This window comes from Coregonus lavaretus (assembly GCF_964263955.1).
Source record: "Coregonus lavaretus genome assembly, chromosome: 38".
NCBI classification, from domain to species: domain Eukaryota; kingdom Metazoa; phylum Chordata; class Actinopteri; order Salmoniformes; family Salmonidae; genus Coregonus; species Coregonus lavaretus.
Window position 1 is genome coordinate 17,918,910 of NC_140025.1, and position 144,179 is coordinate 18,063,088.

Sequence of the window (144,179 nt, forward strand, 5' to 3'; positions counted from 1 at the left end):
CGAAGCGCACCACTGACTTGGTGCGGGGAGCAGGAACGGGCCGAGCTGGGCTGACGAAACGCACCACTGACTTGGTGCGGGGAGCAGGAGCGGGCCGGACCGGGCTGACGAAGCGCACCACTGACTTGGTTCGGGGAGCAGGAGCGGGCCGGACCGGGCTGACGAAGCGCACCACTGACTTGGTGCGGGGAGCAGGAACGAGCCGAGCTGGGCTGACGAAACGCACCACTGACTTGGTGCAGGGAGCAGGAACGGGCCGAGCCGGGCTGACGAAGCGCACCACTGACTTGGTGCGAGTGGCAGGAACAGGCCGGACCGTACTGGGAACACACACCACTGGCCCTACGTGGGGATCAGGAACAGGCCGGACCGGACTGCCAACACACCCCAGTACCTCTCGCCGTGCCTCTACATCCTCCATCCCCTCTTCGACCAGTGGCCCCCGTAACCTGGCGGCCTCCTCTGGCAACCCGCTGGGCCGCTCTATCGCTCCTCCTGCTGCCCCGACGTCGTGAGCCCCCCCCTAAAAAATTTCTGGGAGTCTCTCTTCCCCGTGGGCCAGGCCTCTATAATTCTCGCCCAACTCTCGCTCTTCTGCTTCCAATCTCCGCCATTCAGCTCCTCATTCGGCTTGACCCAGTTGAAACTCTTCCTCCATTGTTCCCAAGTCCACCCACTCTGCTCCTCACTAGGCTGCTTGGTCCAGTTCTGGTGGGATCTTCTGTCACGGTCGTCTACCATAGATGAGGACCAAGGCGCAGCGTTGCAGGCAAACATACTCTTTATTAAGAGACACGAAAAAACAACAAACGATACGTGACAGTTCACGGTCTCACAATAACAGACTTGAAACAAGATCCCACAAAACCAATGGGAAACAGACAGTTTAAATATGGCTCCCAATCAGAGACAACCAACGACAGCTGACACTCATTGCCTCTGAATGGGAGCCACTCAGGCCAACATAGAAATACACATACTAGATAACCAAATGAAATGCACACCCTGGCTCAACATACAAGTGTCCCCAGAGCCAGGGCGTGACACAGAAGTTTACATACACTCAATTAGTATTTGGTAGCATTGCCTTTAAATGTTTTATCTTTGGTCAAACGTTTCGGGTAGACTTCCACAAGCTTCCCACAATAAGTTGGGTGAATTTTGTCCCATTCATCCTGACAGAGCTGGTGTAACTGAGTCAGGTTTGTAGGCCTCCTTGCTCGCAAACGCTTTTTCAGTTCTAACCACACATTTTCTATAGGATTGAGGTCAGGGCTTTGTGATGGCCACTCCAATACCTTGACTTTGTTGTCCTTAAGCCATTTTGCCACATCTTTGGAAGTATGCTTGTGGTCATTGTCCATTTGGAAGACTCATTTGCGACCAAGCTTTAACTTCCTGACTGATGTCTTGAGATGTTGCTTCAATATATCTACATAATTTTCCTTCCTCATGATGCCATCTATTTTGTGAAGTGCACCAGCCCTCCTGCAGCAAAGAACCTCCACAGCATGATGCTGACACCCCCGTGCTTCACGGTTGGGATGGTATTCTTCGGCTCGCAAGCATCCCCCTTTTTCCTCCAAACATAACAATGGTCATTATGGCCAAACAGTTCTATTTTTGTTTCATCAGACCAGAGGACATTTCTCCAAAAAGTACGATCTTTGTCCCCATGTGCAGTTGCAAACCGTAGTCTGGCTTTTTTATGGAGGTATTGCAGCTGTGGCTTCTTCCTTGCTGAGCTATGTCGATATAGGACTTGTTTTACTGTGGATATAGATACTTTTGTAGCTGTTTCCTCCAGCATCTTCACAAGGTCCTTTGCTGTTGTTCTGGGATTGATTTGCACTTTCCACACCAAAGTACGTTCATCTCTAGGAGACAGAACGCGTCTCCTTCCTGAGCGGTATGACGTGGTCCCATGGTTTTTATACTTGCGTAATATTGTTTGTACAGATGAATGTGGTACCTTCAGGCATTTGGAAATTGCTCCCAGGGATGAACCACACTTGTGGAGGTCTACAAATGTTTTTATGAGGTCTTGGCTGATTTCTTTTAATTTACCCATTATGTCAAGCAAAGAGGCACTGAGTTTGAAGATAGGCCTTGAAATACATCCACAGGTACACCTCCAATTGACTCAAATGATGTCAGTTAGCCTATCAGAAGCTTCTAAAGCCATGACATCATTTTCTGGATTTGTCCAAGCTGTTTAAAGGCACAGTCAACTTAGTGTATGTAAACTTCTGACCCACTGGAATTGTGAAACAGTGAATTATAAATGAAATAATCTGTCTGTAAACAATTGTTGGAAAAATTACTTGTGTCATGCAGAAAGTAGATGTCCTAACCGACTTGCCAAAACTATCATTTGTTACCAAGAAATGTGTGGAGTGGTTGAAAAACGAGTTTTAATGACTCCCACCTAAGTGTATGTAAACTTCCGACTTCAGCTGTACATTTGAGATGAGTAAATCAGTATGTAAACATTATTAACCTTTAAGGATCAAGACCCTTTTTTTCAATGATTTCGCCTAAAATGACATACCCAAATCAAACTGCCTGTAGCTAATTGACCTGAAGCAAGGATATGCATATTCTTGCCACCATTTGAAAGGAAACACTTTGAAGGTTGTGAAATGTGAAATTAATGTATGAGAATATACAGTGAGGGAAAAAAGTATTTGATCCCCTGCTGATTTTGTACGTTTGCCCACTGACAAAGACATGATCAGTCTATAATTTTAATGGTATGTTTATTTGAACAGTGAGAAACAGAATAACAAACAAAAAATCCAGAAAAATGCATGTCAAACATTTTATGAATTGATTTGCATTTTAATGACCACTCTGCAAAACATGATTTAGTACTTGGTGGCAAAACCCTTGTTGGCAATCACAGAGATCAGACGTTTCTTGTAGTTGGACACCAGGTTTGCACACATCTCAGGAGGGGTTTTGTCCCACTCCTCTTTGCAGATCTTCTCCAAGTCATTAAGGTTTCGAGGCTGACGTTTGGCAACTCAAACCTTCAGCTCCCTCCACAGATTTTCTATGGGATTAAGGTCTGGAGACTGGCTAGGCCATTCCAGGACCTTAATGTGCTTCCTCTTGAGCCACTCCTTTGTTGCCTTGGCCGTGTGTTTTGGGTCATTGTCATGCTGGAATACCCATCCACGACCCATTTTCAATGCCCTGGCTGAGGGAAGGAGGTTCTCACCCAATATTTGACGGTACATGGCCCAGTCCATCGTCCCTTTGATGCAGTGAAGTTGTCCTGTCCCCTTAGCAGAAAAACACCCCCAAAACATAATGTTTCCACCTCCATGTTTGACGGTGGGGATGGTGTTCTTGGGGTCATAGGCAGCATTCCTACTCCTCCAAACACGGCGAGTTGAGTTGATGCCAAAGAGCTCGATTTTGGTCTCATCTGACCACAACACTTTCACCCAGTTCTCCTCCTAATCATTCAGATGTTCATTGGCAAACTTCAGACGGCCCTGTATATGTGCTTTTTTGAGCAGGGGGACCTTGCGGGCGCTGCAGGATTTCAGTTCTTCACAGCGTAGTGTGTTACCAATTGTTTTCTTGGTGACTATGGTCCCAGCTGCCTTGAGATCATTGACAAGATCCTCCCGTGTAGTTCTGGGCTGATTCCTCACCGTTCTCATGATCAATGCAACTCCACGAGTTGAGATTTTGCATGGAGCCCCAGGCCGAGGGAGATTGACAGGTCTTTTGTATTTCTTCCATTTGCGAATAATCTCACCAACTGTTGTCACCTTCTCACCAAGCTGCTTGGCGATGGTCTTGTAGCCCTTTCCAGCCTTGTGTAGGTCTACAATCTTGTCCCTGACATCCTTGGAGAGCTATTTGGTCTTGGCCATGGTGGAGAGTTTGGAATCTGATTGATTGATTGCTTCTGTGGACAGGTGTCTGTTATACAGGTAACAAGCTGAGATTAAGAGAACTCCCTTTAAGAGTGTGCTCCTAATCTCAGGTCGTTACCTGTATAAAAGACACCTGGGAGCCAGAAATCTTTCTGATTGAGAGGGGGTCAAATTCTTACTTCCCTCATTAAAATGCAAATCAATGTATAACTTTTTTGACATGCGTTTTTCTGGATTTTTTTGTTGTTATTCTGTCTCACTGTTCAAAGAAACCTACCATTAAAATTATAGACTAATCATTTCTTTGTCAATGGGCAAACGTACAAAATCAGCAGGGGATCAAATATTTTTTCCCCTCACTGTAACACATTAGATCTGGAAAAAGATAATACAAACAAAGAAACATGTTTACAATTATATATTTTTTTCATCATCTTTGAAATGCAAGAGAAAGGCCACAATATAATATTGTAGTTTAGGCGCAATTGAGATGTTGGCCACTAAATGGAAGCTGTGCGTGTGCAAAGTTTCAGATTGATCCAGTGAAGCGTTGCAATACTGGACTATTTTGTATCAAGTCTGCCCAAATGTGCCGAATTGGTCAATTGATACATTTTCAAGTACATAACTATAGAGAACATACAAAAATGATATGGTAAAACAAAATGTAAGTTTACACACTCCCAGGAATGTCATACATGATGGATCATTAGCTTATACACAAACTTTCACACATCTAGATGGCCTGGTGGTGTGGGTGTGGAGCCAGAGACAGCAGGGGTTCAAACTGTAGAACCCAGTTCCTATATTTGAAAAAATAAATGATTTTATCAAACAAAACTATGCTACATTTTATCTCTGGGACCCTTAGGATGACAAATCAGAGCAAGATTACTGAATGTTAGTACATTATTTACCGTCAGAGGTGAATGTCTCAAACCAGTTGCCATTAAGTTTTTTGTTGTTGTGCACTCTCCTCAAACAATAGCATGGTACTTGTTCACTGTAATAGCTACTGTAAATTGGACAGTGCAGTTAGATTAACAAGAATGTAAGCTTTCTGACCATATAAGACAAGTTTATGTCCTGGAAAGTTGATGTTCCTTACAACAGTCATGCTACTCACATTAGCTCATATTAGCTCAATCGTCCTGTATACGGGACACCGATCCCATAGAGGTTAAAGTGACTAGTGTTCCATTTTTAAAGTGGCCAGTGATTCCATGTCTATTTATATAGGGCAGCAGCCTCTAAGGTGCAGTGTTGAGTAACCGGGTGGTAGCCGGCTAGTGAAGGCTATTTAACAGTCTGATGGCCTTGAGATAGAAGCTATTTTTCAGTCTTTCGGTCCCAGCTTTGATTCACCTGTACTGATCTAGCCTTCTGGATGATAGGGGGTTGAACAGGCTGTCGCTTGGGTGATCTTTTTGGCCTTCCTGTGACATCGGGTGCTGTAGGTATCCTGGAGGGCAGGCAGTGTGCCCCCGATGACGCTTTGGGCAGACCGCACCACCCTCTGGAGAGCCCTGCGGTTGCGTGCGGTGCAGTTGCCGTACCAGGCGGTGATACAGCCCGACAGGATGCTCTCAATTATGCATCTGTAAATGTTTGTCTTAGGGGCCAAGACACATTTCTTCAGCCTCCAGAGGTTGAAGAGGTGCTGTTGCACCTTCTTCACCACACTGTCTGTGTGGACCATTTGAGATTGTCAGTGATGTGTACGCCGAGGAACATGAAGCTTTCCACCTTCTCCACTGCGGTCCAGTCAATGTGGATAGGGGCGTGCTCCCTTTGCTGTTTACTGAAGTCCACGATCAGCTCCTACATTTTGTTGACGTTGAGGTAGAGGTTATTTTCCTGGCATCACTCCACCAGGGCCCTCACTTCCTCCCTGTAGGCTGTCTCGTCATTGTTGGTAATCAGGCCTAATACTGGTGTGTCGTCTGCAAACTTGATGATTGAGTTGGAGGCGTGTGTGGCCACGCAGTCATGGGTGAACAAGCAGTACAGGAGGGGGCTGAGCACACCCTATGTTGAGGATCAGCGAAGTGGAGGTGTTGTTTCCTACCTTCACCACCTGTTGGCGGCCCATTAGGAAGTCCAGGACCCAGTTAGGAAGTTAGGAAGTCCAGGACCCAGCTCTACCTTACCTGACACCCTAGACCCAGGGCCCCGAGCTTAATGTTGAGCTTGGAGGGTACTATGGTGTAGAAGGCTGAGCTATAGTCAATGAACAGCATTCTTACGTAAGTATTCATCTTGTCCAGATGTCATAGGGCAGTGTGGAGTGCGATGGCGATTGCATCGTCTGTGGATCTATTGGGGCGGTAAGCAAATTGAAGTGGGTCTAGGGTGTCAGGTAAGGTAGAGGTGATATGATCCTTAACTAGCCTCTCAAAGAACTTCACGATGACAGAAGTGAGTGTTACGGAGCGATAGTCATTTTGTTAAGTTACCTTTGCTTTCTTTGGTACAGGAACAATGGTGGGCATCTTGAAGCAAGTGGGGACAGCAGACTGGGATATGGAGGGATTTAATGTGTCTGTAAATAATCAAACCAGCTGGTCTGTGCATGCTCTGAGGACGCGGCTAGGGATGCCATCTGGGCTGGCAGCCTTGCGAGGGTTAACACGGTTAAATGTCTTACTCATATCTGTCATGGAGAACGAGTCCTTGGGAACCGACCACATTGGTGGCACTGAGTTATCCTTAAAGCAGGCGAAGAAGGTGTTTAGCATGTCCTGGAGCAAGACGTCAGTGTCCTGCCCCATATGTCTCATGTCTGAGCCGTTGAATTGCGACTCCACTTTGCCTCTGTACTGACATTTTGCCTGTTTGATTGCCTTACGGAGGGAATAACTACACTGTTTGTATTCAACCATATTCCTAGTCACCTTGCCATGGTTAAATGTGGTGGTTCGCGCTTTCAGTTGGATAGATTCTGCCTTCTATCCATGGTTTCTGGTTTGGGTATGTTTTAATAGTCACAGTGGGAACAACATCCCCTATACACTTCCTGATGAAGTCAGTCACCGTGTCCGTGTATATGTCAATGTTATTCTCAGAGGTTAACCGAAACATATCCCAGTCTGCGTGTTCAAAACAATGTTGAAGCATGGTTTCCGATTGGTCATACCAGCATTGAATAGACCTTAGCAAGGGTACTTCCTGTTTGAGTTTCTGCCTATAGCAAGGGAGGAGCAAAATGGAGTCGTGATATGATTAGCCGACGGGCAGGCGGGGGAGGGCCTTGAAGGCATCTCGAAAGGGGAGTAGCAGTGGTCGAGTGTTTTCCCAGAGCGAGTACTACAGTCAATGTGTTGATACAACTATGGTAGAGTTTTCCTCAAATTTGCTTTGTTAAAATCTCCAGCTACAATAAATGCGTTCTCAGTATATGTGGTTTCCAATTTTCATATAAAGTCCAGTGTAGTTCCTTGAGGGCCATTGTGGTATTGGCTTGAGGGGGAATATACACGGCTGTGACTATAACCGAAGAGAATTCTCTTGCGAGGTAATATGGTCGGCATTTGATTGTGAGATATTCTAGGTCGGGTGAACAAAAGGAGTTTCTGAATGTAACTTAACGTTAGCTAGCTGGCTAACAAACTGGAAACTATAACGTTCTGTATTTATGTTCTTAGTCAACCTTGTGTTCTTGAACATAGCCCTGTTTCTTTGTGTTCTTGAACGTAGCCCTGTCTTTCATTTTTCTTCATTGATTTCACCTGTGTTAGTTACTCACCTGGTCTCATCAGCTCCTTATTTAGTTCAGGTCATTCTGTTTGTGCCTTGTGAGGTATTGTTCGATTTGACACACCTCTGTAGCTCAATTGGTAGAGCATGGCGCTTGTAACGCCAGGGTAGTGGGTTCGAACCCCGGGACCACCCATATGTAAAAATGTATGCACACATGACTGTAAGTCGCTTTGGATAAAAGTGACTTCTAAATGGCATATTATTATTATTATAAGCCTTTTCCTAGCTCGTTTGTGAGAACCAGTTACTCTCTTCAGTCCTAGTTTTGATTCACCTGCCTGTTTGCCTACCTGTGTATGACCATTGCCTGCCTGTGACCACGATTCCTGCCTTCTGCGAATGCGAAATAAACACCTGCCGCACTCTGTGCGTGAATCTACACCTTTTTCTACCTGAGTATTCATTACAGAATACCTCACCAAAAAACGGAATGGATTCAGCGGAGCTACAGCGGCAGCTAACCCAGCAAGAGGAGTGTATGGAGGAAATCTGCCATCTTCTCCACCAGCCTATCCCTACTCTTCCGATGCCAGGTATCGTATCCCCTAGCCCTCGTTCATTCATATCCATGCCTGGAAAATATGATGGTTCACCTGGGAAATGTCAGGGATTTCTGAAGCAATGCAGCAAATACATTGAGCACAACCCCACTAACTTCGCCACCAACAAGAGCAGGGTGGATTTGTTGTGTCTCTACTCACAGGCAAAGCTCTGGATTGGGCCACCACCATATGGACTGCCTACAGCACAGAACTCGGATCCGTGACCCATTTCCACACCCTCTTCAAAGAGGTATTTGATCACTCTCCTTTCGGTCGTCCTATAGGAGACTTCCTCATAGAACTTCAAGAAGGTTCAGCTGCTGAGTATGCCCTCAAGTTCTGCACCATGGCTGCAGGGAGTGGATGGAGTGAGGCTGCTTTACTTACCGTCTACCAAAGAGGGCTCAACAGGGAACTTCAGGCGGAGCTGGCCCGTAGAGGTGACCTTCAGGATTTAAATCAATACATTCATATGTCCATCTCCATTGACCACCTCATCGCCGACCGCCGAAGAACTATGCCACCCAGAAACCCGAAACCTTCTCTTTCCATGATTCCGTCATCCCGAACATCAAAGGCGGATCCAAGAATGGCTCTGCCTATACTGTGGAGGGAAAGATCATCTACTCAGCCATTTCCCTGTTCGCCCCCCACAGAGAGACGAGAAGGGTCCCTTCGCTGCCATGCAGGTAGGCATGTCCTTAGTGCTAAATATCTCCCAGAAGCAATTCTCCATCCCAGTATTGATAACCGTGAAAGGGGTTACTAAGTACGTAGAGGGCTTGATAGATTCGGGAACAGCAGGTAATTTTATCGATCACCAGCTAGCACAAGAGCTTGACATTGATATAACTCCTGTCACCCCTCCCTTAAGGATTAACACCTTGGACGGGCAGCCATTGGGCTCAGGCTTCATTACGCACCTGACACAGAGCGTCACCCTCCAGATTGGAGTCTTCCACACTGAACCCATTCAACTCATGGAACTCTTATCCCCCAAACAGCCACTCATCCTCAGACACCCCTGGCTTTGTCGTCACGACCCTGCCATCTCGTGGCGACAAGGTGAACTCCTGTCCTGGTCTTCTACCTGCTTCAGCAGTTGTCTCAGCCTACCCTGAAGAGCCACCACCATTGAGCAAAAGGTTCTTCAACGGCTCCTTGACCATAACTTTTATGTGAAGACTGAAAAGAGCACCTTCCATGTAACCTTGGTAAACTTCCTCTGTTTCGTACTGACACCTGGAGGGGTCAGCATGGATGAGAACAAAGTCACCGCCGTCAGTAACTGGCCCAAACCCACCACCGTTAAGGAACTCCAACGTTTCATTGGGTTGGGTTCTCCAACTTCTATCGCCGGAATATTGGGAACTTCAGTTCTACTGCCACTCCCCTCACTGCCTTTACCAGCCAAAAGACCCAGACCCTTCAATGGACTGATACCGCCCTGACTGCTTTCAACAACTTGAAACGTCTCTACACCTCAGATCCTGTCCTTCGCCAACCTGATCCGACCCTTCCTTTCACTCTGGAGGTGGATGCCTCCGAAGTAGGTGTAGGAGCCATACTCTCTCAGCAGGTGGGAACACCTCCAAATCACATCCTTGTGCTTTCTTCTCCAGGAAGTTATCCTCTGCTGAGAGGAATTATGATGTGGGGAACAGAGAACTCCTCGCAATCAAGCTGGCCCTCGAGGAGTGGTGCCACTGGTTGGAGGGCGCACAACATTCCTTTCATGTCCTAACAGATCATCGTAATCTGGAATATATCAGAGGGGCCAAGAGGATAAACTCCAGACAAGCCCGCTGGGCTCTCTTCTTCACATGCTTCCATTTTCATGTTACTTACATCCCTGGAAAGAAAAACATAAAAGCTGATGCTCTCTCCTGCCAGTTTGACCTTCTGACCAGTAACTCAGACCCTACACCCATTCTTCCTTCCTCTTGCATTATGGGGCCGGTACTGTGGGAGGTTCACTCTGCCATACAAGAAGCCCTAACCTCAGACCCGGCTCCTCCTAAGACACCAGCTGGGGAGAGTTACGTACCAGCAGCTGTTGGACCCCAACTGATGCAATGGTGTCACACGTCCTTGGGGTCAGGACATGAACCGTTTGCGAACACGTTTTTGCCATTGTGCCTGGGCATCAGACTCCAGAGCCCTTTATTGCAGAATTGTGTCAATGAGGTGGTCGGTGTTAAAATTGCTAACACTTATCACATGGTTTATGCAGGCTGAAATGTAGAGGCTGAAATATGGTGCGTTCGGATATATGGTTGGGATGCTATCGGAAACGTAACATTTGCAACAAGCATGGTAACAAGCATTCATTCTTACACCTCTGTAAATACAGACTGTAATTACCACCAGTTACAGGTTTTTATTACAGTGTAACTATGTATTATTACAATGAATTGTAATACTTGTTACAGTGTAATAACATATGTAATTACATTGTGATAAGGACCCAGTAAAATTAACTGTTAACGAAAGGAGTTTTTAGTATTTTGAAAATAGAAAATACCATTCTCTGAAATACCATTATCTTGTTACAAATTAGAGGGTGATTTTGTTCAGGCCTTTCAAATACAAATTACAAAAAACTCAAAAGTAATTGAAATACGTATTTCAAATACATGCAACAGAAATATTGCCCATCATTGCGCATGCGCACACACACATACAGTGAGGGAAAAAATGTTTTGATCCCTGCTGATTTTGTAAGTTTGCCCACTGACAAAGACATGATCGGTCTATAATTTGAATGGTAGGTTTATTTAAACAGTGAGAGACAGAATAACAACAAAACAATCCATAAAAATCCATGTCAAAAATGTTAGATTTCTGGCTCCCAGGTGTCTTTTATACAGGTAACGAGCTGAGATTAGGAGCACACTCTTAAAGGGAGTGCTCCTAATCTCAGTTTGTTACCTGTATAAAAGACACCTGTCCACAGAAGCAATCAATCAATCTGATTCCAAACTCTCCACCATGGCCAAGACCAAAGAGCTCTCCAAGGATGTCAGGGACAAGATTGTAGACCTACACAAGGCTGGAATGGGCTACAAGACCATCGCCAAGCAGCTTGGTGAGAAGGTGACAGCAGTTGGTGCGATTATTCGCAAATGGAAGAAACACAAAAGAACTGTCAATCTCCTTCGGCCTGGGGCTTCATGCAAGATCTCAACTCGAGGAGTTGCAATGATCATGAGAACGGTGAGGAATCAGCCCAGAACTACACGGGAGGATCTTGTCAATGATCTCAAGGCAGCTGGGACCATAGTCACCAAGAAAACAATTGGTAACACACTACGCCGTGAAGGACTGAAATCCTGCAGCGCCCGCAAGGTCCCCTTGCTCAAGAAAGCACATATACAGGCCCGTCTGAAGTTTGCCAATGATCATCTGAATGATTCAGAGGAGAACTGGGTGAAAGTGTTGTGGTCAGATGAGACCAAAATGGAGCTCTTTGGCATCAACAACTCACCGTGTTTGGAAGAGGAGGAATGCTGCCTATGACCCCAAGAACAACATCCCCCCCGTCAAACATGGAGGTGGAAACATTACGCTTTGGGGGTGTTTTTCTGCTAAGGGGACAGGACAACTTCACCGCATCAAAGGGACGATGGAAGGGGCCATGTACTGTCAAATCTTGGGTGAGAACCTCCTTCCTTCAGCCAGGGCATTGAAAATGGGTCGTGGATGGGTATTCCAGCATGACAATGACCCAAAACACACGGTCAAGACAACAAAGGAGTGGCTCAAGAAGAAGCACATTAAGGTCCTGGAGTGGCCTAGCCAGTCTCCAGACCTTAATCCCATAGAAAATCTGTGGAGGGAGCTGAAGGTTTGAGTTGCCAAACGTCAGCCTCGAAACCTTAATGACTTGGAGAAGATCTGCAAAGAGGAGTGGGACAAAACCCATCCTGAGATGTGTGCAAACCTGGTGGCCAACTACAAGAAACGTCTGACCTCTGTGATTTCCAACAAGGGTTTTGCCACCAAGAACTAAGTCATGTTTTGCAGAGGGGTCAAATACTTATTTCCCTCATTAAAATGCTAATCAATTCATAACATTTTTGACATGCGTTTTTCTGGATTTATTTTTTTGTTATTCTGTCTCTCACTGTTCAAATAAACCTACCATTAAAATTATAGACTGATCATGTCTTTGTCAGTGGGCAAACGTACAAAATCAGCAGGGGATCAAAAACTGTTTTCCCTCACTGTATACTGAAATGTTAGCGTTAGCATATAACAGAAGTTTTTGCGCAATCAGTTTTGAAAGATTACTCAACACTGTAAACTCAGCACATGGGCTGGATATGAGAAAATATACCCTGGTTTCCTCAAACAAGGAAACGTGCACTAGACGAACCCCATACACTGCTCTTCTTCTGTCTTCTGGTGTTCAGACATAGCCTCTTTATCTCCACTGGAACATATATCTACTCTACGCGTACACACACAAAGAACACACACGCTCTAGCTTGCTCTATAGCCTCTGTGGTGGGCAGATCTAGCAGACTGCAGATGAGAGCTTAGTTATTGTGTGTCTATGATGATGCTTTCATCTGTTGGCCATCTATAACACGTGGAGTATATCAGATTAAGCAACTTTCAGTTTTGAGTGCTAGTGTTTGGAAATGGTTTGGCTCCGTGGATCTAGAGTGCTGTCCCTGCTTTCGACAGTGTCTCTCTGTCTCTGTGTGTCACCTTCTCTGGGCACAGGTGAGTACTAATGGTGATACTAGTGTGTAATAAAAGTGGGACAGGGTGAAACCCTAGGTATGGTAGTTGCGTTTAGATTAGATGGTGTTGAATGCTTTTAATACCCAGATATACTCAGAAATAACCCCTAATAAACTAGTTTGTTAACAAAAAGAAATAAGTTATATGTAGAGCTGTTTTGGACCTGAGTTATATACTTTTTTTCCACAACTCCCACTCTTTAGCTACTCTAGATGCTGTTGAGTTGAAGTACCCCAGGACTCCTATGGTTGGGACTGAGGGCATGCCCTTGAGGCTCACCTGTAAGGCAGAGTATGAAACTAAACAATGTGGTCGCATTGATGCCTTTTGGTGTCATCACTCTTTGGAAGAGTGTCCCAAGCTCATTGACCCCAGCAAGTACCTCACCATTGTCAACGAGATGTTTATGGAGGACCGGAGTGTCAGACATAGACACGTTATAACAGACTTCATACAGCTGACCCCTGCTGACCAAGGAGTCTATCAGTGCCATGCAGTATGTGAAATGGGAGGCCATACTGCCATGGGACACTACATAAATATCACGGTCAAAGGTATTTGTCCATTACATTTTTTGGTTTTACAATTTTAGCAGTTACTCTAACCCACAGCGACTTATAATAACAACATTCAACTAAGGTGAAACAACCGTGTAGCATGATCATCAGTCAATCAATTAAACAATCAACAAACCAACCAATTAATCACTAATGTTGATATCTAACCATATAACAGCAGCTCCCGGAGTTGATCAAAGAAAGGCCAACAATGGTGGACAGAACTGGACATACAACACTGTAATGATACTGTGGTCCCTTCTCCTAATACTGGAGTTACGTGAGGCAAGATGAATAACAAAATAATACATTAAAAATGCACTTTTACATTCATACTTCGCAGCCTATCATAACATAATGTTTTACCAATTATGGGGTGTAAATATGTAAAAAGGGACCTTTTGGGGTGAAGTCTCTTGTTTATTGATGATTATGTGTGTTTAACAGGTTAATCATTGAGCTGGTCTGTTAGCTGATGGCAGATGACGTCAAGGCTGAACATGACCTACAAATTATAATGAAGATACGATCTACAATACAGATTTATATCAAACCCAAACATTTAACTGAATCGTTTTACATATGTATAAATAAGGTGCTACAGGCTCAAAAGACTACATAATTTGTATTCTATTGTTAGTAGTTTTCTTAACATTACGTAAAATAAAAACATTGTGTTATAAACCAGCTTCAAGCATGAATGTACAGTATGTTGGAAGACAGGAGGGTTTGTACTACCTAAATAAAAATACAATTTCATGAAATGTCAATAGAATGCTCATTTGTTTGCTTGATTACTATTTTGTTCTTGTTGTCATGCGTGCCTATTTCTTTTTTTTTTGTTCTCTCCCCTGTTCTTGTCATGGTGGGCTATCTCTCTACACCTCTGAGGTCTGTGTCTGTTAGAGGAAATGCCCATACAGGACAGGAAACCACACATAGCATTTGCACAAATGGAGGCCTGAAGCTATGTGAATAGCGCTAGTAGCAGTCTATGTGGTTGGAAGTGTGAGGGAGAGTAAAGGGGTCTGCTTGTCTTGTGATGTTCATCATCATCTCAGTTTGATTTGAAGGCTCAGGAGTGACTAATACTTCTTTGTTCTTGTTGTTATGCGTGCCTATTTCTTTTTTTTTTTGTTCTCTCCCCTGTTCTTGTCATGGTGGGCTATCTCTCTACACCTTTCAGGTCTATGTCTGTTAGAGGAAATGCCCATATGGGACAGGAAACCACACATAGCATTTGCACAAACAAACAGAGGCTTGACGCTATGTGAACAGCACTAGTAGCAGTCTATGTGATTGGAAGGGTGAGGGGGAGTAAAGGGATCTGCTTGTCTTCTGATGTTCAACATCATCTCAGTTTGATTTGAAGGCTCAGGAGTGCAATGTAATACTATATAATGTAGGTTAACAATTTTTGAAGGAAGTTGTTATGAATTGTCAAACTGAGCGATATTCCGTGTGAATTATTGGCTAGACCACTAGGTCAGAACTTCTCCAAATACATTTTGGTTGTATACAGGTGTTCCCCAGAGTTATATGTACCCCAAAAAAACATCAGATAAGAAAAGCATGGTGTGTCATACAGTATATGGAAATTAGCCATTTGACCATTATAAACTGACAAACTACATAAACATTTGTGCACTATATCTGCAATCTTATAAAATAATCAAACATTATTTTGATGATTACAACAGCAATTATCAAAGCGTTTTATATGTTTACATGCATTAACGTCTCAGTAAAACCACATCTACACGTTTAAATTAGTAGAAATGACCACTTCCACCTTAGGGTAAACTTTAAAGGTAGACTTAAAGAGGAGACGATCATGCACCAGTTTGTGATGGGTGAATAACATGATTCATTCCTGAATACAGAGTTACTCAGTAATGTGTCAAAACAGTCCAGTGCGCAAAACAGAATCACTGGAACCAACAAGGCACACGGGGAAAACCATATAGCTACAGTGGGGAAAAAAAGTATTTAGTCAGCCACCAATTGTGTAAGTTCTCCCACTTAAAAGATGAGAGAGGCCTGCAATTTTCATCATAGGTACACGTCAACTATGACAGACAAAATGAGAAGAAAATAAATCCAGAAAATCACATTGTAGGATTTTTTATGAATTTATTTGCAAATTATGGTGGAAAATAAGTATTTGGTCAATAACAAAAGTGTCTCAATACTTTGTTATATACCCTTTGTTGGCAATGACACAGGTCAAACGTTTTCTGTAAGTCTTCACAAGGTTTTCACACACTGTTGCTGGTATTTTGGCCCATTCCTCCATGCAGATCTCCTCTAGAGCAGTGATGTTTTGGGGCTGTCGCTGGGCAACACAGACTTTACACTCCCTCCAAAGATTTTCTATGGGGTTGAGATCTGGAGACTGGCTAGGCCACTCCAGGACCTTGAAATGCTTCTTACGAAGCCACTCCTTCGTTGCCCGGGCGGTGTGTTTGGGATCATTGTCATGCTGAAAGACCCAGCCACGTTTCATCTTCAATGCCCTTGCTGATGGAAGGAGGTTTTCACTCAAAATCTCACGATACATGGCCCCATTCATTCTTTCCTTTACACGGATCAGTCGTCCTGGTCCCTTTGCAGAAAAACAGCCCCAAAGCATGATGTTTCCACCCCCATGCTTCACAGTAGGTATGGTGTTCTTTGGATGCAACTCAGCATTCTTTGTCCTCCAAACACGACAAGTTGAGTTTTTACCAAAAAGTTCTATTTTGGTTTCATCTGACCATATGACATTCTCCCAATCCTCTTCTGGATCATCCAAATGCACTCTAGCAAACTTCAGATGGGCCTGGACATGTACTGGTTTAAGCAGGGGGACACGTCTGGCACTGCAGGATTTGAGTCCCTGGCAGCGTAGTGTGTTACTGATGGTAGGCATTGTTATTTTGGTCCCAGCTCTCTGCAGGTCATTCACTAGGTCCTCCCGTGTGGTTCTGGGATTTTTGCTCACCGTTCTTGTGATCATTTTGACCCCACGGGGTGAGATCTTGCGTGGAGCCCCAGATCGAGGGAGATTATCAGTGGTCTTGTATGTCTTCCATTTCCGAATAATTGCTCCCACAGTTGATTTCTTCAATCCAAGCTGCTTACCTATTGCAGATTCAGTCTTCCCAGCCTGGTGCAGGTCTACAATTTTGTTTCTGGTGTCCTTTGACAGCTATTTGGTCTTGGCCATAGTGGAGTTTGGAGTGTGACTGTTTGAGGTTGTGGACAGGTGTCTTTTATACTGATAACAAGTTCAAACAGGTGCCATTAATACAGGTAACGAGTGGAGGTCAGAGTAGCCTCTTAAAGAAGAAGTTACAGGTCTGTGAGAGCCAGAAATCTTGCTTGTTTGTAGGTGACCAAATACTTATTTTCCACCATAATTTGCAAATAAATTCATAAAAAATCCTACAATGTGATTTTCTGGATTTTTTTCTCTCAATTTGTCTTTCATAGTTGACGTGTACCTATGATGAAAATTACGGGCCTCTCTCATCTTTTTAAGTGGGAGAACTTGCACAATTGGTGGCTGACTAAATACTTTTTTCCCCCACTGTATCTGGGCCTCTCCTCTGTGTCGTACAGCCGTGACAGTGCGTCTGCCTTCACGTTCTTCATACCCGGGATGTATGATAGTGTAAAATCAAACCAGGTGAAGAATAGGGCCCACCTGGCCTGGAGAGGGTTCAGCCTCCTCGCTGCCCGGATGTACTCCAGGTTACGGTGGTCCGTCCAGACGAGGAAAGGTTGTTTCTCCCCCTCGAGCCAGTGCCTCCACACGGTCAGGGCTCGGACAACAGCCAACAGCACCCGATCACCAACGTCGTAGTTCTGTCCGCCAGGCTGAGCTTCTTGGAGAAGAAGGCACAGGGGAAGAGCTTAGGTGGCGTGCCCGAGCGTTGAGATAGGACCACGCCTATCCCTACCTCAGATGCATCCACCTCCACTACGAATGGTGGTGATGGATTCGGGTGGGCCAGTACCGGGGCTGAGGTGAACAGACCCCTCAGGTTACTGAAGGCCCTGTCAGCCTCAGCAGACCAGCGGAGCCGGGACGGCCCACCCTTCAACAGAGAGGGGATGGGGGCTGCGACCTTCCCAAAGCCCCGGATAAAGCCAATGAAGCACTGCAGCTCCTTAACCGTGGTTGGAGTCGGCCAATTACGCACGGCTGAAATGCGGTCTCCCTCCATCTCCGCACCTGAGGTGGTGATGTGGTATCCGAGGAAGGAGAAGGACTGTTAGAAGAACAGACATGTTTCTGCCTTGGCATACAGTTCATGCTCCAACAGTCGCCGAAGCACTCTGCGAACCAGGGACACATGCTCGGCATGCGTAGCGGAATAAACCAGAATGTCATCGATATAGACCACTACACCGCGACCAAGCATGTCCCGAAACACCTCGTTCACAAAGGACTGGAAGACGGATGGAGCATTCATCAAACCGTATGGCATCACCAGGTATTCATAATGCCTGTGGTTGTGCTTAATGCTGTCTTCCACTCGTCCCCCTCTCGGACACGCACCAGCTTGTACGCACTCCGTAGATCTAATTTTGTGAAGAAGTGCGCCCCATGCATTGACTCGATCACATATGGAATGAGTGATAGAGGATAACTAAATAGTATCTTCCCCTTGTTCAGTGATCGGTAATCAATGCAAGGGCGTAGACCTCCGTCTTTCTTCTTCACAAAAAAGAAACTTGAGGAGGCGGGCGAAGTGGAGGGACGTATAAACCCCTGGCGCAGGGACTCGGAGACGTATGTCTCCATAGCATCCGTTTCAGCCTGTGACAGGGGATAAACATGACTCCTGGGAGGCACAGCATCTACCCGGAGGTTTATCGCGCAATCTCCCGCCCGATGAAGTGGTAATTTGGCCACCTGCATTTTGGAAAATGCGTGTGCAAAATCGAGGTATTCGGGGGGAATGCACACGGTGGAGGTACTGTCTGGACTTTCCACCACGGTTTCACCAACGGAAACACCTAGACACCTACCCACTCTCGCAACCACCCCGTGAGAAGCCTCATGTGGCCATGAAAAGGTGAGTGCTAACCAGGGAAGACCGAACACAACAGGGAAATCAGGAGACTCAATAAGTCTCGTGTGTAACCATAGTGACTGGTGCTGTAACCTCCCTAACGAATCCGGACCCTAATGGTCGACTGTCAAGTGCACTGATGGGGAGTGGAATGGATAGGGGAACCAATGTAATGCCTAGACTATGTGAAAATTACCTGTCAATAAAGTTCCCAGCTGCGCCTGAATCGACCAGAGCCTTACACTGGGGAACTACAATGTAATCAGGAAAGTGGATGGGTAGGGTACAGTGCACAGCAGAGGGCTCTGAATGAGTATGGTTTTTCGATACCTGGGGTGATGCGAGAGTGCCCTGCCTGACGCCTCCAGATCCATAAGAACGCTGACGACATCGTGCATTGAAATGTCCTCTCGTGCCATCTGCTGCTAGAGTCCGGAACTCCAGGGCGAAGTCCTGCACGGTCCTCGTCCCCTGCCTCAGGTGGACAAGCCGCTTGCCCGCCTCTCTACCCTCGGGCGGGTGATCGAAGACAGCCCGAAAGAGGCGAGCGAACTCCCCGTAGTTGTCCAATGCGGCTCCTCCTTCATTCCAGACCACATTGGCCAACTCCAGGGTTTCCCTGAGAGGCAGGAGACGAGGGCAGACACCTTCTCCCACTCCGATGGGGCCGGGCTGATGCTTGAATAGTATAGCTCCAATTAGAGGAGGAATCCCTGGCAGAGAGCAGCTGTCCCGTCAAAATCCCGTGGTCGGGATATATGGATCCCTCTGGGTGCTGGGGTGTGGGTGGCTGGATCCGGTCACCAAACTGGTCCCGACAGATCGGGTCATCGCTTCTCCCAAGCTGGCTAGCATTGTCGATTGTTCCCGGACCCGTTCCACGACTCCAGGCATGTGCTCCTCTCCGGCTGACTCCAAATTATGGTGTGTTATTCTGTGATGGGTGATTTGAAGGAGTCAGGCGCAAGAGGGTAAATCACAGAATAACAGGATTTATTCCGGAATACAGAGTTACTCAGTAATGCGTCAAAACAGTCCAGTGCGCAAAACAGGCGCACTGGAACCAACAAGACACACAGGGAAAATAACCCGGCAATACAAAATACAAGGAGCTCAACCGAGCTTCACTCTCCTCACAATAAACAATCACACAAAGACAAGTGGGCATAGGGAACACTTATACAGGTACTGATGAGGGGATATGAACCAGGTGTGTGTAATAAACAAGACAAAACAAATGGAATGATGAGATGAGGAGCTGCAGTGGCTAGAAGGCCGGTGACGACGAACGCCGAAGCCTGCCCTAACCAGAAGAGGAGGCAGCTTCGGAGGAAGTTGTGACACAGTTGTTGCCACAGAACAAGTGAAGAACGTTTTTATTAGCCTCGCTTGCCAGGCTAAAGACACATGTCTTGGAACAAGTTCTTATCACACGATAGCGAGTGACCAGGGGCTTTGATAATTGTTTATGTTTTATGCTAATATTGGTTAACTCTTGGTTGGTGTCATCATGCTGATATTAGACAAACTACTTTTATTTTTCTATCATGGAATGTGTATTTGGTGCTCATGTGTTCATTGTGTATTGATCTTACATTAATTTCTGATGAAAGCAACAGCATAATGGCTTTTCTCTAACAGTTCCTTCTTGTGAGGGAACGCAAACATTGTTACACATCTTGTTTCACATCTATTACAGATCTATGCTTTTTTATTGTTGTTTTACTAATTTAAAATAGTATTTATAAAAATGGAAATCATCAGTCAGCATTGTGTTTCTTCCAGGTGCTTTGGAGGTGAGGTGCCCGAGGGTCCCTATCATTGGGAGAGAGGGCACGCCACTGAATCTCACTTGTAACATAGAGTATGATCCGAGAAAATGTGGTCATATTGAAGCTTCCTGGTGCCATCGCTCTTCAGTTGAAAAATCCTAAGTTTACTGCTCTCGCTAAGTGCACCACTGTTGTCAAAGAGGCAGTTATGGAGCACCCCAACATCAAACGTAGAGAGGTCGTCACAGAGATCACACAGCTGAATGAAAATGACCAACGACTCTATCAGTGTCAAGCACATTGTGAGAGCGGCGATTCTGCTATGGGACACTATAGTAGTATCACAATCAAATGTCATTTGTGGGTCTGCTATGGGTACAGCACCGCATGATCAATCTAGATGATGAGTTGATTGATCTTCAAACTCTGAACTCTCTACGTAGCAGGAGAAAAGGAACCAGTGGTAGAGCATGGTGAAGAGGATGAGAGTATGCCTTCGGACATTATTACACTTCCACTCACTTTTTATTAAATTACCTACCTGTATTACCAACCTTCCTGTATTACAAATCACCTATTCATAAAAGGACAATGTACTTTTTCAATCTCACTCACACTCCCTAATATCCACAATATTCATGTTTTACATTTCCTTTTATTTTTTGTTGTGATATCATTGTTTTGGAGACTTTGGCCCAATCCCATATGGATTCCTAGATTGTGGAGATCTTAGATGATTTGATTGCTATAGGATGAAACTTCCACCTAACCTATTCGAGTGCAAGGTGGAGCTGTTACCATATTGATTGCAAAATCCTCTCAGATCTCCACAAGTCTATAGGGTGTAGGGGCTAGGCCTAGGCGTCCATTTGGACACCTTATGTTACTGAATGTCACCCCTGTGACCTGCAGGAAAATGCTGTCCTGTGTGCACCCCACCACCAGAGGGCCGTACAGTGCAGTGTTCCAATGTTGAATTATCGGTTTCCGGGTCACGGAGGAGAGAGGACGGAGGAAAGAGGGTGGAGGACGGACTTTTGCCCAAATGAGAAAAAGGCCTGTGTGTGATGCTGAAAGAGAAAAAATCACTTCCACCAGCATGTATTGTTTAACTGTAGAGGACCTTGGTTAGAAATTATTGTAAACTACTAAAACATATTTAGAGTCAACATAAAATCTTGTTTCCTACTCTTGCTATTTGATCTCTTGCAATCTATTGTCTTTGATTATTTGCATATGGAGTTTTATAGCTCCACTTACAAAGGATATTAATTATCTTTACAGACAAAGGATATCAATGATCTGGAAAGATTCTGTATGGAGGACTGGTCTAAGATACCTCCCAATGTGTTCTCCAATCTCATAAAACATTTTAGAAAAGCCTCAGTGTTGTTATCCTTGCAAGTGTACTGAAAACACGGGTGGAAATAACTTTGACCGCTATCTTTTTATTTTTTTATTTTATTACTTAATATTTGTATCTGATCAAGTGTATTAGTATAAATAATTGTTACCATGCAATATAGCTCAGTATTTGTATGATTTATTTTATACAGTATTTTTTGCTAATCTTTATCAAGGGTGCCAATAATTATGTACCTGACAGTATATGGTAGCTACAGTTTCGTTACATTTTGTAGAATGTTTATCATACAGTCTGTACTCTATGTACAAGGACACAACCCATGTGTTGCTCTGTGAAAACCAAGTAGTAATCAGGAGGCTATTGGACAGTTTTATAGATTGTATCTCACTCTTTTTCAGATGCCATACTGTAGGTGAGACCTCTATTGTTGGGATGAAGGGCTTTCCATTAAAGCTCACCTGTTCCATATAGAGTATTACCCCAAAATATGTGATCCCATTGATCGTTCAGATGAAGAATGTCTCAAACTTACTGATCCCGAAAGGTAACTACCTCACTGTTGTCAATGAGACAATCATGGAGGACAGTAACATCAGACGCAAAGATGTTGTCACAGAGATCAAACAGATGACACGAAATGACCAAGGACTCTATGGCTGCGTTTACACAGGTTGCCCAATTCTGATGTCTCGCCCAATTGCAAAAGAGCTGAACTGATAGGTCAAAAATATCAGAATTGGGCTGCCTGTGTAAACGTAGGATATCAGTGGCAAACAGCATGTGAGAAGAGCAAGGAGGAAGCCATGGGACACATTGTTAATATCACAGTCAAAGGTATTTGTCCATTACATTTCTCTGTTTAAGATTTGAGCAGTTCCTTTTACCCACAGTGACATACAACAACTACTTTCATGCCTGCTCCCGCTCCCCCTCCCCCTCTCTGTCGCTCGAGGGCATCAGACTGCCCATCATTACGCACACCTGTCACCATCGTTACGCGCTTCAGCGCTTCATTGGACTCACCTGAACTTCATCACTGCTTGGTTACCTCGCCTATATCTGTTTGTTCCCAGTGTCTGCACTAATGTCGTTATGTTTCCCCTGTCCAGACGCTGTCCGTGTTTTGTTTCATGTCTGTTTATATTACATTTTCACTCCCTGTACCTGCTTCTCATCTCCTAGCATCTGTCCAACAACTACATTACATTAAGGTGAAACAACCATGTAGCATGAATATCAGTCAATCAATGAATCAATCAACAAACCAACCAATGAATCAATAATTTGATCTCTAACCCTAACAGGAGTTCCCATAGTTGATCAAAGAAAAGCCAACAATGGTGGACCTTAACTGGACATAAAACACTGGAATGATATGGTGGTCCCTTCTCCAAATACTGGAGTTACTTAAGGTAAGATTAATAACAAAATATTTACATTTACTGTATACTTTGCAGCCAATCATAACATATTGTGTTACCAATTATGGGGTGATTGCTGCATGTTATGATTCCTTAGAGTGATGTACCTATGTCATAAGGGACATTTTGGGATGAAATCTCATGTTTATTGAATATACATTCTGTGTGTTACAGGTTCATCAAGGCAGAACATGACCTGTCAATCATCATGGAGAGACCATCTACAATACAGATTTATATCAAACCCAAACATATTGCGGCATTATTTAGCATACAATAAGGTGTTATGTGGCTCAAAAGAGTACAGAGTTTGTATTCTATGGATAATAGTTTACTCCAAATGTAAGAACAAAATATGTTATTATTGACATTGTGTTATTTCCAATTTCAATCATCAATATGTATGTAGGAAAGATGGTTGGGTTTGAGTATCAGTGAAAAAAAAATGTTTTAAATGGTAATAACAATCTTGATCACTTGTCGTGCTTACTTTTTTATTTGCTCTTGTTCTCATGCGTGCCTGTTTCTTTTTTCCCCCTTCTCTTCTTTTCCGTTCTTTTCTTGTCATGGTGGGCTCTCTAAACCTCTCAAGTCTATTTCTGTGAGACGAAATACACATACAGTACAAAGGACAGGAAACCACACATTGCATTTGCATAAACAAATGGAGACTGGAAGCGCAGTGAAGAGTGCTAGTATAAGTCTGTGTAGTTGGAAGGATGAGGGGGAGTGAAGGGGTCTGCTAGTCTTGTGATGTTCATCATAATCTCGGGTCAGTTTGGTTGGGGCCATTCAATTCCATGCAACTTTATTTATCCCTCCCAGGGTACTTTTATTGTACATTTCATTTTAACGAAGGAAAGGAAGATCTAAATTAGCCAGCAACCCACACTAAATACACAAAGTGCTCATTTGCGTACCTGTACCAAAACCTCTCCCTGCGTACCAATTGACAAAAATATCTTCTAAGGGTACTACATTTTACCAATAAACTTGGGGTTTCATTTATACCATACAGATCAGCACACTGTGAGAAAAACAGATCTGATAAAATAAAAAATATATAGAAAATACAAAATAACTTCCACAAAAAAACTAAATGTGTAACTCCACCATTACAGTCTCTCTAAGTACACCGTGGAGCTTGCTGGGGTCCTCCAGTAGCAAATCATGAGAACAGGGACATTTAAAATATTTGATGCCAAATAGGACACTAAAATGAAGAAATTACAAATAAATACATATCATTAAAGTCATTGTTAAGTGTTGCCTAATCAAAACATGGAAACAATAGTGATTACAGGAGCAATTACCAATGAGTTTAAATGTCCACACACATTAATGTCTCAGTTAAAACCACAAGAAGTCTATATTATATAGCTGATGGTAATGTAAAACTGAGTCCAATGCTTTCTGTCATTGCCTTTGGATTGTTTTATATGAGCTGGGGAGCCAGTGACACAGTGCATGTTCTAGCATAAAGACGACTGTCATCAGACTAATTTCATTTCATTTCATTCTCATATTTGTCTCCAGCACAAGATTATGACTGTTACCCAGAGATGAGACTGAAACGGAACAGTGTGTGGAAGGCTTCACCAGGGGATCACCTGAAGAGATTTTGTGTTGCTGCACCTGTTAAGAAACTGACTGTTAGAACTGTTAAGGCTCCATGGATTGATGAGGAATTGGAAAACTGTATGATTGAAGGAGATGGGGCAAAAGAGTCACTAATAAGTCTGACTGGCTGACTTGCTACAAATTGAGAAATTATGTGACTTAACAACAAAAAGAAAAATAAACTATTATTAAGCCAAGATCAATGATATAAAGGATGATGGAAAAAATACTTTGGAGTTCTTTAAATAAAACTATGGGCAGAAAGATGGCTTATTAATCACAAAACCATTTAATCTTGTCAATTATTTTAATGATGACTTGATTGGCAAATTGGGTGAATTTAGGCAGGAAATGCCAACAACGAGAAGTGAGCCATCGTATTCATGCATAACAAAACTAATAATGAATGAAAGGCTTTGTGAGTTTGAATTTTGTAAAGTTACTGTGGGAAAGGTTGAGCTGCCCACTGACGAGTGCCTACCAGACGAGCTAAATGCCTTCTATGCTCGCTTTGAGGCAAGCAACACTGAAGCATGCATGACAGCACCAGCTGTTCCGGACCACTGTGTGATCATGCTCTCCATAGCCGATGTGAGTAAGACTTTTAAACAGGTCAACATTCACAAGGCCGTGGGGGCCAGACGGATTACCAGGACTGTACTCAGCGCATGCACGGACCAACTGGCAAGTGTCTTTACTGACATTTTCAAAACTCTCCCTGACCGAGTCTGTAGTACCTACATGTTTCAACCAGACCACCATAGTCCCTGAGCCCAAGAACGCCAACGTAACCTGCCTAAATTACTACCGCCCCGTAGCACTTACGTCTGTAGCTATGAAGTGTTTTGAAAGGCTGGTCATGGCTTACATCAACACCATCATCCCGTAAACCCTAGACCCACTCCAATTCGCATACCGCCTCAAGAGATCCACAGATGACGCAATCTCACTCCACACTGCCCTTTCTCACCTGAACAAAAATAACACCTATGTAAGAATGCTGCTCATTGACTACAGCTTAGCGTTCAACAACATAATGCCCACAAAGCTCAGAACTAAGCTAAGGACCTTGGGATTAAACCCCGCCCTGTGCAACTGGGTCCTGGACTTCCTGACGGGCCGCCCCCAGGTGGTGAAGGTAGGAAACAACACCTCCACTTCGCTGATCCTCAACACAGGGGCCCCACAAGGGTGCGTGCTTAGCCCCTTCCTGTACTCCCTGTTCACCCATGACTGTGTGGCCACGCACGCCTCCAACTCAATCATCAAGTTTGCAGACGACACAACAGTAGTAGGCCTGATTACCAACAATGACAAGACAGCCTACATGGATGAGGTGAGTACTCTGGGAGTGTGGTGCCAGGAAAATAACCTCTTACTCAACGTCAACAAAACAAAGGAGCTGATCGTGGACTTCAGGAAACAGCAAAGGGAGCACCCCCCTACCCACATCGACGGGACCACAGTGGAGAAAAACTTCAAATTCCTCGGCGTACACATCACTGACAAATTGAAATGGTCCACCCACACAGACAGAGTAGTGAAGAAGGCACAACAGCACCTCTTCAACCTCAGGAGGCTGAAGAAATTTGGCTTGGCACTTAAAACCCTCACAAACTTTAACAGATGCACAATTGAGAGCATCCTGTCGGTCTGTATCACCGCCTGGCACGGCAACTGCACCGCCCGCAACCACAGGGCTCTCCAGAGGGTGGTGCGGTCTGCCCAACGCATCACCGGTGGCAAACTACATGTCTTCCACGACACCTACAGCACCCGATGTCACAGGAAGGCCAAAAAGATCATTAAGGACAACAACCACCCGAGCCACTGCCTGCTCACCACGCTATCATCCAGAAGGTGAGGTCAGTACAGGTGCATCAAAGCTGGGACCGAGAGACTGAAAAACTGTTTCTATCTCAAGGCCATCAGATTGTTAAATAGCAATCACTAGCACCTTAGAGGCTGCTGCCCTATAAACATAGACTTGAAATCACTGGCCACGTTAATAATGGAACACTAGTTACTTTAATAATGTTTACATATTTTGAATTACTTAACTCATATGTATATACTGTATTCTATTCTATTATACTGTATCTTAGTCTATGCCGCTCCGACATTGCTCGTCCAAAAATGTATATTCTTAATTCCATTCCTTTACTTTAGATTTGTGTGTATTGTGTGTATTGTTGTGAAACTGTTACTTGTTTTGGACCTTAATTGTTGTGAAACTGAAACTGTTACTATTACTTGTTAGATATTACTGCACTGTTGGAGCTAGAAACAGAAGCATTTCGCTACACCCTCAATAACATCTGCTAAAACATGTGTATGTGACCAAGAAAATTTGATTTGATATAATAAATATTATATCCACATACTGTCCATAATGTCTATGCATCACATCACACATACATACACACACATAAACTACCAGTCAAAAGTTTGGACACACCTAATCATTCCAGCTTTTTTATTTTTATATATGTTCTACATTGTAGAATAACGGTGTAGACATCAAAATGAAATAACACATATGGAATCATGTAGTAACCAAAAAAGTGTTAAACAAATCAAAATATATTTTATATTTGAGATTCTTCAAAGTAGCCACCCTTTGCCTTGATGACAGCTTTTCACACTCTTGGCATTCTCTCAACCAGCTTCATGAGGTAGGAATGCATTTCATGAGGTAGGAATGCATTTCAATTAACAGGTGTGCCTTGTTAAAAGTTAATTTGTGGAATTTCTTTCCATCGTAATGCATTTGAGTCAATCAGTTGTGTTGTGACAAGGTAGGGGTGGTATACAGAAGATAGCCCTATTTGGTAAAGTACCAAGTCCATATTATGGCAAGAACAGCTCAAATAAGCAAAGAGAAACGACAGTCCATCACTACTTTAAGACATGAAGGTCAGTAGGTGAACGGATTATCTCTGCATGTGTGGTTCCCATCGTGAAGCATGGAGAAGAAGGTGTGATGGTGTGGGGGTGCTTTGCTGGTGACACTGTCAGTGAATTATTTACAATTCAAGGCACACTTAACCAGCATGGCTACCACATAATTCTGCAGCAATACGCCATCCCATCTGGTTTGCGCTTAGTGGGACTATCATTTGCTTTTCAACAGGACAATGACCTAAAACACACCTCCAAGCTGTGTAAGAGCTATTTGACCAAGAAGGATAGTGATGGAGTGTTGTATCAGATGACCTGACCTCCACAATCACCCGACCTCAACCCAATTGAGATGGTTTGGGATGAGTTGGACCGCAGAGTGAAGGAAAAGCAGCCAACAAGTGCTCAGCATATGTGGGAACTCCTTCAAGACTGTTGGAAAAGCATTCCTCATGAAGCTGGTTGAGAGAATGCTGTCATCAAGGCAAAGGGTGGCTAGTTTGAAGAATCTAAAATATAACATATGTTTAGATTTTTTTTAACACTTTTTTTGTTACTACATGATTACATATGTGTTATTTCATAGTGTTGATGTCTTCACTATTATTCTACAATGTAGAAAATAGTAAAAATAAAGAAAAACCCTTGAATGAGTAAGTGTGTCCAAACATTTTGACTGGTAGTGTATATATATATATATATATATATATATATATATATATATATATATATATACTCCGGACTCCGACATTGCTCGTCCGAATATTTATATATTTCTTAATTCCATTATTTTATTTTTAGATTTGTATGTATTGTTGTGAATTGTTAGATATTACTGCATTGTTGGAGCTAGGAACACAAGCATTTCACTACACCCGCAGTAACATCTGCTAAATATGTGCATGTGACCAATAAAATATCATTTGATTTGATCTGAAACCCTAGTGTCCTCCTGGTGTGCTGTTTTTGTACTCATAGATTTTTTTCTTAAGGACGCAAGTTGGGTCTTTTTTGTTTTCCCATAGGGTGCTATTTTGCAGTCAGCCCACTGCACTGCAATGCTGACACCCCTGGCAGCAAAGAGTTTGGAGCATTCAAGCTCAAGGCGTGTTGCGCAGCCAAATCCTCGAATTTCGCCATTAGCTGGAAGACAGTGTCCCTTTTTGGTCAGTGTCAGTTGAGGAAATGTAGAGCGGAGGGAGGTTGAGAGGTGGACACTCAGTCTGCTACTCTCCGCCGCTGAGACTGACCATCAGATGCAGACACCATCAGCCCAGTAAAATAAAAATAAAAAGCAATTTATTTAAATGTATGCTCACTCAGCTGTTTCTCACAAGTAATGCAACAACGGATCTATTACCGGTGTGATCATATAGCCTACCTATAATTTTAAACAATTACTCGAACAACAATGCATTAGCAGGGCAATATAAGCAAAGCCAATATGCGGTGGTAATGTATTGGGCCTATAGCTTACTGCAGAAACCTCATTGATACAGTACTATTTATAATTGGTTAATGTTGCATAGGCTTATGTTTTTTAAGTCATGTAAAAGAAAAAATCTGAGTGGTAGATCTGCTTGCATTTAGACTCAGAAAGTGATTTTGACTCAGAAAAGGTCGGTGACCACTTTTCTAGAGCTTTCCCTGTTAACACTATCAACGTTTCCCTTTACTGTGGTAATTGGGATCGAATCAACGCAATATTAGTCACTTTTAATTCAACATACCAAAAAAAACGAACTATGCAAGAGATTTTGTTGTAGGCAGAACGCATCGGAGTGGGATATTATTGCATTGACAAGCACAACTGAGCCCATACTCTACACAGACCAGTGCGGCATAAAAAATCTGAGCTGCAGTAGGCCTATATGCAAATAGACCATTGCCATATATGGATCTGTGCCATTTACTTTGAACTGGATTGTGTTTACAGCATGAGTGGTCGTGACTAGATGTGCTTGTTTTGAGATCAAAGCGAGAGCTGCATGTAGCCACATATGCACATTTTATTAATATCCTTTGCTATCTGGTGAGTTATTAGCCCAGTTATAGATTATTTGTAGTCAGCAATTGCTTCCTACAAGAGCACAACATTTGCACATTTCTAGAAATCTTTGAAAAGCGAGTCAGGTAAAGAGCTTTTTTTTGTCTTAAAGGGGCAGTGTTGTATTTTGAGACAGGCTTGAATAAGCTAAGTAGCCAATAGGCAGATGGTAGCAAATTTGTCTGATTCTCTGTAATAATGGTATGGGAATAATAATGCATTTTATTTTGTAAGCTATCTTTGTTGCAGGTGCATGGTAACAATTGAATAACATGAGAGAAAAAAGAAGAAACCTGCACACTGCTCTTGCTAGTATCACTGCTCTTTATTAACATTTTTATTTTAGCTTTATTAAGCTTTATGTATTGGCCTCAAGGCCTTCGTCAGAGCTTTTGTGAGTGTTTTGAATTTCCACCTTTATGTAGACATTGCTCCACCCACATCCGTTCAATGCATCGAACGGGGTTGGAGTCGAGGGAAAATAAACGTGTTACCAAATATAACAATGTGCATTTCATAGGTATTCTAAAAAAGTGTGTACATGAAATGTATTAAACACATCTGAAAAACAACAATGAGGACATCGACCTATCAAGTACGTTTTCATAAATCATTGGCTACAGTGCAAGAAAAAATTTCAGAGTAGGCTGAAATGGTGGCACTAGTTCATGTTCACATTTACAATATAACATGCATGGGTATTTCATCATTAAGACCTTTTGGGAATAATGTCTGGAGGGTGAAAATCCAAAAACATTTTGCTCAGAGTATTATTTATGTCACCTCCCCTGTCTGATATCTTGACTTTCTCTATGCCACAAAATCTAAAGGTAGAAATGTCATGTTTTTGGTCATTAAAATGTACTGCGAATGGATAACCCCTGTCATTTCTCCTGATTGAACTTTAATGTTCACATGGAAAACACAGCCAATAGTATATTATTCGTGTCTTGGTTCATCCACGACTCAGTGAAACAAAATATATTACAGTTTTTAATGTCCCGTTGGTAGGATAGTTTCGAACGGAGCTCATCCAGTTTATTCTCTAGTGATTGCACGTTGGCCAATAGAACGGATGGTAGAGGCGGGTTACCCACTCGCCGACGAATTCTCACAAGGCACCCTGATCTGCACCCCTGTATCTCTGTCTTTTCTTCATGTGAGTGACAGGGATTTGGGCCTTGTCCTGGAGCAACATTATTATCAATCTTTGTCCAGTTCGAGGTGAGTAATCGTTGTTCTGATATCCAGAAGCTCTTTTTGGTTATAAAACAGTAGCAGCAACATTATGTACAAAATAAGTTACAACAATGCGAAAAAACACAGAAAATAGCACAATTGGTTAGGAGCCTGCAATCCCCTCTGGCGACATTATAATCCCTATAATTGAATACCACACATTAGCTGCTACTGTAGGCTGAATGATAGAACCGCCATTTCCATGTTAAAATGTTATGGGATGCATTTTCTCCATTGTTTTTGATGGTAGGCCACTGTGGTAGGCCTATATTATGATCAAATAGCCACAGTAGCCTACTTGGCCATTGTTAAAACTGTAACTTAAAGCAGGTACAGCCTCAGTGTTTACAGTAAACGCGCACTGTAAGTTGCACAGAATTTTTACAATGTTCAAGTTTGAGATCAGCAGACCTTTGAGTAAGGCTCAATACCAACTACTGAGAAGTGCGTAGGAAAGGCGTATATAGGAGAGGTGAGCATTTCCTAAGTTGGATTTGGCCCCCAAGACACTTAATAGCCATATTTTGTTGCTGTTCGCTTTCTCAGTCAAATGTAACATTAAACTGTTCTTGTGCCTCTGTAATAACACTGTAATTACTTATGGAGCAACATTTTATTAGCATGTTGTTACATAGTACTTTGGTAATTGCTTTTTAGTTGCATTGAGTTTTTGTAACTATTGTACTATTGAATGTTCCTTATCCCACTTCTGTTATAACTCCATTATTATGCTATAATAAATATGTTTCTATACTCCAACGTAACAACACTGTTGCTATTGTATTAATCAAAAAGTGACTACATATGTTTAAGAACTTGATGTCAAGTGTTACAGTATTACCTTACGTCTCACTCATTGTGAAAATGTATTTCTAAGTCATTTTGAAGTGTTCTACTCTAATGTTGAGATGAGTCCATGTCCCTAACGAACTGTTGCCTAGATCTAGCTAAACGCCTGAAAGTGACAGTTTACTCAAATGATTTAACGCATAATGTAAAGAATTTAGAAAAATCAATGTACAACAGTAAAACAAAATCTAAGGGCTCTATTCAATCCGTATCGCAAAAGTTCAGCGTTACAGAGTGATTGAAATTTAAATGCAATGTTCCCCGTTAGCAGATACTGCATTCAATGTAAATTCAGCATATGTTGTACACTGTGTATTAATACTAATTAAACTAACTGTAGTAGTTTTTAGTTTGTCATCAAATATTTGGCCAAACTGGTGTGCCACTTTGGCCACGCACATAATGAAGTTACTGTAAGGTGTTCCCTAAAACATGGAAACATTAGCAATTAAAGCAGCAATTAACAATGAGTTTACATATCCACACACATGAATGTCTCAGTTAAAACCACATCTACCAGAAGTCTATATTAGCTCAAATGATCTCTTCCGCCTTACGGCATGGGGAGGAGGTAGGTATGCTATGCATTCAGATAACATTTGTGATCACGCTACCCAACAAACCATGGGCCACACCAAGACAAAGACCATGTTGAATGCCTTGGTTGGTATCATCTTCCTATTAGGAAACCAAATTCAAGATAAACATTTTAGTCTTTCATTGTATCCCAATTGTATATATTGTTCAAATTTTACATATGTATTTTTTATGTATTATAAGTAACGAATACACGAACGGCACCATTTTTATATAATTGTTAGGAAATAATATTGTTGTTTATGTAGGCCTTCATGTTTACTGTTAAGAATATTTGATTTGTTTCTTTCTATCTTATAAACTACATACTACATACTTAAACACTACATATGCACACATTAAACACACACACATTCCGACTCAACACAAACACACATACACACACACGTACACACACTTTTACAGTCATAATTTGCTGCTCTGTTCTTTTTTTTACTCTTATTATTATCTATACTGATGCCTAGTCACTTTAACCTGACTTCATGTACATACCTACCTCAAATACCTCGTACCCCTGCACATTGATCTGGTACTGGTACTCCCTGTATATATACAGCGCATTCAGAAAGTATTCAAACCTCTTGACTTTTTCCACATTTTAAATTGTTTAAATTGAGATTTGTCAGTGATCTACACACAATAACCCCATAACTTCGTCAACCATTTTGAAAAGAAGGTTGACGACATCCGATCCTCGTTTGTTAAGTCAAATGACACTGCTGGTCCTGCTCACACTGCCCTACCCTATGCTTTGACTTCTTTCTCCCCTCTCTCTCCAGATAAAATCTTGCGACTTGTGACGGCCGGCCGCCCAACAACCTGCCCGCTTGACCCTATCCCCTCCTCTCTTCTCCAGACGATCTCCGGTGACCTTCTCCCTTACCTCACCTCGCTGATCAACTCATCCTTGACCGCTGGCTATGTCCCTTCCGTCTTCAAGAGAGCGAGAGTTGCACCCCTTCTCAAAAAACCAACACTGATGTCAACAAATACAGACCAGTATCCCTTCTTTCTTTTCTCTCCAAAACTATTGAGTGTGCCGTCTTTAGCCAACACTCTTGCTATCTCTCTCAGAATGACCTTCTTGATCCAAACCAGTCAGGTTTCAAGACTGGTCATTCAACTGAGACTGCTCTTCTCTGTGTCACGGAGGCTCTCCGCACTGCTAAAGCTAACTCTCTCTCCTCTGCTCTTGTCCTTCTAGACCTGTCTGCTGCCTTTGATACTGTGAACCATCAGATCCTCCTCTCCACCCTCTCCGAGCTGGGCATCTCCGGCGCGGCTCACTCTTGGATTGCGTCCTACCTGACCGGTCGCTCCTAGCAAGTGGCGTGGCGAGAAGCTGTCTCTGCACCACGTGTTCTCACCACTGGTGTCCCCCAGGGCTCAGTTCTAGGCCCTCTCCTATTCTCGCTATACACCAAGTCACTTGGCTCTGTCATATCCTCACATGGCCTCTCCTATCATTGCTACGCAGACAACACACATCTAATCTTCTCTTTTCCCCCTTCTGATAACCAGGTGGCGAATCGCATCTCTGCATGTCTGGCAGACATATCAGTATGGATGACCGATCACCACCTCAAGCTGAACCTTGGCAAGACGGAGCTGCTCCGTTGTGTCCTCCTCCCAGAGTGCGAAGAGCCTTGGCGTGACCCTGGACAACACCCTGTCTTTCTCCGCTAACATCAAGGCGGTGACCCGATCCTGTAGGTTCATGCTCTACAACATTCGGAGAGTACGACTCTGCCTTACACAGGAAGCGGCACAGGTCCTAATCCAGGCACTTGTCATCTCCCGTCTGGATTACTGCAACTCGCTGTTGGTTGGGCTCCCTGCCTGTGCTATTAAACCCCTACAACTCATCCAGAATGCCGCAGCCCGTCTGGTGTTCAACCTTCCCAAGTTCTCTCACGTCACCCCGCTCCTCCGCACACTACACTGGCTTCCAGTTGAAGCTCGCATCTGCTGCAAGACCATGGTGCTTGCCTACGGAGCTGTGAGGGGAACGGCACCTCCGTACCTTCAGGCTCTGATCAGTCCCTACACCCAAACGAGGGCATTGTGTTCATCCACCTCTGGCCTGCTGGCTCCCCTACCTCTGCTAAAGCACAGTTCCCGCTCAGCCCAGTCAAAACTGTTCGCTGCTCTGGCACCCCAATGGTGGAACAAGCTCCCTCACGACGCCAGGACAGCGGAGTTACTCACCACCTTCCGGAGACATTTGAAACCCCACCTCTTTAAGGAACACCTGGGATAGGATAAAGTAATCCTTCTACCACCCCCCTTACCCCACCCCACCACCCAAAAAATTAAATAATAAGTGGTTATCCCACTGGCTATAAGGTGAATGCACCAATTTGTAAGTCGCTCTGGATAAGAGCGTCTGCTAAATGACGTAAATGTAAATGTAATAATGTGAAAGTGGAATTTTGTTTGTAGAAATGTTTTATAGTTCATACAAAATGCAAAGCTAAAATGTCTTGAGTCAATAAGTATTCAACCCCTTTGTTATGGCAAGCCCAAATAAGTTTTTGTAAAAATGTGCTTTATTTAACACATCACATAATATGTTGCATGGACTCATTCTGTGTTTAATAACAGTGGTTAACATGATTTTTGAATGACTACCCAATCTCTGTACCCCACACATACAATCTGCATTGTTGGGAAGAGCTCGTAAGCAAGCATTTCACGGAAAAGTCTACACCTGTTGTTTTCGGCGCACGTGACAAATACAATTTGATTTGATTTTCCCTTATCAAAATGTAGCTGATGGTAATGTAAAACGGAGTCTAATGCTTTCGGTAATTTCCTTTGGATTGTTTTATATAAGCAAGAACTAAATCAAATCAAACTTTATTGAAAGTGCTTGTAGAAAAAAGAAGGAAGGGAAGCGCTGCTAAGGTACACAGTTGTAGGTTTTTGTAGACAGAAGGTGCTCTTTAGTAAAAGGGGTAAATTGATCATCAAAACAAAAGGAGGACCACGGCACTCTTCATATAATTAATTAAAATGCCTTTATTTGTATGGCATGTTTAATGGACACAAATATTAACAACTTTGAAGCATTTTGCCTGCATGGCCTTCATCAGGGAGTACAAAGACATAAAAAAACAATGCCCTCTTTCCAACAGCATTTCCCAATCAACCATGATTTGAAGAGGGGGTAGTTACAGAATTCATTGGACAACACCTAGTAAGCAATACTATACACATTAAAAAGTGAAATAGATATGCTATCAACATGTAAAGTAAGGCTTGAAGCATCAGAACCCCTAGAAAAGTAGTTCTAACCTTGAATATGACTGGGCAAAGAGATAAGAACAGGAGAGCCATCTATTTTATAGTAGTACTTTGTTCCCATTGAACCATACAAATAAATATATTTTAATTAATTATATGAAGAGTGCATTGGTCCTCCTTTGTTTTTTATTTATCTTTCTTTAAAGTCTCACTGCCTCCTTCTCACAAATGATCCCAAAAATATAAAAATTAAATAAAGTTGGTTCAACACAGTGGCGGGTCATTTTGACCCTAGGACAATGGGAGGGTTAAATTGATTTAGTCATATTTTTTACTTAGACTTTTGATTGAGATGGAGATCCAACATACTATTTATCAACTTGAAGGTCAAATGTGAAATCAACCAAAGCTTGAAACCCTAGGCCTATATTTATTGTTTGTTTTTAGTTTAACCCTGGGTTAATAATAATAATAATAATATGCCATTTAGCAGACGCTTTTATCCAAAGCGACTTACAGTCATGTGTGCATACATTTTTACGTATGGGTGGTCCCGGGGATCGAACCCACTACCCTGGCGTTACAAGTGCCATGCTCTACCAATTGAGCTACAGAGGACCACCGGTTGACTTGAAACAATAGCTGTTGATTACCTTTCAAATACTATATAGGCCTAAATAGTATCATTGATGATATATGACTTATAAAGTATGGTTACATTTAATTTGCTCTGTTAAATCTACGCTTTGGATTTACTTTGATAGCAACAGTGAATCTATTTAGTAATTAAGAGATCTCTCAACAATCATTCTCACGATAGCACATTGGTAGTAGTCAGTGACAAATATCAAAGCTGGGCTTGGTTTAAAACCCTGGATGGGAGACCAAATGGATAGGAGGTGCTGCCCAGCCCATTGTTATCTTTTTTAGATAGTGGATATAATGTCTGAAATTTTTTCAAAGGTACAAATTCAACTGATTGTATACATGGTTTGCCTATGTTGGAAATTGGTTACAATGATGATATAATCCTGTGGTTGAAATTTCACCCTCAAAAAAACATTTTACTTTGATTACTTTTTTCAAATCCAATGTATTTTCAGTTTTTGCCCAGTGGGTGATGAATATGTACTGTTTAGCAGACGAGAGAAAACTTGTGGTAGAGCGTGGTGAAGACAATGAGATTAAGCCAAGGGAAGGTACAGTATGACCTTCTCACTCACTATACTTTCTGTATGACCAAATCAATTTTACCTATTGTTATTCATTAAAAGATAATGTACTTTTTCAATCTCACTCACTCACTAAAACTGCTGGGGAGATGTTATAACCTATTATCATCACATTTACTTTGCTCTTTATATTGTTATTATTTTAGAAATGCATAACAATATGGACATCCAACAAATTTCTTAAAACGTTTTTTTTTATTTGTTTCCTTTTCTAAAGACAAGCTCAGTGTCATCGGGAACATGATGCGCACCGTCTTATTCGTGTCTCTTACTTTGGTTGTCATGGGGTTGTGTGGGCGTTGGGTTATGAAAGCTAAAGGTATGATACCACTCTTCCTACTCCAGCTAAAATAATCTAAACAAACAGAGGACAATATCCATGTTTTACATTTCCTTTTATGTATTGTTATGAAATCATTGTTGGGAGACTTTGGTCTAATCCCAAATGGATTCCTAAACCTTTTGGGATAATTTTATCGCTATAAGCAAAATGATTAAACTTCCACCTAGCCTATCCGAGGGCAAAGTGGAGTTGTTACCATATTGATTACACCTGTCAAATCCTCTCAGATCTCCACAAGTGTATAGTGTGTAGGGTCTAGTGGTCCATTTGGGCCCCTCATGTTACTGAATGTCATCCCTGTGACCTGCAGGAAAAAGCTATCCTGTGTGCATCCCACCACCAGAGGGCAGTACAGTCCAGTGTTCCAATGTAGAATCCCCACAGGCTGGCCCGTCTAACATGGAGATGACCACTATGGCTGTAGCTGCAGGGTCTGACTCCCCAGAAGACTCCTGTGAAGAAGATTATGATGACTGTGTGTGATGCTGATCTGAGAAATACTATACAATAATACAATAAGGCTAATATTGTGTAGCTTCCACCAGTATACTTTAACTGTAGATTAAGCATTAAAAGGGACATTTCACTTTTAGATTAAAGTTTAATGTTTCCAGACCTCAAAAGGAGACTAGTAGACTAGTGTTGAGATATGTCAACAAACCCATCAGTTGTGTAGATCCTGCTATAAACCTCAATCACCAATGAATGGGAAAGATAAGCACTATCTAATTTCCTGGGTTTATTTGGCGCTTATCGTTTCCATTTGTTTGGTGTTGAGGAATATAGCTGGATCTACACAACCAACGGTCTGGGAATAGGATATACTGTATCTGAACTCTAATTACCCTCTTGCAATCTATTGACTTTGATAAACATATTCATTCTACATGGAGCTGTATTTCTATATTGATACAGTCAACAGGAAATAATTTCCCTCATTCAGGTCTAAGGTCAAGTGTATGAAAATGACCAGTGGGTTCCTGCTAATATGTGCCTGCTTTACTCATGTGCTTTTATCCATATTAAAGAAGTTTAATTAGATACATTGCCAGTTCAAATCAAATCGTTAAAATGATGCAGCAGAGTTTTGTATAATTTTAGCCAGTAGTTTTGAAAGTAGTGCTCACGAGCCAAAACGGGTTCCCGGAAATTGTGCACGATTGTGTACAACGTCAACCATTTCGTATGATATGTTACATCCCGCAAAAAACACTATTTTTTTTTGTAAGTGCTTAAGATCCCATTCAATCTCTTTAATTAATAATAAGGCAACAGTAAAGATGTCATCCCCTACGAATGATGCAGTGCCTCCCCTTTGGCCAATTAGTGACAACAATTCAAGCTCAAATGGGACAGGAAATATGCTTGTTCAAAGTTTTGAATTACTAACGTACAAACAGACGGAGACAAAGCAGAGCCATAGTCCTCCCTCCGAATTCTTCATGGGGGAGAATAAAGTGCCAATTACAGACCAGCAAAGAGCAAGAACGATGTACAAGTTAAATCTAGTCCCTTTTCACTTTTAGTATTTGTCAAAATTCAAACCAACTAGGGAAGAAAGAACCTACTAGAGAATAAACTTACTAGAGAAGAAAGAGAAAAAGCACATGGCCTTATACACCAACTCTGAGCCTCTATCTATTGAAGGGGAAATCTGGGATTAGTACATCCATTTGGGGATTTGACTAGGGTGATTGCTTTGTGTTGTTTGAATCTCAGATTCCCCCTTTAATTCTGTGCTCATATATCAACTATTAATAGGTAGCTATTTCTTCATAAAATTATGATTATTCAATTACATCAGTGGGATTCATTACCTTTTGCTCAGACATCAGGCTGTTTCCAGCAGAGAATACGTACTCAGATAGAAAGGATCAAAGAAGAGGACATATCCCTTTTTCCAAATGATAGATGGATGAAATACCTAATGATGAAGGTACATTCTCAGCAGACGGGTGCACTCTCCTGTGCTCAGGCATCACACACACACACACACACGCACATACAGATGCATGTCTGTGCACACACGGCTGTGATTTAACATGCTTCTCCGTCAGACTCCCACTCAGATTGGTCCTAAAAATGGTCCAATTAAATGCCTTTACCCTTTCATCACTGTCCCTCCCCATCATTACCCAGGATGCTTAGAGCCCTCTCTGAGTGGTCATTGACTCAACACAAAGTAGTACACAATAGGACAGGCATCAGAGTCTGTACATTCCAAATGGCACCATATTCCTTAGTCTAGTGCACTACTTTTGATCAGAGCGCTATAGGCCCTGGTCACAAGTAGTGCACTAAATATCCATCAATCAATCAAATGTATTTATAAAGCCCTTTTTACATCAGCAGATGTCACAAAGTGCTTATACAGAAACACAGCCTAAAACCCCAAACAGCAAGCAATGCAGATGTAGAACCATAGTGGCTAGGAAAACCTCCCTAGAAATGCAGGAACCTAGGAAGAAACCTAGAGAGGAACCAGGCTCTGAGGGGTGGCCAGTCCTCTTCTGGCTGTGCTGGGTGGAGATTATAAGAGTAAATGGCCATTAAGGTCAGATCGTTCTTCAAGATGTTCAAACGTTCATAGATGACCAGCAGGGTCAAACAATAATCACAGTAGTTGTAGAGGGTGCAACAGGTCAGCACCTCAGGAGTAAATGTCAGTTGGCTTTTCATAGCCAAGCATTCAGAGGTCGAGACAGCAGGTGCGGTAGAGAGAGAGAGAGAGAGAGAGAGAGAGAGAGAGAGAGAGAGAGAGTCGAAAACAGCAGGACCGGGGCAAGGTAGCATGTCCGGTGAACAGGTCAGGGTTCCATAGCCGCAGGCAGAACAGTTAAAAGTGGAGCAGCAGCACGACCAGGTGGACTGGGAACAGGGACAGCCAGGAGTCATCAGGCCATGTACTCCTGAGGCATGGTCCTAGGGCTCAGGTCCTCCGGGAGGGGGGGGAGAGAGAGTGTGAGTGAGTGAGAGAGTGAGAGTGAGAGTGAGAGTGAGAGTGAGAGTGAGAGTGAGAGAGAGAGAGAGAGAGAGAGAGAGAGAGAGAGAGAGAGAGAGAGAGAGAGAGAGAGAGAGAGAGAGAGAGAGAGAGAGAGAGAGAGAGAGAGAGAGAGAGAGAGTCACTGTGGCCCTGTCCAACAATACCCCCGGACAGGACCAACCAGACAGGATATAACCCCACCCACTTTGCCAAAGCACAACCCCCACACCACTAGAGGGATTTCTACAGACCACCAACAAGGCTGAGTACAGCCCACGAAGATCTCCTCCACCACACTAGCCTGAGGGGGCGCAAAACCGTACAGGAAGATCACGTCAGTGACTCAACCTACTCAAGTCGAGTATAGCAAAAAAAGCCTGGCACGATGTGACGCACACCTCCTAGGGACGGCATGGGAGAGCACTAGTAAGCCAGTGACTCAGCACCCGTAATAGGGTCAGAGGAAGAGAATCCCAGTGGAGAGAGGGGAGCCGTCTAGGCAGAAACAGCAAGGGTGGTTCGTCACTCCAGTGCCTTGCCGTTCACCTTCACACCCCTGGGCCAGACTACAGTCAATCATAGGACCTACTGAAGAGATGAGTTTTCAGAAAATACTTAAAAGTCAAGACCGAGTCTGCATCTCTCAGATGGATAGACAGACCATTCCATAAAAATATAGATTTATAGCAGAAAGCCCTGCCTCCAGCTGTTTGCTTAGAAATTCTAGGGACAATAAGGAGGCCTGCATATTGTGACCATAGCATATGTGTAGGTACAGAATGTACAGCAGGACCAAATCAGAGAGCTAGGTTGGAGCAAGTCCATGTAGGTTAGCAATAAAACATTGAAATCAGCCCTAGCCTTAACTGGAAGCCAGAGGCTAGCATTGGAGTAATATGATAGATTTTTGGGGGTTCTAGTCAAGATTCCAGCAGCCGTATTTAGCACTAACTGAAGTGTATTTAGTGCTTTATTCAGGTAGCCGGAGAGTAGAGCATTGCAGAAGACTCATCTAGAAGTGAAAAAAGCATGGATTAGATTTTCTGCATCATTTTTGGACAAAATGTTTCTGATTTTTGCATTGTTACGAAGATGGAAAAAAGCTGCCCTAGAAATAGTCTTGATACTGTATGTTCGTCTAAAGAGAGATCAGGGTCCAGTGTAACGCCAAGGTCCTTCTATGTGTTATTTATGACGACTGTACAACTTTCAAGATTAATTGTCAGATCAAACAGCAGATCTCTTTCTTCCTTGCGACCTAGAACTATCATCTCAATTTTGTCCGAGTTTAAAAGTAAAAGATGAGCCACCATCCACATCCATATGTCTGAAACATAGGCTTCCAGGGTAGGCAATTTTGGGGCATCACCATGTTTCATCAGTTTACATTGTGTTTCCGAATGACATCACCAAGAGTTCAAATATAGAGTGAAAACAATAGTGGTCCTAAAACGGAACCTTGAGGAACACCAAAACGTACCATTGATTTGTCAGAGGACAAACCATCCACATATGGTGTCAAAAGCAGCATTGATGGTGTCAAAAGTGGCACTAAGGTCTAAGAGCACGAGGACAGATGCAGAGCCTTGGTCTGACGCCATTAAAACGTAATTTACCACCTTCACGAGTGCGGTCTCAGTACTAGGATGGGGTCTAAATCCAGACTGGAGCGTTTCGTTAAAAATGTTTGTCTTCAGGAAGGCAGTGAGTTGCTGCACAACAACTTTTTCTAAAAATGTTGAGAGGAATGGGAGATTCAATATAGGCCGATAGTTTTTTTAATTTCTGGGTCAAGGTTTTGCTTTTTCAGGAGAAGCTTTATTACTGCCACTTTTAGTGAGTTTGGTACACATCCGGAAGATATGGAGACATTTATTATGTTCAACATTGTACGGCCAAGCACAGGAAATAGCTCTTTCAGTAGTTTAGTTGGAATAGGGTCCAGTAGGCAGCTGGAAGGTTTAGAGGCCATTACTATTTCTGTGAATGTGTTAATAGATACAAGGTAGAAAAACTTGAGTGTCCATAATTTTCTTTCTAATGATCATTATCTTTTTTGTCAAAGAAGTTCATGAATTCATCACTGCTGAAGTGAAAGCCATCCTCAGTTGGAGAATGCTGATTTGTTGTTAGCTTTGCGACAGTATGCTGATCGAGCAGCAGTGACGGCCCTTCGAAATTGTACGCTACTTTCCAAACTAGTCGGAAGGCTTCCAATTTGGTTGAGCGCCATTTCCGTTCCAATTTTCTGGACACTTGCTTCAGGGCTCAGGTATTTTCTGTATACCAGGGACCTAATTTCTTGTGACAAATGTTTTTCTTTTGTTTTAGAGGTGCGACTGCATCTAGGGTATTATGCAAGGTTAAGTTTAGATCCTCGGAAAGGTGGTTAACGGATTGTTGTACTCCGACTTCCTTAAATAGGTGGAGGGAGTCTGGAAGGGCATCTAGAAATCTTTGGGTTGTCTGAGAATTTATAGTGCGGCTTTTGATAATCCTTGGTTGAGGTCTGAGCAGATTATTGGTTGCGATTGCAGACGTTATAAGATGGTGGTCCGAAAAACATGTAGATCCATAATATTTATTCCATGGGACAAAACTAGATCCAGGGTATGACTGGCAATAAGTAGGTCTGGAGACATGTTGGACAAAACCCACTGACTCGATAATGGCTCCAAAAGCCTTTTGGAGTGGGTCTTTGGACTTTTCCATGTGAATACTGAAGTCACCAAAAAGTAGGATATTATCTGCCATGACTACGAGGTCGAATAGGAATTCAGGGAACTCAGTAAGGAATGCTGTACACGGCCCAGGAGGCCTGTAAACAGTAGCTATAAAAAAGTGATTGAGCAGGCTGCATAGATTTCATGACTAGACGCTCAAAAGACGAAAACCTAGCCTTTTTTTTCTTAAATTGAAATTTGCTGTCGGACATGTTGTATGGTCACTAGTAAACCGGGAGGAGAGGCCTCATTTAACGCAGTCAATTCATCAGACTTGAGCCATGCTTCAGTCTTTAAAGTTATGATCAGTGATTAGTTCATTGACTATGACTGCCTTAGAAGTGAGGGATCTAACATTAAGTAGTCCTCTTTTGAGTTGTGATATATTATCACAATCTCTTTCAATAATGACAGGAATGGAGGAGGTCTTTATTCCAGTGAGATTGCTAAAGCGAATACTGACTTGTTCAGTTTTGCCTGACCTACAGCACCAGTCAATAGTTAGGACACACCTACTCATTCAAGGGTTTTTATTTTTACTATTTTCTACACTGTACAATAATAGTGAAGACATCAAAACTATGAAATAAGACAAATGGAATCATGTAGTAACCAAAAAAGTGTTTAAAAAATCACAATATATTTTAGATTCTTCAAAGTAGCCACCCTTTACCTTGATGACAGCTTTGCACACTCTTGAAATTCTCTCAACCAACTTCACCTGGAATGCTTTTCCAACAGTCATGAAGGAGTTCCCACATATGCTGAGCACTCGTTGGCTGCTTTTCCTTCACTCTGCGGTTCAACTCATCCCAAACTATCTCAATTCGGTTGAGGTCAGGTGAATGTGGAGGCCAGGTCATCTGATGCAGTATGCTTAGGGTCATTGTCCTGCTGGAAGGTGAACCGCTGTCACAGTTTCAAATCTCTGGAAGACTGAAACAGGTTTCCCTCAAGAATGTCCCTGTATTTAGCTCCATCCATCATTCCTTCAATTCTGACCAGTTTCCCAGTCCCTGCCAATTAAAAATATCCCCACAGCATGATGCTGCCACCACCATGCTTCACTGTGGGGATGGTGTTCTCGGGGTGATGAGAGGTGTTGGGTTTGCGCCAGACATAACGTTTTCCTTGATGGCCAAAAAGCTCAATTTTAGTCTCATCTGACAAGAGTACCTTCTTCCATATGTTTGGGGAGTCTCCGACATGCCTTTTGGCGAACACCAAACGTGTTTGCTTATTTTTTTCTTGAAGCAAAGGCTTTTTTCTGGCCACTCTTCAGTAAAGCCCAGCTCTGTGGAGTGTACGGCTTAAAGTGGTTCTAAGGACAGATACTCCAATCGCCGCTGTGGAGCTTTGCAGCTCCTTCAGGGTTATCTTTGGTGTCTTTGTTGCCTCTCTGATTAATGTCCTCCTTGCCTGGTCCGTGAGTTTTGGTGGATGGCCCTCTCTTGGCAGGTTTGTTGTGGTGCCATATTCTTTCCAGTTTTTAATAATGGATTTAATGGTGCTCCGTGGGATGTTCAAAGTTTCAGATATTTTTTTATAACCCAAGCCTGATCTGTACTTCTCCACAACTTTGTCCCTGACCTGTTTGGAGAGCTCCTTGGTCTTCATGGTGCTGCTTGCTTGGTGGTGCCCCTTGCTTGGTGGTGTTGCAGACTCTGGGGCCTTTCAGAACAGGTGTACATATACTGAGATCATGTGAGACAGATCATGTGACACTTAGATTGCACACAGGTGGACTTTATTTAACTAATAATGTGACTTCTGAAGGTAATTGGTTGCACCAGATCTTATTTAGGGGCTTCATAGCAAAGGGGGTGAATACATATGCACGCACCACTTTTCCGTTATTTATTTTTTCGAATTTTTTAAACAAGTTATTTTTTTCATTCCACTTCACCAATTTGGACTATTTTGTATGTCCATTACATGAAATCCAAATAAAAATCAATTTAAATTACAGGTAAATTACAGGAACAAAATAGGAACAACGCCAAGGGGGATGAATACTTTAGCAAGGCACTGTATATGCTGCTGTGCTGCAGTTAAGTAACTGCATGGCTCCTCATCCCAAACACCCCTCCCCAACGCCTGCGTATATAGTGACACACATGCACTGCGAGAGCGAGAGAGAGAGAGAGCCCTCAGTAAAAAAGCCCACACCCACACTCCTTACGTGCCAGAAAATCTCTCCCGTCTCCACGCAACAGAGATGCCAGTGAGCTCTCGGTGACTCTACACACGGATCTGCATCTTTCTGCGGACTGTCAGTGGATTGACGTATATGACAGCTCGCCTACAGAACATTTGTATGTCAAAACGACAGGAGTGTAATTTGGGAAATAATTTTTTCACAGAGATACAACTGATACGTATGAAAATAGTTTGAAGAACAGAGAAAAAACATGGCTTTACAAACTTCGAATGACACTTCTTTGTCAACATTTCTGGACTGTCTGCCACGCCTGCAGAGCAACTCATCCATGAATGCATCTGGAAATATGAGCAAGGAAGTTACCAATATCACCTGTAGCAATGCGTCTGTCATCACAAAAACCCCATCCACGCGGCAAAAAGGTAATACTGAAAGATTCCTAAAGATTATCTATAACTATCTCTGTTCTTTTGAGGTTATTGAATCATATGCTGTCATTAAATTAATTACATGAGATTATTTCCTCCATTAAATGATGTGATGCATTGCGAACAAAAGAGTGCTTGAATTGGCATCGTTTGTCACAGCAGTATAGGATTTAATTAAGTGAGAAATGCACAATAGGGTAACTTGGGGGAAAACGCCCACCTTAAGGGAAATGTCTATTTTCTGACAGGTATGATTTAGATATGTGCATACTGGCTATCCTTAGGCAAACACATTTTGTAGGGAGATAAGTGGGTAGAATGTTGTTGCAATATGCCCCCTGAAGAGCAGTGTGTTAAAATCCATTTTATACGTTTTATTTAGGTATTTTTGAGTAATTGACTCTTAAAAGCTAAAGTCTAGGTATCTTATTTTAATTAAATTAATCAAATTTCGGAACAAAATCTTTGGGGGGCGTTTAACCACAAGCCACTAAGGCAATGGTTATTTATCAAGGCACTAAAAACATAAAATTCCCCTAATGGGAGAGCATAATATACAAGGAAATTCTCAAAGCTGCTATTGAGAACCTTGACGACCTTGTACCTACCAGTGGGGATTCCGGTGCTGGCAACACTAGCTGCAGTAACCAATCCATTCAGAGAGGGGGCATATTATTGTGGCCCTGGTGGCACAATATAATCAAAAGTCTGACTGCACAGAGATGCTTGGGAAAATGGTCACAACGGAGACCAGCATGTGTGTGTTTCAGGGGAAGGGGGTGGATCTGATCTACATCACCTACGACTTGACAATGGTTAATCAAATCCCCCCATTACTGCCTGTTTTTGCTCAATTTTGCAATACTTCTCAAACAGCTGCAACTGTATATGCATTCGTAACTCAAGTCCTTTCTTGATTTGGGCTCTGGGATGAAACAACTGTTGAGCATCTGAGTTTATGGTTGTTTGTGGGGGAAAGGGGTTGAGTGTGAATGAGTGTTTGTGTGTGTGTGTGTACACTACCGGTCCAAAGTTTTAGAACACCTACTCATTCAAGGATTTTTCTTTATTTTGACAATTTTCTACATTGTAGAATAATAGTGAAGACATCAAAACTATGAAATAACACATATGGAATCATGTAGTAACCAAAAAAGTGTTAAACAAATCAAAATATATTTTAAGTGTACCTTGAATTCTAAATACATCACAGACAGTGTCACCAGCAAAGCACCCCCACACCATAACACCACCTCCTCCATGCTTTACGGTGGGAAATACACATGCATAGCTCATCCGTTCATCCACACCGCGTCTCACAAAGACACGGCGGTTGTAACCAAAAATCTCAAATTTGGACTCCAGACCAAAGGACAGATTTCCACCGGTTTAATGTCCATTGCTCGTGTTTCATGGCCCAAGCAAGTCTCTTCTTATTATTGGTGTCCTTTAGTAGTGGTCTCTTTGTAGCAATTCAACCATGAAGGCCTGATTCACAATCTCCTCTGGACAGTTGATGTTGAGATGTCTGTTACTTGAACTCTGTGAAGCATTTATTTGGGCTGCAATTTCTGGCTGGTAACTCTAATGAACGTATCCCTTGCAGCAGAGGTAACTCTGGGTCTTCCATTCCTGTGGCGGTCCTCATGATAGCCAGTTTCATCATAGTGCTTGATGTTTTTTGCGAATGCACTTGAAGAAACTTTCAAAGTTCTTGACATTTTTCGTATTGACTGATCTTCATGTCTGAAAGTAATGATGGACTGTCGTTTCTCTTTGCTTATTTGAGCTGTTCTTGCCATAATATGGACTTGGTCTTTTACCAAATAGGGCTATCTTCTGAATACCACCCCCTACCTTGTAACAACACAAGTGATTGGCTCAAACGCATTAAGAAGGAAAGAAATTCCACAAATGAATTTTTATGAAGGCACACCTGTTAATTGAAATGCATTCCAGGTGACTACAGTGGCTTGCGAAAGTATTCACCCCCCTTTGCATTTTTCCTATTTTGTTGCCTTACAACCTGGAATTCAAATTGATTTTTGGGGGTTTTGTATCATTTGATTTACACAACATGCCTACCACTTTGAAGATGCAAAATATTTTTTATTCTGAAACAAACAAGAAATAAGACAAAAAAAACAGAATTTGAGCGTGCATAACTATTCACCTACCCAAAGTCAATACTTTGTAGAGCCACCTTTTTGCAGCAATTACAGCTGCAAGTCTCTTGGGGTATGTCTCTATAAGCTTGGCACATCTAGCCACTGGGATTTTTGCCCATTCTTCAAGGCAAAACTGCTCCAGCTCCTTCAAGTTGGGATGGGTTCCGCTGGTGTACAGCAATCTTTAAGTCACTTGAGTGTTGCTTTAGCAGTATGCTTAGGGTCATTGTCCTGCTGGAAGGTGAACCTTCGGCCCAGTCTCAAATCTCTGGAAGACAGAAACAGGTTTCCCTCAAGTATTTCCCTGTATCCATCATTCCTTCAATTCTGACCAGTTTCCCAGTCCCTGCCGATGAAAAACATCCCCACAGCATGATGCTGCCACCACCATGCTTCACTGTGGGGATGGTGTTCTCGGGGTGATGAGAGGTGTTGGGTTTGCGCCAGACATAGCGTTTTCCTTGATGGCCAAAAAGCTCAGTTTTAGTCTCATCTGACCAGAGTACCTTCTTCCATATGTTTGGGGAGTCTCCCACAACACCAAACGTGTTTGCTTATTTTTTTCATTAAGCAATGGCTTTTTTCTGGCCACTCTTCCGTAAAGCCCAGCTCTGTGGCCTTTACTTTGTCCCTGACCTGTTTGGAGAGCTCCTTGGTCTTCATGGTGCTGCTTGCTTGGTGGTGCCCCTTGCTTAGTGGTGTTGCAGACTCTGGGGCCTTTCAGAACAGGTATATAAATACTGAGATCATGACAGATCATGTGACACTTAGATTGCACACAGGTGGACTTTATTTAACAAATTATGTGACTTCTGAAGGTAATTGGTTGCACCAGATCTTATTTAGGGGCTTCATAGCAAAGGGGGTGAATACATATGCACGCACCACTTTTCCGTTATTTTTTATTTTTATTTTTTTGAAACAAGTAATTTTTTTCATTTCACTTCACCAATTTACATGAAATCCAAATAAAAATCAATTTAAATTACAGGTTGTAATGCAACAAAATATGAAAAATGCCAAGGGGGATGAATACTTTTGCAAGGCACTGTAGCAGTATTATGGCTTGGGGGTAGAAGCTCTTCAAGGTCCTGTTGGTTCCAAACTTGGTGCATCGGTACCGCTTGCCGTGCGGCAGAAGAGAGAACAGTCTATGACATGAGTGGCTGGGCCTTCCTCTGACACCGCCTGGTATAGAGGTCAGTGCGCAATACCCTCTGTGGCGCTTTGTTGTCAGATGCCAAGCAGTTGCCATACCAAGCAGTGATTCAGCCAGTCAAGATGCTCTCAATGGTGCAGCTGTATAACTTTTTGAGGATCTGAGGGCCCATGAATAATCTTTTCAGCCTCCTTATGGGGAAGAGGCATTGTCGTGCCTTCTTCACGACTCTGTTGGTGTGTGTGAACCATGATAATTCCTTAGTGATGTGGACACAGAGTAACTTGAAGCTCTCAACCCGCTCCATTAGAGCCCTGTCGATGTGGATGGGGTCGTGCTCGGTGCTCCATTTCCTGTAGTCCACAATCAGCTCCTTTGTCTTGCTGACGTAGATAGAGAGGTTGTTGTCCTGGCACCACGCTGCCAGGTCACTGACCTGCTCCCTATAGGCTGTCTCATCATCATCGGTAATCAGGTCAACCCCTGCAGTGTAGTCAGCAAACTTAATGATGGTGTTGCAGTCATGCACGGCCACACATTCGTGAGTGAAAAGGAAGTACAGGAGGGGCCTAAGCACGCATTCCCGAGGGGCCACTGTGTTGAGGGTCAGTGTGGCAGATGTGTTGTTGCCTACCCTCACCACCTGGTGGCAGCCCGTCAGGAAGTCCAGGATCCAGTTGCAGAGGGAGGTGTTCAGTCCCAGGGTCCTGAGCTTAGTGATGAGCTTGAAGGGCGCTATGGTGTTGAACACATAGCTATGAATTAACAGCATTCTCACGTAGGTGTTCCTCTTGTCCAGGTGGGAGAGGGCAGTGTGGAGTGCAGTAGAGATTGCATCATCTGTGGATCTGTTGGGGCGGTATGCGAATTGGAGTGGGTCCAGGGTGTCTGTGATGATGGTGTTGATGTGAGCAATGACCAGCCTTTCAAAGCTTTTCATGGCTACTTTTATTATTTATTTATTTATAGGGGACAATGCACATTAATCAACATCAATATTACAATAATGCATCATTCATGTAAATGTGCCGGGGTTAGCCAAAAGCTCATTTGCACCCATAGTCCCAGGGCAGGTAAGGGCAATTGCACAGCCACAATACAAATACTCACTAAAACAATACAAAATACAAATACATTACATCTAATGATATATAATTCTAACAACAACAACTAATTTGTAATAAAAACACTGTCATCAACTGTCGTCTAACATATGAGGAACCACAGATAACTCATGTGTACAGGTTTGGATAGATTTGAGCTATGTTTTCAATTTACATTTAAAAGTACAATAATCAGTGCAGCTTCTCAAGTCCATGGACATTGCATTCCAGTATATTGTAGCTCTAACAGAGAAGGCAGATTGACTGAATTTACTGTGTTGAAAAGGGACAACATAATCCCTTACTGCCCTTGTTATCCTGGTGGTGCTTTCCTTGAGCATGATATGCCAGCATAAGGGTGGAGGGGCAAGACCATGCAGGTTCTTAAAGACAAGGCTTGCATCTACATACTGTTTAAAGCTATCCAGACTGAATAAATTATGTTTGTGAATGATGTGACAATGGTGCTAACTGTTTAGTTTGTTATCAAAAATCTTAAGTGTTCTTTTGTATAGTGATTCAATTGGTTTCAGAATAGTAGCTCCTGCTCCTGCTCCTGCTCCAGATGTGAGTGCTGTCATTTAGACAGGTTACCTTGGTGTTCTTGGGCACATGGACTACGGTGGTCTGCTTGAAACATGTAGGTATAACAGACTGGGTCAGGGAGAGGCTAAAAATGTCAGTGAAGACACGTGCCAGCTGGTCAACACATGCTCTAAGTACACGTCCTGGTAATCCACCTGGCCCCATGGCCTTGAGAATGTTAACCTGTTTAAAGGTCTTACTCACATCGGCTATGGAGAACGAGATCACACAGTCGTCCGGAACAGCTGGTGCTCTCATGTATGGTTCAGTGTTGCTTGCCTTGAAGCGAGTATAGATGGAATTTAGCTCATCTGGTAGGCTTGCGTCACTGGGCAGCTCACGGCTAGGTCCTTTGTAATCCATGATAGTTTGAAAGCCCTACCACATCCGACGAGCATCAGAGTCAACACAGTAGGATTCGATCTTAGTCCTGTATTGCTGTTTTGACTGTTTGATGGTGCTTCCTAGGTTGTAGCGGCATAACTGGTACTTCCTGTTTGAGTTTATGCTTGTAAGCATGAACTCCAACCGACTACACTAAATAGAGGCATGATAACGTTCAATATTCCCTCAAGCCATAGACCTACCCATTCATCCATATGATTGATATATTCATCCATATTATTGAAATGTGAAAAGACACATCTTTTGGATCTGATTTTAAAAGTGCATAGATAAATGTAAATTCAGTCCTATCTGAAGATAGCAAGCTATTGTTAATCACTCCCTGTTCCCAGGCACTTTATCCACTGTACTAAAAAGTGCTATGGTGAAACCCCTGCTAAAGAAAAGTATTCTAGATTCTTCAGCTCTAAGCAATTTCCGGCCATTCTTAAGCTAAATCATGGAGAAATTGGTGTTCAAACAGCTAAATTATTGTTTAAGTGCCAACTGTATTTTTGAAAAATTCTAATATGGTTTTCGTGCCCACGACAGCACAGAGACAGCCTTAGTTAAAGTGGTAAATTATCTTAGAGCCAACACAGATGCCAAACAGCTCTCTGTCCTTGTACTCTTAGATTTAAGTGCTGCATTCGACACTGTTGACCATGATGTACTTTTGGACAGACTGGAGAGGTGGGTTGGCCTCTCTGGTCCAGTTCTAAATTGGTTTAGGACCTATTTAACCGGTCAAGAGTTTTTTGTCACCCTTGGTGAACATAACTCAGAAAAAATGCACTTCACATGTGGCATTCCACAAGGTTCGATTTTGGGTCTGGTACCGTTCAGTTTATACAGTATATGTTACCCCTTGGCAGCATTATCAGAAAGCACAGCATTGATTTTCATTGCTACGCAGACGATACACAACTTTCCATTTCTGTGTCACCAGAGGATTTTAACTCCACAGATAAATTATTAGACTGTATCAGTGATTTAAATAATTGGATGGCTCACAACTTCCAGCTAAATCAAGACAAGACAGAGAGAGAATCTAGCCACACATTTTAATTCACAGGCAATAAAGATAAAACACCAGGTAAAAAACCTAGGTGTTATTTTAGATTCTGAACTAAATTTTGAATCACACATTAGGAATGTGACCAAAATAGCTTTTTACCACCTGAGGAATATTGCCAAAGTGCAGAAATTTCTCTCTCAGGCTAATACAGAGAGACTCATAAAAGCTTGTATTACAAGCAGACTTGACTACTGTAATGCTCTTCTGTCTGGTCTACCCAAGAAAGCCATTGGTCAGCTGCAAAACATACAGAATGCTTCAGCACGGGTACTGACCAAGACCAGACGGAGAGCACACATTACACCGGTTTTAAGGTCTCTGGCTGCCTGTGAGTTTTAGAATTACTTTTAAGATTCTTCTATTGGTTTTTAAATCAATCCACGATTGTGCACCCCAATACATGTTAGACATGCGTTTAAGTTATGTACCCAGTAGGTCCCTCAGGTCCTCTGGCACTGGCCTTTTAACTATCCCAAAGCCTAGGACCAAGAGGCATGGAGAGGCATCCTTTAGTTATTATGCCCCCAGCCTCTGGAATAGCCTGCCAGAGAACATGAGGGGGACCGAAACTGTAGACAAATTTAAAAGAGATCGTAAACCACATATTTTTAGCTTATCTTTTCCTTAGGGTGCTTTTTAGTTGTTCAGTTTGTGTCATTGTTTTGTTTTTCATCTTATGTTTGTTGTGTAGTAAACATTTCCGCTTCTATTTCATAATTTTTTTATTAGTTTTTTCCTGTAAAAGCACATTGTGTTGCATTCCATATCTGAAATTTGATGTTTAAATACAGCTTGCTTTGATTTGATTTGATTAAATCAGAGTCTTACTTCTTCTGAAAGATATAGGCGGATTTCAAATGAGGATACATGATGCTACTCGTCTTCATTAGGGCACACCATAGCAAAGCGGTAAGCAACAGAAAACGAAAACAAGTGTTTCGTATTGGATAATTATAGGTAGTACATCCCTGTTTCACTCCATTTATTTTGCATTTTCTTTGTTTGGTACCTTCTGAACACTACCCATGTGACAAATATACACAGGTGTGTGCATCAACATGACAGGAGCACAGCGGTATATCTTTAGCCACACTGCTTTGCCTCCATAACCATCAGGTTATCCTGAAAAAGAAAACCTGCAATTGGATGACTGTAATCAGTAATTGACAGTAATTACTAGGTTGTCAGTGATCACAGGTGTGGAAGCTCATTTACGACTGGGAAGAGTAAATATATATACAGTTGAAGTCAGAAGTTTACATACACTTAGGTTGGAGTCATTAAAACTCATTTTTCAACCACTCCACAAATGTCTTGTTAACAAACTATAGTTTGGGCAAGTCGGTTAGGACATCTACTTTGTGCATGACAAAAGTAATATTTCCAACAATTGTTTACAGACAGATTATTTCACTTATAATTCACTGTATCACAATTCCAGTGGGTCAGAAATTTACATACACTAAGTTGACTGTGCCTTTAAACAGCCTGGAAAATTCCAGAAAATTATGTCATTGCTTTAGAAGCTTCTGCTAGGCTAATTTACATAATTTGAGTCAATTGTAGGTGTACCTCTGGATGTATTTCAAGGATTACCTTCAAACTCAGTGCCTCTTTGCTTGAAATAATGGGAAAATAAAAAGAAATCAGCCAAGACCTCAGAAAGAAAATTGTAGACCTCCACAAGTCTGGTTAATCCTTGGGAGTAATTTCCAAACGCCTGAAGGTACCACGCTCATCTGTACAAACAATAGTATGCATGTATAAACACCATGGGACCACGCAGCCATCAGACCTGCTGTCAGGGTTGAGTGTAGAGGTAACGTGGAATCACACGCAGGACACACAGATGTTCGAAACAGATGTCTTTAGTGAAGTCCAAGGAAACAAGCCAACCACGGCAACAGGCCACAGGCGAACAATTACGCACACTGGTAAGTACCAAAAATAAAAGCGCACAACGTGTGGGACTCTCTCTAACAAAACGAATACAGAGAGAACAGAACAGCGAACTAATACAACACGTGACATCGAACAATTACACACAACACCTGACCAAACACAAGAGAACTAAATAGGACGCATAATGAACACTAACAAGGAACAGGTGTAACAAACAGACAAAACCAATCAAACATAGAAACATAGAACGGTGGCAGCTAGTACTCCGGAGACGACGACCGCCGAAGCCTGCCCGAACAAGGAGAAGGAGCAGCCTCGGCCGAAACCGTGACAGTACCCCCCCCCCCTTGATGCGCGGCTCCAGCCGTGCGCCGACCCCGGCCTCGGGGACGACCAGGAAGACGCGGAGCAGGGCGCGTAGGATGACCACGATGGAACTCGGTCAGAAGAGACGGGTCTAGGATGTCCCTCCTCGGCACCCAGCACCGCTCCTCCGGGCCGTACCCCTCCCACTCCACGAGATATTGGAGACCCCCCATCCGGCGTCTCAAATCTAGGATGGACCGAACAGTGTACGCCGGAGCCCCCTCGATGTCCAATGGGGGCGGAGGAGTCTCCTCTATCTCATAGTCCTGGAGTGGACCAGCTACCACCGGCCTGAGGAGAGACACATGGAACGAGGGGTTAATATTCCTGTAATCAATGGGCAGTTGTAACCTGTAACACACCTCGTTCAATCTCCTCAGGACTTTAAAAGGCCCCACAAACCGCCGACCCAGCTTCCGGCAGGGCAGGCGGAGGGGCAGGTTTCTGGTTGAGAGCCAGACTCGATCTCCAGGTGCGTACACTGGCCCCTCACTGCGGTGGAGATCGGCGCTCGTCTTATGTCGACGGATGGCTCGCTGCAGATGGATGTGTGCAGCGTTCCACGTCTCCTCCGAGCGCCGCACCCACTCATCCACCGCAGGGGCCTCGATCTGGCTCTCATGCCAAGGTGCCAGAACCGGCTGGTACCCCAACACACACTGGAAAGGGGTTAGTTTAGTGGAGGAGTGGCGGAGAGAGTTCTGTGCCATCTCGGCCCAGGGAACATATCTCGCCCACTCCTCCGGCCGGCCCTGGCAATACGACCTCAGAAACCTACCCACATCCTGGTTGACACGTTCGACCTGCCCATTACTCTCTGGGTGGTAACCCGAGGTAAGGCTCACCGAAACCCCCAATCGTTCCATAAACGCTCTCCAGACTCTGGAGGTAAACTGGGGGCCTCGATCAGACACTATATCCTCGGGTACCCCATAATGCCGGAAGACGTGGGTAAATAAAGCCTCAGCGGTCTGTAGGGCAGTAGGCAGACCCGGCATGGGAAGGAGACGACAGGCCTTCGAGAACCGATCCATAACGACCAGGATGGTGGTATTCCCCTGTGAGGGGGGAAGGTCTGTAACAAAATCCACCGAGAGGTGAGACCAGGGTCGTTGTGGAACGGACAGGGGTTGTAACTTACCCCTGGGCAAGTGTCTGGGCGCCTTACACTGGGCACACACCGAGCAGGAGGAGACATAAATCCTCACATCCCTGGCTAACGTTGGCCACCAGTACTTTGTGCTAAGGCAGTGCACTGTCCGGCCAATACCTGGATGCCCAGAGGAGGGTGACGTGTGAGCCCAATAAATGAGTCGATCCCGGACCTCGAGCGGGACGTACGTCCGACCCACCGGACACTGTGGAGGGCTAGGGTCGGTGCGTAACGCCCGCTCGATCTCCGTATCGACCTCCTATACCACCGGTGCAACCAGACAAGACTTAGGTAGTATGGGAGTGGGCTCAACGGACCTCTCCTCCGTGTCATACCGCCGAGACAGGGCATCTGCCTTCCCGTTCTGGGACCCAGGGATGTAAGTGATCTTAAACACAAACCGGGCTAGAAACATAGTCCACCGAGCCTGGCGAGGATTCAGTCTCCTAGCTGCCCGAATGTATTCCAGGTTACGGTGGTCAGTCAAAATGAGAAAAGGGTGTTGAGCCCCCTCAAGCCAATGACTCCACACCTTTAGGGCTTGTACCACGGCTAACAGCTCCCTGTCCCCTACGTCATAATTACGCTCCGCCGGACTGAGCTTTTTCGAATAAAAAGCACAGGGGCGGAGTTTAGGTGGTGTGCCGGACCGTTGTGAGAGAACGGCCCCGATACCGGCTTCAGACCCGTCCACCTCTACTTGGAATGGTAAAGCGGGATCCGGATGCGCCAGCACTGGAGCCGAGGTAAACAGGTCCTTCAGTCTCCCAAAAGCCCTGTCCGCCTCAGCTGACCACCGCAAGCGCACCGGACCCCCCTTCAGAAGGGACGTTATGGGAGCTGCCACCTGTCCAAAACCCCGGATAAACCTCCGGTAGTAATTCGCAAAACCCAAGAACTGCTGCACCTCTTTAACCGTGGTTGGGGTTTGCCAATTACGCACGGCTGACACACGGTCAACCTCCATCCTCACCCCTGACGCAGACAACTGATAACCCAAAAAGGAGACCGACTCCTGGAAGAACAGACATTTCTCTGCTTTGACATACAGGTCATGCTCCAACAGCCTCCTCAAAACTCGGCGCACCAGGGCTACATGTTCGGCTCGGGTAGAACTGTACACCAGAATATCGTCTATGTACACGACTACTCCCTGCCCCTGCATGTCCCGGAAAATCTAATCTACAAAGGATTGGAAGACTGATGGAGCATTCATTAACCCGTATGGCATGACGAGATACTCGTAATGACCGGAGGTAGTACTAAATGCTGTCTTCCATTCATCGCCCTCTCTAATGCGCACCAAGTTATATGCGCTCCTGAGGTCCAATTTTGTGAAGAACCGTGCCCCGTGTAATGACTCCGTCATAGTCGCAATCAGAGGGAGTGGATAACTATATTTCACAGTAATCTGATTGAGACCGCGGTAATCAATACACGGGCGCAAACCTCCATCCTTTTTCTTCACAAAAAAGAAGCTAGAGGACGCGGGTGAAGTGGAGGGCCGTATGTATCCCTGTCTCAGAGACTCGGCAATGTATGTCTCCATCGCCCTCTTCTCCTCCTGTGACAAAGGATACACATGGCTCCGCGGGAGCGCAGCTCCTGCCTGGAGGTCTATCGCACAATCCCCCTGTCTATGAGGTGGCAACCGCGCCGCTCTCGTCTTGCTAAACACGAGTGCCAAATCCTCATACTCGGGGGGAATGTGCAGTGCGGGCATTTGGTTCGGACTCTCCACCGAGGTCGCCCCTACGGAAACACCCAGACATAGCCCCTCACACTGAGCAGACCACCCCTTAAGAGCCCTCTCTCGCCACGAAATAGTAGGATCATGTTTAATCGACCAGGGAAGCCCCAGCACCACCGGATACGCAGGAGAGTCGATCAGATAGAGCTGAATCGTCTCCTCATGACCCCCCTGCGTCTCCATCCTAAGTGGCACTGTGACCTCCCTAATCAACCCGGATCCTAATGGACGGCTATCTAGGGCATGTACAGGGAAAGGATTATTTACCGGAAGGAGGGGAATCCCTAACTCTACACAGAATTTGCGATCTACAAAATTCCCAGCTGCGCCTGAATCGACTAGCGCCTTATGCTGAGAACGAGGTGCAACCTGTGGAAAACAAACAGGTGTAGTTATGTGAACGACAGAAAGCTCTGGGTAAGTGGGGCGCCTACTCACCTCGGAGGACTCCCCAATGTGTGGCCTGCCTTCTCCTCCACCAGGAGACCCTCCCCAGCACCTAGCCGTGGTGTGCCCTCCACGGCCACAGTTCTCCTCCTTCCTCTAGCGCCAGCACCTCCGAGCTCCATAGGGCTCGGCTCGGAGGTGCTGGAGGGTGGAATGGGCGACCCCCATCTGGGACGCCCACGGGTAGCGAGCAGGGTGTCCAGCCGAATGGCCATGTCAACCAATTGGTCAAATGAAAGCGTGGTATCCCTGCAAGCCAACTCTCTGCGGACGTCCTCCCGGAGGCTGCAGCGGAAGTGGTCTATGAGTGCCCGCTCATTCCACCCTGCATCTGCCGCTAGAGTCCGGAACTCCAGTGCAAACTCCTGAGCGCTCCTCATCCCCTGCCGGAGGTAGAATAGACGCTCCCCCGCCGCCTTCCCCTCTGGTGGATGGTCAAACACTGCACGGAAGCGGCGGGAGAACTCCGCATAGGTGATAGTTGCGGCGTCTATTCTCCTCCATTCGGCGTTGGCCCACTCCAACGCCTTGCCGGTGAGACAGGAGATGAGGGCGGAAACGCTCTCGTGTCCCGAGGGCGCCGGGTGTACGGTGGCGAGGTAGAGTTCAACTTGCAACAGGAACCCCTGACACCCGGCAGCGTTGCCGTCGTACGCCCTCGGGAGCGAGAGCCGAATCCCACTGGGTTCCGGAAGTTGGACAGGCGGGCTGACCGACGGTGAGGGTGTGGTAGGTGGGACTGTGGGCACTCCGCTGGTCTCCCATCGATGGAGGGTGTTCATCACTCTGTCCAGGGCGTGCCCGATTTGGTTAATCCTGTCCTCCTGTCCACGAAGGCGCTCCTCGATGATCTCAGTGGGTGTGGTTGATCCTGCTGATTCCATTGAGATGGTGTGTAATTATGTCAGGGTTGAGTGTAGAGGTAACGTGGAATCACACGCAGGACACACAGAGGTTCGAAACAGATGTCTTTAGTGAAGTCCAAGGAAACAAGCCAACCACGGCAACAGGCCACAGGCGAACAATTACGCACACTGGTAAGTACCAAAAATAAAAGCGCACAACGTGCAGGACTCTCTCTAACAAAACGAATACAGAGAGAACAGAACAGCGAACTAATACAACACGTGACATCGAACAATTACACACAACACCTGACCAAACACAAGAGAACAAAATAGGACGCATAATGAACACTAACAAGGAACAGGTGTAACAAACAGACAAAACCAATCAAACATAGAAACATAGAACGGTGGCAGCTAGTACTCCGGAGACGACGACCGCCGAAGCCTGCCCGAACAAGGAGAAGGAGCAGCCTCGGCCGAAACCGTGACAACCGCTCAGGAAGGAGACGCGTTCTGTCTCCTAGAGATGAACGTACTTTGGTGTGAAAAGTGCAAATCAATCCCAGAACAACAGCAAAGGACCTTGTGAAGATGCTGGAGGAAACAGGTACAAAAGTATCTATATCCACAGTAAAACTAGTCCTATATCGACAAAACCTGAAAGGCCGCTCAGCAAGGAAGAAGCCACTGCTCCAAAACCGCCATAAAAAAAGCCAGACTACGGTTTGCAACTGCACAAAGAGCATACATTTTGGAGAAATGTCCTCTGGTCTAATGAAACAAAAATAGAAATGTTTGGCCATAATGACCATTGTTATGTTTGGAGGAAAAAGGGGCAGCTTGCAAGCCGAAGAACACCATCCCAACTGTGAAGCACGGGGGTGGCAGCATCATGCTGTGGGGGTGCTTTGCTGCAGGAGGGACTGGTGCACTTCACAAAATAGATAGCATCATGAGGAAGGAAAATTATGTGGATATATTGAAGCAACATCTCCAGACATCAGTCAGGAAGTTAAAGTTTGGTCGCAAATGGGTCTTCCAAATGGACAATGACCCCAAGCATACTTCAAAAGTTGTGGCAAAATGGCTTAAGGACAACAAGTCAAGGTATTGGAGTGGCTATCACAAAGCCCTGACCTCAATACTATAGAACATTTGTGGGCAGAACTGAAAAAGCGTGTGCAAGCAAGGAGGCCTACAAACCTGACTCAATTACACCAGCTCTGTCAGGAGGAATGGGCCAAAATTCACCCAACTTATTGTGGGAAGCTTGTGGAAGGCTACCCAAAACGTTTGACCCAAGTTAAACAATTTAAAGGCAATGCTACCAAATACTAATTGAGTGTATGTATGTAAACTTCTGATTCACTGGGAATATGATGAAAGAAATAAAAGCTGAAATAAATCATTCTCTCTACTATTATTCTGACATTTCACATTCTTAAAATAAAGTGGTGTTCCTAACTGACCTAAAACAGGGAATTTTTACTAGGATTAAATGTCAGGAATTGTGAAAAACTGAGTTTAAATGCATTTGGATAAGTTGTATGTAAACTTCCGACTTCAACTGTATATCTTTTTTAAATGTTAGTCATTGTGACATGTCATCGTAGTGGCGTGGATTACCCAACCTATCACTTATTACAATTGTGTGACAGGTCCAATCAAGCAAACTGACAGTTTATACATAGGGCAAATCCTAACGTCTCCCATTGACGCCAATGCATAACGAAGTGAAAGTTTGACCTAAAGGTCCAATGTAGACGTTTTATCTCAATATCAAATCATTTCTGGGTAACAATTAAGTACCTTACTGTGATTGTGTTAACTTAAAATGGCCCCAGAAATAATAGTTTCTTAGCAAAAATGCAATTTCTCAAGCAACATTGTTTTTGACTGCACTGCCCCTTTAAGTGGTCAGCATTTGTCCCATACAGAATATTAAATAACCATTATCTGTTTACACTACAAATATACAGTGCATTCAGAAAGTATTCAGACCCCTTGACTTTTTCCACATTTTGTCACGTTACAGCCCTAAATAAAAAATCTTCATCAATCTACACATACAGTTGAAGTCGGAAGTTTACATACACCTTAGCCAAATACATTTAAACTCTGTTTTTCACAATTCCTGACATTTAATGCTAGTAAAAATTCCCTGTCTTAGGTCAGTTAGGATCACCACTTTATTTTAAGAATGTTAAATGTCAGAATAATAGTAGAGAGAATGATTTATTTCAGCTTTTATTTCTTTCATCATATTCCCAGTGGGTCAGAAGTTTACATACATACACTCAATTAGTATTTGGTAGCATTGCCTTTAAATTGTTTAACTTGGGTCATACGTTTCAGGTAGCCTTCCACAAGCTTCCCACAATAAGTTGGGTGAATTTTGGCCCATTCCTCCTGACAGAGCTGGTGTAACTGAATAAGGTTTGTAGGCCTCCTTGCTCGTGCACGCTTTTTCAGTTCTGCCCACAAATGTTCTATAGGATTGAGGTCAGGGCTTTGTGATAACCACTTCAAAACCTTGACTTTGTTGTCCTTAAGCCATTTTTCCACAACTTTGGAAGTTAGCTTGGGGTCATTGTCCATTTGGAAGACCCGACCAAGCTTTAACTTCCTGACTGATGTCTTGAAATGTTGCTTCAATATATCCACATACATTTCCTTCCTCATGATGCCATCTATTTTGTGAAGTGCACCAGTCCCTCCTGCAGCAAAGCACCCCCACAGCATGATGCTGCCACCCCCGTGCTTCACGGTTGGTATGGTGTTCTTTGGCTTGCAAGTACCCCCTTTTTCCTCCAAACATAACGATGGTCATTATGGCCAAACAGTTCTATTTTTATTTCATCAGACCAGAGGACATTTATCCAAAAAGTACGATCTTTGTCCCCATGTGTAGTTGCAAACCGTAGTCTGTATTTTTTATGGCGGTTTTGGAGCAGTGGCTTCTTCCTTGCTGAGTGGTCTTTCAGGTTATGTCGATATAGGACTCGTTTTACTGTGGATATAGATACTTTTGTATCTGTTTCCTCCAGCATCTTTACAAGGTCCTTTGCTGTTGTTCTGGGATTGATTTGCACTTTTCGCACCAAAGTACGTTCATCTCTAGGAGACAAAATGCGTCTCCTTCCTGAGCGGTATGACGGCTGCGTGGTACCATGGTGTTTATACTTGCGTACTATTGTTTGTACAAATGAACGTGGTACCTTCAGGCGTTTGGAAAATGCTCCCAAGGATGAATCAGACTTGTGGAGGTCCCACAATTTATCTTCTGAGGTCTTGGCTGATTTCTTTTGATTTTCCCATGATGTCAAGCAAAGAGGCACTGAGTTTGAAGGTAGGCCTTGAAATACATCCACAGGTACACCTCCAATTGACTCAAATGATGTCAATTAGCCTATCAGAAGCTTCTAAAGCCATGACATCATTTTCTGGAATTTTCCAAGCTGTTTTAAAAGGCACAGTCAACTTAGTGTATGTAAACTTCTGACCCACTGGAATTATGATACAGTGAATTATAAGTGAAATAATCTGTCTGTAATCAATTGTTGGAAAAATTACTTGTGTCATGCACAAAGTAGATGTCCTAACCGACTTGCCAAAACTATAGTTTGTTAACAAGAAACTTGTGTAGTGGTTGAAAAACGAGTTTTAATGACATCAACGTAAGTGTATGTAAACTTCCGACTTCAACTGTAAAACCCCATAATGACAAAGCAAATACAGGTTTTTAGTAATTTTTGCAAATGTATTAAAAATAAAAACAGAAATAATATATTTACATAAGTATTCAGACCCTTTACTCAGTACTTTGTTGAAGCACCTTTGTCAGCGATGACAGCCTCAAGTCTTCTTGGGTATGACGCTACAGGCTTGGCACACCTGTATTTGGGGAGTTTCTCCCATTCTTCTCTGCAGATCCTCTCAAGCTCTGTCAGGTTGAATGGGGAGCGTCGCTGCACAGCTATTTTCAGGTCTCTCCAGAGATGTTCGATCGGGTTCAAGTCCGGGCTCTGGCTGGGCCACTCAAGGACATGCACTGTCAACTGTGGGACCTTATATAGACAGGTGTGTGCCTTTCCAAATAATTTCCAAGCAATTGAATTTACCACAGGTGGAATCCAATCAAGTTGTAGAAACATCATGGGTGATCACTGGAAACAAGATGCACCTGAGCTCAATTTCGAGTCTCATAGAAAAGGGTCTAAATACTTATGTAAATAAGTTATTTATGGGGGGGGTTTTCAATACATTTGCAGAAATGTCAAAAAACCTGTTTTCTCTTTGTCATTATGGGTTATTGGGTGTAGATTGATGAGAAAAAAATAATAATTTAATACATTTTAGAATAAGGCTGTAACATAAGAAAATGTGGAAAAAGTGATGGAGTCTGAATACTTTCCGAATGCACTGTAAAGGTTGACTGCACAATCTGCTTCCTGCTGACTAGAGAGAGACAAGGTCTGTTTCTGTAAAAAACGATACATCTTTGACGTATGCACTTCATATGAGTATGCATCCTGCAGACTTTAACTGTTGACTTTGGGAGTGACATTACTCTTTTTATCACCCTTCTCAGCAGATAGCGAATGGTGACCTTGTCCCGTCACATGCTGTCAACTTCAAGCACAGGGTCCGTGACAGTGCAATGACTAGCATCGACTTCACTGGCATCCTTGGAGCTCTCTGTCCCTGCAGTCATATGTGCTCAGTTGCAGACCAGCAATATTGTCTAGAATGTTGAATATATTCCAACTATGGTGTGTTGTGATTATGCTCCGTATGATATGATATAATACTGATATTTTTTTATATCTAATCATTGTCATCTGTCTCTCTCTCTCTCTCTCTCAGAGATGGACTCGGTGCGGATCCTGCTCTACTCTCTCATCTTCCTGCTAAGCGTCTTTGGCAACCTTCTGATCATTGTGGTCTTGACAGTCAACAAGCGCATGCGCACGGTCACCAACTCCTTCCTGCTGTCGCTGGCGGTCAGTGACCTGATGATGGCCGTCTTCTGCATGCCCTTCACGCTCATCCCCAACATGCTGCAGGACTTCATCTTCGGAGCCGCCATGTGTAAAACGGTCACCTACTTCATGGGTAAGATTGTGGCCGCGTTCCAGACCGTCTGCAAAGCAGTCGCACTGCACACATTTCCCAATGATTGAATACCAAGTAATCTACATTGCAGTCGAGCACTGACATAGGCAACACTTATGCTAGGCATTATGAGATTTGGTGCATGACAGCTTTGTAGACAGGCTGGATGTTACTGGTCTGGAACTGTCACATAGATCTGAAAGCAATGCATTACATAATTTCAGTATTCTTACTAGATATCAGAGCATCATAATTAGGACCTGGAGTCAAAAATCATTAAACAGTGGTTTGAGAGGTCTCTTCCTAGTGACATCCTGTTTTGGAGTCGTAACAATAGCCAAAGGGGAGTGAACTGTAGCTCATTTATGCTGAGGTCAGGGCGGACACAACTCATCATGCCACAGCCAGTTGGACTGTCATACGTTTGCAGGAGTGTGACTTGTGCTGGCCCTTCATCAGGCTGGGCCCCTCATCCCAAACACCCCTCCCCAATGCGTGTGTATGTAGTGGGAGTGAGAGTGAGAGTGAGAGTGAGAGTGAGAGTGAGAGTGAGAGTGAGAGTGAGAGTGAGAGTGAGAGTGAGAGAGTGAGTGAGTGAGTGAGTGAGTGAGTGAGTGAGTGAGTGAGAGAGAGAGAGAGAGAGAGAGAGAGAGAGAGAGAGAGAGAGAGTTTTAAGTTTCACATTTTATTTGTCGTATATACTGGATACACAGCAGTGGGATGCATGCCAGCAAAGCCACTACACAACACTAAACAATACATTCATTGCACTATAACGGTGACAAACGGTGCCCACAAACTGTTAGGGCCTACATACTGTCAGGGTTCAGACAGACGACCAGAGGACCACAATTGCGTCACACCAGAAAGTTTATTAAACTTAAGGGAAAAGGGAAGTAGGGAGTGAATGAAGGCTCCAGGGGTAACAGGGATCCCGTCCAATGTGCTGGGTCTGTGCCCCCCCCAGTGGCAGCGATGCGTCCTATGAAGCCGGTGGTGGGTGGTCCAGAAGTCCTGGGGGGGGGGGAGACACAGACACAACAGGGCGGAATGAAACAAGGCAGCAGTACAGTTCAAGGGAAATCCAAAATACGTAGTAGCAAGGCAGAAGGCTGGTCAGAGTTACCGGGATTGAAGAGTAGTCAGGAGTCGTAATGGCAGAAGCAGGTCTGGATCTCCTGGGGCAGACGAGTATCCAAAAATCAGGCAGGTCCGGGGTCACAAAACCAGGGTGAGCCAGAAGCGCGAGCAAACAGGTTCCGGGTGTGAGCTTTGCAGACGATCTGACACCGGAGAGCTGAAAGACAGGGCCTTAAATACTGGGAGAGGTAGTGGGTAATGCAGCGCAGCTGGCAGAGTAATTAGAGCAGAGCAGAGCAGGGACAGGTGGAGCTAGTTAGGCTGAGTAGAGAGAGTGGTGAGCAGAGTGGAAGAAAATAAGGTGGTAACCCGGTGGAGTGAGAGGCTCATGACAGAACCCCCCCCCCAAGGGACGGCCCCAGAAGTCCCAAGAGCAACACCACGCCGGGCGGGAGGAGGGGAGCCGGAGGAGGGCTAGAACTCCTCCGAACGGTCCGAGTGAACGTCCTCATCCTCGGAGGAAGCCGGAGGGCCGTGGTCGGGAGATGGGACAGGTCCCGAGACAGGATCAGGCACAGGACAGGAAGCCGAGCGGGCAGGACGGTTAGGGACCCCTCTGGGGCGGCCCCTACGGATTGCAGGTTGATCAGGATGCTGTTGGTGGAAAGCGGTGATGAGAGTCCTATCCACAATCCGACTAGCTGGCACCCAGGTCCTTTCCTCAGGTCCATAGCCCTCCCAGTCAATGAGGTACTGGAGACCCCTACCCCTCCGTCTGGACCGAAGCAGGCGGCGGACGGTGTAAACCAGACCACCATCGACGAGCCGTGGAGGAGGAGGACAAGGCGCAGCAGGGACCAGCGGACTCTCATGGATGGGCTTAATCTTAGACACATGGAAAGTGGGGTGCACCCTCAGGGAATTAGGCAGTTGGAGCCGGACAGCAGTTGGGCTAATCACTCTTATGATAGGGAATGGGCCAATGAACCGAGGTGCCAGCTTCTGCGACTCCACCCTGAGTGGCAGGTTCTTCGATGACAACCACACCCTTTGACCAACATGGTAGGTGGGAGCAGGAATTCTCCGACGGTTGGCCCCGGTAGTGTAGCTGGCAACGGATCTGAGGAGTGTGGCTCGGGCTTGTGACCAGGTGCGGCGACATCGACGGGCAAAAGCAAGTGCAGATGGGCAAGTAACCTCCTCTTCCTGGCTGGCAAATAGAGGAGGCTGGTATCCATAAACACATTGGAAAGGGGACATACCGATGGCAGAGCAGGTCAGAGAATTGTGTGCGTACTCCACCCATGTCAATTGCTGCGACCAGGAGTGGGGGTTACGTGAAGTCATGCATCGCAGTGCCTTCTCGAGCTCCTGATTAGCCCGCTCTGACTGCCCATTGGATTGGGGATGGAATCCGGAAGTCAGACTGACTGTGGCTCCCAGCAGGTGACAGAACTCCTTCCAAAAAGCGGAGGAGAATTGCGGACCACGGTCAGACACTACATCCTTTGGCAGTCCGTGGATCCGGAAGACGTGTTCCAGGACCACCTGGGCGGTCTCCTTGGCGGTTGGGAGCTTGGGGAGGGGAATGAAGTGTGCCATCTTGCTGAAACGGTCAACGATGGTGAGAATGACGGTCATGCCACTTGAAGGGGGCAGCCCCGTGACAAAGTCAAGGGCGATGTGAGACCAGGGACGTCTGGGCACAGGCAGGGGCTGCAGCAATCCGGCTGGGGGCTGGCAGGACGACTTGTGTTGGTTGCAGATGGGGCAGGCTTGGACGAATTCCCGTACATCCTTCCTCAGAGAGGGCCACCAGAACCTCTGGGCGAGCAGGTTGTAAGTGCGGGTGGAGCCAGGGTGACAAGCTAGGCGGGAGTCATGTCCCCACTGAACGACCTGGGACCTCAGGTCTTCGGGGACAAAAAGGCGGTCAGCTGGGCAAGTGCTGGGACCTGGCTGGTTACGGAGAGCCTCCAGCACCTGTTCCTCAACAGCCCAGGTCAGAGCTGCAACGATGCAGGGACTAGGCAGAATCGACACAGGGTCCTTGGAGGGGGTGTCATCCTTCTGGAATTGACGGGAGAGGGCGTCTGGCTTGGTGTTGCGTGATCCAGGCCGGTATGACAGAGTGAAATTAAACCTGGTGAAGAACAGGGCCCAGCGGGACTGCCTGGAGTTCAACCGTTTGGCCGTGCGGATGTACTCCAAGTTCTTATGATCGGTCCAAACGAGAAATGGAATGGTGGACCCCTCCAGCCAGTGACGCCACTCCTCCAAGGCAAGCTTCACAGCCAGCAGCTCACGGTTCCCTATGTCGTAATTGCACTCAGAGGGGGACAACCGACGTGAGAAAAAGGCACAGGGATGGAGCTTCCTATCCTCCGCAGCCCACTGAGAAATCACAGCACCAACTCCCACATCCGAGGCGTCCACCTCCACAATGAATTGCCGGTCCACATCAGGCATCTGGAGGATGGGAGCGGAGGTGAACCTCACCTTGAGGGTACTGAAGGCTTTGTCGGCTGCTGGGGTCCAGGTGAAGGGTTGCTTGGTGCTGGTTAGAGCAGTGAGAGGGGCAGCAACGGTACTGTAGTTCCGGATAAACTTTCTATAGAAGTTAGCAAACCCCAGAAACTGTTGCAGCTTCTTTCTGTTCTCCGGAACTGGCCATGAAGTGACTGCTGATACTTTGGCAGGATCCATTTGGATACTTCCCTCTGCCACTATGTACCCCAGGAAGGCCACTGTCTTAACGTGAAACTCACATTTCTCTGCCTTGGCGTAGAGGGAATTCTCCAGAAGACGATGAAGGACTTGCTGGACATGGCGGGTGTGTTCAGACAGGTTTCTGGAGTAGATTAAGATGTCATCCAGGTAAACGAAGACAAACTTGTTTAACATGTCCCGCAGTACATCATTCACTAGAGCCTGGAACACAGCAGGAGCATTGGTGAGGCCAAAAGGCATAACCAGATACTCGTAGTGGCCTGTTGGTGTATTGAATGCGGTTTTCCATTCATCTCCCTCCCGGATCCGCACTAGGTGGTAAGCGTTTCTGAGATCCAACTTGGTAAAAACAGTGGCTCCCTGGAGCAACTCAAAAGCAGAGGTGAGCAGAGGCAGAGGGTAACGGTTTTTCACTGTGATGTCGTTGAGTCCCCTGTAGTCGATGCAGGGGCGAAGAGATCCGTCCTTCTTCCCCACAAAGAAGAAGCCAGCACCAGCAGGAGATGAAGATGAACGGATTAATCCTGCGGACAGAGAGCCATTGATGTAGTCCTCCATGGACCTTCTTTCAGGAGCAGACAACGAATAAAGACGACCCTTTGGAGGGGCTGTTCCAGGGAGGAGGTCGATGGCACAGTCGTACGGTCGGTGAGGGGGCAGAGATGTGGCTCTTGCTTTGTTAAACACCTCTCTGAGACCATGGTAGCATTCTGGGACATTGGAGAGGTCAGGAGCGGAGTCAGTAGGTACTGGCCGAGGGGGTAGTGCGGCAGCAAGCAGGCAGGTTCGGTGGCAGTCCTCTCCCCACTCCCTGATCACCCCGGTCACCCAGTCGAGCTGAGGGTTGTGCCGGCGGAGCCATGGGTAACCCAGGATGAGGGGTTGGCCTGGAGAGGGGAGCAGGTGAAACTGGATAGTTTCTTGATGGTTTCCGGACAGACCCATCGAGACCGGGGCCGTGACATGAGTGACCGATCCGAGTAAGTGTCCGTCCAGTGCCCGGGCAGGAATAGGAGGTGTCAAACGGAGGTTCTCCAGTCCCAGTTGGCGTGCCAGCTTGATGTCCATTATGTTGGCTTCGGCGCCAGAATCCACCAGAGCAGCCAGGGTGTGAGTTGAGTCAGAGAGGCGGAGGTGAACTTGCAGCAGGGGTTTGCGGTCGGAGGACTGGATGGTCATTGAACTCAACCGGACTCCCCCTATGCCCGGTGAGCTTCGGCCCTTTAAAGGGCAGGTTACCACACGATGTCCATCACCTCCACAATAGAGGCAGAGGTTTGAGGTGAAGCGTCGCTGGCGCTCTGCAGGAGTGAGAGAGGCTCGCCCAATCTCCATAGGCTCAGACTGATCAAGCTGACCTGGGTGAGTGGCAGTAGATGACAGGAGCCCAGTCGGATCTCTCCGAATGCCGGTAGTGGGTGGACCTTGGCGCCCCCTCTCACGACGACGGGTCTGTATCCTTCTGTCGATCCTGACAGTCAGTGCGATGGCTTCATCAAGAGTGGAAGGCAGTTCATGGGAGACCAACTCGTCCTTGATATAGTCAGCCAAACTATGGAAGAACGCGTCCACCAACGATGGTGTGTTCCAAGAACTTCGTCTAGCCAGGGTTCGGAAGTCGATGGAATGGTCTGCGACTGTACGTCTGCCTTGTCGAATACTGAACAGTTCACGAGACGCCTCTGCGGTAGGTGAATCCAGGTCAAACACCTTCAGCATCTCCTCAGCAAACAGGTCGAAGGTTGCACATGCGGGGGTTTGACGTTCGAACTCTGCTGTTCCCCAGAGTCGAGCTCGGCCCGTCAGGTGAGTGATGGCATACCCAACTTTAGCCCCCTCCGTGGCGAAGGTCCTTGGCTGCAAGGAGAACTGAAGTCGGCAGCTAGTCAGGAATGGCCGGACCTGGGTTGAATCGCCGTTGAACCGCTCGGGGTTTCCAATCTTGGGTTCCGGAGCAGCGGCTGCAATGACCGGGGCAGGTAACTCGGGGGCAGGGCTGGTGGGCAGACTGGCTGGGGTCAGGTTGGTGAGGAGTTGAATGATCATGGCGAGTTGTTGTTGCTGCTGCTGGAACTGCTGCTCATGCTCATCGGTTTCCATGTCGGGGAAAGTGTGCGCTGAGTCCATAATGGTCAGATCGTACTGTCAGGGTTCAGACAGACGACCAGAGGACCACAATTGCGTCACACCAGAAAGTTTATTAAACTTAAGGGAAAAGGGAAGTAGGGAGTGAATGAAGGCTCCAGGGGTAACAGGGATCCCGTCCAATGTGCTGGGTCTGTGCCCCCCCCAGTGGCAGCGATGCGTCCTATGAAGCCGGTGGTGGGTGGTCCAGAAGTCCTGGGGGGGGGGGAGACACAGACACAACAGGGCGGAATGAAACAAGGCAGCAGTACAGTTCAAGGGAAATCCAAAATACGTAGTAGCAAGGCAGAAGGCTGGTCAGAGTTACCGGGATTGAAGAGTAGTCAGGAGTCGTAATGGCAGAAGCAGGTCTGGATCTCCTGGGGCAGACGAGTATCCAAAAATCAGGCAGGTCCGGGGTCACAAAACCAGGGTGAGCCAGAAGCGCGAGCAAACAGGTTCCGGGTGTGAGCTTTGCAGACGATCTGACACCGGAGAGCTGAAAGACAGGGCCTTAAATACTGGGAGAGGTAGTGGGTAATGCAGCGCAGCTGGCAGAGTAATTAGAGCAGAGCAGAGCAGGGACAGGTGGAGCTAGTTAGGCTGAGTAGAGAGAGTGGTGAGCAGAGTGGAAGAAAATAAGGTGGTAACCCGGTGGAGTGAGAGGCTCATGACACATAAAGCTGTCCCAACATCTTACCACTGCTACACCTGGCTATCAGCGGAGCCTTGTCTGGCAGCGAAACAGTTAATTCAGCCTCATTTACTGCCTTTAAAAAAACATAGCTGAGATGGCTGACTTGCTTAAACAAATGTGGTTTCTAATGACAATTAAGACGTACAAACTATGGCATAAGGGGACGACAAGTGGATAAGAGGCAATCTGTAATTTTTACTGCCGTCATGACTCGTGACCGCCAGTGTGGCGATAATATGGTCACCGTAACAGCCCAAATCAAATGTTTACACATAGGCTGTCAATTAGGTTGGTCACGTCATGTGAAACTGCATATCTATCTTCTCTATTTGTGTTATCTCTCTTGTGATCTGATTACCTATAATTGATCTCATGCTGTCAGCAACATCACTCTGAAGCAGACAAGAAAAAGCCATGGGCGAAAGTTTCATCAGCCAAAAGCAATCAATGCACAGGGCCATAATGACTTTCTTTCTTCAGACATTGATTTTGTGCCTAGGCACAGCCAATTCGGCCATTAATGCCTGCACAAAAAGAGACATACCATCAGTCCCAATGACTGGCTAAAGGTAGATGATGTACACTATATAGATTTCCTGTATATATTGATAAAGTGTGTCGTTAACCTTTTGATGCATAAGTTCTAAATATGAATAACAGCCCTTACAATGTGAGTTATTTTTGCACGCGATACCAGAATTCTATGTTGCATTTTGCCATTATCCTCACTGCATCAAGACCGCATCTTGTGCTTCATATTAGGCATTATAAAACTGACATTTTTAACCGCTCAATCTCTTATCCTTTCTGCCTATGGTAGTAGCAGTGAGTATCTATAATATTATGGATAATTCTGTCATTATCATCTATATTACATGTGTTATTACAGTGAGGGAAACAAGTATTTGATCCCATGCTGATTTTGTAGGTTTGCCCACTGACAAAGAAATGATCAGTCTATAATTTTAATGGTAGGTTTATTTGCACAGTGAGAGACAGAATAACAACAACAAAAATCCAAAAAAACGCATGTCAAAAATGTTATAAATTGATTTGCATTTTAATGAGGGAAATAAGTATTTGACCCCCTCTCAATCAGAATGATTTCTGGCTCCCTTGTGTCTTTTATACAGGTAACGAGCTGAGATTAGGAGCACACTCTTAAAGGGAGTACTCCTAATCTCAGTTTGTTACCTGTATAAAAGAGACCTGTCCACAGAAGCAATCAATCAATCAGATTCCAAACTCTCCACCATGGCCAGGACCAAAGAGCTCTCCAAGGATGTCAGGGACAAGATTGTAGACCTACACAAGGCTGGAATGGGCTACAAGACCATCGCCAAGCAGCTTGGTGAGAAGGTGACAACAGTTGGTGCGATTATTCGCAAATGGAAGAAACACAAAATAACAATCAATCTCCCTGGGCCAGGGGCTCCATGCAAGATCTCACCTCGTGGAGTTGCAATGATCATTAAAACGGTGAGGAATCAGCCCAGAACTACAAGGGAGGATCTTGTCAATGATCTCAAGGCAGCTGGGACCATAGTCACCAAGAAAACAATTGGTAACACACTACGCCGTGAAGGACTGAAATCCTGCAGCGCCCGCAAGGCCCCCCTGCTCAAGAAAGCACATATACAGGCCCGTCTGAAGTTTGCCAATGAACATCTGAATGATTCAGAGGAGAACTGGGTGAAAGTGTTGTGGTCAGATGAGACCAAAATCGAGCTCTTTGGCATCAACTCAACTCGCCGTGTTTGGAGGAGGAGGAATGCTGCCTATGACCCCAAAACACCATCCCCACCGTCAAACATGGAGGTGGAAACATTATGTTTTGCGGGTGTTTTTCTGCTAAGGGGACAGGACAACTTCACCGCATCAAAGGGACGATGGACGGGGCCATGTACCGTCAAATCTTGGGTGAGAACCTCCTTCCCTCAGCCAGGGAATTGAAAATGGGTCGTGGATGGGTATTCCAGCATGACAATGACCCAAAACACGCTCAAGAAGAAGCACATTAAGGTCCTGGAGTGGCCTAGCCAGTCTCCAGACCTTAATCGCATAGAAAATCTGTGGAGGGAGCTGAAGGTTTGAGTTGCCAAACGTCAGCCTCGAAACCTTAATGACTTGGAGAAGATCTGCAAAGAGGAGTGGAACAAAATCCCTCCTGAGATGTGTGCAAACCTGGTGGCCAACTACAAGAAACGTCTGACCTCTGTGATTGCCAACAAGGGTTTTTCCACCAAGTACTAAGTCATGTTTTGCAGTGGGGTCAAATACTTATTTCCCTCATTAAAATGCAAGTCAATTTATAACATTTTTGACATGCATTTTTCTGGATTTTTTTGTTGTTATTCTGTCTCTCACTGTTCAAATAAACCTACCATTAAAATTATAGACTGATCATGTCTTTGTCAGTGGGCAAACGTACAAAATCAGCAGGGGATCAAATACTTTTTTCCCTTACTGTATCTGAAAGAGGCTTTGGTATTAGCCTGTCTGAGTGGCTGCTCATGTGAGACAGGGCGGGACACCTGAGTTGCTAAGTCCTGTGTGTTTGATGCAATAGTGGCGAACAAAGAAAGTGAGAGCGGGGTATGAGCATATATTACATATTCCAAGAATGGCTAAGGGAAACGCTGGCATCCTAAATATTTTTTGTTAATTTTGTAAATTAATTTAATTTATTCTCCCCTGGAAAAACTAGGCTACAGCGATGGCTACATTTTATCATCATGTCAACGAATTATCACCACAGGACATGTAGCCTACAAATGCCTACCTCGTCGCCAAGCGAAGAAGATATTTCGCAATCCTCAAATGCAGTGAGTATTATGGTTTGGATAGATTTTAGCCTGGTCGGGACAGAGGAGAGTGAGAACAGGGTGGATCAAGTCATATGAGCAACAAAGTGAGGTAGTTTGTGTGGATTATCAGATTGAATGGTGTGTGCGTGTAATCAGCTATACAGTGCATTCGGAGAGAATTCAGAGCCCTTGACTTTTTCCACATGATGTTAAGTTACAGCCTTATTCTAAAATTGATTACATTGTTTTTTTTCCCTGATCAATCTACACACAAAACCCAATAATGATAAAGCAAAAACAGTTTTTTTCAGGTCTCTCCAGAGATGTTTGATCGGGTTCAAGTCCGGGCTCTGGCTGGGACATTCAGAGACTTGTCCCGAAGCCACTCCTGCTTTGTCTTGGCTGTGTGCTTAGGGTCGTTGTCCTGTAGGAAGGTGAACCTTCACCCCAGTCTGAGGCCCTGAGCGCTCTGGAGAAGGTTTTAAACAAGGATCTATCTGTACTTTGCTCTGTTCATCTTTCCCTCGATCCTGACTAGTGTCCCAGTCCCTGCTGCTGAAAAACATCCCCCCAGCATGATGCTGCTACCACCATGCTTCACCGTAGGGATGGTACCAGGTTTCCTCCAGATGTGACGCTTAGCATTCAAAGAGTTCAATCTTGGTTTCATCAGACCAGAGAATCTTGTTTCTCATGGTCTGAGAGTCTTTAGGTGCCTTTTGGCAAACTCCAAGCAGGCTGTCATGTACCTTTTACTGAGGAGTGGCTTCCGTCTGGCCACTCTACCAAGTTTGGTGGTTCCAAACTTCTTCCATTTAAGAATGATGGAGGCCACTGTGTTCTTGGGGTCCTTCAATGCTGCAGAATGTTTTTTGTACCCTTGCCCATATCTGTGCCACGATGCAATCCTGTCTCTGAGCTCTACAGACAATTCCTTCGACCTCATGGCTTGGTTTTTGCTCTGACATGCACTGTCAACATTATATAGACAGGTGTGTGCCTTTCCAAATCATGTCCAATCAATTGAATTTACATCAGGTGGACTCCAATCAAGTTGTAGAAACATCTCAAGGATGATCAATGGAAACAGGACGCACCTCAATTTCGAGTCTCATAGCAAAGGGTCTGAATACTTATGTAAATAAGGTTCTCTGGTATTGTGTGTAGATTGATGAGGAAAACATTACATTTAATCCATTTTAGAATAAGGCTGCAACGTAACAAAATGTGGAAAATGTCAAGGGATCTGAATACTTTCCGAATGCACTGTATTATGTGCAGAGACAGTGGCATGAGTGAGGCGAGGTTGTAGATATAATGAGTTATCATAAAATATGTAGCTAGACAGGATTAACTTGGTTTATACAGTGGGGAAAAAAAGTATTTAGTCAGCCACCAATTGTGCAAGTTCTCCCACTTAAAAAGATGAGAGAGGCCTGTAATTTTCATCATAGGTACACGTCAACTATGACAGACAAATTGAGAAATGTTTTTCCATAAAATCACATTGCAGGATTTTTCATGAATTTATTTGCAAATTATGGTGGAAAATAAGTATTTGGTCACCTACAAACAAGCAAGATTTCTGGCTCTCACAGACCTGTAACTTCTTCTTTAAGAGGCTCCTCTGTCCTCCACTCATTACATGTATTAATGGCACCTGTTTGAACTTGTTATCAGTATAAAAGACACCTGTCCACAAGCTCAAACAGTCACACTCCAAACTCCACTATGGCCAAGACCAAAGAGCTGTCAAAGGACACCAGAAACAAAATTGTAGACCTGCACCAGGCTGGGAAGACTGAATCTGCAATAGGTAAGCAGCTTGGTTTGAAGAAATCAACTGTGGGAGCAATTATTAGGAAATGGAAGACATACAAGACCACTGATAATCTCCCTCGATCTGGGGCTCCACGCAAGATCTCACCCCGTGGGGTTAAAATGATCACAAGAACAACCACTCGGGGGGACCTAGTGAATGACCTGCAGAGAGCTGGGACCAAAGTAACAAAGCCTACCATCAGTAACACACTACGCCGCCAGGGACTCAAATCCTGCAGTGCCAGACGTGTCCCCCTGCTTAAGCCAGTACATGTCCAGGCCCGTCTGAAGTTTGCTAGAGTGCATTTGGATGATCCAGAAGAGGATTGGGAGAATGTCATATGGTCAGATTAAACCAAAATATAACTTTTTGGTAAAAACTCAACTCGTCGTGTTTGGAGGACAAATCAATCAATTCAATCAATTTTATTTTATATAGCCCTTCTTACATCAGCTAATATCTCGAAGTGCTGTACAGAAACCCAGCCTAAAACCCCAAACAGCTAGTAATGCAGGTGTAGAAGCACGGTGGCTAGGAAAAACTCCCTAGAAAGGCAAAACCTAGGAAGAAACCTAGAGAGGAACCAGGCTATGAGGGGTGGCCAGTCCTCTTCTGGCTGTGCCGGGTGGAGATTATAACAGAACCATGCCAAGATGTTCAAAAATGTTCATAAGTGACAAGCATGGTCAAATAATAATCAGGAATAAATCTCAGTTGGCTTTTCATAGCCGATCATTAGAGTTTAAAATGAATGCTGAGACAAAGAATGCTGAGTTGCATCCAAAGAACACCATACCTACTGTGAAGCATGGGGGTGGAAACATCATGCTTTGGGGCTGTTTTTCTGCAAAGGGACCAGGACGACTGATCCGTGTAAAAGAAAGAATGAATGGGGCCATGTATCGTGAGATTTTGAGTGAAAACCTCCTTCCATCAGCAAGGGCATTGAAGATGAAACGTGGCTGGGTCTTTCAGCATGACAATGATCCCAAACACACCGAAGGAGTGGCTTCGTAAGAAGCATTTCAAGGTCCTGGAGTGGCCTAGCCAGTCTCCAGATCTCAACCCCATAGAAAATCTTTGGAGGGTGTTGAAAGTCCGTGTTGCCCAGTGACAGCCCCAAAACATCACTGCTCTAGAGGAGATCTGCATGGAGGAATGGGCCAAAATACCAGCAACAGTGTGTGAAAACCTTGTAAAGACTTAAAGAAAACGTTTGACCTGTGTCATTGCCAACAAAGGGTATATAACAAAGTATTGAGAAACTTTTGTTATTGACCAAATACTTATTTTCCACCATAATTTGCAAATAAATTCATAAAAAATCCTACAATGTGTACCTATGATGAAAATTACAGGCCTCTCTCATCATTTTAAGTGCGAGAACTTGCACAATTGGTGGCTGACTAAAAACTTTTTTTCCCCACTGTACTTTGGCGTCATCTACTGGCTGAATGTTATGTGGGTGGACCAGTTATCGATCTCCTTCCAAAACTTGGTGACGTTTGTATAAACTTAAAGTATTACCAACTGCAAACCCCCCTAAAATGGTTTCACTCGAATCTGGCAACCCTGTTTAGCTTTCGCACACCGGCTATGCTTGTATTTGAGGTGATATTCTCTGAGGTGAAAACATTTTATTTGCTTTGTGATTTTTTCAAAAACTGTAAACGACTTGTCAAGTCATGTGCCCCGGTTCTTATATACACTGTATCAAGCATATCGAAGATTTGTAATATTCTGAAAAGTGGCCAAACTAAGTTGATCTTATTCGGGCAATGGGCGCAGCCATCTTTGACTTTCACTTTGTTTATTTGCATCTTATAGTCAATGGGATTAGGGAGTTTTCGCTTGTCAAACATAAACAAACATGGCTGCAATCATAAAGATTTTAGCCACTGTTAGCTTAGCTGACACATACCTCTATAATATTAAATTTCTCCCTTGTGCTCACCAGAGATGTGGTACATTGTAAACACAATGTCGCTCTGGATAAGAGCATCTGCTAAATCACTAAAATGTAAAAGGTTAAAGGTCCAATGCAGCCATTTTATCAAATCATTTCTGGGTAAGAATGAAGAAGTATCTTACTGTAATTGTTCCCAATTAAAATGGGCGAAAATTTACAAAAATAGCTTCTTAGCAAAGATCAGTTTCTCAATAAATAATTTCGCTAGGACTGTCTGGGAGTGGTCTGAGTGGTGTGGGGAAAACTGAATGCCATGGCTGCGAATACAGAGTTACTGCCACCTCCCACCCCTCCGGAAACCTTTTAATCAAAGCTAAGGATCCGGATCACGTTGTCACGATTGTCTAGAACAGATGAGGACCAAGGCGCAGCATTGCAGGCAAACACACTCTTTATTAAGAGACACGATCAAAAACAACAAACGATACGTGACAGTTCACGGTCTAACATAAACAGACTAGAAACAAGATCCCACAACATTTGTGGGAAAATAGCCTCTATAAATATGGCTCCCAATCAGAGACAACCAGCCACAGCTGACACTCGTTGCCTCTGATTGGGAACCACTCTGGCCAACACAGAAATACAACATATAGAATATCCACACCCTGGCTCAACATATAGAGTCCCAGAGCCAGGGTGTGACAGTACCCCCCCCTAAAGGCGCGGACTGCGACCGCGCCTAAACGTACACAAACCAGGGGAGGGCTGGGTGTGCATTCCTCCTCGGAGGCGGTTCCGGCTCCGGGCTTGACCACCACCCTTCCACCATCCCCCCGTGGCGCCCCTGGTCCGGTCTGGCCCCGCTGGCTGGAGCTGGACCGGACATCGTAGAAGCGGACCGCTTTGGCTCCGGTGTGGAGCAGCCTTACCAGGCACCGGTGACCCAGACACGGGTTGTGCTGGACTGACGACGTGCACCCCTGGCTTGGTGCGTGGAGCCAGAACGGGCCGGACCGGGCTGACGACTTGCACCCCTGCCTTGGTGCGTGGAGTAGGAACGGGCCGGACCGGGCTGACGATGCGCACCCCTGGCTTGGTGCGTGGAGTAGGAACGGGCCGGACCGGGCTGACGATGCGCACCCCTGGCTTGGTGCGTGGAGTAGGAACGGGCCGGAAAGGGCTGACGATGCGCACCCCTGGCTTGGTGCGTGGAGTAGGAACGGGCCGGACCGGGCTGACGACGCACACCGTAGGCTTGGTGCGTGGAGCAGGGACAGGCCGGACCGGGCTGGCGACGCACACCGTAGGCTTGGTGCGTGGAGCAGGGACAGGCCGGACCGGGCTGGCGACGCACACCGTAGGCTTGGTGCGTGGAGCAGGGACAGGCTGGACAGGGCTGGAGACTCTCACCATTGGCCTGGTACGGGGAGCAGGAACAGGCCGGACCGTACTGGGGACACACCCCAGTACCTCTCGCCGTGCCTCTACACCTTCCATCCCCTCTTCGACCAGTGGCCCCCATAACCTGGCGGCCTCCTCTGCCAACCCGCTGGGCCGCACTGTCGCGGTCTCCTGCTGGCCCGGTCGTCCACGACGTTAGCCCCCCCCTAAAAAATTTCTGGCCGTCTCTCCTACCCGTGGACCAGGTCTCCATGTCCCTCGCCAGACTTTCGCCCTTCTGCTTCCAAGTCCGGCCCTTCTCTTCCTCACCCGGCTTGACCCAGTCCAGGAGGCGAAGGAGATCTGCTAGAGATCTCCCTGGCGATGGCTCCTGGACACGCTGCTTGGTCCAGTCTTGGTGGGATCTTCTGTCAGGATCGTCTAGAACAGATGAGGACCAAGGCGCAGCGTTGCAGGCAAACATACTCTTTATTAAGAGACACGATCAAAAACAACAAACGATACGTGACAGTTCACGGTCTAACATAAACAGACTAGAAACAAGATCCCACAACATTTGTGGGAAAATAGCCTCTATAAATATGGCTCCCAATCAGAGACAACCAGCCACAGCTGACACTCGTTGCCTCTGATTGGGAACCACTCTGGCCAACACAGAAATACAACATATAGAATATCCACACCCTGGCTCAACATATAGAGTCCCAGAGCCAGGGTGTGACACACGTTCTGCGCATGTGTTATTTTACATACACTACGTAGCTGCTGCTCACACTACACATCTCTTTATGTTTCTCTCTTTACTCCCCCTTTTCTGTAGCCTATGTCTGTCTCATATTCCTGAACAGCTTAAATAAAAAACAACCTTCTCTGTCTGTTGTAATGGATATTGCAGTTGCACAAGCAGGACACAGTACATAAACATCGCATTGGAGAAAAAACAATCACTGTTTTGTGTGATGATGCAAGCTAATCTTAATATTTTCTGCCATATCGTAGCCGCTAGCCAGAGTTCCCAAAAAAGAACACTACTACTTTGACTGTCTGTCTGCCTCCTGCTTATCCAATGTTTGGAATGATGATAAAAAAATAACATTAAATCGCTAATTAGACTGTGTGTCTGTCTTGCTTGTGTTTGATATGCTACCTAGTGTAGAGGAGTGTTGAATTAACACATGCACGCTAGACATCAACCACAATGAGAAAACACAAAGACCTCTCTTGTTTCGGACAGCAACCAGCCATACGGTTGTTGTCAATTTATGAACTATGAACCAATTCAAGGCCACCCCGCAAGGGGTCCTTGAAAGAATTCTACTTGGACTACTGAAATCCTTTGTTTTGGAGAGTTCCTTGAAGACTGTTGGTTCCAGACCAGTGGCGGCTCCTGAAAAAATTCTCAGGGGGGGCAATTTTTCTGATGATTTAGGTGACCTACACACATTTTAAAAAAGATATGTCCAGCAACAACATGAAGACAGGGGCAGCATATAAGTCAATACTGATATACACATTACTTGCTTCAAAAAGGCCTCATGGTTGAATTGGAAATATGTGCACCTGAGCAAGCAGGAGCTTTTGATAGAGGCTACTGAAAACATTGATGCAAGTTATTGGTAATAAGACATTTTTATAGACTTCCATATTCTGCCCTCTTGTATAGATTTGTGAAAATGAACAGTGATAGACATTTTGCCTAAAACAGAATTTGAAAATAATTTATAGAAAAGGTAAACACAGCTATCTGTATGGCTTTGTAAATATGAACAACCATATTCTGGCCAATTGTATAGATTTGTAAAAAAAATTGTTTACTTTAAAAAAAATGAAAAATAACTATTTTAAACAACATCAACTGTGAACTGATTTGGGCGTGTGTGTGTTAAAGAGACAGACAGGGAGGGACAAAGAGAGAGAGAGGCTACATTACTTGTACTGAAACTGTTCTCTTCTCTCTTTCAATGCAGCAAAGCGGTCAATGACTTTCTCATTGAAATCAGGCATGCTGAGGACTAGTTTACTAGTTACTTTTTAGCTTGCTGCATGATCAAATTCAGCTGATGCGCATAGCAATGCACGTAATGGCCTTTCTTGAAATGCTCACGCACCTTTTGCCTTCTCTCGCCTCATCACACTGGCTCCATCGTAAGCTTGCGCAATGAGTTTGACTTTCACGTCGTCGGCAAAAAGACCGTTCAGTCTCTCCAAAAGCACACTGGCGATTGAGACTGAGGTTGATTCCGAGATGGGAAGGAACTCAAAAAAGCGCTCCTGCACTTTGTGGTTGTCTCTTTGATGTGAACTTCTTTCAAAGAGACAATCGAGTTGCACTGAACGCTATAGCCATCTTGATAGTAGTACGTGAATTGATTGATGCTGCTACCCGCTCTTTTCTTAGTTACGTTCATGGTTACGTTACGTAACGTATGACGAAAGCGCGTAAGTGCAAGCCCTCAGAAACCCATAGAGATTGTATTGAAAGCTCTGAAATTTGAAAAAAATAGATTTTACATGGGAGTCTATGACAGACTTCTGGGCGATTTTCAACCTGACTGAAATCGCCCCAAAAGGGGGGGGAGCCATTTGAAGCACGACTTTAGCCTGATTGGACATTTAGTGGCAGTGTGGCACTGTGGCAGATCAGACGTCTAGATTACAACACTGATAACTACTGTTGCCGTGATATAATTGATTAGAAAAAAAATCCCTTCCTTTTCCCGTTTGGCATTGCGTCGCCCATATCGCCCTATTGAACACACCGCCCCTGTTCCAGACATGATATACAGTTGAAGTCGGAAGTTTACATACACCTTAGCCAAATACATTTAAACTCAGTTGTTCACAATTCCTGACATTTAATCCTAGTAAATATTCCCTGTCTTAGGTCAGTTAGGATCACCACTTTATTTTAAGAATGTGAAATGTCAGAATAATAGTAGAGAGAATGATTTATTTCAGCTTTTATTTCTTTCATCACATTCCCAGTGGGCCAGAAGTTTACATACACTCAATTAGTATTTGGTAGCATTGCCTTTTAAAGTGTTTAACTTGGGTGAAACGTGTTTGGTAGCCTTCCACAAGCTTCCCAAAATAAGTTGGGTGAATTTTGGCCCATTCCTCCTGACAGAGCTGGTGTAACTGAGTCAGGGTTGTAGGCCTCCTTGCTTGCGCACGCTTTTTCAGTTGTGCCCACACATTTTCTATAGGATTGAGGTCAAGGCTTTGTGATGGCCACTCCAATACCTTGATTTTGTTGTCCTTAAGCCATTTCGCAACAACTTTGGAAGAATGCTTGGGGTCATTGTCCATTTGGAAGACCCATTTGCGACCAAGCTTTAACTTCCTGACTGATCTCTTGAGATGTTGCTTCAATATAGCCACATAATTTTACTTCCTCATGATGCCATTTATTTTGTGAAGTGCACCAGTCCTTCCTGCAGCAAAGCACCCCCACAGCATGATGCTGCCACCCCCGTGCTTCACAGTTGGCATGGTGTTCTTCGGCTTGCAAGCCCACCCCTTTTTCCTCCAAACATAACGATGGTCATTATGGCCAAACAGTTCTATTTTTGTTTCATCAGACCAGAGGACATTTCTCTAAAAAGTACGATCTTTGTCCCCATGTGCAGTTGCAAACTGTAGTCTGGCTTTTTAATGGTGGTTTTGGAGCAGTTGCTTCTTCCTTGCTGAGCGGCCTTTCAGGTTATGTCGATATTGGACTGATTTTACTGTGGATATAGATATCTTTGTACCTGGTTCCTCCAGCATCTTCACAAGGTCCTTTGCTGTTGTTCTGGGATTGATTTGCACTTTTCGCACCAAAGTACGTTCATCTCTAGGAGACAGAACACGTCTCCTTCTTGAGCGGCATGACGGCTGCATGGTCCGATGGTGTTTATACTTGCATGCTATTGTTTGTACAGATGAACGTGGTACCTTCAGGCGTTTGGAAATTGCTCCCAAGGATGAACCAGACTTGTGGAGGTCTACAATAATTTTCTGAGGTCTTGGCTGATTTCTTTTGATTTTCCCATGATGTCAAGCAGAGGCACTGAGTTTGAAGGTAGGCCTTGAAATACATCCACAGGTACACCTCCAATTGACTCAAATGATGTCAAATTACTTTTGTCATGCACAAAGTAGATGAAGGTGTCATCATCTACTAATGAATGATTAATCTAAATTACGCTGTAGTGCCTGGAAATATGATGACATTGCTAAAGTAGTCAAATGTTTAATAGGAAATAACTTTACCAGCATTATCATGTTGTCAAATTGATCCCTAGTGGTCTGATTATTGACTTTGATCTCAGGCCCTTCTAATGACCAATTATATTTTCTGTGAACAGGTTTTGTAAATGAATGTATTCTTTCTACAGCTGATCAGCGTACACCCAATATGTTCCCCCTGTTGATGATGCTTATTATGCATTATGGTTGAACCAAAAGATGACATGTAACAAAAACATTTAATGAAATTGGAAATATTTAAATATATCATTCTGATCAACCTAAAAATTATGACACACCCCTCACTATTGTCATTGGTTGCACTAATTGCACAGTTTGTCTACATAACCTGGTTCAAGCATTCATGACATTACCCTGAAGAAGGCACAGTGATGCCGCAACGTTCGTGGAATTTTAGACAATAAATTACTGGGAGGTTATACATATGGAGTGTGCGACTCTCTTTGTTTTTATAGATCAAATGTACTTTAGACAGATGGCAATGTTGTCATTAGCTGGCAAAGTTGGTCAAAAATAGCTAGCAATGCTAACGGTAGCTAGCTAAACTCCAGTGTCCTCCCCTCAATCTTAGCTAACTAGCTAACGTTATACTGCATCTAATGTCAATCTGGCGACATCAAAATTATGACAAAAGGTTTTCCTACATATTCTTTGCCTCCTTTTGAATGGCATTGTATTTCCAAGCCACTGTAATGCACTTTTGATTAAATCTTCATCAATACTCATTGACGATGCATTGAGTAGAATGCTCAGTTGGGCATCAGTCCAAAACGAAAATTCTAAAAAATATTGTGAGGAAACATGCAACCCATGAATTGATAAGAGCTAGGTAAATTATGATAAGAGCTAGGTAAATTAGTCATCTGTTTGGATAAGGGAATTGTAACTATAAATCACACTTGTTTTAGATCTATTTGACCTTATAATTGCTGGAAACAAATGTGAAACCAGACATGACAGCAAACTGAAGCATATCAACTGTGTGGCCTTTTAACTTGCAGAGATGGGCACTCTCGAATGTCTTAATTATAGGCTGTTGACAAAATTCTAACTACACTGTATTTAAAGGGATGGCTTAAGATACATTTACTGAAAACCCTATATTGAAAGAAAACTCAGCAAGAAAAACTGTTGGCCAGCAAGTGGGAGGGTTTTCAGCGGTTGAATGCAATTTATTCCAGAGCGCGCAAGGTAGCCACACTTGCAGAACGCAAATACTGAGAAGTATGTAGGAAAGGTGTGTGTAGGAAAGGCTCAAGGTCCTAAGTCTGAATCGGTCCCATTGTGAATAAGCCTGCCCCTGGTACAGAGCTTTTGACATTTCCTTGCTTTGATTTCAACTAATTTGGGCCGTAACTCAGTTGCCATCCGGACTGAGGTTCAATTGTGTAAATGCATGGTCGGGTAGAGATAGCTGGGTCATAATAGTGCATTTCTACCGACAAATTGTGTGAATGGTCATGTAGAAAAACACTGGGTCATAATTGCCTAATATAGAGCTTTCCAACAGAAAAACAGGTTATTGTTTTGAGTTGTATGCCAAGCTTTAACCAGTAACCTATCAGCCAATGGTAGACTACAATTGTTTGGGGGAAAAAGTGTCAATTTGCAAGCAACTTACGATTTCGTTCTGCTTAGCACGTGTTCTAATTAGACCTGTGTCTAAGAGCTGATTTCAATAATATCAACTCATAATTCTTGGTTTATGAGCTGCCTAAAAACGTCTTTGTGAAATTCCTCTCCTGGCACCTCCCCAAGGTGCTGAAAATTGCGTTTGACTTGATATAACTGCAGAAGTTATTAAAACTGATGGTGTTCATGCACTAAGCCGACACGTTTGAACTTTTCAATTTTATTTCGAGTTGTTAAAAGAGCGAGATGGTAAGAGCTCAAACGCTCTTCTCTCCCCGTCTCAGCCGCTGACCTCCTACCAGAGTGTAGGCACATTACATTTTCCTTGTGACGTGTTTTAAGGTTTTAGCATACACTCTTAGAATTGGTGGTGACTCGAGGAACCCTGGAGATCCTCACGGAACCATTGCCAATCAATTGTTCATATTCGTTTAGATGAGAGGTTCTTGGAGGAACTTTTAATGTTTCAATGTAGCAAAAGGACCCTGGAGGAACCCTGTACTGGAGGCTTGTCTTAGTAGCGGCGTGGCTTTCAGATATATATTTTTTAATCCTCCTTTGGGAGTAAATGTCATTCCTGTTCTGTTGTATTGTCATCACATGTAAGGATGAGCACAGACATTTGTAGCGTCAATGAGGATTACAGAGGTGTATGAGTTCCTCAAGAACCTATGCAAATCACAAAGTTGGAATAGTTAGCACTTTATTACTATACAGTGCCCTCCACAATTATTGGCACCCCTGTTTAAGATGTGGTCGAGGACTTCCAAAAATTCTCCTTTTTTTTTAAACAACATAGAACCCAAATGCAAAAAAAGAGAAAAATCCAACCTTTTATTTAAGTACATTACTTTGGTGTAAAAAAAAATAATCACACATTTAGAAAAAAATAACTTGAAATCATGTGTCCCACAATTATTGGCACCCCTGATGTTAATACTTTGTACAACCCCCTTTTGCCAACAAGACAGCACTTAATCTCCTCCTATAACATTTCACAAGATTGGAGAACACAGAGAGAGGGATCTTTGACCATTCTTCTTTGCACAATCTTTCTAGATCATCTAGTGTCCTGGGTCCTCTCTTATGCACTCTCCTCTTTAGCTCGCCCCACAGGTTTTCGATTGGGTTGAGGTCTGGGGACTGAGATGGCCATGGGAGGACCTTGAGTTTGTGACTGCTGAACCATTTTTGTGTAGATTTTGCCACATGTTTTGGATCATTATCCTGCTGAAAGACCCAATGACGACCCATCTTCAGCTTTCTGGCAGAGGCCATCAGGTTTTTATTTAAAATGTCCTGGTAGTTCAAAGCGTTCATAATGCCATGCACCCTAACAAGGTTCCCAGGGCCTTTGGAAGAGAAACAGGCCCACAGCATCACAGATCCTCCACCATACTTCACGGTGGGCATGAGGTGCTTTTCAGCATACTCATCTTTTGTTTTACGCCAGACCCACTTAGAGTGTTTGTTGCCAAAAAGCTCAATCTTAGTCTCATCTGACCAAAGCACACGATCCCAGTTGAAGTCCCAGTGCCGCTTAGCAAACTCCAGACGTTTACGTTTGTGAGTGTTAGTGAGAAAAGGCTTTTTCCTTGCATGCCTCCCAAACAGCTTGTTGGCATGTAGAGAGCTGTTGTTTTGGAGACTTTGTGACCCCAAGATGCCACTCTTTGATGCAATTCTGTGACAGTGAGCTTAGGACTTTTTTTTACTTCTCTTACCATCCTCCTCACTGTGCGTTGTGGCAAGATAAACTTGGGACCTCTTCCAGCCTTGTTTGTCACTGTTCCAGTTGTTTTAAACTTCTTAATGATTCCTCTGACTGTAGATACGAGCAAGTTAAGGCGAGTGGCTATTTTCTTGTAGCCATTGCCTGACTTATGAAGGTCGACACAAATCTGCCTTACTTGAATGGTGTGTTCTCTTGTCTTTGCCATGTTGACAAATGGGTAAGAGAATTAGGCCTCTGTGTCACGTCATATTTATACACCAGGGAAACAGGAAGTCATGAATTACTAATTAAAAGTTCCTAGATACCCTGACCAACTTTAGCAACTACAGAAAAATATATTTTTTAAAAAATCAATTAAAATTTTCAGTGGAATTGTTAGGGGTGCCAATAATTGTGGGACACATGATTTCAAGTTTTTGTTTTTCTAAATGTGTGATTTTTTTTTTACCACCAAAGTAATGTACTTAAATAAAAGGTTGGATTTTTCTATTTTTTTGCATTTGGGTTCTATGTTGTTTAAAAAAAAAGGAGAATTTTTGGAAGTCCTCGACCACATCTTAAACAGGGGTGCCAATAATAGTGGAGGGCACTGTATGTAATCATCAATGTTAATATTAATAAAATTTTATTAGAATATGCATAAATATTCAGTGTACAAACTTAACATGATGAACAGGAATGACATTTACTCTAACGGGTGGCCAAAAATAACTATCTGAAAGCCAAGCCACTCCAATAAGCCATGCCTCCAATCTTCTGATAGGCTGCCACTACAATATATTATTAAAAAGGTTCAAAATTGAAGCCCTCCCATCTCAAAAAGGTTCCGGTTTGAACTTCTACACAGGGGTTCCTCGAAGACCCCTTTACACAGGGGTTCCCAGAGGAACCTTTTTGAACCGGAAAGTCTCCCATGTGTGGGACTTTTTAGAATCCAAAAAGGTTACTTCTAAGAGTGTAGAAGTTTCTCATCCCTGATCCGTTTTATGTGTGCAAGTTGTATAAGCTTTGGATTTGTCTTGCCTTGTCAAAATCGTCACTTTGGTATTCACATTTTTTTCTAAGTTTAAATGTTGTGATTCACATTTTAAGCTGAATAGACTGTGTCTGGTAATTAACCATTTGTGGTCAAATTTGCCATTCGTGGTTTGATTTGTCCCTTGTGGTGTGATATTACCGATAACAATGTTTAAGTTCTCCTTACTAAGTGGAACAGGTTGAGAGCTTCAAGTTCCTTGGTGTCCACATCACCAACAAACTATCATGGTCCAAACACACCAAGACAGTCGTGAAGAGGGCACGACAAAGCCTATTTCACCTCAGGAGACTGAAAAGATTTGGCATGGGTTCTCAGATCCTCAAAAAGTTCTACAGCTGCACCATCGAGAGCATCCTGACTGGTTGCATCACCGCCTGGTATGGCAACTGCTCGGCCTCCGACCGCAAGGCACTACAGAGGGTAGTGCGTACGGCCCAGTACATCACTGGGGCCAAGCTTTCTGCCATCCAGGACCTCTATACCAGGCGGTGTCAGAGGAAGGCCCTCAAAATTGCCAAAGACTCCAGCCACCCTAGTCATAGACTGTTCTCTCTGCTATTGCACGGCAAGCGGTACTGGAGCGCCAAGTCTAGGTCCAAAAGGCTTCTTAACAGCTTCTACCTCCTGAAGACTCCTGAACAGCTACCAGCTGAATAAGACTCCTGAACAGCTAATCATGGCTACCCGGACTATTTGCATTGCTCTGTCTATTATCTATGCATAGTCACTTTAACTCTACCCACATGTACATATTAACTCAATTACCTCGACTAACCGGTGCCCCCGCACATTGACTCTGTACCGGTACCCCCTGTATATTGCCTCACTACTGTTATTTTATTTTACTGCTGCTCTTTAATTATTTGCTATTTTTATTTTTTACATATCTATTTTTTACTTGACACTTTTTGTTTCTTTTCTTAAAACTGCATTGTTGGTTAAGGGCTTGTAAGTAAGCATTTCACTGTTGTATTTGGCGCATGTGGCAATTACAATTTGATTTGATTTCATGATTTGATAAGTGAATGAAATATTCCCTCGCTGAGAGTACAGCAGACTTTGAGTCATACTTTTTTGGTGGACCCTTGAATTAGGTGATAACCTATGTCTTTTGGTACCCTTCACTTTGAATTAGGTGTACAATTTTGTTTTACCCAGGTAATATTCAGTGTCTTCTGGTATTGCTAATGGTTTTCTGCTAGTAAATGAGGCTGCTCAACCTCCATTGCCCATACTAGTGTAACTTCACCTTGAGCCATCTCTTTGCTTTTGATACGTTAGGTGACAACCTATAACTATTGTGTCTGAAAGTGCCCTGCTCTTTGAGTTAGACGTACTGTTTTTGTTGCGTGACGACATTAGCATCGCTAGTGATCAAAGCCTATGCATGACAGGGTACACAACCTCCACTCGTTCACAACCAAATTACCTCCTGGAGGTGAGGGGGGGAAATGGAAGAGGAACCTCTTTCCCTGTCATGAACCCGGTCATCAAAGCTCACCTGGTTAATAACCCTGTCTCTTTCTTTTCCCAGTCTGTATGTGTACACTTTTACTAAACACTAATCTCTACGCATACCATATCAGTATGTCTTTGTTATTAACAAACATTGATTTAATTTCCCTTTTTGATTTCAGCCATCTAACTGATTGAAACTCACTTAAAGTGATTTCTTACAGCCACCCAATATAGTGATGGCAGCGTATGAATGACGCGACAATGGACCTCAGGATCTCGTCATGGTATCTCTATGCTTTTTCTAACAGTTTGTGCAGAAATTCTTCAGATGCGCAAACTCACAGTTTCATCAGCTGTCCGGGTGGCTGGTCTCAGACCATCGCATAGGTAAAGAAGCCGGATGTGGAGGTCCTGGGCTGGCGTGATTACACCTGGTCTGCGGTTGTGAGGCCAATTGGATGTACTGCCAAATTCTCTAAAATGACATAGAAGGCTTATTGTAGAGAAATGGACATTCAATTCTCTGGCAACAGCTCTGTTGGACATTCCTGAAGTCAGCATGCCAATTGCACGCTCCCTCAAAACTTGAGGCATCTGTGGCATTGTGTTGTGTGACAAAACAGCGCATTTTAGAGTGGCCTTTAATTGTCCCCAGGAAAAAGGTGCACCTGTGTTATGACCATGCTGTTGAATCAGCTTCTTGATATGCCACACCTGTCAGGTGGATGGATTATCTTGCCAAATGAGAAATGCTCATTAACAGGGATGTAAACACATTTGTGCGCAAAATTTGAGAGAAATAAGGGATCTTTTATTTCAGCTCATGAAACATTGGACCAACACTTTACATGTTGCGATTGTACAGTATTTCTGTTCAGTATTTTTAAGTTCCCGTTTGGGGATGTTCTAATTAGTTCACTTTTGGGTAACTCAAGGGGAAGCATTATCTGTGCCTGGTAGACCCCACCTGTGCTTTATTGGTTGAGACAGGTTTTGCCTAATGAGAGACTTTTTCTTTTGAATGCTGACATTTTGAATTCAGAACTTGTGTATATATACACTACCAGTCAAAAGTTTGGACACACCTACTCATTCAAGGGTTTTTCTTTATTTTTTACTATTTTCTACATTGTAGCATAATAGTGAAGTTATCAAAACTATGAAATAACACATATGGAATCATGTAGTAACCAAAAAAGTGTTAAACAAATCAAAATATATTTTATATTTCAGTTTCTTCAAAGTAGCCACCCTTTGCCTTGATGACAGCTTTGCACACTCTTGGCATTCTCTCAACCAGCTTAATGAGGTAGTCACCTGGAATGCATTTCAATGAACAGGTGTGCCATCTTAAAAGTTAATTTGTGGAATTTCTTTCCTTCTTAATGCATTTGAGCCAATCAGTTGCGTTGTGACAAGGTAGGGGGGAGGGGGGGTATATGGAAGATAGCCCTATTTGGTAAAAGACCAAGTCCATATTATGGCAAGAACAGCTCAAATAAGCAAAGAGATATGACAGTCGTTCATTACTTTAGGACATGAAGGTCAGTCAATACAGAACATTTCAAGAACTTTGAAAGTCGCAAAAACCATCAAGCGCAATGATGAAACTGCCTCTCACGAGGACCGCCACAGGAATGTAAGACCCAAAGTTAGCTCTGCTGCAGAAGATAAGTTAATTAGAGTTACCAGCCTCAGAAATTGCAGCCCAAATAAATGCTTCACAGAGTTCAAGTCACAGACACATCTCAACATCAACTGTTCAGAGGGGACTGTGTGAATCAAGCCTTCATGGTCAAATTGCTCCACAGAAACTAATACTAAAGGACACCAATACAAAGAAGAGACCTGCTTGGGCCAAGAAACACGAGCAATGGACATTAGACTGGTGGAAATGTGTCCTTTGGTCTGGAGTCCAAATTTGAGATTTTTGGTTCCAACCACCGTGTCTTTGTGGGTGAATGGATGATCTCTGCATGTGTAGTTCCCACCGTAAAGCATGGAGGAGGAGGTGTTATGGTGTGGGGGTGCTTTGCTGGTGACACTGTCTGTGATGTATTTAGAATTCAAGGCACACAATTCAGCATGGCTACCACAGCATTCTGCAGCGATACGCCATCCCATCTGTTTTTCAACATGACAATGACCCAACACACCTCCAGGCTGTGTAAGGGCTATTTTACCAAGAAGGAGAGTGATGGAGTGCTGCATCAGATGACCTGGCCTCCACAATCCCCCGATCTCAACCCAATTGAGATGGTTTGGGATGAGTCGGATGGCAGAGTGAAGGAAACGCAGCCAAAAAGTGCTCAGCATATGTGGGAACTCCTTCAAGACTGTTGGAAAAGCATTCCAGGTGAAGCTGTTTGAGAGAATGCCAAGAGTGTGCAAAGCTGCCATCAAGGCAAAGGGTGGCTATTTGAAGAATCTCAAATATAAAATATATTTTGATTTGTTTAACACTTTTTTGGTTACTACCTGATTCCATATGTGTTATTTCATAGTTTTGATGTCTTCACTATTATTCTACAATGTAGAAAATAGTAAAAATAAAGAAAAACCCTTGAATGAGTAGGTGTGTCCAAACTTTTGATTGGTACTGTATATTTGTAAATATCACCGTCATCTTTGAAACACCAGTGCTGTGTAAATGAATCGAACACTCATTTGCACCTCTACCTGCCTGCCTCCTGCTGAATCTTTGTCCTTACGACTGCTAGAAGGCAGTCCTTACGACTGCTAGCTAGATGGCAAGCTAGGCACTGGTATCCTAATGTCAACACTTTTTCGGTTAATAAAAGTTGCTAAATCAACATAGCACTTATGAAACATTTAGTTTACAATGTTATTTAACTATTTTTGACACTTACATTGCTCTTTTGCACATTACAAACCTTTAAAAACACGACAAATTAAGAGGCAGAAATAGCATATGGCTTCCATTTTGGCTCCAGGGAGTGAGAGGTGAGATTTCAGTGTGATGTCACCTTCTGGTGACTTCCCAGCATTCTTCTGTCTTCTTATTTTTAGCTAGCTTTACCACCACCCTGTGTTAGTATGTTTTAATAACTAAAACAATTGTTGCTTTGAGTCTGAAATGGGGAATTGAATTTGAATGGTTTGAATATGAATCTTTGTCAAATCCATTAAAGAAAAGTCAAACTGAAAAATGTTCTCCTGTCTCCTTATTTCTCCAGGTTAGCCTACTGTCTGTAAAGGTTGTTACATTGTAACTACAAAGTAATTAAATGTCACTTAATTTTACATTAAGTTGCTTGCTCCTGGGTAAGTAAATTTTAAATATATGTATGTCCCTTGAAACAACATTGTAATTACAGAGTTGGTTGTTAAAGATTGTTACATTGTACAATGTAACTAAAAGGGTTAAACCTAATGTTCTCCTGTCTCCTAATTTCTCCTGGTTAGCCTATTGTCTCCAAAGGTAGTTACATTGTAACTATAGTACATAGTACTTATAAAGGTTATACCCTACTGGGTTTCACTTTACATTAAGTTGCTTGCTCCTGGGTAGGGACATGATATCATTGAAAGACTCAATCATGGACACTCTTACTGACACTTGTGGCTGCTTCGCGTGATGTTTTATTGTCTCTACCTTTTTGCTCTTTGTGCTGTTGGCTGTGCCCAACAATGTTTGTAACATGTTTGTGCTGCTACCGTGTTGTGCTAATGCCATGTTGTGATGCTACCGTGTTGTTCTCATGTTGTGTTGCTACCATGCTGTGTTGTCATGTGTTGCTGCCATGCTGTGTTGTTGTCTTAGGTCACTCTTTATGTAGTGTTGTGGTGTCTCTCGTCATGATGTGTGTTTTGTCCTACATTTTTATTTTTAATCCCAGCCCCCATCCCCGCAGGAGGCCTTTTGGCTCTTGGTAGGACGTCATTGTAAAAAAGTATTTGTTCTTAACTGACTCGCCTAGTTAAATAAAGGTTAAATATATTAATTTTTTTTAAACATTAGACTAGAATTAAATTAGTTCCCAGTAAGAGATTAAAGCGATACTATTGTACTGTATGCTGATTTAAGATGTTATTTGAGCACAGAGCACATAGCTTTACAATCTTCACTTCAGAGGGGTAGAGTAGAGTTCTATTATCATATAATATAATATAATAATATGCCATTTAGCAGACGCTTTTATCCAAAGCGACTTACAGTCATGTGCGCATACATTTTTACGTATGGGTGGTCCCGGGGATCGAACCCACTACCCTGGCGTTACAAGAGCCGTGCTCTGCCAATTGAGCTACAGAGGACCACCATCTTAGCATGGAGTGCACGTTGCCTATAGTGCTTAGGAAAATATACTGCCGAGTGCTCAGTATAAAGCTGGGGTTTCCAAACCTCAAGCGGGTCATATTTGCTGTTCTGTGTGTGTGTGTGTGTGTGTGTGTGTGTGTCTGTGCGTGCAAAAAAATAACAAAATAAATGTTGCTTATGAAATGATTGCCTCAGTGGATGCAGCCTTCTGCTAATCAGAGAAATGTAGTGCGAAAACAAAGCATTTCTGTGATTGTGAAATAGTGTATGAGTACTAACGGTGGGTCTTGGATTGAAGTTGTGGTTCTTTCTGAGGGAGGATTAGTGGATGGAATATATTAGAGGGAGTCTCAGGGTGTGGGTAATGGCTGCCGGTTTAGTGCAGGTACAGTATGCCTTTATTAATGCTATTTGTCTTCACTGCCGACTCCTTGTCTGACTGCGGACGGATTGAGCGCACTCCCTCAGTGCAGCTTCATGAATATTCATGTAGGCAAACACAGTTTGGGCTGGAGATTTTCACTAAAGGCTTTTCACTCAAGTTTGAACCAAATTGCAAGGGTGTCCTTGGGTATTATAATGCACTTTAGAGATCTAACGTTGAGCAGGCCAGCACAACAATGGTGTGATTCCAACAGTGTGAGCCTATTTGTCTGGAATGTAATGCACTTCATGTCTTGACTTAATGATAAGGTAAAGATACTTCATCATTTGTCTTTACTTTTGTGGTGGGCTACGGGCATCTCTGTGATGTGGCAAGCCTGCTCAAATATATAGAACGTGTGTACCACTATTAGACCTGTTAATATAGTATTTGTTTTCTTTCAAATATGTTTTCCATGCTTAATTGAACTTGCCTTCCGCAATGGAGACATTGGAATTGTCCCAAAAGTGAAAACCCCGTCCATCTGGCACTCTAGACAGAAAGAAAGAAAACAAGTACTATTTGAACCCATGTCTGACCACTGTTGATACTGTCATTGCAATCCCTCTCTTATTGTCCCCTCCCCCTTCCCTGCGTTTCCATAGGGCTCTCCGTCAGCATCTCCACCTTCAGCCTGGTCGCCATAGCGATCGAGAGGTACAGCGCCATCTGCAACCCGCTGAAGTCGCGGGCGTGGCAGACTCGTTCCCACGCCTACCGGGTCGTCGCCGCCATCTGGGTGTTGTCGTTAGTCATCATGGTGCCCTACCCAGTGTTTAGCCACCTCAAGTCGTTCCCCAAACCCGACCGAACCACAGGACACATGTGCCGCCTGGAATGGCCAAGTGGTGGGGTGGAACAGACATGGTGAGTGAGTTTCTGACTGGAGAACTCTAGTGCAGTGGTCAGAACTGGTCCCCTAGATAGTTTCCTGACACTAATTAAGTCAGTTCTCGAGTGGTAGTTTCAAAGTAAGCAGTCATCAAAAGAAGGTAACATAGATTGCCAGTCCCTTGTTCAAAAATGTATCTTGGGTTTGTTCGGTTTGTTTTTATGTCTGATTCGTTTTTAATGAATATATTTGTTTAAAAATAAATAGTTACTTTTTTTCCATTTCTGCTAGGGAAGCAATGAAGCATTTTATGCTATTTTCATTATATTTCCACTGATATTACATTTGCCCTAAAGTAATGTCCTCCCTCTTCCCCCTGCTAGACTGTGAACAGAATCGTCATAGCTGGACATTTAGGAGCACCACAGCAACATCTAAGGCAAAGCAATTATATTTGTAGGCGGATTAGTTTGCATTGCTTCAGGGCTAGAGAAGCAGTTTTAGAAGGTAATTCCACTCTAAAGACCAACAGTTTATTAAACACTGGTCTAAGATTAGTAATATAGCTTGAATAAAGCTCCACTGCCCAAGTATCTGCAGTTCAAGGCAAGGCTTTTTCTGTAGAAACTGTTGCTGTTAAGTTTGGGCACAGAGAACATCAATTTGCCCATTAAACAGGCTGTAGAGCAGAGCAATTAAAGAAAGATTGAGATTCTCCAGGGGTTCTCCCCAGCCTAATACAGCTCTCTCGTCTCTCTCCTCCAGACTGTACTTCTTATCTTTTACACTAAATAATCTCATTAAATGGGGCTGGGGGGTACGGTGTCCATATTAGGACAGAGAGAGAGAGAGAGAGAGAGAGAGAGAGAGAGAGAGATAGAGAGAGAGAGAGAGAGAGAGAGAGAGAGAGAGAGAGAGAGAGAGAGAGAGAGAGAGAGAGAGAGAGAGAGAGAGAGAGAGAGAGAGAGAGAGAGAGAGAGAGAGAGAGAGAGAGACTGCTAATCTTGCTGAGATTTGATTTCCAGGCATACCTTGAAACCGTAAGAGTCCTTTGGGGATATATCTCTTAACAGCATCAACAAGCACACAAAATATAATCCGTATCATTTTTGAATTACTACAATATACTTCAGAAAATATGCTATTGAAACATAACTTGTGACCTTGGTGCTTTTGTACTTTTGGTGACCTCTTTGAGTCCGAACCTCTTGGTGTAATGGCTAAGGTGTTGGACTGACAGTCACAGGGACTATTTGAATCCATTACGGGCTACTCCCCAAATTGGCTAATGATACAGGGTGTGTAACTATGATTATGCCTACTAATGGTGCCGGCCATGAAGAATCCTCAAATGTGACCGACTGGCTCGATTCGGTCTTACGTAGCAAAATTTGAAATTGTGATTTTTACATGGATTTGTACATGGTATATCACACACTACAGTTGATGATCAATGGGAAAGTAATTCAGCTTTGAAAGTTGCTAAACTAGTAACCTCACCTTTGAGAAAATGACCTTTGAATGTTTTGATACACCCACTGGAGAGCTCTACTTTGTCTACACACATTCAGCATCGTTCACACCCTCTTAAGCTATAGCCCCAACCGTAACTCAGAGCGTTGTCAGATTGTCTGTTTGTAAATTCAGAGCGTTTCGCTCTCGGAGCGTTCAGAGCACACACTGGACGCACTGGCCGAGGAGTAGGGTTGATCCGAGCGTTCTGTACTAACAACAGCAGTCAAGCACCCAAGCTAATGTTGGCTAGCTTGCTAGTTACTTCCAGGCACAAATGAGAGAACAGCTCACTCTGACCATTTTACTCGCCCTAGTTGAGCTGGTTAGGCTGTTTTTATGTTATTCAGAGCATTGGTGACTGCAACTGTGCTGCTGGCAACAATTTAATTTAATCGATCTCTCCGCATGTCCAGCCCACTCATTATCTCAGCCAATCATGGCTAGCGGGAAGGTTGCTTTCTTTTTCTATGGCTAAACCAACTAGGCTTGTAATTTAACAATTGTATTCATATTTACAGATGGGATAAAAGTTTGTTATTAAGGCACATGAAAGTTCACGTTCCAGAAGGTATTTCTGCCAAAAAATGCATTTTGATAAAAATGAAAAAGTTTACTTTCAAATGACTCTCCTGTGAAGTAGTGACAGGCGACATACGCCTAGTTACCTGAAACGAGTCACAAATCATGTGAAACTGAAATATTAGTGTAGCACCTGTTCCTCGCCCCCTTCCATGTTCTTCTCTGACGATAGAGGATCAGGATCAAAGACTAAACAAAAGATTAACCGAAACCTCTAACCTCTATTCCTCTCTGTATGTCCCTCCTTCTGGTCACCTTTTGTCCCCCCACCCCTGATGTGTGACCCACTATCAAACAGAGTACTGATGAAAAGCTTTGAGTATCAGAGGCTGCGTTAATGAATGAATCAGAACCTGCTGCAAAGGCTGATGGGAGATGAAAAAGGAACCATCCAAGGAGGATGTTCAGAGGAAAACACCCACGCACCCATTAGAATTTCACACAACACAAAATAAGGGCTTCCTCTCTACTAATTATCAAAGTGTGTGGAAGGAACAATAGTGGATTTGTACTTTTTTTGTATACGGCCAAATTGATAGTATCAGGCTTGATGAAAAGATAATTGGAAAAATGTTAATGACCACCATTGAAATATAATTCTGTTTTCTGTTATGACCGCAATGATCAAAGTCACTTTTTTTCATCCTGTCTGGCTTCCCTGTCACTGTCTCTCCCTCTTTCTCTACCTCTTTCTCTACCTCCATATTTCTCTCCTTTTCCCTCTTTTTCTTTCTCTCCATCTTTCCCTCTCTCTTTCTCAGGTACATGCTGTTGCTTTTAATCTTGTTCGTCATTCCTGGGGTGGTGATGATCATTGCCTATGGACTCATCTCCAGAGAGCTGTACCGGGGGATGAAGTTTGAGCTGGACCAAAACAGAGAGAGCAGTGGTGAGACTCCTACACCACATGTATCTCCTGCCATGGATTTGATTGAACATCTCATTTGTTTGTTACAAATTGAAAGTTATATAAGTGAAGTTGAGGTTTTGGGTTAGGGATTGGGGTTTTGAAATAGGGTTGTGCTGGGCAGAAGCAATGAGGGCAAGAACTGGGATTAGGGTTTTTAAAACAGGCAACGATGAGGCTGGGGCCAGGGTAAGGGTTTTGCATTCATACAGTAACTATTTTCTTATAAGGCCTATTTGTTTGTGAATGCATGTTCCACACTGTGCAGGCTTATGTTACCAACTCTTTGCTCATGCTATTATTAGTCATGTACTCTGTCTTCAACCTACGCACTTACACTCACCTACACACTTACACCCAATTTAGACACACTTACACACTTCCATGTACATTCCACAGCACTGAAGAACGGCGTAAACACCACCGTGACCACCAGCAACAACGACACAGACGATGACGGCTGCTACATCCAGATGCCGAAGAAGCTACCATCCATGGAGCTGTCCACCCTCACCACCCCTATCCCGGCCCCTCCCAAACCCAGAGCGTCCGCCGAGCACCCTCGTAGCAATACCTCGGAGGCTAAACTCTTGGCCAAGAAGCGTGTGATCCACATGCTCGTCGTCACTGCCGTCCTCTTCTTTGTCTGCTGGATGCCCCTGTACACGGCCAACACGTGGAAGGCTTTCCACATCAGCTCAGCCCACCGGCTCCTCTCGGGGGCACCCATCTCGTTCATCCACCTGTTGAGCTACACATCGGCGTGCGTCAACCCCATTATCTATTGTTTTATGAATACACGCTTCCGCAAGGCGTTGCTCACCACCTTCGCCCAGTGCCGCCCGCCCTGCTGTCGGCGCCGCCGGGGGAGGAGGGATGATGAGATGACAGTGACGGGGACTATGGGTCCTTCGTCCATGTCCAAGTTAAGCTATACCACAGTGAGCACCGCGGGGACCTACTGATTCTTTTTAAATGTGGGGTACGGTGTCCATATTAGGACAGCCTCAGTCTCATCAGGACTTCTTCCTAACATGGACCCTGTATAGGGGGAACACAGGGGGCTGTAGCAGTGGGTACACAGGTAGTTGTGACCAAGGTGACCAAGGATGGCAACTGACAGAATGCTTGTGCATTTCTTTGCTTGTTCGCTCCTATATGAGTAGCTGCAGGTGTTTATGCTCTTTGTGGAATACTTTATTGACTATCAAGTGCCTGTGGTCTACAGTGGGCATCATAAATATTCACCCCCCTTGGATTTCTTCACATTTTATTGTGTTACATAGTGGGATTAAAATGGATTTAATTGAAAAAAAAATTGTCAACGATCTACACAAAACACTCTATAATGTCAAAGTGGAAGAAAATGTCTAACCTTTTTTAAAGATGAATGAAAAATAAAAGACTAATACACCTTGATTTGATAAGTATTGACTGAGGGGCCTCACAGATGTTGTATGTATGGGGGACAGAGGAATGTCAACCCCTATTATTTCACAAAGAGTTAGTCCATATAACTGTCACGAGAATTTATATCTCTAATTAATCAAACTTAATGCTCTGAATAATTCCCAGAGGGTGTAAATTCTCTGGTTTAATCATGAATTAAACAAAGGTCCGTAACCAGCAAGAATTATCTGTATTTTTATTCATGGAGAGCTCTGGCGCCAAAAAATACATACACAGCCTTTATACCCCCTGACACACAAAGGCACTTTGCTCCGCCCACCTTTACACAGCTTCTTAGTCCCCTTCACCCTGGAATGCTTTCTCAGCAGTTTCTAACTCCTCCCCCTCTGTTAGTGGGTTGAAACTACATTATAACTCTAACACCATTCACACATTTATACTGTATTTGGGGTGAAATCCTTTAGTCATTATTCTTAAAATACAAATTAATCTATCAATCACATTCAGGATAAATGTATTTGGAATTGGACGTGTTTTTCTCTGGCTGGAGGTAAGTAGGTAAGTAGGTAAGTAGGGGTAAGCTACATGTAGTGTTGAGTAAAGCTTAACCATGTATTAGATCGTAGGTAGGTAGTTAGCTGTAGTTAGGTATTGTATTTATTGTAGGTTAGTATTATTGTTGTTATTGTAGCTTTCCGTGGGTAATTTGTGGGTTAGTTTCGAGGCATGAGGCTAGCTAGCTAGCGGGTAGCTATTGGTAACGATTAGCAACGCTGGAGAGCTGGTTCCAACGGTAATGTACTCCTACCCAACGTTTAACTTTTGCTTAACCATGTATTAGATCGTAGGTAGGTAGCTAGCTGTAGTTAGGTATTGAATTTATTGTAGGTTAGTATTGTGGTTGTAGTAGCTTTCCATAGGTAATTGTGGACTAGTATCGAGGCACGAGGCTAGCTAGCTAGCGGGTAGCTATTGGTAACGATTAGCAACGCTGGAGAGCTGGTTCCAACGTTTAATTATTATTATTATTATTATTATTATTATTTTTTTGCTGCGTTGTGAAGGGAACTCGACACGGACTTGAATTGTCTGTTTGGTGTGCTGACACACTCTTGGCAGTTTGTTGTGGCCAGGTGTTGATGCTAAGTTGTGTGTTAATGGATGCTAGCTTGCAGGTTGGCTACGGCGTCATAGCTAGGCTTCGTGGGTTGTTGTGGGTAGTTACTGTGTCTTGGCAGTGTCCTCGGCCGTGCCAGCTGTAGCACGAAGCTAGCTAGCTAGCCGTTCTTCAAACAGAGTCGACACAGTGGCCATTGCTAGCTACCCAACATGACCATTTGGCTGTACTGTAGTAGCTAACCACAATTTACTTGTCCTAGCTAGCCAACGTCTAATCATTGCTGCGTCATATAAGGAACTTGACACAGACACGAATGATCTGTTTAGTGTGATATCACAATATTGGTGGTTTGTTGTGACCAAGTGTTGGCGCTAAACGGTGTGTTATTGTTATTGGATGCTAGTCTGCTAGTTGGCTATGGAGTCATAGTAGGCTAGCTGAACAAAGTGGGTTGAGTCTACTCCTTTAAACATTGAACCGCTGTGGTTCACAACAATTCTGATTTCCAAAGGCGGAAGTTGGGAGAGTTTTTGTTCGGGTGGTTCAGTGAAACAATTTTAGTTTCCGAGCTAGAAGATTTGGTGAGGGAGGCCCTGCTCTCTCCACTCCCAGATGCTTAGCCCATTTCATTCCGATCTCCTCTGCATTTTTGTAGCCATTTGCTACAGCCTGTCAACTATGCCTCTGCCTATCCCTGTTCTCTCCTCTCTGCACAGGCTACACAAACGCACCACACCGCGTGGCTGCTGCCTCTCCAATTTGGTGGTCCCTGCACGCACCACCCACGTGGAGTTCCAGGTCGCAGGCAGCCTCTGGAACTGCCGTTCTGCTGCCAACAAAGCTGACTTCATCCCAGCCTATGCCAACCTCCAGTCCCTCGACTTCCTGGCGCTGACGGAAACATGGATCACCACTGAAAACACCGCTACTCCTACTGCTCTCTCCTCGTCTGACCATGTGTTCTCGCATACCCCGAGAGCATCTGGTCAGAGGGGTGGTGGTACAGGAATCCTCATCTCTCCCAAGTGGACATTCTCAATTTTTCCCCTAACCCATCTGTCTATCTCCTCATTTGAATTCCATGCTGTCACAGTCACTAGCCCATTTAAGCTTAATATCCTTGTCATCTATCGCCCTCCAGGTTCCCTTGGAGAGTTCATCAATGAGCTTGACGCCTTGATAAGTTCCTTCCCTGAGGATGGCTCACCCCTCACAGTTTTGGGGGATTTCAACCTCCCTATGTCCACATTTGACTCATTTCTCTCTGCCTCCTTCTTTCCACTCCTCTCCTCTTTTGACCTCACCCTCTCACCGTCCCCCCCTACTCACAAGGCAGGCAATACGCTTGACCTCATCTTCACTAGATGCTGCTCCTCTACTAATCTCACTGCAACTCCCCTCCAAGTCTCCGACCACTACTTTGTTTCCTTTTCTCTCTCACTCTCCTCCCACACTACTCACTCTGCCCCTACACAGATGGTAATGCGCCGCCGCAACCTTCGCTCTCTCTCTCCCACTACTCTCTCCTCTTCCATCCTATCATCTCTTCCCTCTGCTCAATCCTTCTCCCTCCAATCTCCTGATTCTGCCTCCTCAACCCTCCTCTCCTCCCTTTCTGCATCCTTTGACTCTCTGTGTCCCCTATCCTCACGGCCGGCTCGGTCCTCCCCTCCAGCTCCGTGGCTTGATGACTCATTGCGAGCTCACAGAACAGAGCTCCGGGCAGCGGAGCGGAAATGGAAGAAAACTAAATTCCCTGCCGACCTGGCATCTTTTCACTCCCTCCTCTCTACATTTTCTTCATCTGTTTCTGCTGCTAAGGCCACCTTCTACCACTCTAAATTCCAAGCATCTGCCTCTAACCCTAGGAAGCTCTTTGCCACATTTTCCTCCCTCCTGAATCCTCCCCCCCCCCTCCCCCCCTCCTCTCTCTCTGTGGATGACTTCGTCAACCACTTTGAAAAGAAGGTTGACGACATCCGATCCTTGTTTGTTAAGCCTAATGACACTGCTGGTCCTGCTCACACTGCCCTACCCTATGCTTTGACTTCTTTCTCCCCTCTCTCTCCAGATAAGATCCTGCGACTTGTGACTGCAGGCCGCCCAACAACCTGCCCGCTTGACCCCATCCCCTCCTCCCTTCTCCAGACCATCTCCGGTGACCTTCTCCCCTACCTCACCTCGCTGATCAACTCATCCTTGACCGCTGGCCATGTCCCTTCCGTCTTCAAGAGAGCGAGAGTTACTCCCCTTCTCAAAAAACCAACACTCGACCCCACTGATGTCAACAACTACAGACCAGTATCCCTTCTTTCTTTTCTTTCCAAAACTATTGAGCGTGCCGTCTTTAGCCAACTCTCTTGCTATCTCTCTCAGAATGACCTTCTTGATCCAAACCAATCAGGTTTCAGGACTGGTCATTCAACTGAGACTGCTCTTCTCTGTGTCACAGAGACTCTCCGCACTGCTAAAGCTAACTCTCTCTCCTCTGCTCTTGTCCTTCTAGATCTGTCTGCTGCCTTTGATACTGTGAACCATCAGATCCTCCTCTCCACCCTCTCCGAAATGGGCATCTCCGGCGCGGCTCACTCCTGGATTGCGTCCTACCTGACCGGTCGCTCCTACCAAGTGGCGTGGCGGGAAGCTGTCTCCGCACCACGTGCTCTCACCACTGGTGTCCCCCAGGGATCGGTTTTGGGCCCTCTCCTTTTCTCCCTATACACCAAGTCACTTGGCTCTGTCATATCCTCACATGGCCTTTCCTATCATTGCTACGCTGACGATACACAACTAATCTTCTCCTTTCCCCCTTCTGATCACCAGGTGGCGAATCGCATCTCTGCATGTCTGGCAGACATATCAGTATGGATGACGGATCACCACCTCAAGCTGAACCCTGGCAAGACGGAGCTGCTCTTCCTCCCCGGGAAGGACTGCCCGTTCCATGATCTCGCCATCACGGTAGACAACTCCGCTGTGTCCTCCTCCCAGAGTGCGAAGAGCCTAGGCGTGACCCTGGACAACACCCTGTCGTTCTCCGCCAACATCAAGGCGGTGACCCGCTCCTGCAGGTTCATGCTCTACAACATTCGGAGAGTGCGACCCTGCCTTACACAGGAAGCGGCGCAGGTCCTGGTCCAGGCACTTGTCATCTCCCGTCTGGACTACTGCAACTCGCTGTTGGCTGGGCTCCCTGCCTGTGCCATTAAACCCCTACAACTCATCCAGAATGCCGCAGCCCGTCTGGTGTTCAACCTTCCCAAGTTCTCTCACGTCACCCCCCTCCTCCGCACACTCCACTGGCTTCCAATTGAAGCTCGCATCCGCTACAAGACCATGGTGCTTGCCTTTGGAGCAGTGAGGGGAACGGCACCCCTGTACCTTCAGGCTCTGATCAGTCCCTACACCCAAACGAGGACATTGCGTTCATCCACCTCTGGCCTGCTGGCTCCCCTTCCTCTGCGGAAGCACAGCTCCCCCTCAGCCCAGTCAAAACTGTTCGCTGCTCTGGCACCCCAATGGTGGAACAAGCTCCCTCACGACGCCAGGACAGCGGAGTCACTCACCACCTTCCGGAGACATTTGAAACCCCACCTCTTTAAGGAATACCTGGGATAGGCTAAAGTATTCCTTCTAACCCCCCCCCCCCCCCCCCCCCCAAATTGTAAAGTGGTTATCCCACTGGCTATAGGGTGAACGCACCAATTTGTGAGTCGCTCTGGCTAAGAGCGTCTGCTAAATGACGTTAATGTGCCCTTGAGCAAGGCACTTAACCCTAATTGCTCCTGTAAGTCGCTCTGGTTAAGAGCGTCTGCTAAATGACTAAAATGTAATGTAAAATGTATTTTACAAGCATGATTAATCTCAGAGATTACGTCAGAACTAATAAACATTTCATCCAATGGCGGTCTTTCAGGGTCAAAATACTCGTCATCCACCAAGCCTGGAGGATCGTTTTTCACATTCCCCTGGTCAGAGTCCGGAGTCGGTCCATCTCTCATCATTGTTGAGATACTGCATTTCACCAACGCCATACTCACCAATCCTCAGACACAGGGAACAAGACAACAACCACATAATACAAGAATACCCATACAAACACTGACCGCCCCTAAGATGGTGGCTGCTATGGTTTTCCATTTACCAAACATTTCATCAAACCACCCTATCCACGATGTACTAACTTCTGAGTTCTCAGTTCATTCTTCACTTAGTGCAGTTAATTCTGCAAGAGCTCTGGTGACTGTCCCATCCAGTGTGGTGTTGTTAGGGATAAATGTGCAACAATGGCTTATCATTCTATAGACATTGGCCCTTTCTGCCTGATCTAGAGCCAACCTCTTTTACTAAGTCATGAGTGGGATGGCGGATAATTGCTCGGAGATCCCCTTTACTGCATCTCTAGTCTGGTTAATAAATCGTTGTTGGTTGTAATAGATATAATTTATCCAATCCACATTCTTGTTTATTGTTACCCACCAGAAAATGTTTGTGGTAAAACCCTCCCATATTTGATTCATAGCTTTGTATTCGTCTGGAACACCCCTGGGGATGCCTATACCATCTATCCAAATTGGGTTATTTCCTTCCTGACCTATATTTCTTCTCCTCCTGATTATTCTTCCTGTCACTGGTCTTTGATGACTAATTCTTACAGGTTTGGACCAACAATACTGGGGCACAAGTACCCACCCATCCTTCTGGTAATGTCTGTCGAATGCTCCCTTTGTTAGTACATGTCCACCACACATCAGTCAGAGGGATGGTAAGGTTCATAATTTTTTTCACCCTCCCCTATCTAAATCAGTCACATTAATTATCTCCTTACAGCCATCAAAATCACCCAAGTTACGGGTGCCATTTCTATGTCTGTAACACTGGTATTCACCAGGAGTTAAAGTGAACCTAGGTGGGCTAGCCGAGTAAGTCAACTTTGCTAGCCCAATTCCTGTGCAATTGTGCTGTTTTTGATTGGACCCCAGGTCTAATACACAGGTAAACATTTCCTTTGGCACTGGGGCGGTCAACATTGTCGGTCGCCCAATGGAGCATGCATAATAATTGGTCTCCCCCAAGGCCCTAGCAGTGTACTTCATCCACTTTAACCAGAGATTTTCATCCGGGACTCCCTCTACTTCCCCTTGGTTCCATTCTTGTAGGAGAAAATATTTTATCGTGGACGGGTTAGTTGAATTGACTCCGTCATCCTTTGACTGATTTACTCGGTCAATCGCTATTAATGGATTAATGACAGGACCTGGGCCCTCCATCTCTTTCGACTCCACCAAATGTAATCGTAGACAGGTATCGCGTCCGTATTCGTCCACGCAAGCCCAGTAAGTTCTTTTTATGTCCTCTTTAGTGACCTTTACTATTGTTACTACCATCTCCGTGGGGATGTCGTTATACCTTCTTATCCTCCATCTGGACGTCCAGCCCCCCCCCCCCCGTCTCATATCTCCATCCCCCAGTATGTCTAAACACCTGAGCCCAGGAACAATCTGCCGAGGGAGCTGAACATAAATACAATGGGATTCTATAATCCCATGTTGCTTGCTTATTGACATGTACCCCACCAATTGGCTACGTCCCTAACCCTTATTCTGAATCCGACAGTCTGCCCTTCTCTGACTCCCATTTTGTAGGCCACTCGTCCTTGACGGTCAGTATGTCGGGTCGCTTCTCTTCTCTTTTACTTCTTAACAATGTTAAGGGCATAGCGTAATTGGTGGTGGATCTTGACATATCAAGACCATTGCCGAGACTATGATGCAGCTCAAGTTACCCCTATTCCCAAAAACCGCCAACCCTCTCCTGTCCTCAGTCTTTCTGCTTGGTATCACCCCATACTCACACCCTGAGAACACACTACAGTGATGATAGGTCGGGGTAGGAGATCTTCGTTAACAAAGGTGATCCCCAGACTCTATTGGTCCAGTTCTACTCTCTAACTCTGCGTGTGTTCAGTGGTGCTTGTATGTGTTCTTACCTTTTTGCAATGGGTAACGTGGACCCAGGTTGCTCTTTCTGCTATTCTAATGGCAAAGGCAGTGACCAATATCACCTGATAGGGCCCTTCCCAACAGGCCTGCTTCCAGTCTTTCTTCTTTAGGGACTGGATTCTCACCAGTCACCTGGTTAGATAGAGTGGGTCACCTTCTCCTTTAGTTCACCTGTGGGGCACAATACCTCTGACATACCGCCCACATCTGTATTCTCTTTCTAGACTGTATCTAAAAAAAACGTTGTTTTTTTAAAAGTATTTTGTCCTCTCCTTCGTATATTATTTAATCCTACCACTAGCCTCTTCCCCCCTCTTGACTCATAGTTCTGCTCATGTGTCAATATTACCTCCTACCTAAACAATCACTTAGGTAATATTGGTAATTTATCATCCAATTTATTTTTGAGACTGTCCCTTGCTTCTTTATTGCTCCTCCCACTTCCTTTGTCTTTTATGGCGGATAAATTTGACTTTCATTCAGTTCAGAATCAATAGTAATCCAATCAATCAATCTCTTATCTTGTAAAAACACTCATGTTTAGTTCAAGCTCTGTTCTACCCCGGCTCTCCCGGGCTTGACCTGAAGACTGATGGTTTGACATGACAGGTCCATACTTAAATCTTTCAAACCTAACACAAACCCCCCTTCATGCTGTAATCAATCAAAGAAGATAGCAAAGGAGAGACAGGTTTTAGCCTGAACTCTGCTTAACCCTGGTGCCGCTCCCTTCACAATGTTTGAAGAGAGACAAAAGACAGCCATGGATTGAAGTAAGAGCAAGCACTTCGACCCTAGGTCACCTGAGTCTTCTGCCTAGCAACAAAGAATAAAAAAAACTCTATGTTCGTGATTAACCCAGTTATATCTAATAGCCCACCAAAAAAACTCCCTCATCACCATCTTTAAATCACGACCAATGTCATATCCCTCTTTACTCTCTACCATTTGTGTAAAATCCCTGTTATATGTAGGAAAAGCTAAGACTGTTTGGGAAGTGAGCAACTTTTTCCTATTCATAAATTGTTCTTTCTCCTCAGAGTTCCAAATGATTTTACCATGGGCTGCCATTGCCTTCCCATAGATAAGATAACTTAGTTTACCAGTATGCAGTACATAATGGAGTACCCAAGCTTTACAGCAGTCTATCATTTGTTTCTTGTTTAACGGTTTTGGCGCTCCAAGTATAGCAGTTTTTCTGGATGAGTTTAACATTCACCCCTCCTGAGTTATGGTATGTCCTAAGTAAATCACCTTGCTCTGCCAGAGTTTAAGTTTCCTTTTGCTCACTTTGTGTCCCTGTTCTGCCAGGAAGGTTAACAATTGGATTGTATCCCTCTTACATCCCTCCTGAGTGGGATTAGCTAATAGGATATCATCTACATAAACTAACATTTTGCTTCCTTCCTGAGGTTCAAACTTTCCCAAATTCCTAGTTATAGCCTGGGCAAAGATTGTATGACTTTCCGAGTAGCCTTGTGGCATCCTAGCGTAAATCCATTTCCTTCCTTGAAATGTAAAGCCAAACCACCCCTGACTATCTGGAGGAACTGGGATACTAAAGAAAGCATTAGCTAAATCAATCACCGTAAAATAGGAGTTCTCTGGTTTCAATTGGTTCAGCAATGTATGTGGATCTGGTACACATGGAGCTCTGGGAATTATATTTCTATTAACCCCCTGCAAGTCCATGACCATCCTCCAGTCGGCGCTAGGTGCCGCCTTTTTAACAGGAAATACTGGAGAGTTGCATTGTGCTTCATCTCCAGGAATTATCACCCCTGCCTTAAGTAAATGCTCAAATGTAGGTGTTATCCCTTTTATTGCTTCTGGTTTCATAGGATATTGCTTTTGCTATGGTCTGTGATCGGATCGAGGAACCACTTGTACTTGAGCTACCCCCTTAATTAGTCCCACATCGGCTGGTCCTTGTGACCATAATTTGAACGGAATTGCTGCTAACTCATCCTCCTGTTCCTGAGTTAAGAAAATATCTTCCTGTCATTCGTTAAAACTTGTCTCCAGGTGGACCCCGGGCTGGGTTTTTGCTCTCCAATTCAACTTTCTTCTGTATCTTCCAGTGTAGTGGCTATACTGATCCCCATTTGGTGTATTCTGCCAGTCAGTGATGTTTTTCCCCTGTTTTACCCATTTACCGAGTGATAACCATTCCTCTGAAGGTTCTTTCACTCGGGAAACATGGGGGCTCCACCTTTCTCTGTACAGTCTCTGGCTCTGTGGTCCCAACTCCACCTCTATAGCTGCACGTTTTTTATCATAGTGAACCCATTTTAACCCAATTGTTCTAATCTGGGTTAGGGCCCGGGTGCTCATTACACAATAATGTACAGTGTAAGTCATCTACTGTCATCTTGGTTGATCCAATCACTAAATCATTTGCTAGGTCTATTAGTGATTTCGGTATGTCTGTAAGTCCCCCTCTTAGCAGATCCTGGCTATTCCAATAGCATGGTTCTCCCTCCCCGCTCACTACCATATTATTCCTTACGTGTCTCCTGAGTGGCGCAGTGGTCTAAGGCACTGCATCGCAGTGCTAACTGTGCCACTAGATCCTGGTTCGAATCCAGGCTCTGTCGCAGCCGGCCGTGACCGGGAGACTCATGGGCGGCGCACAATTGGCCCAGCGTCGTCCAGGGTAGGGGAGGGAATGGCCGGCAGGGATGTAGCTCAGTTGATAGAGCATGGCGTTTGCAACGCCAGGGTTGTGGGTTCGATTCCCACGGTGGGGCAGTATAAAAAAAAAAAAATGTATTCACTAACTGTAAGTCGCTCTGGATAAGAGCGTCTGCTAAATGACTAAAATGTAAAATGTACTACATATGCCTTCATACCCCGCAGAGTCAGTTTCACAGCTACGTTCAACTGAGTCATGGCATCCCTTCCTAGTAAATTGACTGGACACAGGCTTGATACAAGTACAGGTATGCATACCTCCCCCCCCTGAATCTTCATGTTGTAAAGCCACAGGGGCCGATAATTGCTCTATAAATTGATGGCCCGAGGCTGAGCGTACCATGATCTTTTCCCCATTAATTCTAATTCCCTTGGGCATGTCAGCTGCACAGATCGCTGTGCGACATGCCCCTGTGTCACACAATAATTTAATATTTTTCCCCAGTATTGTCAAGGAGAGGTATGGTTTCTGTTCTTGCTGCAGAGCCAATTCAATCGTTGCCAATTCAAACACTTCACACCCCGTATCAATGGGTTCCTCTGACCCCTCTCCTCCACTATCTATACTACTATCTTCCCCTTGTTCTAGTCATGCGTTATCCTCTTCTTCCTCCTTACCAGAACTGGGCAATGGGTGTCTGTAGGTCTTTTCTTCTTCTCTACCCCAATTATCTCGCTTACTCTTTCCTTTATGTCTGCAATCGCGATGGTTATGGCCTGTCTTTTTACAGTATTTACACAGGGCCTTACACTCTCTGGCAAAGTGCCCTTCCTTGTTACAGTTAAAGCACTTACTTCCTCCCCCTTATGACAGGAAAGAGTGAGGCCTTTCTCCCCTCTCTTCTGGAGTTCTACCTCTACCAGCTATTTCCCCTAGAGTGGTCATTAAATACTCTGCTCCCTTCTGTTCTTTTCTTACTCTGTGTTCTGTAAGTTTTTTCTGTAAAACTTCCCCCTCTTTTTTCTCTTTACTGGCCTCCCTACTCTGCCCCCCCTCTGCCGATGTGCCCCCGAGCAAGGCACCCTACCCCAATTACTCCTGCAAGTCGCTCTGGACAAGAGCGTCTGCTAAATGACCAAAAATGCAAATGTAAATATTCTCTACTTTCTCACCCATGACGTATGTCTACGTTTGGGTGAGAAAGTTCATACGTATATATCGTTAGAAATGTATAGCTACCTCTCAAATAATCGCTTCGTGGTGTTTTTAGCCAATTCTCAATCGACACAAATCACTTCTTCAAACATTTTTCCTGTGGAACCAAAAAATAGACTGTCATTTCCCGGACATTGCCCTTTCCCTTAGCTCTGCAGTCGCGATGGTTATGACCAGTTTTGTTACAGTATTTACACGGGGCCTTACACTCTCTAGCAAAATTCTCTAGTCTTTCCTGACTCTCCAAAAGCCATACTCTCGCTGTGTCTAGCCCCACCCCTCGCTGTTTCTTCAAATCCGTTCCACAGTTTAGCCTCTAATTTCTCCACATCGAGATGCTCAATAAATCCATACCTCTTCTCCCAAATGGATCCATAAAAAATAGTTCTTCGATCCCCTTAACATAATGCTATATCTTTCATCCCCCGTTAATTCTAGGACCTCTTTAGAATATTTATTTCCCATGGTGGAAAAATAAGAAAACCCCCCCATTTAGTAATAATTCAATCTAGAAATATTTCCTGGGACTTATTATTTGGTGCGACTCTTGAGCCAATGTTTATGATCTGCTTTTGTAATTAACCATTTAAATTATCCAACCCGTAACCCAGAGTTTTTTTAAAACACCAGTTTCATGAAACGGATGAGACAACCATTTTTTTTTCTCACGCGACCTATTTTAGTCCCTTCCTTGAAACAATTACACAATGATAATTATCTCCCTTCCTGTTTATATTGTAAACACTGTACCCCCTACAATCTCAATATTAACTAGTTTATTTTGGTGATGGCCATTCAATTTGAGTCATTTTAGACCCCATTCCTCCCTTTTAATTATCTTATGAGATTTTGGTAACTATTCTCTGCCCTCCACAAAAAGTAGTATTCTCATACAAGTTCAAATAATTACCCCAAAATTACTGACCTTCTCCTTGCAGTTCGGAATTTAAATGCTTTTTCAAACTCGTTAACGTCTTTATCGTTCATAAGATTCATCACCGGCCTGTTTATAACCTTAACATCGAAGGCCAGGTCTATTCTATACAGATGCTATCATCCGCCCGTGCACGGTTTCGGTGTCCTTAGAACGACAAAGACGTATTTTGAGATCCGGCTCGAAGGACCATTTGTCACGAGAATTTCTATCTCTAATTAATCAAACTTAATGCTCTGAATAATTCCCAGAGGGTGTAAATTATCTGGTTAATCATGGATTTTGTGTAGACCTCTCCACCTAGATTCTGTCCAGCTCTTATTTATGTAATCCTCTACTGCCACAAAGCCTCCAAGTCACATACAATGTTAGATTATCCTGTTAGGTTGGCAGAGTTGCCTTCACCCTTTGAAGAAAGTCTTCAGAACATTGTTAATTGAGACACAGTATGCTACTTTACCTTGTATACTTATCAGTCAGGATAAGCCTTGAGATTAGGAAGTGCACAGGCTTGCAGCTTGTTATAGTCCACTCTTTCCCTCTACATCCTGCCTTATACCACAAATACATTTTCACCTAAAACATGTAATCTAACCCATAACACATTAATTCATACTGCTCATATTCTTACTACAATATGCAAATTCACCAATAAATCCACATGCCATCAGTACTTCCCCCTTTGTACACATGACTCTCACCGTGATTCATGTGTTCAAAACAAAACAACATTCTTTGTTAAACCAAAATAAAAATGACATTAAAATGACAACTTTTGATAATACCTTAACTTAATTGTTTCACCTAAAGTAATTCAAGACTAGTCAAATTGACTAGTGACAGGTATCCCTCATTCAGCTCTCTCACTCTTACCTTATTATGGTCTTAATCATATATATGAGTATTGTCAAATTATAAACTTTGTCATAATTATCAGTATTATAAATTACCCTCAACTCGGTAAAATAAACTACCTTAAATTCCTCATCCCATGCCTCTAGGATTTCCAGTGTGGGTGATCAATTCACACTAGAAAGTCAGGACAGAGTTCAGAGGTCATTGAAATCCTTCAACGAAGTGTTCCATTCTATAGTAGACTAATCATTAACAACAGTGAAAACATTTCATACATTTCATACATCAAGTCCTCATGACATTTCTTCTCAAAATAAATCACGTATTTACCCAAAACTTACTCATAAAATAAAATAAAACTTAATAAAGCTCCAAATGAATGCTCCTTTAAGACATATCAACTTTGACCTGTTAAAAAAACTAAAATCAAAAACAACCCTATATAAACATCATACTAGGTGGGTTGTGTGTGTTTATTTGAAAAACCCAATTGGAAAACAACAAACAAAAATGGCCAGGCCTTATTTAATTTGTTAGCTCCCTTTTACGACCTAATACTGCCGAATTTGACTAAACTGCTCCCCCCAGTCCTGGGCAACATTCCAATGAGATAAGGAAATCCCCTTTCTCCTGGAAGAGAAAGTATACATTTCGTTAACATTAAATTACAATCAGTAATCCAAAAATAGTAATTACACACAAAACACGATGCATATATATACTGTCCTATCTCACCAATTATCGTTTGTATCAATCTAATTCCTCATAATTACTCCATAAGAAGATGATATAAAATCTCTTAAAAAATTAAAACCACTCAAAGGTCTTTGAGTTTATAATGAGTATTTTTAATTGAGTACTCTTCAGACTTCATCCTCTGTAATTCTTACAATGATTATCAAAAGGCTAAAAATGCTCCATTCTATCCCATATCAAATTATCCTAGTATCGTTACTTGATCAACAGCATAGGAAATATCTGTTACCCCTTATATTGTTCCTGTCACCCCTGTAAATGTCATATTTAATTCATTTGCCAGTATAATCAATTACTCCGTGTAATGAAGACGTGATATTTCATCCCAGGCATCTATTAAAAAAGGTTGTTTGAGACGTTGCCTCCTAGTTTTTCTTAACATATACTTTAAGTGACTTCCATCAATCCTGGAAAAAAACTCCCACTCAAAACACATCAGATAATACCACGTTTCATTAAGTTCACTACACCTTCTAATATAAACCTATAACCCCTGGTTGGTAATGTAATCATCTCCACTTGTTGTATTGATGTTTTTAAATATAAACCTATTGTTTAACAAATCCAGAACCTACAAAAAATGTTTTACTTCTTCATCAGCCTAATAGTAAAAACAACCTCCCATTGTTCAACGTACCAGAAACAGATTATCGTTTTTAGAATTGATGAACTTTCTGCGTAACTCATTGGTGTCTAAACAAACGACATAATTTAAGAATAATAATAAGAAATTGTCAAAGAACGTTCCATATTCAACTATCTAGACATCACCCTCTGTGTCCTTTATATCCCAACATAGCACAACAATCACTACAATTTTTCACCCTCTTACTAAATCATGTCATTAGTAAATTGTATAAACCACTACTACCTAATAACATAATTTCATTGACCTTACTTGAAATAATTATTTTAATACCAGTCTATTAAACAATCCAATTCAACATTTCTCATCACCCACTTAACTTACTTACTTTGTAACACAGAAAACCCTCTACAATATCTATCATTCTCTACCGCTGACTTTCCATCTAACGGTACTTCAACCGATGACAAATTATTTTTAAGTTATAGTCAAAACTAACAAAACATCTATTCACAGAGATGCAACTTTAATTACTATGTTATACTATCCACTATGGGTTGGTAAGACAATCTCTTTCATATAATTGTATCACTTAACCTAGTGATCTAGGTCAATAGCATCAATGTAAAAGTTTTGCTTTCGTCCCTACCTGGGCTTGAACCAGGAACCCTCTGCACACATCGACAACATTCATCCTCGAAACACCATTACCCGTCGCTCCACAAAATCTGCGGTCCTTGCAAAGCAAGGCAAACAACTACTTCCACGTCGCAGAGCAAGTTACGTCACCACTCTAAACGCCACTAGTTCGCACCACTAACCAGCTAGCCCTTTCACACCAGTAACATTCAACCCCCTTTGACTTCCTTCTCCTCAGCAACCATTGATCCTTGTACACCAAACGTAACCCATAATGTCCCTTACAGCTCTCTCATGTTTCAGCGAGCCCAAGTGGCTAACACCCGCAGACAAAAACTTTGAAACTCATCAATTTTTACTAGTAGACCAAAGAAAACACATTCACAAACATAGTTCTGCATTTACCTCTATCGTAGGGTTTAAAAACTAACTTAACAACATTAACAATCAATTGCTGTAGTAGTTTCAAGTTTGGTTCAGTTGATCTTTTATGATATTGTGTCAGTAATACTTCTGTAGTTACCTCAACCCAAAATGTGCTATATTCCTCAGTCAATGTTATCTTTCATACTCTGCTTCCTTCCAACACTGCTTTATTATCCCTAGTGTTTGTTTCTAATATCATAGCCACAGCTCTTCTGAAACCACCAATCCGCCATTATTAGAATACAGCAGATCTAGGTAACTGTCCTTTCTAAGTAGGCTACAAGTAATACCAAACACTTGCTGTAGTTGATCAGCATATATTTACTTTATATCCATAGTATCAATATCCAATTTATGGATTGACATTATGCCACCATTCTCAATCATTTAATTTAGCAAACCCTTAGGCAACACAAAAATAATGACTACCATGAAAACGTCTCACTATTCCTGTTAAATAAGTGAGTCCTTCCATTTAACCCAAGCACGCTACAAACCTTCCATTCTTCATCACCAAACCAAATACTTTGTATTATCTGTCTAAGCAACACATACCAACAGTTGAATTACACTCAGGAACCCATATTTGTTTACTCTATGCCATAGCAATGACAAATAAATCCCACAAAATAGCGCAATTACAATGGTTTGTCGTGTTACCATCTGATACAAAATGAAGTTCCTTCACTTCACCACCTTAGCTCCGCAATGATATTTAGTTTAATGGAAACCCTAAATTGGCTTTGTACAATAGTATAAATTACGTCTATGACCACATTACTTATGGGCAGTTTATTCCTTAAACCTTATCTCTATCACATGATCTAACAACGGTACAACTTAGAAAACCCATATGAATTACTTCCCCACCCATGACGTACGTCTACGTTTGGGTGAGCAAGCTAATACATATATAACGTTAGAAACTTCTAAGTGCTCACATCCAATAATCCCTTCGTGTTTTTTTAACCAATTCTCAATCCACGTCTTCAAACATACTCCCAGCGGAACCAAAAAAACACACTGTAATTTCCAGGACACTGCCCTGTCTGTCCCAGAAAATACAGACTTGTCCACTACTCTCTAAAAGAACCTCACAATCTCCATACCACTCCTTGATATTATATGACTTAATTCTGTTATATATCGTAACTTCTTATCCAAACTTATATCAAATTATCATATCCATTTCTATAACTTATTATGCACCCTTCGGATTCAAATTACTTTCTTCTCTTTGTTCATAAGATAGCCCATGTTGTCCCATTCAATTACTTAACTTCGTTAGCTGACATTTTCTCCTTATTACTTATATTTCCTTGCCATCATGCGCTCATTAAATTGTATGCTTTCTATACGCCTCTTTCATATAATGTAAATCCCATTTCATGTTGCTTACGACGATATTGTCAATTAGATATTTTCGCGCCATCTGTAATAATTTAATCATTTCCTGTCTCTCTCTTCGAGGTAAATGACACTCTGCTTTACTCTTAATGGTGACTGTTTTTCCAGATACTAAGCTGGCCATTCATTACTGCTATTAGTTCATTCAATATTAGTAATTAAATACTTAAATAAAATCCCCATTTTATATGAACATTTCCTTTTCCTATTTTGTAATTTGTGCTATGATTCCATATGTTACATTGCATCTGCTCTGAGTCTTTCACCCAAAAAAAATGATACAACTCATCTTTCTATTTCATGACTTATTTCATCTCTCTATTCTACACCCACTGCTGTATTCTCTTATGTCTTTGTACTCATTACTGTTAACACACCCTGTTTTGAATCATAGCACCATGTCATTGTCTAATTTGATATTTCTCCTTACATCTCTTCTACACAACTCAACACCACTCATCGTCCCCCTTAAAAATATAGATTTTAAACGTTTGTTACAGCTTAGCTTTACCACAGGTAAGCAGATTTTAACATAATAATTACAATGAATGTCTGCTTACCTGTTAGTTCGGCTGTAAACTGCATCCTGTTCGTTTAGACGCCAAACTGTTATGATGAGGTTCTAGGGTATCAAGTAATTCATGATGCAAGAAGATATTCAACACTTAGCTGGGGAGTTCATATAGATATTTAATAGGTACCATGGTTCGCATAACAAAAGACAGTGCTTTGCCTCTTGCCATTTCCCAACTACAGAACAAAGAACATATCTCCTCTTATATAGCTTCGATTACACGTTTCTTCAACACATTTGTTAACCATCAGTGGGCACTCCCTTCTCGGATGTTCTTACCCTGTACCCAAGTCAGTATATCATGTCCATCAATCATCATAAGATAAACCACCAATAAGCTCCCTTGACATAATGAAATGCAGACTCTGTGGCACCAAGCCACTTATCTACTAACCTGGTTCACACAACACTATGAAATGACATCATAACAGGGGGTGAATACTTATGATACCCACTGTATGTGTAGTTTATCTATAGGACTGATTACCTGAACATATAAAGTATTACAAATACAAAATGGAATGTTGATATTTTAAGTAGTGCTTAAATGTGTGTGTGCTGTATATGTAATGTAAAGGGTTTTTGTATTTTTTATAGTTTTTTATAAATCAATGCCAAACTGTATGAGGAAAATTAGGAAAAGATAGCATAAGGTCGCATACACTGAGTGTACAAAACATTGTGTATGTGTGCCATTCAGAGGGTGAATGGGCAAGACAAAATATTTAAGTGCCTTTGAACGGCGTATGGTAGTAGGTGCCAGGTGCACTGGTTTGAGTGTGTCAAGAACTGCAATGCTGCTGGGTGTTTCATGCTCAACAGTTTCCTGTGTGTATCAAGAATGGTCCACCACCCAAAGGACATCCAGCCAACTTGACACAACTGTGGGAAGCATTGGAGTCAACATGGGCCAGCATCCCTATGGAATGCTTTCGACACCTTGTGGAGTCCATGCTGCGAAGAGTTGAGGGTGTTCTGAGGGCAAAACGGGGTGCAACTCAATATTAGGAAGGTTTTCCTAATGTTTTGTACACTCAGTGTAGAAGTTGCCTGACGACTCATCCTGAATTTAATGTTGCTGCTCTATCGATCGCTCCATACATCAGTCTGAACCTACTACCCTAGAAGTTGTGTGTGCTGACGTGAAAATATGCGTAGGCCCAACCCATCGGTTTCTGGGGCCAAACAGAACGGTTTGAATGTGTTCGCATTCGAAAAGGCAAATCCAGACTCATTGTTGAGAAGAAACGTTAGTGGGTGTGGAATTTGGCCGGAGTGATGTGGATGGGTAGCCAGGCAAACAAAGAAGATCTATCACCCAAAGACTATAGATACAGTAGCTGGGTGGTTGGTGTGTTATAGATCCCTACTGGAAATGTACAGTACATGTTAAAGAAATACAATAATTACACAATAACACAAATTGAATTGTATTATTATAAAACATTTAAATTACGATCTTGTCTCATCACTGCAACTCCCCAACGGGAGAGGCAAAGGTCGAGTCATACATCCTCCGAAACATGACCCGCCAAAGCGCGCTCCTTAACACCCGACCAACCTGGAAGCCACCAAAGTGTTGGAGAAAACACAGTTCAACTGACAACCGAAGTCAGCCTACAGCCACAGTATAACTACCATCCTCGCGCTACAGCTTGAACATATGAAAAACCATTTTGTACCTGGTGTAGCAAGTATTTGCTTTGTTATTACATGGTCAGAAGGTAGAATACTGCTAAAAATATGTAGCAATGTACCTGTTTGGGCATTACAATGTTTCAGATCCATCCATGCATTATGTGATTGGCCTGTGTGCCGCAGGTGAACTTGTTCTTTGCTCAACGGTGTTCTGGCTACAAATGGTACAGAGTAGCTGTTTTAGTCCAAGTCACCCTTCATTCTTGAGTTTCTCTGCGTGCCTTTTGCTTCATGTCCGCACTCACCAGCTGTAGCAGAGCCAAATTTCTCGTGCTCAGCTTTAGACATGCTCAAAACATCAATTTTATGATTATAGATAAACAGCTGTAGAGAGCTCCTGCAATGCGTATCTCATTGCTTCCTCATCTTAAAATTGTTTACAAATAGCTCTATACTGATCTATCTCTAACTGTATTATTGACTGTGCCATGGTAAGGAATAAATCCTACTTTTAAAGTGTGGTAATACACTATACTATCCAACAATCCACAGTGTAGCAAAGAACTGACACCATTTAGATTATGCTGCTTTACGGTACCCATATTAGGACAACCTCAGTCTCAGCAGAACTGCTTAGAATAATCATAATACAGTCAAATTAAGTAAAGAACTGATGAGACTGAGGCACAAACACACACAAAGGATCAGAGCTAAATCATATGCAGGATTATATAATTGCCATGCCCACGCTGTTTCACCTTTACTTTTTCTCCCATTAGGAAATAAAAATGGGCCTCTTTCCGTGTCCTAACCTTACCCCCCACCACTATACTTTTTCTCTCTCAGCAGAGAGGCGTTGAATATATGAATGGCAATAGAGACCCTGCTGTGATATGCTTATGGTCCGTGTTCGTTAATGGGATGTCACAGAGACTTTAGGGAATTACTTGACACCAATGGGCAGTGCGCATTAACTCGCACATACCTTGTAAAAGACGTTGTTCAATCATAGGTGTCTCTTCATCTTGGCATGACAAACACCTGGAAGGGAATTCAGTAACACTCTACCTAAAGCCTGTAGGTGTAATGCTTTTAAGTATTATGATCCCTACAATGCATTATAATGCATTACAACTGCAGGCTTTAAGTAAAGTGTTACTGGGAATTAATCACTTGGCTGTCTCTCTCTTCTCTGATCAGTGTGCAGTAGCATGCATCATATTTAGCATCGTTTGCTGCTCTCCCTGGCCTCAATTTTATCTCGCTTATTGGCAATCTGTTCATTTTGTTATGCTCCTTAGTCCCGGTTACACAATGCCAATATCAGTTTTAATAGTTCTGTTTAATTTGTGTTAATCTTAACGTCGTCTCTACTCACAATATGAATAGCAAACATATCATTGTGTGGTATGTCTCTCACTTGTGGTGTCAGCTTCACGAATGCTGTATATATGAGGACCATAAAGAAGAGGAACAACCGTTCACAACAACGTTATGTCTACAAATCTGTCTTTATTTTAAAAATATTTGTATTTATTTATTTAGTTTATTTTTTCCCAAATTACAAACCTTCCCCTGTCTTTTTAAGAACCATTTTTTATTGCTAGATATGGTTGGAGCTAAGACAGCAAAGCCAACAATAACTACAAATAGCATTTTAATGATAATAGGTTCTCATCCTCCAAGATATAAAAACTCGAACACAATTCTTGAATGTAATTGAGGAAATGGCTCCTGGTAATCGAAAATGTGACCAAGAATAAGACCCTGGTGTTAAAATGTCTGCGGCTGATTCTAGAAATTCTAAAGTCAACATGGCACACTTAATGGAATTGTAAAATTTAAATGGACCTAGCCAAGGTGAACATGTCACTTGTTCCTGTGAGAGCATTTATTCAGGATAAACTCCATGTCTCTCTTCTTATATAGGTGTTAAAATAAGAAAAATGCAAGCGCCACGGACAAACAATTTCGGTCTCGCCTCATTTTTCAATAATTGGCTTGTATGTTTCGAGGTACCACATGTGGCACCAACTAAATTACCTAGGGGACTTTATTCATTTACAATGCATGATTAAACTGCTTTGTTGTCTTTGTCTATCATTTGTTCTTTGTCTGGCGATGCATGCTTCTTATTTAGTTAAGGATCTATTGCTGCTCTGTTCCTTGTTATTCGCATTGACAGAGTAATGCATGTAATGTAGTCCAAATGAGAACTTGATTTAAGGCAGTATTGACTGATAGTGGCTTTCCTGATAGTTCATTCAGAGGTGGCTTATTTTGCACAGCAGTGCCAGTGTGTCTCGGATGGAGGGAGATGATATAGAAACTGTCTGTCATGTGGCGTGACCCGTTCAATACTGAAAAGTAATCCTGCACACACAATCAGACTGACAATTTATACATCAAGTGACAACTCCATTGTTCATCCAGGACATGCCGCTGTGCAAACCAAAGGGACAAGACAGACCAACACAAATGTCGGACGTGCACAGTTGATCATCTCCTGGCTGTCGATGAACGGTGACAATTCAATATGTAGAATCGTCTGGAAATTAACGGAAAACGATGGCTGATGTTCTGTGGTCAGAGGCGAAAGGATGGCCACTCACTCTGCATGACGGCCACCCACTTAAACACACTTCTGAAAGTGCTATCTGAAATCTAATTAACTACAATTGATTGAATACTGGATAAATGTGAATCTAAATGTGATTTGATGTATAATATCTGCCAAATAAATAGTAAGCCAATAGCATATTTTCGAAAAAGAAACTGCCATATCATGTGCATTATATGGTTCATTCAATGGTTCGGTTTACTGTATAAAAGTACATCCCTGTTAGTGAACATTTGTCATTTGCCAAGATAGTTCATCGACTTGACAGGTGTGGCATATCAAGAAGCTGATTAAACAGTATGATCATTACACAGCTGCAACTTGTGCTGGGGACAATAAAAGGGCACTTTAAAATGTGCAATTTTGTCACACAACACAATGCCACAAATGTCTCAAGTTTTGAGGGAGCGTGCAATTGGCATGCTGACTGCAGGAACGTACACCAGAGCTGTTGACAGAGAATTGAATGTTCATTTATCTACCATAAGCCGCCTCCAACGTCGTTTTATTGAATTTGGCAGTATGTCCAACCTGCCTCACAACTGCAGACCATGTGTAACCACCCCAGCCCAGGACCTCCATATCCGGCTTCTTCACCTGCAGGATGGTCTGAGACCAGCCACCTGGACAGCTGATGAAACTGAGGAGTATTTCTGTCTGTAATAAAGCCCTTTTGTGGGGAAAAACTCATTCTGATTGGCTGGGCCTAATACATTTATTTCAATTGGCTGATGTCGTTATATGAACTGTAACTCAGTAAAATTTTTGAAATGGTTGCATGTTGTGTTTATATTTTTGTTCAGTATATTTTCTTGGCAATTTCCAACTGTCGACTAGGGGCAACGCGAGTGCCTGTTTAATTTAGGAGGATCGCAACGAGCTAGGGCGTTGGGGGATGGGGATGAGGATAAGCTAAAACGTTGCGCAATGGCTCCAAGCATCACAGGTTCAATCTCAGTGTTAGGCATTTATGTTGTGTTTAAACCCTTTCCCAAACCACTCAGAATTAATGCCTAAGCTTAACCTTAATACCTAAACTTAAGCCAAACCTTAACACTTACTTGGTTAATGCCTAAACATACGTTTCCCTTTTGCACAGTTTGACTGACAGCTAACAGCTGTGGATAAATAAGATACTTTTGTACAGGGTTCAGTTCTTACTTGGTTGACTCCTTGAAGTCCTTTTCAGGCAGAATTAGTGTTTGTGTGGTAAACTGACTCTGTAATTAACTTTTGATAGCGTTATACTGTATTTGTTTTCTGTGTCAATCTGATTTGTTCATGCCAGGCCAGCTTTTGGTGTAAATTATTATCTGTAAAACGTTAGTGTCCCCACTTTATAATGTTTTCAGGTTTCTAGTTAGTGTCCCCACTTTGTAATGTTTTCAGGTTATTGTGTTTATCTTTGTTTCATGTGAAATTATATTTAAAATAAAAAACTAATGTTTGGGCAACTCAGATAGGAGGTCTGTCATTAAATGTACACTGTGGTGTTTGTGTGTATCTGTGTGTGTGTCTCTGTCTCTGTCTGTGTGCGTGTGCATACATACACACATCTGTGGCTGTGTGTACCATAGTGTGCATGCATAGACCTACGGGTGTGTATGTGTTCATAAGAATTTGAATTCCACCAGCACTGAACAGTATCTCCTCATTTGATGTAACTTCTCTGGATGCTGCTGTGTCTGTTTATAGGACTGTGTGAAGTCAGGCCAGGCCTGTGAAAGCTTTTGCTTGTGGTCAACACTAAATAAAGCTCCTAGGTTCACTCTATGGAGGCCAGTCTTTCATGCTAACATCAGGGCCAGGTCTTAAAGCTCCCCTTTGATGTGGTATTCCCTCAGGCGAAGGGCATTTACAGTGAGGCAGTGGCCCCGTCCACACTCAGTTTGTACAACTGATGTACAGCTCATCTGACGAAACAGACAACACACAATGATTGTGTAAAAAATTGTGAAGACAAACTCTGTTGCTTCACAAAAATATCAGTTGTATCACAACCATTGTATCAAATGTGTTTTACATCAGTTGTACAACCTGAGTGTTTATGAGGCCAGTGTGGCTGGATACATTTCTGTCAGCTTGTGTGGGTGTGCGGGAGAACGTTTTTTTCTGGCAATTTGTGTGTGTGTGTGTGAGCATAAATGCATGAGATTCCACTTGTTCTTCCACACATTGACAATGGGAGTCTTCAGAAACGTGTTTCTCAATCCTCAATGGACCCCATTTTGGTCAATGTTGGAAATGTGTGTCGATTTTCTCTTTCTACTACTTTCTCTTACTCTTTCTACTGAAGGTTTTTTCTCAACCCTGACTGGGGAAAAGCTAATTGTTGAATGGAACAGGACTTTCAAAGAGGTACAGTATAGGAGAAGAAGGTATAACAAAACATAAAGGAGAAAAAAACCTAACCTCTTTAGAATTGATTGCCATAGTAACAGACTTTTTTCCTCAGACTTCTTTACTCATAAAACTGGAGCAATACATTTCTAACAGTTATCTATCAAAGACACTGGTCCCATCACAATAAAAGCAATTTCCAAGAGAGTGCCAGAGATGATATCGGGATGCAACTAGTCATAACTTTATGAAATGCTGTTTTGTTATTTGGGCAGAGTATGTTGTGGTGTTGATTTGTGCCTGCAACATAAAGTTTGACTAATAAATATGTTTTGTCAAAGCACATGGCATCTCATCATTACCTCTACAAACAGTAAATAGTATGTATTTTTCTATAATGCTACACAAACAAAACACATTTGGAATAGATGCATAGTGTCCATTAGTCCCCTGCCTCCATCCCCATGTGTTATGTCTGTGGGCCGCTCCAGGGTGCATTACTAACGTCAGATCCAGCACTCCAACCAAATGGACTCTCACTCTCCCAATCAGCCTACCTAGACAGACAGACAGGTTCATTCATCTCTCTCCTGGCCCTGACGCACTCTCAGGTGTACCCCACTCTCCTTTTCTATATGCATTGTTCTCTCTCTCTCTCTCTCTCTCTCTCTCTCTCTCTCTCTCTCTCTCTCTCTCTCTCTCTCTCTCTCTCTCTCTCTCTCTCTCTCTCTCTCTCTCTCTCTCTCTCTCTCTCTCTCTCTCTCTCTCTCTCTCTCTCTCTCTCTCTCTCTCTCTCTCTCTCTCTCTCTCTCTCTCTCTCTCTCTCTCTCTCTCTCTCTCTCTCTCTCTCTCTCTCTCTCTCTCTCTGAAAATGTTTGTTCTTCTCTCTACTTCCTTCTCCGTCTTTCTAGGGGTCTCAATTCAATCTGTATCGCTCAAGATCAATGCTATAGCGTGATATGATTTTAAAGGCAATGTTCCCAAGTTCGCAGAGGCTGCATTGACAAAAAAACGCTGTATATGTCGGCTCAGTCGGAAATTACCTTTAAAAATAGAGCTGAACTTCAGCAATACGGATTGAATTGAGCCTTTAATGTCATCCACCCGCACCTCTCTCTCTCCCCACTTGAATTTTTAAAAGCTGGATTTTATGGCAGTAATGCCGTGTAATAGTCGTAAAAGGCTGACGAGTACACACATACTTTAACAATGTTCCAATTTGGAGAGACTGAAACACTTGGCTATTTTCAGGGTTCAGGGGAATAAAATTATGTTACACTAGGTTATTGGCTAATGGCTTGAACACAGCACTAGAGTTCTGTACAGTATATCTCAATATACACACCTGTCAGCTCAGTGGAGTCACGTGGTTTGGAGAAAAGAAAGCAGGAGAACAAGAGGTACCGGTACTGTACATTAGATGCTAAGAGGGTTTGTTATAGTATTTGAGGGCTATATCAGTGATATGCGCCTCCCCTGTGAAAAATGAATGAAAAATAACTGTAATAAAATTAAATAAATATACATTTGATCAATAATCATTATTTCATCTTTATGCATTTTCTGCATGAAAAAATAAATTTCTGAACTAGTACTTCCAAATTTGCGGTGATCTGGTACAAAATGCTTAAGGAGGCCAGGGGAAAGGCAGGCTCGCCGTGTACTTTTCTCCCACCCATCAAACTCAATGTATGGCATTGACATGACTTGTGCATGCTTGTTTCTACCTTATACTGCCAACTAACAGACGGCGAAAGGCAGGCAGAGAGCTTCGCAGCCTTTCATTTGTCAGCATGTCCCATTCATTTTCCTTGCACTCAAATAACAAATATGCAGGTATATTGGCGTGAAAAAAGTAATGGGATAGGCAGGAGGATAGACAGAGCACGCTCCTGCCTATGGACAGCACAGGTAATCTGCTGCCTTTTGGCAGATACGTTTGTTTTACTACTATCTAAAGTAAGCTGATCAGGATGGCTAACATATTGCATCTAAAACCATTTTCAAAGTTGGATTTTCTAGCGAAACAGAGCCAGGGGTGATAAGGGAGGGAAGAACAACAACTGAGCTTAGGGACCTACATCAAAGGAAGGGACAGAAAATACAAAATTATTTCAATCTGAGTGGTATCAATGGAAAGACTGGCTCTGTGGCTGCGGTCCTAGCAGCCGACTCTACTGCCCCTGCCTGCTGTTCCCCACCAGCGACAATGTCTGGATAAGAACCAGTTACTGAGACTTGAACAACTTGCCTGTAGCACTCAACAAGCATGAGAAATATACAGTGGGGAGAACAAGTTTATTTTATTTTTTATTTCACCTTTATTTAACCAGGTAAACCAGTTGAGAACAAGTTCTCATTTACAACTGCGACCTGGCCAAGATAAAGCAAAGCAGTGCGATAAAAACAACAACACAGAGTTACATATGGGGTAAAACAAAACAAAGTCAAAAATACAACAGAAATACATATATATACAGTGTGTGCAAATTTAGCAAGTTATGGAGGTAAGGCAATAAAATAGGCTATAGTGCAAAATAATTACAATTAGTATTAACACTGGAATGATAGATGTGCAAGAGATGATGTGCAAATAGAGATACTGGGGTACAAATGAGCAAAATAAATAACAATATAGGGATGAGGTAGTTGGGCGGGCTAATTTCAGATGGGCTGTGTACAGGTGCAGTGATCGGTAAGGTGCTCTGACAACTGATGCTTAAAGTTAGTGAGGGAGATAAGTGTCTCCAGCTTCAGAGATTTTTGCAATTTGTTCCAGTCATTGGCAGCAGAGAACTGGAAGGAATTGCGGCCAAAGGAGGTGTTGGCTTTGGGGATGACCAGTGAGATATACCCGCTGGAGCGCAGACTACGGGTGGGTGTTGCTATGGTGACCAATGAGCTAAGATAAGGCGGGGATTTGCCTAGCAGTGATTTATAGATGGACTGGAGCCAGTGGGTTTGGCGACGAATATGTAGTGAGGACCAGCCAACAAGAGCGTACAGGTCACAGTGGTGGGTATTATATGGGGCTTTGGAGACAAAACGGATGGCACTGTGATAGACTACATCCAATTTGCTGAGTAGAGTGTTGGAGGCTATTTTGTAAATGACATCGCCGAAGTCAAGGATCGGTAGGATAGTCAGTTTTACGAGGGCATGTTTGGCAGCATGAGTGAAGGAGGCTTTGTTGCGAAATAGGAAACCGATTCTAGATTTAACTTTGGATTGGAGATTCTTAATGTGAGTCTGGAAGGAGAGTTTACAGTCTAACCAGACACCTAGATATTTGTAGTTGTCCACATACTCTAGGTCAGACCCGTCGAGAGTAGTGATTCTAGTCGGGTGGGCGGGTGCAAGCAGCGTTCGGTTGAAGAGCATGCATTTAGTTTTACTAGTGTTTAAGAGCAGTTGGATTTGATACACTGCCGATTTTCCTACTTACAAAGCATGTAGAGGTCTGTAATTTTTATCATAGGTACACTTCAACTGTGAGAGACGGAATCTAAAACAAAAATCCAGAAAATCACATTGTATGATTTTTAAGTAATAATTTGCATTTTATTGCATGACATAAGTATTTGATACATCAGAAAAGCAGAACTTAATATTTGGTACAGAAACCTTTGTATGCAATTACAGAGATCATACGTTTCCTGTAGGTCTTGACCAGGTTTGCACACACTGCAGCAGGGATTTTGGCCCACTCCTCCATACAGACCTTCTCAAGATCCTTCAGGTTTCGGGGCTGTCGCTGGGCAATACGGACTTTCAGCTCCCTCCAAAGATTTTCTATTGGGTTCAGGTCTGGAGACTGGCTATTCCACTCCAGGACCTTGAGATGCTTCTTACGGAGCCACTCCTTAGTTGCCCTGGCTTTGTGTTTCTGGTCGTTGTCATGCTGGAAGACCCAGCCACGACCCATCTTCAATGCTCTTACTGAGGGAAGGAGGTTGTTGGCCAAGATCTCGCGATACATGGCCCCATCCATCCTCCCCTCAATAAGGTGCAGTCGTCCTGTCCCTTTTGCAGAAAAGCAACCCCAAAGAATGATGTCTCCACCTCCATGCTTCACGGTTGGGATGGTGTTCTTGGGGTTGTACTCATCCTTCTTCTTCCTCCAAACACGGCTAGTGGAGTTTAGACCAAAAAGCTATATTTTTGTCTCATCAGACCACATGACCTTCTCCCATTCCTCCTCTGGATCATCCAGATGGTCATTGGCAAACTTCAGACAGGCCTGGACATGCGCTGGCTTGAGCAGGGGAACTTGCGTGCGCTGCAGGATTTTAATCCATGACGGTGTAGTGTGTTACTAATGGTTTTCTTTGAGACTGTGGTCCCAGCTCTCTTCAGGTCATTGACCAGGTCCTGCCGTGTAGTTCTGGGCTGATCCCTCACCTTCCTCATGATCATTGATGCCCCACGAGGTGAGATATTGCATGGAGCACCAGACCGAGGTTGATTGACCGTCATCTTGAACTTCTTCCATTTTCTAATAATTGCGCCAACAGTTGTTGCCTTCTCACCAAGCTGCTTGCCTATTGTCCTGTAGCCCATCCCAGCCTTGTGCAGGTCTACACTTTTATCCCTGATGTCCTTACACAGCTTTCTGGTCTTGGCCATTGTGGAGAGGTTGGAGTCTGTTTGATTGAGTGTGTGGACAGGTCTCTTTAATACAGGTAACGAGTTCAAACAGGTGCAGTTAATACAGGTAATGAGTGGAGAACAGGAGGGCTTTCTAAAGAAAAACTAACAGGTCTGTGAGAGCCGGAATTCTTACTGGTTGGTAGGTGATCAAATACTTATGTCATGCAATAAAATGCAAATTAATTACTTAAAAATCATACAATGTGATTTTCTGGATTTTTGTTTTAGATTCCATCTCTCACAGTTAAAGTGTACCTATGATACAAATTACAGACCTCTACGTGCTTTGTAAGTAGGAAAACCTACAAAATCAGCAGTGTATCAAATTCTTGTTCTCCCCACTGTATGTCTCACATCCAAAGGCAGATAGCTCTTAAGACATTTGGCAACTCACAGATAGATCTGGCATTGAATGAACAACATAGATTGAACATCAGCATGCACAATGCAAAGGTAAAAGAGAACCGTGAGATTTTGAAATAACTAGTTAATTAATGCTACATGCTACCGGGGTAAACGTGTTGGCATTTCGTGGCAACGATGAGAGTGCCAGCTCTTCAAACAGGCCCAGGCGCAACTACAGTGAGTGTACAAAACATGATGAACACCTGCTCTTTCCATGACATAGACTGACCAGGTGAATCCAGGTGAAAGCTATGATCCCTTATTGATCAGTGTAGATGAAGGGGAGGAGACAGGTTAAATAAGGATTTTTAAGCCTTAATACAATTGAGACATGGATTGTGTATGTGTGCCATTCAGAGGGTGAATGGGCAAGACCAAATATTTAAGTACCATTGAACAGGGTATGGCAGTAGGTGCCAGGCACACCGGTTTGTGTCAAGAACTGCAACGCTGCTGGGTTTTTCACACTCAACAGTTTCCTGTGTGTATTAAGAATGGTCCACCACCCAAAGGAGATCCAGCCAACTTGACACAACTGTGGGAAGCATTGGAGTCAACATTGGCCAGCATCCCTGTGGAACGCTTTCGAATCCATGCCCGACGAATTGAGGCTGTTCTGAGGGCAAAAGGGGAGGGGGGGGGGGGGTGCAACTCAGTATTAGGAAATTGTTCTTAATGTTTTGTAATACTTAGTGTATGTGGAAGTATTATATGCCTTAGCTGAAATAAATTAACAGTTACCAACCCATTTAGAGAACGCCACCGTGTTTGGCCTTTGATGGAAAGTTCAATTAAACTGATGATCTCTTCTGTGTTCTGCAAAACACACTGATGGATATGGGTTTCTGCTGTACCCGTATCAGCGACACAATGAAAGCACTGGAACAGCAGCGACAATACTTTCATCGTTTCTATGAGTGATTTGAGCAGAAATGCAATAAACTGGGCCTGGCAGAAAGCAAAACTTGTAGTAAACAGCCAATGAGAGTAGAGAGGGCACAAATCTACTACAACATACTGGACAATATCAGTGTTCAGATGAGAGTCAGGTTTGACCACATTGGTGAACTTAATTTCCTTGGCTTATTGGACTGCAAATAATTCAAAACAATGTCACAAAAGTTTGACTCCAGCAAACAAGAGCCTGTCTAAATATGCCAAGTACTTCGATTTTGTTAGGTTTAAGGCTGATCTTGTCAGATTGTACAGTTCACAAATGGTACGAGACAATCACCTGGACAGCTCCTCAGTTTTTTGTTCCAGCATGACCTGACACACACACTGTTCCCAAGGCGACAAAGTTACTGCAGTTGGTCCTCACTATACCAGCTGTAACAGAATCCGTTGAGAGGTCTAAAACTGATGGCCAACGGGGAAAGTTTTACAGTTCAGTCACTGGTCTTTACCCAAAAGGATAAACGGATAGGCTTTGTTCAGAAGTAAACGTAAGTGCATGCAAGTGTTTATTTACAGTAGAGCCGTCTACTATTATTACCTTACATGTCTATTGTGTAAGTGTATCAATCAGTAGCGCTGACTACTAGGCATTTTGTGTGTGTAGTGCTGTCTACAAGTAGGTCTACTCGCTGGCATTTGGGTTGCTATCTGTGGTGCTGAAAGTCGCCTGTTTGTGCAGGGCAATTGCGTAGGGCACAAGCTATTAGGGCCTGTATGAATGTGTGTCTAATGTTTGTGCCAACCAACCTGCTGCTGTTTGATGTTTGGTTGTGGTTGTTTGATGGTTATCAAAAATGTGCTGCAAAAATGTGCTTTGTGAATGTGTGTGTGCGTGCGTGTGTCAGTGAGAGACAGGGACCGTCAATAGAAAGTGCCTACCTGGCCTTAGACCTCATCGCACATCAATGGGCTTTATAAAATATATTTGATCGAATGATTCAATAGATGTGTATTTTCCCGAAGGGCTTTTCTTGTGAACTGTAAAAAAAGACATACAGTGCATTCGGAAAGTATTCAGAACCCTTGACTTTTTCCAAAATGTTTTACTTTACAGCCTTATTCTAAAATGGATTAAATAAAACATTTTCCTCATCAATCTACACACAATAACCCATAATGACAAAGCAAAAACAGGTTTTTAGAAATGTTTGCACATTTATAAAAATAAAAAACAGAAATACCTTATTTACATAAGTATTCAGACCATTTGCTATGAGACTCGAAATTGAGCTCAGGTGCATCCTGTTTCCATTGATCATCCTTGAGATGTTTCTACAACTTGATTGGATTCCACCTGTCGTAAATTCAATTGATTGGACATGATTTGGAAAGGCAAACACCTGTCTATATAAGGTCCCACAGTTTATGGTGCATGTCAGAGCAAAAGGTCGAAGGAATTGTCCGTAGAGCTCCGAGACAGGATTGTGTCAAGGCACAGATCTAGGGAAGGGTAACAAAACAATTCTGCAGCATTGAAGGTCCCCAAGAACACAGTGGCCTCCATCATTCTTCAATGGAAGAAGTTTGGAACCACCAGGACTCGTCCTGGAGCTGGCAGCCACGCCAAACTGAGCAATCGGGGGAGAAGGGCCTTGGTCAGGGAGGTGACCAATAACCTGATGATCACTCTGACAGAACTCCTGAGTTCCTCTGTGGCAATGGAAGAACCTTCCAGAAGGACAACCATCTCTGCAGCACTCCACCAATCAGGCCTTTATGGTAGAGTGGCCAGATGGAAGCCACTCCTCAGTAAAAGGCACATGACAGCCCACCTGGAGTTTGCCAAAACGCACCTAAAGACTCTCAGACCATGAGAAACAAGATTCTCTGGTCTGGTGAAACCAAGATTGAACTCTTTGGCCTGAATGCCAAGCGTCACGTCTGGAGGAAACCTGGCACCATCCCCCACGGTGAAGCATTGTGGTGGCAGCATCATGCTGTGGGGATGTTTTTCAGCAGCAGGGACTGGGAGACTGGTCAGGATAGAGGAAAAGATTAACGGAGCAAAGTACAGAGAGATTCTTGATGAAAACCTGCTCCGGAGCGCTCAGGACCTCAGACTGGGGTGAAGGTTCACCTTCCAATAGGACAACAACCCTACGCACACAGCCAAGACAATGCAGGAGTGGCTTCGGGACAAGTCTCTGAATGTCTTTGAGTGGCCCAGCCAGGGCCAGGGCTTGAACCCGATCGAACATCTCTGGAGAGACCTGAAAATAGCTGTGCAGAGATGCTCCCCATTCAGCCTGACAAAGCTTGAGAGGATTTGTAGAGAAGAATGGGAGAAACTCCTGAAATACAGGTGGCCAAGCTTGTAGCGTCATACCCAAGAAGACTCGAGGCTGTAATCGCTGCCAAAGGTGCTTCAACAAAGTACTGAGTAAAGGGTCTGAATATTTATGTAAATGTCATATTTTAGTTTTTTTATTTTAATAAATTTGCACAAATTTCTAAAAACCTGTTTTTTTAAACCATGAACTAGAGATTGCCATATACATGACCCGAAGGTCCATCAAATGATTGATTTGTTAAATGTTAGAATACTATATACAATGTAACTTTTCCATCTTTCATAAAGGACAACAAATCAATATGACACATAATAAAAATAGAACTAGAAGAACCAGTCACACCAAGGGAACCTCTCCGCAACCAGTGGGGAGCAATGCCCCAATCCAAATAAAATTTTCAACACTCTACACCCCATTCTAAACACACGGAGTGTAGCTCACTAATAGGCTTTACACGTTCCACATACAGTGGGGAGAACAAGTATTTGATACACTGCCGATTTTGCAGGTTTTCCTACTTATAAAGCATGTAGAGGTCTGTAATTTTTATCATAGGTACACTTCAACTGTGAGAGACTGAATCTAAAACAAAAATCCAGAAAATCACATTGTATGAGTTTTAAGTAATTAATTTTCATTTTATTGCATGACATAAGCATTTGATCACCTACCAACCAGTAAGAATTCCGGCTCTCACAGACCTGTTAGTTTTTCTTTAAGAAGCCCTCCTGTTCTCCACTCATTACCTGTATTAACTGCACCTGTTTGAACTCGTTACCTGTATAAAAGACACCTGTCCACACACTCAATCAAACAGACTCCAACCTCTCCACAATGGCCAAGACCAGAGAGCTGTGTAAGGACATCAGGGATATAATTGTAGACCTGCACAAGGCTGGGATTGGCTACAGGACAATAGGCAAGCAGCTTGGTGAGAAGGCAACAACTGTTGGCGCAATTATTAGAAAATGGAAGAAGTTCAAGATGACGGTCAATCACCCTCGGTCTGGGGCTCCATGCAAGATCTCACCTCGTGGGGCATCAATGATCATGAGGAAGGTGAGGGATCAGCCCAGAACTACACGGCAGGACCTGGTCAATGACCTGAAGAGAGCTGGGACCACAGTCTCAAATAAAACCATTAGTAACACACTACGCCGTCATGGATTAAAATCCTGCAGCGCACGCAAGGTCCCCCTGCTCAAGCCAGCGCATGTCCAGGCCCGTCTGAAGTTTGCCAATGACCATCTGGATGATCCAGAGGAGGAATGGGAGAAGGTCATGTGGTCTAATGAGACAAAAATAGAGCTTTTTGGTCTAAACTCCACTCGCCGTTTTTGGATGAAGAAGAAGGATGAGTACAACCCCAAGAACACCATCCCAACCGTGAAGCATGGAGGTGGAAACATCATTCTTTGGGGATGCTTTTCTGCAAAGGGGACAGGACGACTGCACCGTATTGAAGGGAGGATGGATGGGGCCATGTATCGCGAGATCGTGGCCAACAGCCTCCTTCCCTCAGTAAGAGCATTGAAGATGGGTCGTGGCTGGGTCTTCCAGCATGACAACAACCCGAAACACACAGCCAGGGCAACTAAGGAGTGGCTCCGTAAGAAGCATCTCAAGGTCCTGGAGTGGCCTAGCCAGTCTCCAGACCTGAACCCAATAGAAAATCTTTGGAGGGAGCTGAAAGTCCGTAATGCCCAGCGACAGCCCCGAAACCTGAATGATCTGGAGAAGGTCTGTATGGAGGAGTGGGCCAAAATCCCTGCTGCAGTGTGTGCAAACCTGGTCAAGACCTACTGTCACGATCGTCGTAAGGTGTAGACCAAGGCGCAGCGTGATGAACGAACATGTTTATTTATCTTTAGTGATAAATACAGACAATGAACAAAACAACAAACGACTCGTGAAGTCCACGGTACAAACACAAAACCAACTGGAACAAGAACCCACCAACACAAAGGGAAAAACAGACAGTTTAAATATGGCTCCCAATCAGAGACAACCAGCCACAGCTGACACTCGTTGCCTCTGATTGGGAGTCACTCAGGCCAACATAGAAATAAACAAACTAGAACTCCCAACATAGAATTACACCACATAGAACGAACACACCCTGGCTCAACATATAGAGTCCCAGCGCCAGGGTGTGACACCTACAGGAAACGTATGATCTCTGTAAAGGTTTCTGTACCAAATATTAAGTTCTGCTTTTCTGATGTATCAAATACTTATGTCATGCAATAAAATGCACATTAATTACTTGTACAATCATACAATGTGATTTTCTGGATTTTTGTTTTAGATTCTGTCTCTCACAGTTGAAGTGTACCTATGATAAAAATTACAGACCTCTACATGCTTTGTAAGTAGGAAAACCTGCAAAATTGGCAGTGTATCAAATACTTGTTCTCCCCACTGTATGTGATTATTAATCTCACCTCCCTCCTTGCATTTCCTCTGCGAGTTGAGGCTTTAGCGCTGAGATCTTATCCTGTGTGACACGTCTGGCCGCCAGTGGCCCGTGTTAATGGCCATAGATTGTTAACTGGCCAATAATGGAGCTTGTCTTGGCTGCGGTTGGTTGTGCTTGGGAACATCAGCATGGAATTTGGCAGAGTAACAGCCCGTGACTTTTTCCACATTTTGTTGTGTTACAAAGTGGGATTAAAATTGATTTAATTGTCATTTTTGGTCAACGATCTACATAAAATATATGAATATATCTTGATTAGATACCTTTAGCAGTGATTACAGAGTATTTTGGGGTAAGTCTCTAAGAGCTTTGCACACCTGGATTGTACAATATTTGTCCATTATAATTTTTTTGAATTCTTCAAACTCTGTCAAGTTGGTTGTTAATCATTGCTAAAAAGCCATTTTCAAGTCTTGCCAAAACTGTAACTAGGCCATTCAGAAATATTCAATGTCACCTTGGTAAGCAACTCCAGTGTAGATTTGGCCTTGTGTTTTAGGTTATTGTCCTGCTGAAAGCTGAATTAAAATAAAATAAAATTTTATTGGTCACATACACATATTTAGCAGATGTTATTGCGGGTGTAGTGAAATGCTTGTGTTCCTAGCTTCAACAGTGCAGTAATAACTAACATTTCACAACAATACACACAAATCTAAAAGTAAAATAATGGAATTAAGAAATATATAAATATTAGGACGAGCAATGTCAGAGTGGCATTGACTAAAATACAGTTGAATAGAATACAGTATATACATATGAGATGAGAAAAGCAGTATGTTAACATTATTAAAGTGACTAGTGTTCCATTAATAAAGTGACCAGTGATTCAATGTCTATGTACATAGGGCAGCAGCCTCTAAGGTGCAGGGTTGAGTAACCTTGGTGGTAGCCAGCTAGTGATGATTATCTAACAGTCTGATGGCCTTGAGATAGAAGCGGTTTTCAGTCTCTCGGTCCCAGCTTTGATGTACCTGTACTGACCTCGCTTTCTGTATGATAGTGGGGTGAACAGGCCGTGGCTCGGGCGGTTGATGTCCTTGATCTTTTTGGCCTTCCTGTGACATCGGGTGCTGTAGGTGTCCTGGAGGGCAGGCAGTTGCGTGCGGTGCAGTTGCCGTACTAGGCGGTGATAGAGCGGCGATAGGCGGCCGATAGGCGGCGACAGGATGCTCTCAATTGTGCATCTGTAAAAGTTTGTGAGGGTCTTAGGGGCCAAGCCAAATTTCTTCAGCCTCCTAAGGTTGAAGAAGCGCTGTTTTGCCTTCTTCATTTCAGATGGTCAGTGATGTGTACACCGAGGAACTTGACGTTTTTCACCTTCTCCACTGCGGTCCGTCTATGTGGATAGGGGCATGCTCCCTCTTCTGTCTCCTGAAGTCCATGATCAGCTCCTTCATTTTGTTGCTGTTGAGGGAGAGGTTACAATGACGAGACAGCTCCCTGTAGGCTGTCTCGTCATTGTTGGTAATCAGGCCTAGTACTGTTGTGTCGTCTGCAAACTTGATGATTGAGTTGGAGGCGTGCATGACCACGCAGTCATGGGTGAACAGGGAGTACAGGAGGAGGCACCCTTGTGGGCCCCCTGTGTTGAGGATCAGTGTAGTGGAGGTGTTGTTTCCTACCTTCACCACCTGGGGGCGGCCCGTCAGGAAGTCCAGGATCCAGTTGCACAGGGCGGGGTTCAGACCCAGAGCCCCAAGCTTAATGATGAGCTTGGAGGGTACTACAGTGTTAAAGGCTGAGCTATAGTCAATGAACAACATTCTTAGATAGGTATTCCTCTTGTCCTAATGGGAAAGGGCAGTGTGCATTGTGATGGCGATTGCATCGTCTGTGGATCTATTGGGGCGGTATTCAAATTGAAGTGGGTCTAGGGTATCAGGTAAGGTGGAGGTGATATGATCCTTAACTAGCCTCTCAAAGCACTTCATGATGACAGAAGTGAGTGCTACGGGGCGATAGTCATTGAGTTCAGTTTCCTTTCTTGGGTACAGGAACAATGGTGGACGTCTTGAAGCAAGTGGGGACAGCAGACTGGGATAGGGAGAGATTGAATTTGTCCGTAAACACTCCAGCCAGCTGGTCTGTGCATGCTCTGAGGACGCGGCTAGGGTTGCCATCTGGGCCGGCAGCCTTGCGAGGGTTAACAGTCTTAAACGTCTTACTCATGTCGGCCACAGACAACGAGAGCCCACAGTCCTTAGGAGTGGGCCGTGTTGGTGTTTAGCTTGTCCGGAAGCAAGACGTCGGTGTCCGCGATGTGTTTGGTTTTCCCTTTGTAATCTGTGATTGTCTGTAGACCCTGCCACATACGTCTCGTGTCTGAGCCGTTGAATTGCGACTCCACTTTGTCTCTGTACTGACGTTTTTGGCTGGTTTTCCCTTTGTAATCCGTGATTGTCTGTAGACCCTGCCACATACGTCTCGCGTCTGAGCCGTTGAATTGCGACTCCACTTTGTCTCTGTACTGATGTTTTGCCTGTTTGATTGCCTTACGGAGTCAATAACTACACTGTTTGTCTTCAACCATTTTCCCAGTCACCTTGCCGTGGTTAAATGTGGTGGTTCACTCTTTCAGTTTTGCGTGAATTGTGCCATCTATCCACGGCTTGGGTAGGTTGTAATAGTCACAGTGGGAACAACATCCCCTATACACTTCTTGATGAACTCAGTCACCGTGTCCATGTATACGTCAATGTTATTCTCAGAGGCAACCCGGAACATATCCCAGTCCGCATGATCAAAACCGTCTTGAAGCATGGATTCCGAATGGTCAGACCAGCGTTGAATAGACCTTAGCACGTGTACTTCCTGTTTGAGTTTCTGCCTATAGGAAGGGAGGAGCAGAATGGAGTAGTGATCTGACTTGCCGAAGGGAGGGCGGGGGAGGGCTTTGTAGCCATCCCGGAAGGGGGAGTAACAGTGGTCGAGAGTTTTTGAAGCGTGAGTACTACAGGCAATGTGTTGATAGAACTTCTTTAGCGTTTTCTTCAAATTTGCTTAGTTAAAATCCACAGCTACAATAAATGCGGCCTCAGGATATGTGGTTTCCAGTTTGCACAAAGTCCAGTGTAGTTCCTTGAGGGCCGTCATGGTATTGGCTTGAGGGGGAATATACACGGCTGTGACTGTAACCGAAGATAATTATCTTGGGAGGTAATACGATCTGCATTTGATTGTGAGGTACTCTAGGGCGGATGAACAAAAGGACTTGAGTTCCTGTACGTTATCACAATCACACCATGAGTAGTTAATCATGAAACATACACCACTGCCTTTCTTCTTCTTGGAGAGTTCTTTATTCCTGTCTGCGCAATGTACTGAGAACCCATCTGGCTGTATGGATGGGGACATTATATCCGGAGAGAGCCATGATTCCGTAAAACAGAGTATGTTACAATCCCTGATGTCTCTCTGGAAGGAGATCCTCGCCCTAAGCTCGTGAACTTTATTGTCCAGGGACTGAACATTAGCAAGTAATATACTCGGAAGCGGTGGATTGTGTACACGCCTCCTGATTTGGACTAGAAGCCCACTCCGAATACCTCTTCTCCGCCGGCGGCGTATTTGGAGCAGCCTCTGGGATAAGTTCAATTTCCCTGGGGGTTACGAACAAAGGATCCAATTCGGGAAAGTCGTATTTCTGGTCATAATACTGGTGAGTTACCGCCACTCTGATATCCAAAAGTTATTTCCGGCTGTATGTAATAACACAAAAAAACATACTGGGCTAATAATGTAAGAAATAACACACAAAAAAACAAAATACTGCAAAGTTGCTTAGGAGCTAGAGCAGAGCTGCCATGTCCTAATGTCTATTGGTCGTCTCCCAGTGTCTGTTGGAAAGAAGACTGAACCAGGTTTTCCTCTAAGATTTTGCCTGTGCTAAGCTCTATTCCATTTCATTTTATCAACAAACAAAAAAACTCCTTAGTCCTTGACGATGACAAGCATACCGATAACATGATGCAGCCACCACCATACTTGAAAATATGAAGAGTAGTACTTGTCTTGTGTTGGATTTAACCCTAGTTAATTTCTTTGACACTTCTTTTGCTGTATTACTTAAGTGCTTGTTTAAGAATTTTTCTGTACAGGCTTCCTTCTTCTCACGCTGTCATTTAGGTTAATATTGTGGAGTAACTACAATGTTGTTGATCCATCCTCAGTTTTCTCACCCTGTAACTGTTTTAAAATCACCATTGGCATCATGGTGAAATCCCTGAGCAGTTTCTTTCCTATCCGGCAAATGAGTTAGGAAGGACGCCCATATCTGTGTAGTGACTGTGTGTATTGATACACCATCCAAAGCCTAATTAATAACTTCACCATGCTCAAAGGGATATTCAGCGTCTGTTTTTTTGGGGGGGATATACAGATCTAACAAATGCTGCCCTTTTTTTGCGAGGCATTGAAAAACCTCCCTGGTCTTTGTGGTTGAATCTGTGCATGAATTTCACTACTCGATTGAGGGACCTTACAGATAATTGTATGTGTGGGAGACAGAGTCATTAAACAATCATGTTAACCACTATTATTTAACACAAAATGAGTCCATGCAACTTACAGTGAGGGAAAAAAGTATTTGATCCCCTGCTGATTTTGTATGTTTGCCCACTGACAAAGAAATGATCAGTCTATAATTTTAATGGTAGGTTTATTTGAACAGAGAGAGACAGAATAACAACAACAAAAATCCAGAAAACGCATGTCAAAAATTTTATACATTGATTTGCATTTTAATGAGGGAAATAAGTATTTGACCCCCTCTCAATCAGAAAGATTTCTGGCTCCCAGGTGTCTTTTATAAAGGGAGTGCTCCTAATCTCAGTTTGTTACCTGTATAAAAGACACCTGTCCACAGAAGCAATCAATCAATCAGATTCCAAACTCTCCACCATGGCCAAGACCAAAGAGCTCTCCAAGGATGTCAGGGACAAGATTGTAGACCTACACAAGGCTGGGATGCGCTACAAGTCCATCGCCAAGCAGCTTGGTGAGAAGGTGACAACAGTTGGTGCGATTATTCGCAAATGGAAGAAACACAAAATAACTGTCAATCTCCCTCGGCCTGGGGCTCCATGCAAGATCTCACCTTGTGGAGTTGCAATGATCATGAGAATGATGAGGAATCAGCCCAGAACTACACGGGAGGATCTTGTCAATGATCTCAAGGCAGCTGGGACCATAGTCACCAAGAAAACAATTGGTAACACACTACGCCGTGAAAGACTGAAATCCTGCAGTGCCCGCAAGGTCCCCCTGCTCAAGAAAGCACATATACAGGCCCGTCTGAAGTTTGCCAATGAACATCTGAATGATTCAGAGGAGAACTGGGTGAAAGTGTTGTGGTCAGATGAGACCAAAATCGAGCTCTTTGGCATCAACTCGACTCACCGTGTTTGGAGGAGGAATGCTGCCTATGACCCCAAGAACACCATCCCCACCGTCAAACATGGAGGTGGAAACATTATGCTTTGGGGGTGTTTTTCTGCTAAGGGGACAGGACAACTTCACCGCATCAAAGGGACGATGGACGGGGCCATGTACCGTCAAATCTTGGGTGAGAACATCCTTCCCTCAGCCAGGGCATTGAAAATGGGTCGTGGATGGGTATTCCAGCATGACAATGACCCAAAACACACAGCCTTATTTCCCTCATTAAAAGGCAAATCAATTAATAACATTTTTGACATGAGTTTTTCAGGATTTTTTTGTTGTTATTCTGTCTCTCACCGTTCAAATAAACCTACCATTAAAATTATAGACTGATCATGTCTTTGTCAGTGGGTGAACGTACAAAATCAGCAGGGGATCAAATGCTTTTTTCCCTCACTAGGATGTACAACTACAGTGGGGAAAAATAGTATTTAGTCAGCCACCAATTGTGCAAGTTCTCCCACTTAAAAAGATGAGAGAGGCCTGTAATTTTCATCATAGGTACACGTCAACTATGACAGACAAATTGAGATTTTTTTTCTCCAGAAAATCACATTGTAGGATTTATTATAAATTTATTTGCAAATTATGGTGGAAAATAAGTATTTGGTCACCTACAAACAAGCAAGATTTCTGGCTCTCACAGACCTGTAACTTCTTCTTTAAGAGGCTACTCTGTCCTCCACTCGTTACCTGTATTAATGGCACCTGTTTGAACTTGTTATCAGTATAAAAGACACCTGTCCACAACCTCAAACAGTCACACTCCAAACTCCACTATGGCCAAGACCAAAGAGCTGTCAAAGGACACCAGAAACAAAATTGTAGACCTGCACCAGGCTGGGAAGACTGAATCTGCAATAGGTAAGCAGCTTGGTTTGAAGAAATCAACTGTGGGAGCAATTATTAGGAAATGGAAGACATACAAGACCACTGATAATCTCCCTCCATCTGGGGCTCCACGCAAGATCTCACCCCGTGGGGTCAAAATGATCACAAGAACGGTGAGCAAAAATCCCAGAACCACACAGGGGGACCTAGTGAATGACCTGCAGAGAGCTGGGACCAAAGTAACAAAGCCTACCATCAGTAACACACTACGCCGCCAGGGACTCAAATCCTGCAGTGCCAGACGTGTCCCCCTGCTTAAGCCAGTACATGTCCAGGCCCGTCTGAAGTTTGCTAGAGTGCATTTGGATGATCCAGAAGAGGATTGGGAGAATGTCATATGGTCAGATGAAACCAAAATAGAACTTTTTGGTAAAAACTCAACTCGTCGTGTTTGGAGGAAAAAGAATGCTGAGTTTTTCTGCAAAGGGACCAGGACGACTGATCCGTGTAAAGGAAAGAATGAATGGGGCCATGTATCATGAGATTTTGAGTGAAAACCTCGTTCCATCAGCAAGGGCATTGAAGATGAAACGTGGCTGGGTCTTTCAGCATGACAATGATCCCAAACACACCGCCCGGGCAACGAAGGGGTGGCTTCGTAAGAAGCATTTCAAGGTCCTGGAGTGGCCTAGCCAGTCTCCAGATCTCAACCCCATAGAAAATCTTTGGAGGGAGTTGAAAGTCCGTGTTGCCCAGCGACAGCCCCAAAACATCACTGCTCTAGAGGAGATCTGCATGGAGGAATGGGCCAAAATACCAGCAACAGTGTGTGAAAACCTTGTGAAGACTTACAGAAAATGTTTGACCTGTGTCATTGCCATCAAAGGGTATATAACAAAGTATTGAGAAACTTTTGTTATTGACCAAATACTTATTTTCCACCATAATTTGCAAATAAATTCATTAAAAATCCTACAATGTGATTTTCTCGATTTTTTTTTCCTCATTTTGTCTGTCATAGTTGACGTGTACCTATGATGAAAATTACAGGCCTCTCTCATCTTTTTAAGTGGGAGAACTTGCACAATTGGTGGCTGACTAAATACTTTTTTTTCCCCACTGTACATGGTGGTGTCGTGTTTCTCTCCTGGCTCACTCCTCCAGGAAGACATTTGCATGCACTTTGAAAATGAAAATAACATTTACCATTTTCTGTTAACCATTTACATTTTCTGTTTACCATTTACCATTTTCATTTAGAATTTCTGTTTGGGCGATTCCATGCAACCCAACCCATGTAGCCCAACATTTTTTGGCGGGGTATCTCAATTTGTTCTGGCAATTCTCACATAGAAACAAGGATCATAGGGTCTTACAGGAGGCATGTATAGGTCTAAAACGGGCCTAAAATTGCCATTTTCATCATGATTTTCTCAAAAATGTTTTGTGATACAAAATGTAAATAGCATGTCAAACATTCTTCCTCCCAATGAAGTTTCTATGTGAGAATTGCCAGATCAATCTGAGATACCAAAATTGTATATATTATATCACCCGTTTACTGTTTCCAATTTCTAATCAACCATTTTCGATTTTAATTTTAACATTGCAATTTCAGTGTGGCATGAATCATATGCACTGATATGAAAATAGAAATGCATTTATTATTTTCACATTTCAATTGAGCATTTAAGCATTGCCTTTTTTCGAACTGGCACTACATACTCAAGGATATTGTATGTTTAAAATGTTTGATTTTCTTTTAAGCGATAACAAGAATTACATTAAATTGAGGGACAGGTATTCCTTTTAAATTATTTAAACTATTTTGTAATAATATTAGTTTTTTGGTTATACTGTAAAACTTTTGGCATTCAAAATAATATATACAGTATATTTCTGTTGATCTACTCAAAACATGTCCCTACACCTCGACACATGACCATTGGGAAAAGCCATTTTGCTTGCCCCCAGTTTTTTCTGCAATGCATACACATATATGTTTTACAGTATGAAGGACTGACATATGTTTTCTTATTAAATAACAGTTTAATAAAATGAACAATGTATTATTTTTATTATTATTAAAGTGTTTTTACATGGTGCCAAAGTCCATGAACAGCATTACAGCACAATTCAAGAATAACCCAAAGGTATATATTTTCAGCCTTTGTCTTCTTTAGATGCTAAGGAACTAAATGAAATGGACCTTTATTAGAAGAAGAAATAAGTGTTTAATGAATTTAATTTAACCTCTGGAAAATGTAATCTGTCAATCTTTAGGGTAAACAACTCATCTTGACTCGACATGCTAATTACTTGGCCTCGGCTAAGTGTGGGAACTGAATGCAAGATTGTTGGCTTCATCTTCTGTGACAGCTTGTAGAAGATATCACATATTTTGCAGGGTTCCTTTCCTGTCCCCAAAGTTACAGACCGGCAGTTTGCAAAGCATGCCACATCGTTGGCCAGTACCACAGTTTTGCTGTTTAATTTCCTGTTCCGAAGCATTAGTGCTGTTAAGTGTCCCTCCAGCTTCTCCCACTCTGATTTAACACCAATTTGTCTTTACTCCCACTCCGTGCCAGCTTGAGAGTGTTTTACTTTAGGAGTGCCACATGGAAATAGCCGACTAGCAGAAGAGACTGAAGCCTTTAAAATAACAACGGGTGTTAAGATACATTTCATTGGCGTCATCCTTGGATCATGTTTATAGTGCCAGGCGTCATAGGAACAGATGGTACAAGGTTACCCTGTATAGGGGAAATACTTATTAGTGATCTAAAACAGATTGAGTTTGGCTACAGTGTGTATGTATGATATCTGCTAGACATCACCTTGTTAACATATACCTATTATTTTCCTCCATCTTTTCTCTTGTTTTGTTTTAAGGAGAGTACTGGGATCATTGGATCATGTTCATAGTGGGAGGTGTTATAGCAACAGATGATAAAAGGGTACCTAAGGGGAAATACTTGTGATAATTTTGAGTGTGGGTTTCATAGCAGCTATATTTCAACCTTGTTAACGCACCCCTATAAAAAAAAAGTATGTTTTGTTTTTCGAGAGTACTGTCATTAGTCCTAACATTAGTTTTGCCTGCAAGTTGTGATAAAGACGAAGTTGACAGATATATTTGGCGATATGATAAAGTGCTGTTATGTTGTTACTCGCTAATTGAATGATTGCTCTTTGAAATAATCATCTCAATTTTCTTCCTGAAAACGTATTACTATCATATTGCCAGGTGCAACAAGGCTAGCTTTGAGAAAAACAATGAGAACCTTGCTATGGCTCTGAACACAAAATTCTGGTGTACAATTATAATTATACCACCGGTTTCCTGTGTCCATTTGTGTCTGTGTCCTTTTTGCCCCTGTGTATAATTATGCATTGTTTTATTCGTCACTCTAGGATGACAAGTCAGTTACGATGGAACTTATCATTGAAAATAAGATGACAAGAAAGTTTATGCTCCTGATGTGAAATGAACACGTGCAGTGCTGTCAAAAATATAGTTTAGTAAAAAGGACTATAACTATAACAACAAAGTCTATAGTGTGTAAATTATCATTTTAAGGCTGTTTTCTTCTGTTTCGTACCTACTGAACATACTCATCTAAAGTGTGGGCTATTTATGCTTTATTAATACTTAATAAATGTTTTGAGTGACCAGTGTAATTTCTCACAAAAAGATGAACATGCCATTGGTAGACATTCCAGCAGTACCTGATGCTCCTTAAGACTGTATATGCTGAATTCTTGACATAGCTCACTAATATATCTACTGCTGTACATATCATTCCTAGTATATCTTGTGGAAATTAATCGGTGTATATACGTATAGATTGCATTTGTATTACTGTTACACTGCTATCTGGGTTGTTGTGGTCCTCTGTAGCTCAATTGGTAGAGCATGGCGCTTGTAACGCCAGGGTGGTGGGTTCGATCCCCGGGACCACCCATACGTAAAAATGCATGCACACATGACTGTAAGTTGCTTTGGATAAAAGCGTCTGCTAAATGGCATATTATTATTATTATCTCAAAATAGTCTAGAACATATTAATGGTAATAAAATGAGCACACAACACAGGATGTTAAAATTATTATATCAAACATTTTATTCACAAAAACTGTTGTGAATAAAATGTTTTGCTCATATCCTCAACCTCGCGAAAGTGAACTAATCATAAAACACACAACTAGTTACATTACCACTGATATTGGATTGAGGTAGAAATGTTCCATGTATGGTTTGCAGTTAGAAATGTTACATGTATAACCTTTAATTGCTTCCAGTGCTTCAGTCTTTTAACCACAGACTTCGGCTGAGAGTTTCCTTTTGCGAGGGTGGAGACTTCGCAAAATGGAACTCCCAATTTCTAACATGTATGGAACCAGAACTTAATCCCACAGCTGACCAAATGATGTAATATTTTAGTTCTGGGTTAACCGAGGTTAGACTGCTCTAAGGAGTGACTCCAATCCACACTTTAGCTTCTGTAGAAAAGTAACTTCCAGGAAACGCTTTATGTTATTATTTTCTAACAAAAACATATTATTTTACTCAGCATATAGTGTGTCTAAAGTTACTCATCACACTATTACAACAGTGTGACTGTTTTGGAATAAAATGTATATATATTTTCTTAAACATCCTCATTATTTAACCATTGATATGTTCTAGAGGGCCATTTTGAGACCTTAAGGAGCATCAGGTACTGCTGGAATGTCTACCACTGGAATGTCCATATTTTGTATGTAAGAAATTACACTGTTCACTCAAAACAAGGTATAAAAAGCCCACACTTTAGATGAGGCCACGCAGAAAGACAACAATGATTAGTAAATGGTTTATAAGGTCCTGTATTAAACACCTTAGGAAAGATCTTATGAATCATTATTAAATACTTTAAAAGTTGTTTATAAATGTGTGAATAACTAGGTTTCTAATGTTTACAAATGTGGGAGCAATGATTAATAAATGATGAATGAACTATTTACTAATCCGTTATAAATGCTTTCTTACGTGGAGTTATTATAATTTACTACATCTTCGTCATCTTGCTGAGTCTACCTTTAAACCTATCCTAACCTATGTGACCTGACCCTTCACCTCATGCATTTCTGCCCCAAAGTGGCAAGAAGTGACATCCCCAAAAACTCAAAAACTATAAAACAGATA

The 144,179-nt window shown here is 43.4% G+C and overlaps 1 protein-coding gene and 1 long non-coding RNA gene across 2 annotated transcripts; both read left to right on the forward strand.

Moving 5' to 3' along the window:
- The first annotated feature begins 12,607 nt into the window (after nucleotides 1-12,607).
- On the forward strand, nucleotides 12,608-13,788 carry LOC311112159. Its single transcript, XR_014610840.1, has 3 exons — nucleotides 12,608-12,925; nucleotides 13,150-13,500; nucleotides 13,682-13,788. It is a non-coding gene; the product is annotated as an uncharacterized lncRNA (long non-coding RNA).
- A 31,528-nt stretch (nucleotides 13,789-45,316) lies between these two features.
- Nucleotides 45,317-97,744, forward strand: LOC311112436 (cholecystokinin receptor-like; the record flags this gene model as incomplete). The annotated part of the gene is made up of 5 exons (XM_084155566.1): nucleotides 45,317-45,488; nucleotides 63,304-63,552; nucleotides 93,552-93,813; nucleotides 96,634-96,761; nucleotides 97,179-97,744. The coding sequence occupies 5 exons, from the start codon at nucleotides 45,317-45,319 to the stop codon at nucleotides 97,742-97,744; spliced, it is 1,377 nt and encodes a 458-aa protein (XP_084011692.1).
- Between the last annotated feature and the right edge of the window lie 46,435 nt (nucleotides 97,745-144,179).